At 43.3% G+C, this 117,773-nt stretch overlaps 1 protein-coding gene across 1 annotated transcript; it reads right to left on the minus strand.

The window, feature by feature from the left end:
- Nucleotides 1-44,155: 44,155 nt before the first annotated feature.
- Nucleotides 44,156-107,146, minus strand: DIPK2A (divergent protein kinase domain 2A). The gene is made up of 3 exons (XM_075570087.1): nt 106,341-107,146; nt 51,078-51,381; nt 44,156-47,913 (listed from the first exon to the last, which is right to left on the minus strand). Exons 1-3 carry the CDS (start codon nt 106,992-106,994, stop codon nt 47,582-47,584), a joined length of 1,290 nt encoding a protein of 429 aa, XP_075426202.1. The 5' UTR covers nt 106,995-107,146; the 3' UTR covers nt 44,156-47,581.
- Nucleotides 107,147-117,773: the final 10,627 nt, after the last annotated feature.

A 117,773-nucleotide genomic window follows, 5' to 3' on the forward strand; every position in this document is an offset into this window, starting at 1 on the left:
TCCTCCCTCCTTTGTTGCTAACATGGAAGAAAGAACCAACACGGCCCCCACCCTTCTTTGCTTCCATGATAATTAAACAGAGCTTCAACTGTTTTTCCATAATCAAAATACAAACCTGCTGTGCACCTTTTTGCATATAGTGTAATAACTGTACCCCTCAAATTATGAATCTGGCACATTTTACACACTGTAAGCATGTGAGAAAAGGTGTTTAGGTTAGACATCTGTTTGTTGTATTGTACCTGCAACATACGCTGTCAACAATATACAGTACAGGCACAACAATTACTTTTCTATTGTTCCCATTGGTTGCTTCAGAAGAAAGATCAGAGTACCATATGGTAAGAATATGGTAGATCATGGTATCTCATGTAAAATAAATGCAGTAAAAGAAAAAAAGGTAAAAAGAATCAACAAATATTTTTTTTTTTTAACGGTAATAGCAGAAATGCCACTGCAAGGAGATATTACTCAATTAATGAGCAATAGTCCCAGGTAAAAGTCCATTGGATGGCGTTGCAGCTTCAGTAGGTAGTTATTTCACCATCTACGTAAACCATAATGCCTCGCCTCCAATAGAGTTGGATGACACGTGTCCATCTTCAAAACATTACCTCCCTCGTGTCTGTAATGGTCTGCTACACCATACAAGGCTCTGGCGCTTTCCCCTGCGTCCTGTGGAAAGTCCGCGCCGTTGAGGCCTGGTAACATCACAGGGGGCTTGTCGGCAAACCATGCAAGAGCATCACCCCTACGCGTTTCACAAGACCTCGATTGCTCCCTGGTGCGTTGTCAGGCTCCGACCGCGCTGGATAGCGATGCAGTCCGGGTTACTCAAATGAAATACATGGGACAAATGGAGGATGCTTTACTTTGTCCTTGGGTGCGAAGACTACTGTTTGTGAGTTTTACTCCGCTACTATAGCTTATAGTATTATAACTGTGCCTTAATGTTCATTTATACGGCAGACTGGAGATGAGAATACAAGTTCAATACATTCTTCTCTCTCAATTTCTTCTTTTTTTTAACGAAATAAAATATTGCTGTTGGATATCGGACATTCATTTACTTTGACATCTTGAGAAATACTGTACTGTACATCCATCCTTGTGCCAGATCTCCTTCAGCAACTAAAGTGTTAAGGCTTCTATCTCCCCTGTGTTGGTTACCACCTCATTTGATATCAAATGATCTAGAAACGCCAGGTGCAGACTAATGGGGGCTACAGCACTTAGATTGCTAGGAAGGAAGATCCATTGGCAACTTCCCAGTCTGCACAAGGGAACCGTGCTAATTTGAATAGGCATCCCTCATGATGGAAGCACACCAGTGCTTCTTTTGTCATCTGAATTGCATAAGATCCACACTTCTTTAGCCGAGTTAATGGCAACTGCCAAGGACACCACTGTATATTTGTACAGGAAAATGAGTGGAGTCTTTCTTCCAATATGGGAACGTCTTAAAATAATACAGTGGTTCTATTATAAACACATATATTACAAACTAATTTCTGCCTCACTGGTTTGACTCTAATGCAATTACTTTATATAGTTTATCTTAGCACAATTTTATGGATAATACATATACAATCGGAAGCGCTACCCAGAGATGAGGTGATCTAAAGTAAACAATGGTGATCGTAGCCACACTCATTCAAACCATCTGGTATAGGAGTTTTTCATTTGAAGATCCAGAATAATTCTGGTCTACAGAGGGTTTTGAACCCGTCTCCCCCTAAAAGTAGATGGCAGCATGTTCAAGACCCCTCATTTTCATACTTTAAAGATCCTTTCTATGACACTTAGAAAATGTCTGGTTATACCAGGAATTGATTAACACACACACATTCCCAGCTAGCTCAAACTCCTACACCCACCACATCATGAATATATATTTATGCCAAAATGAGTGCTACTGAGCGTGTCAAATGTATACAACAAAAGACAGAGGTGCCCAATGCTACATCTGTAACAGATCGGGGGACTCACGCTCCCCAGCGTGTCCCCGTCACCTCTGTTCCCACGACTTCTAGCCCTCCCTCTTCCCTGCGGCCACACTCTCTCCCTTCCTTTCCTCGCGGCCGTTCCTCTGCGGCGCAGTCGGCATACCCTGTCGCGCATTCGGGTCACGTGCGCGGCTCCCGCAATGTGCGCGCGCGTTCCCGGTCACACGCTCCCCTCCGCGGCACCCGCGGCCCTCGGCATACCTCTATACCCCCAGTCTCCACTTTACCTTGCTCCTCCGCCTCTCCTCCCATCTCGCCTTCACTGCCAAGCACCCCCGCGGTGGTGCGTCCCTTGCGCTCTGTGACACGCGCGGTGCACGCGCATAGTACTCTTACAGAGGGCGCGCGCACCCGCTCCAGTTATCTGCCGTCCCTTAAGTCTAGCTCCGCCCCCCGTGGCTTACAAGCCATCTCCCTTGATTATTCCCCTGTCTCCTCCCCTGCTTTCTCTGGCCTATCCCTGCAAGCTCCCACTCTAGCCTCTGCTCCTCCTCTCTTCCCCATTGGTTCTCCCTCCTTTATAACCCCACTCTGTCCTCTTACTCATTGCTCTGCATAGCTTTCCTGTAGCTCCTGTGTGAGCAGTGTCTATGCCTAGCTCCCTTGTTTGTTTCAGCGCTGGTTCCTGTCCCTGCTCCTGTTTGGGTTCCCCTGGCTTGAACTCGTGTATCGCTTTGGATTTGATTACTCTGCTTTCTCCTACCCTTGAACCCTGGCTTATGGACATCACTACGCTGCCCTCTCCAATCCTTGAACTTTGGCACACGGACATTACTCTCTGACCTCTGGCACCTCGGACTCTGCAAGTATACGTTAACCCTTTCTTATGAGGCCCGGCAATGCATTACCACACTCCGGGCACGCCCTCACTGCTGTGGGTGCGTGTTATACCCTTACCCACCTCAGTACTGGGGACTGGCCAGGTCTGCGGGCATACAGGCGTTCCAACATCAAATTGACAAAACATATATGGTAATAAGTATAAAGTTTAAATACTTCAATAATAATAGTAATTACTTGGTTATTTAGTTAAACCCTTTGGCCAAAGCGTCGTAAGCCTGCTTACCCAATGTCAAGGTATAACCACAAATGCAGGTCCTACACTACACTGTGAACCCTTCTTTTTACCTCTGTATGAGGGGAAGCAACCACAGTGAGTCCTGTCCATTCAGCAAAATGCTAGAACCTCCCAAGTTAAAAAGGTGAGGAGGGGTGAGCCCTGGGGGCAGGTGCCACCAACCTCCATTTAACTGTTAAATGGAGGTAAGTGGCACCTCCCCCCAGAGCTCACCACTCCCCACATTTTTAACTTGGGAGGTTCTGGTATTTTGCTGAATGGACAAGACTCACTGTAGTTGCTTCCCCTCATACAGAGGTAAGATTGAAGGGTTCATGGTTATACCAGGAGTCTGTGCCCCATTAATAACACGTTGCCTATTCATATACGCAGACAAAGAGAGAGTTCAACGCAGCTCATCAAACTGGTGATATTATAATATGTTTAAAATTGGGTCACATTTATATACTGCCGGTTCGGGTTATTGCACCCGGTCTAGCGTCTACCCCAATTAACATCAGAACTGGTGCGATAACCCCGTACCGGCACTCGCTAACTGTGTCCCTTTATACCTTAATGTAGGTGTGGGGAGGGAGAGAAGGAGAGTGAAAGCATTTATTGTAGATTTACACTGTATTTATGCTATTAAAACCAGGCGGCAAGTTTTCCAACATAAAACCAGATTCTGGTTCCTACTCCACTCATTCCCTCACCTGCTGTCTCTGTAAATCTCCCCCTTCATACCACTTAGATTCTAAGCTCTCCGGGGCAGGGATTTCCATTCCTATTGTCTGATGTTGTTTGTTGTACTTATTGTATTTTAATACCCTGTATTGTGCTATATAAAGATATACACACATGTCGTCGTCGTCGTCGTCCCCCCCCCCCCATTGCAGGGGCCACTGGCAGCAAACTGGTTAAACAACACACAGAACCCCAGCAAGCTCTTTTTGGGAACCCCTGAGCCCCCACAAAATATATATCTATATTTGTGTCAAAAAGGAGAGCTATTGAGCGTGGCAAATGTATACAACAAGTTGTATAGCAAACTGGTTAACCAAGTTGGAAGGCATATTAAAGCAGATGCACCGAGTTCATACTTACTCCCCAGTTGCGTTTGTTGTTTTGTATTTTTTTTTAAATGCCTTTTAACCTTGATTTAAAGAGCTAAACGTATTGTGAGTTTTTACGAGTGAGATTTGGGACGTGGGCAAGAATAATTACGTTTCAATGGATACTGTCCATGTTGCCTTGAAAGAGCGCAATACGACTTTACTCAATGGAGATTATACAATTGGGAGAGACACTCCCAATGAGTTAGAATCTGACAGCTGATAAATGTGTGCCAAATAACAGTGTCTCTATTTGACAGGATTATGTTTATCAGACGGTCACATCAACTTATTCTAAGGACCGTACTTCAATGTTTTATTCCAAACATGCTGGAAAAATTGCAAAAGGTAGACTGGTCTAACATTTATTATTTTACCAAGAAATACAACATTATTATTTTTTTGCCAACACTCACTTTGCTATACAATTTCCTGGCAGAGTATAGCTACTTTGAAGTGATGTAACAAAATGCTAAACTGTATGACATCCCAAACCAATTAAATCAATCTCAGGATAACATCCTGGGCAGATGTTACATGTGTCAGAGTCAGAGTCTGGAGAAGTTGCACTTACTCAGGAAGATGATGAGAGATCCTAATTATTCAAATCAAGATGAAAGACAAGGGACGAGATGAAACCACAGATGACATTTAAAAGAAGAAAAATCACAGTGACAGGATGACACCCTCTTAACATGCCCGGAGCAGACACATCATTTGCATGAATTGCAAAATAACCAAAACTGATGGAAGTCTACAGCTCTCAGTTGCTTGACTTTTAGTACAGTGAAAAGTGTCGCCAATTATTGCTGTCACTTATTTTTAGATGTTTCTTTAAGGACAAGGTGTCATATTCCATCATATTTTGTCATTTTGCTTCAGCAACACACTTCTGGTAAAAATAGACAATTACTGTACACTTGATAATTACTGCCGGGGATGTTGTATTTGTGGTACCACTTAGAGATATTAAAGGGTTAATTCATGGCCACTGGGAAGTCTTTAGATACATACTGGTCTATAATTGGATGCTGTTAAGAGTTACCGTAGGTATAAAAAAAAAGGCTCCCTGTATGGAGGAGGATGAGAGTCCTATTTATTTGCCGAGTGGGTTGTCAGAATATGAGGTGAACGGCAAAAGCCAAGGGGAACATGGGTGGAAAAATGAAGAGAATTTAGGGGAGAGGAGACAGACAGAACATGGTAAGTGAGAGAAAGGTGACAGAAATGAGAATAGGAAAAACAGAGAGTACACTTGATGAAGGGGTCCATAAGTATATGTGAGGAGCTCAAAATACTGATGAAATTTGCCTAGAGCTTGCATCTATCATGGAGTGAGTTGTATCTGGCCAAACAGGTTGTGGAAAAAAAGGATTACTGGCGCCTAAGAAGTCCATTGAATAAATGTCAATCAAATGAAAATCCAAACCATTCAGTGAAGAATCCCAAAAGTGTCCTTAAGTGAATAGGCAGTGAAGGGGTGTACAGACGGCTCTCACCATACAGCAGTGCAATATGTGGAGAAAAGACAACAAAACAAATTATGGTGCTGTATGCCAATCAATGTTGACAAAAGGCATTCAGGACTAACAACATACAACAGACATAACACACAGACAAAACAACACTAGCAAGGCTATAAACTTAACACTAAGCTATTTAATAACAATACATAATGCTGGGTATCCAGAGGGTACAGGGAATAGCACCAAGGTCCAGAGGGGTAAAAGTGAAACCCTACTGTGCTGCCCGGAAGTTCTGCATTTCGTGCGACACACCATCCACCCCTAACACGAGGGAACTCTTGGAAAGGAGCTCCGGTCACCATCACCAAGGAGCATCAGTGCGATTTCCATCTGTATTGCCTATTTCCTTCTATTGTCTTGTAAGTAGGGTTTCACTTTTACCCCTCTGGACCTCTGTGCTATTCCCTGTACCCTCCGGATACCCAGCATTATGTGTTGTTATTAAATAGCTTAGGGTATCATGCAGTAAGCAGCAAAAAAATGCATTAGCCAGTTTAGCAATTAGCCATGTTTTCGGCGTGTTAAACTGGCTGTATGCTGTAAGGGGCGAATCCCTGGCGAATGAATGCGCCACCACCATTTGATGAAATGGCGTGTAACCGTAGGCGGGACAGCTGCCTGGCGAGAAACTGCCGAGAAGCCGTCCCCTGCCGAGTTGTGTTTGCAGCAGAGAGAGATCCGCTGCTCTCTCGGCGCAAACATCAGCACAATAAAAATAATTTTTAAAACAACTTTTATTCATAGTGTACATGTGCAGGGGGTCTCCGGAACTGAACCGCATTGAAGGGATTAACGCATAATAGCATGTTTATTGGGGACAAATGCCCCCAATAAACATAGCAGCAATACACAACATACAATACAGTAATGGGCAACATTACTATTATCCACAAATGGATAATAGTGCAGTTGTCCATTTAAAATACATACAGAACAATAAAGACATTAAATACATATAGCACTCACCCATGTGCGGCTGCCACGATGAAGGCCATCCTCATCTTCATCCTGCCCATGCCCCATCCGCTTCTGCAAAACAGACACAAAAATAAAAACATCCAATGTAATGTCCCCTAACCCCTTAATCACCATAGCGGTTATGAACCGCTACAGTCATTAAGGGGTTAACCCACCATCACCCACATACCCTCCCCCACTAACCCCCCCACCCCCTGAGGCCTAACCACCCTCACCCACTACCCACAGGGTAGTCCTACCAAATACCCTTGGGGCCAATACCCCCTCCCCCAGCACATACAGTACAATAATGTGCCAAATAACTATTATCCACATAGGGATAATACATTATTTGGCCATTATTAAACACATTAAATACCGTAATAAAATAAAGAAAATTCTACTAACCTCATCAATAAGAAGGCTCCATCGCCAGCATCATCCTTGGGGTCCGTTGCCAAAATAATAAATAGCCAATACATATCAATGACATTAACATACCAATGAACCCCTTAATCACCTTATCAGGTACTAACCTCAAAGGTAATTAAGGGGTGAAGCCATCCTGCAATGGCAACACCACTTATGCATAACATCCTCAATGAATTAAAAAGCAATTTCCTAAACAAATCTCATTTAATCATTCAATCAGAAGCCTCAAATGCCACTTAAAACATTGCATTTACAGTGAATACATGTAGCATAACATGTAAGCTACATGTACATGCTGCAAATCAATGTTAACAATACAATAATCCAACTCAAATAGCCTGACATCACAAGAAGTATATTATGTAATCCAATAAAGTCACCATCAATGAATTAACAGACATGAATTACATCCCTAAACAATTAAAATACCATCCATGCCAATTACACAATTAACTATAGCTATCGCTACAGAGAACAAGTTCAAAACATACAAAAAAGGACACCAAAAATTACAATATACTAAAGCAAGCCTCTCCATAACCTACAGTACAGCATAGAAGCCCAAAAATTACATCTCTCTAATAATAAAATACATTTAACACACATCAATGCATAGCCACAATCATTTACAATACAGTAAATCAAGCTTTTACAACACTATAATTTCTTACCCTGTATGTATATGTCTCTCTAGATATACATACATACATACAGTGGCAAGAAATGATATGCATAAAAAAATAATTGTGTAATTGGCATGGATGGTATTTTAATTGTTTAGGAATGTAACCCCTTCATGACCCCCCCGCAAGCCCTAAACAAACAACAAGGGCCAAATACCCCCTTCACCCACCCCCGCTACCCACAATAAAGCTGGCACGGCTGTTTAACCCCTTCATTACCTTAGCGGTTAACTGCTAAGGTAATGAAGTGGGCTTTAAATGCATTTTTCCTGCCTCGGATGCATGCCGGGGGGGTCCGGTGCTGATATTAATGGTATCAGCTCCGGAGACCCCCGGCATCAATCCCAGCCAGGAAAAAGGCCTGAATTTTTTCTAAGCGCCGATCCGCCGCTCATCCGCTGCCTCTGAGCAGCAACTTGCCATCTTTTTCTTGCGCGGCTGATCCGCCAGCAAAACGGTATTCTAGAGAGGCGAATAGCTCCGCTAGAATACAGCGTGGCGGAAAAAGTTGGATTTTTAGGCGCAAAGTGCCTTCTCGCCCCGCCACCGGCGGGAAAAAAAAAACGCCAGCCAAACTGGCGGTTTTGTTGAATCTCGCCACTTTCTCGCCCGTTAATGAATATGGATAGGCTTTTTAGGCGGGAAAGTGGCGAGAATTGCCTTTCCGCTGCTTACTGCATGAACCCCTCAGTGTTAAGTTTATAGCCTTGCTAGTGTTGTTTTGTCTGTGTGTTATGTCTGTTTTGTGTTGTTAGTCCTGAATGCCTTTTGTCAACATTGATTGGCATACAGCACCATAATTTGTTTTGTTGTCTTTTCTCCACATATTGCACTGCTGTATGGTGAGAGCCATTTGTTCACTCCTTCACTGCCTATTCACTTAAGGACACTTTTGGGATTCTTCACTGAATGGTTTGGATTTTCATTTAATTGACATTTATTCAATGGACTTCTTAGGCGCCGGTAATCCTTTTTTTCCATGTTCTGTTGTCTGACTGTACTGTCAGTATTTGCCAGGCTGCCTGTTTTTCACTGATATTTATTTAAGTACACATTCATTTTATTTTTATTATTTTTTAGCGCTGTTTTACACCGTCTTTTTTCGCTGTTGGCCAAACAGGTTTATACACAGTGCAGCTCAGCCATGGAGTACCCAGGTCAAAAGTTAACAGACGGACAGCTATAGAAGTCATGGAATATCTGAGCTAAAGGGCCGACGTCCCAGCTGGGAGTAAGTCTCTAGCAATCCCCAACCAACCATCAGATGAGATTTATTTTAGATGAAGACCTTCATTAAGGGAAGTTGCCTTCAGTTGGTGTTGGGCAACAAAAAGATGATTTCTTTAAAAAAAAAAAAACATTTTTTGAAATAAAACTCTGAATTGTAGTTAAATTCTTTTATAAAGTCTTCTAAATATTCCATAGAGCTCATGAGCTTAGTGAGGTTCTGCACTACCTAAGCTATAACGGTTTTGTATTGAATAAGGGCGATAGGGTTAGTCACTATGCTCCGATGTGGGGTATGGCAACAAGGTGCAACAGTAACGATTATTCAAGTCAATGGCTGTTAATGCAGGATCGGGGTATAACATCTCATATGGTCTCAGCGATAGTTTCTGACTTGTTGAAGAGATGTAAGGACCAAAGAAAAAGAACCCAGTAATCAGAAGCACTCAAATACCCTAGTATGATATGTAAAGTTGATATCTTAAAATTATTTTTTTGATATTATAATTTAAATAAAGGGGTATAAACAGAACCACGACGAATGCAAAGGTGCTTGTCCAAGGTCATTGACACTTCTAAAAAAAAAATATGATAATGCTGAGGAGTGTTGAACTATTGATTCTCTCCTAGGAGACTGTTATAGTCTCAGATCGTATTTGTATACAGATATCTTTTCTTGTTTTAGCTCCCAGTAGCTAAGCTGGTAAACTTAATCAGCTTATAGATATAAACTGCGCCACTAGATGTCCAGGTAGTATATATTGTGGTGCTTTAGTTGATAAAGTATTGACAAAAATATCAAAATACAGTACTGCCCATGAGTAGCTATGGTGTAACAATAGCAGCTCACTACTTAGGAGGTAAGTATCATAGTACAGCAGGGCCCCGGGTATACGGCGGGTTCCGTTCCAGAGGCCCGCCGTATAGTGAAAATCGTCGGAAAGAGGATCCGGCGATTTTCCGTGCTGCGTATGCGCAAACCGGCATTTTCGCCATTCTGCGCATGTGCGATCTATACGCTGCGCGCGCAACCTGAGGTCTGCGCGCCCAACGTGCGGTCTGCACATGCGTGCCGGGCGCACCCGCCCGTTCTACGCATGCACGATTTAAAATTCAACATGGCGGCCCCCTTATCGGTGCCGCCGTATCAGCGGATCGCCGAAAAGCGGAGCGCCGAGAAGCTGGGCCCTGCTGTATGTCAGTTGACCATTGTGTAAGAATTCTGCCCGATCCGTGCCGGGTTTTCACTACGGTCCTGGTTTTCTGTCTCTCCTGCTCTCTGTGGCCATTTTGGGTACTGGCAGCCTGCTTTATAAGGCTGCAGTTACCATAGGGAGTCACAGAGCAAAGTTCTGTGTGTTTGCAGCTCCTGTCGGTCTTTGCAGTTACGCCTTACCCTCTTGCCTGTTTGAACTCCTGTTGCTGACCCCGGACCATGACCCCGACCTCGCTGCCTTCTGCTTGCCCTGACCTCCGCTTCCCTCTTCGACTTTGCACCTCTGCCGCCAGCCCTGACCTCTGCCTGCCCCCTGGACTTTGCACCTCTGCCACCAGCCCTGAACCCTGCTTCCTTACCGACTATGGATACTCTTACAGGACTCTGTCCCTGGGTTGTGGTCGGTTTATTTGCATCCCTACCTCAGCCCTGCGGGTCCGCCTCCTGATTTGAGACGAGCACCATCACACATTGGACTTGGATTCAAGTAAGCAAACAAGATAACGAGGTATCTTGAACTCTCTTCCCCCCTGTAACGTTATCTGTCAGAATCACTTCCACTATAAGAGTGTTGGTGTGACTACAGTTTAATTTCACTGAAGTCAGCTTTGAATGATACCAATTAGCTTAAAAGAGAAGGGAGAGTGGTGTCTCAGATCCCTCCTAAACTCGCACTCAGACCTAGTTTTGTGGTCTCCCCAGTATATGATCAGTATACTGAAGTATATGCCACTTAATGCTTTAGTGTAAGTGGTAATAGCTGGCTTGTTTAAGAGCTGGCAGCGAGCGTGCCAACCGCGTTCCTCCTGCATGAGAAATGTCACGTGGCTATTTAATGTGATATGTAACCCATCCTTTCCGGCTCTCAGGGAGTTTACATCAGTGTCTCTAATATTGGCTACTCAGGATGCGTTACCTTGTTCAGGGAGCAGGCTGGGCGTTGACAAACAAGGATGGGCACCAGGAACTTTATTCATTCAAACGGCAGCTTCATCATTTCTTATACACAGTCATTATACAGTTTGCATCTTGTATATCCAACTAAGTGTCTTAGAGCTGCACTGCTTGCATGGCTTCCTTAGCTTCCCCCACCTCAACCCGCTGGGAAAATGCTGAGGCTTTATAATGATCATGGTACTTATAGAGTTCCCCTGCTCCATAACGCTGGTAATACTCCATGTCACCTGGGCACGTGATAGGCCTGGTACTACATCTGTAATCAGTCTCACCATCTTGTGGCAGCTTGCCACCACGTGGCCTTCTGGATGACAGCCAGCAATGGGCCTACTTCCGACGAGGCTCACACCGCGCTGTGACACGTCAGCCGCCAGTGGATGCAAGAGGATTGCGATCCCGAGCGGTGACGCGTCACGTGGTGCGCTGGTGAGCCAATCAGCGCCGGGGGCTGGAGTGTCAGAGCTTCTCCCACCTCCAAAAGGTAGGGGGGGGGGAAAGTGCGTGTATGTATGTATGTGTGTATATGTGTATATATGTGTGTGTGTTTTGTGTGTTGTGTGGGGACGGACGGACGGACCGACTGACCGGGGGGGCGGGAGCAGCACGGAGAGCGAGCAGCAGAGGGCATGTGTGGGGGCTGGGTGCACCCTCTTGCAGCCCGGGAGACCCCCGCTGCAGCCCTCCGCTCAAACCACGCCCCCCCCCCCCCCCGCTCCAGCTCCCTACGGACCGCAGGTAGCGGTCAATTGCCTCTCCACGCGCCGCCTGCATGCAGTGCGGGCGCGCTGACTGAGGCAGTGGGGCATCGGCCTTACTATTTATATCCCAGCGTGATGTCACTTTCTCCAAGCAGAAGGGGGCAGGGCTTAACTTCTCTACTCTGTGTGGGCCCGCGCACTTAAAGCTGCAGTTCAGTCTTTTTTTTTTTTACATTTATTTTTTTACTTCAATAGTTTTATGTGTGCAATCTCTAATTACCTAAAGAACTGTATAGCTGCAGGTCAATTCGTTCTCCATGTATTGATAGGTCGAAATTTGGTGACATATTAAAAGCTGGGATTTGTTTATATTCTGCTTGTCAGTCAGTGGAAGCTCATGAATATTCATGAGCACTACTGCACTGACATGTGCTAGAGGGAGGGCAGGGCTGACAAAGGGGTGTGCCAGGGCTTGTGACAGGACATGAAGGGGCAGTGCCTTAGTAAATGGCTGTTAAATTAGAATACAAGAAAATTGGTCTTTCAAAGTTGTTTTTTTAAAAACAGAAAATGCTAAAAGTATTTTTTCTTACTACAGAACTGATTTATTAAAAAAAACACACATGCAGGATATTGACTGAACTGCAGCTTTAACCCCTAGAGGCTCTAGTAATCCCAAAGGAGGGTTACACAATTAAACTGCAATTTAGTATCAGTGATAGAAACTAGTACCATTAAAATACAGAATATCAGAAATCTTTGCTCGCTTCTCCATGAAACATGAAAAAAAAATGAGTAAGATCTCATGGTGAGAGTCATAAAAAGAGAGCTTAAAGAAGCTGTTATTTAGTTGTCACTCACGCATGTACCAGCTTATCAACATTAGTTACATAATATAGAAATGGACAGACAACATCCATTTTACCAATGGGGGCTGGAACTAGGGGTGCTGCATCCCCCCCCCGCCCTGGATTTATACATTGATGTTAATGTATGTATGTCACTGATTTGGAATGTACAGCACCTCCACCCAAAAAAAAATGTTTCTGCACTCCTGATATTACTGATATTTATTCTACGTACACTGTAATTGTAAGCACGGCCCACAACATAGGAAGTATGGGCGTGGCTGACTGTCACCTGTGCAGTCCAAAGAACCCACTCTGAGAGCCTACAGGGATTTCCCGGAAGTTCAATAATAGCTACGAGACCCTCTGGAACTAGATAAAAATCGCCAGCACATTAAAGTTTATGCCTGGCAGTTGTCCCTAACTGTTCAGGTGGATGCATAGGTTACAGGCTAAAAAAAATATATCTTATTGCAGACAAAATGGCTGACCAGTGTGTTTCCGTGTATCCACATATAAGACGGTTTATTCCCCGTGCATATGTAATGTATTCGTATGACTCCTGTGTGTGCTAGTCTGGTAATTCACTTAGCCAGCCAGCACACATAGGACCTTCTATCCACCAGACGGGTGTTTACTAAGGTCTGGGGAACATGGACTTCAAAAGCAGAGCCATTGTTCATCTCACACCGAGTCCACAGGCTACAACTGGAAACGCTCGACCACAGTCAGTCAGATTAGATCCAGACTCACAGTCTGGGAAACAGTTGGTGTGTTACTTTGAGGTTTGTGCCGGAGACACACAGGTCCAGAACGAGGCTCGGTTGCATAGACAAGCTTGACTTTTATACCAGAGACTCTCGGCCTGTTGAAGACCTCCTGGGTAAGCCTACCGAAGTGGTGACCAGCATCTAGTGAGCAAGGATTCCCCCATTACTCCTGTTTTGGCGAGTGCAACCCTAAAGCTGAGCATTGTGTTGCCCCGTGTTGGCTCCAGCCAAACTAAACTTGTTTTATTTAACTCTTCCGTTCTGTCTTGTGTTTGCAATCCCGTGTAAATTGTCCTGGTCTCCCGTGACAGTCCCGTTATGCTGCTGCATTTTACACAGAACCACTTCGGCCGTCAAAAACACAGGACCGGCCTTAGTGCAAATCAAGCAAGGCGGCCTCCTTGGGTCCAGTGCCTTCAGGGGCCCCCCTCCTGTCGGAAGTTGGATCATTGCGCCGACGGGAGAAGGAAGAGGAGGAAGCACGGATCACCCGGACCGGCACAGAGGTCGGTGAGTAGGAGGGGGAGGGGGGAGATGGTGCATGCGCGCTCTTACCTTCTCCGTAGAGGGCCGCCTCCTGCAGCGTTGTGTTGCCGACATCATGATACCACGATGCTGCCGAAGGGGGGCTGCTCGTCAAGGTAAGTCCCCCTTTTTTTAAGTGAAACTTCTTTGCTGTCACCTACAGGGTTTTGATAGGAAAAATCCCTTGTGTTGTAACAAAATTCCATGACAGAAGTGACGTCACTGCTGGCAGAAGAGGCCATCAGTGACGTCTGGGGATGGGGGGGGGGGGGGGGGAACACGCACACGTACGTTGTGGGCAGTGCATGCGCAGAGGAGGTTGTAAACTGTGCCGGGCATGCCGCTCTGCGCATGCGCAGAAGCCGTATTGATTTTCCCATGCGCAGCAATGGCACGGCCAGCGCCGCGCATGTGCACAGGCCCACCCGGCAACACACGTCTGCGCAGGCCCGCCCAGCACCATGTGTGCGTAGGCCCTCCAGTGATGCGTGCGCAGGCCTGCCCTGTGACACATGCGTGTGCAGGCCCGCCCGGTGACGCGCGCATGCGCATGACCCCAGAAGTGATCAGCTGCCTGACCCACACTGAACTCTCTGCTGCACAGGTGGGTCAGTCACCCACCCAGTCAGTCACTCATCCAGACAGTGATTGCAGTCAGTCACCCACCAAGTCAGTCACACACCCAGTCAGTCACCCACCCACCCAGTTAATTAAAACATCACCATCACAAATACAATTTCTGTGACAAAACAGTAACAGAAGACAAAAAGTTTCACTTAAAATGCGTGTGCTCGGCACACACACACTTTATTTTTTTTATAGGATGGGCCCCGCTGCCAGAATGCTGCCTTGGGCCCCGCGAAGCCTAAGGCTGGCCCTGGTCCCGCTAGCCATCATGCAGAATGCACCAAGTGATTGTGAGGAGTAGAATGAGGATAATCATTTGCTCACTATGCAAGATACGCGTGCTTTAGGCCTGTGCAGCCTTATCAATTCCAGAATGCATCTTTTTTTTCTCCTATAGTGTATGATATATCTCTCTCTATATATAGCAGAGTTAATGTAACATTCATGACATTTTTTACTTTGCCTTTTGATTTGGGCAGAGCAGGGAATGGAGATGTGTCCATAGTTACAAGCAGCAGTCCATTACAACTAGTGAAACGTGCTCAAGTCGAGGACAAAATGCCAACGTTTAATTGTCTATTAATTCCAAGGTTCCGGTGGGTTTATTTCATTTTACTGTAAAGAACACTTTCCTTTCCGTGCTAAACATTTTCTTCTTTCTTGGTTCCTAGCATGTCCGGTTAGTGCTGGGCAAAAAGCTAAAAACACTAATGTGCTCCCACTGCAATACTGAAAGAATAGATTTTAACCAACACGGGCACCAACCAACAGCCGGGAGAGGGACCCAAAGCCCCAACTCCAATGTTACATCCCAAAATAATGAAGATTACCTTTTCTGAGTGCTTGCATCTATACTGTTGTTAAATTCTAAGAGTACTTCAGTATTACACAATACCTTTTTAATTTGGACTAACAATTGATATTTTAGGACAAACGTTCGAGTATTGTACTCTCTTCCTCAGGTCAAACAAAATATTTAATTAATAAATTCTAAGACAAATGTCCATGATACTTGGTGTATTTCATAAACTAACACACTTTCCCAGCTAGCTCAAAATCCTACACCCACCACATCATGAATATATATTTATGTCAAAAAAGAGTGCTACTGAGCGTGGCAAATGTAAACAACAAAAGACAGAGGAGCCCAATGCTACATCCAATTGACAAAACAGATATGGTAATAAGTATAAAGGTCTTTTCACTTTGCTGCAAGAACAGGATCTATTATGGTTCTTTCCTCTCAGAGGTAAAAGGAAGGGTTCACAGTAGTGTAGGACCTGCATTAATTTGGTTATACCTTGACATGGTATGCAGGCTTATGACGCTTTGGCCAAAGGTTTTAACTAAATAACCAAGTAATTATTATTGAAGTATTTACACTTTATACTTATTACCAGTGTTCGACAAACCTATACATTTGCTCGCCCCGGGCGAGTGGATTTAACCCCCGGGCGAGTAAATATTGGCCCAAGCAGCACACGTTTGGTACTAGGTGGCGAGTAGATTTTTTTGTGTGGCGAGTAGATTTTTTGGTGATTTGTCAATCACTGCTTATTACCATATATGTTTTGTCAATTGGATGTAGCATTGGGCACCTGTGTTTTGTTGTATTTCATAAACTGCAAGATAAATCATTCAACTATAATTTTCCCCCAGTTGTTTTTTTTTTGCAGTAAATGCTGTTGGAGCTGGGGGTGCACTTTCTCCCCCAAATAATTGGACTGCCATAGCGGACTAATTCACATCCCTGCTGTAGGAGTAGAATCTCAGTCTTTAATTTTAGCAACACATCTGAACTCCATAAATCAGCCTTGCAAAATGACAGGACAGGTCTGATAAGAAATGTAACCGGTGCCTATTAAGTTTTTGATTTTTAACCAATGGATGCCTTAATTTCGGCTCCGATTTCCATTGCAAAAGAAGCCATATGTTGATGAATCTGTGGCAAGAATAATCGACAGCTTCATTTAAGCATCAATACGTCTCATAAAGAGCTGAAATGCTATAAACTGCATGCAAGCAGGACCTGATGGCTCACCGTCTCCAGTGGTAGATAAAACCGGGACATTAATGGATAGCGCTGCATGACCGACCGAAAAAACTGTTGCTTCTTACTGCCTGTTTGTTTTTATGCAGCAGGTACGAAATGTATTTTCTATATAAATGTTATCTCATTACCAGCCATCTCCATTAGGGTCTAGCAGAGCATGAAATAGATTTTGCGAGATCAAGAAATGTTTAGCACTAAAAAGGCTTGGAAGACATTATTTGGGCTTCCAGCTTTTGAAATTAGGGAACAAATGAAGCACTGCCTCACAGTGTGAAGCATAAACTCCATCACATGTTCCAGTGCTGAGCACTGTTTAACTGGAGCTCCTATTAGGTAGAATCTGCTCTGTTTTTGCCTGACACCTTCAAATTGCAATGCACTGAGGCAGGAAGGGCCAACTCCAGTCCTCAAGGGCTACCAACAGGTCAGGTTTTAAGGATATCCCTGCTTCAGCACATGGCACAATCCGGAGGTCAATGACTGAGCCACCTGTGCTGAAGCAGGGATATCCTTAAAACCTGACCCGTTGGTGGCCCGTGAGGACTGAAGTTGGCCGCCCCCGCACTAAGCTTATCTCTCTTAGAAAAGTGCTCGGCTGCAACCTATAAAGATGCAACTTTGTTCCTTACATTGAAGGTTTCGTGTACAGGCACCTACCATTTACCGGTTACGGTATCTGCTTGTTTGGCTAAAACACTTTGTAACACATTATAGAGAGACTCAATTATACATTGGTGCTTTGCCGCTACACAACTTGACCCAGTTTTGCCGGCCAGAGCTGCTTTGCTTTGTAATGTAATGTCAGTCATCTTTCTATAGTAACACACACATTGCCAGCTAGCTCAAACTCCTACACCCACCACATGAGCAAGCTGGGAATGTGTGTTAATCCATTTCTGACTGGTAACAGTTGTATGGAGGTAGGTGGCACGTCCCCCCAGAGCTCACTCCTCCTCACCTTTTTAACTTGGGAGGTTCTAGCATTTTGCTGAATGGACAAGACTCACTGTGGTTGCTTCCCCTCATATAGAGGTAAAAGGAAGGGTTCACAATTTAGTGTTAGGACCTGCATTCATTTTGGTTTACCTTGACGTGGTATGCAGGCTTATGACACTTTGGCCAAAGGGTTTAACTAAATAACCAAGTAAATATTATTAAAGTATTTAAACTTTATACTTATTACCATTTGGTTTGTCAATTGGATGTAGCATTGGGCACCCCTGTCTTTTGTTGTATCTTTCAATAGTACCCACTTACGGATTCCAAAATCCAGTGACGAGCAAACTCACTGCTGACCCATGCATTATGATTAAGTTACGATGCAGTTATATTCCTCTGAGCTGCAGTACCACTCTCACTCTAAGGGCCTCATGCAGAGAGCATCGTTATTTCAAAACTCGCCATTTTTTGTTCAATTTCACTCAGAAAACGGCATAAAATGGCGAGTTGCGAAAAACGCGCCATTTTTTTATTTCTATGTTTAAAACTCGCCTCGCGGCTGGCGAGAACCTCCATCGCGCCATTTTTAAAACTCTCCGAATGCAGAGAGGTGCGAACGGCAAGTAGCGGCTGTTCGCGCCAAAAAAAGGCGCGATTCTCGCATTTTTGCCGCGCCACGAAAATATGGCAAGATGGCGCTCGCCGCCTATAGTAAAGGGGAAAAAAAGGCGCAAATTTGTTTTTACACGTTTCTGAAGCGCGCATCTCGCCAATTTAAACTCGCCACACGCATCCATGTTAAACATAGCAGAATTCGCACTTTTCTGCATATGGAGAATAAAACTCTCCAAAAAAGCTACTTTTTATGAAATTCGCCATTTTTAAAATTCTATGCTCTCTGCATGAGGCCCTAAGCTTGAGTCTGACTTTTCTACTGCAATTATCACAATGACTAGTATTCTCATTTCAATACAATGTATGGTAACCCCATATTGTAGAGGCAACGCTATACCAGCTGCCTTCATTAAGGTCAAGATTGTTATACAACTATTTGCTGACTACACTTGGTGACTACATATTAAAACGTAAACATTAGCCTGCCGACCATATATCACTTATTGTTATATAGTATCTGATATTTGTGTAGCCATGTCATGTCTGGCTACTATTCTGCACTATCCTGACATATCAGTCCTGGTAACAGCAGGCAGTGTCCAGACCAATCATGGGTTTTCCCCACTCAGGCAAGTACCCTTGAGTGACGGGGGAGGAGGTGGAATCAGGTCTGTGTTCTACCCAATCCTGGGTTCAGACCTGGTACCCTTCCCCTACTGTACTTAAGAGTTGCATCTCTAAAATGTTAGTTGGGTCTCTACTGTGATAGAGACAAGGTATCACACCGGGCTGCTGTGCACTGGTGGGTCCAGGTCTTCTTCCCTTTTGGGGAGTGAGTGATTACCTATTCCCCTGGTCCTGCTAGAAGATCAGGGAAGAGCTAGGACCGCTGCGTGGTCCCTGGACCCGTAGTGAAGGTCCAGGGACCATCTGAAGTTTGAGAGACCAGAGCTGTGACTGCATTGGGCAGAATTGCCTAGAGACTGTGCTGAGCAGAAGAATAAACCGGTTCCTGTTATATATACCTCCTGCCTGGTGCGTAATCTTTCCAGGAGAGAGAAGTATCTACTGTGGGAGATTACCTTCATACATCTGGAGCCTACAGCAGATGGAGGCGCTGAGTACCATGGAGTAAAGGTCAGGATATACCCCAGAAGTCTGTCCTGCAGTTCCCACAAACATCGGCGGACAACTCAGCCTCTTTTGAACCAACAGGTAGAATGCACCACACACCTGGTAACAGGGGAATCTCCCATAGGGTGGGGGAAACACTGTTACATTTGGTAATAGGAAAAGACACATTAGAGATCCACAATACCCACATAATATGTTCCATTACTTATTGATTCCTGTGCTTGAACATATACAGGACATAGACTGGTAATATAAAACCACTTTATAAAAAAAACGGGAGGAAGGTCACCCAGGGGACAGAAACATTGTGTTTTTTTATGGGATCATTAACATTTATTTATTCACTGTATTTGATCTCCATTGCTGGTTTTTCTAAAGTCTTTGATGGTTGATTTTTTATTTGTGTCTATTTGCATTAATCGTGCACAAAAAGGACATTTACTCCACTATACTATATGTAATGCTGCCATCCTGCCTCCTTTCCTGAATATGGACATTGTTTTACCTCTAAGGACTCATTTCTGCGCTGGACTAGCACTAACCCCCTGTCCAGGAAGCGATTACACCTGCTCCAGAGTTATCCTTTGTTCTCGTGTCTGAGTATTGCTCTACAGTACCTGTATTACTCACACGGTCACTTCTGGACTTTTAATACAGGACATTATATCGTATTTCTCCATCATGGGGTATTACATTCAGTTATCTGGACATTTAGTTCCCTGCAAGCTCCTTTTATCATGCTTTTAGTACTGATGTGTTTGCAACCTATAGACTTGTAAGATAAATTTAGGATTTAGACTTTTTTGTCTTATCTGCACCCACTATCGTGTTCTATTTATGCATAGTGTTTTCACTGCCCTTAATATTATGGTAGGGGTACATGCATGTTCAGCGAGCAGTAGCACTACTTTCGATTAGAACACCTGGTTTTTTTTTACTATATGTCTTGATAACCTTCCGGTCGGGATTTCATTTGGTACCTTGTCCCCAATGTTCTTTAAATTGAGGTGCATTTTTCTAGTTAGTTGCTTTTTGTAGCTCTTTCTGGTAACGGTCCATTTATTTAGGAGGTCTTTTTGTCATGTTCCATGTGTGTGTTATTTTAGTGTTTATGTTAGATGTGTTTTCATTAAAATTATTTTGGCCACATCTGTTGTACATTTTTTTGATACATCTGAGTGCTTGTTAGGGGGTTTATTTTTTTCTTTGTATGACTGACACACACACACACACACACATACATACACACACACACACTTTAGATAAATCTCTATAGGTGCCTACAAATACACAAAAGCTATATGGGTTTTAGAAAAACCATTCCTACACAAATATACAAAGTGAATTCTCACAGACGCCAGCTGCAGGGGGTATTGAAAAATATTCCAAAATTGCACTGGGACAGGTTTTATTTTACCAAGTAAACAGAATGAATAGTTGCATTCTACTACATTCCCATTTATTCAATTACATTTCATTAGTCCCAGATGCTACCAACAATTGTATTATGGATTTTCTTCCATGCATAGATTTGTATTACAAACATATATCAATTTGCGAACACACTAAAATAGCAGTTTAGTAAATATACCCAACATAACACCTTGTTTATCAAATTATGAATGTGCTAGGAAAGGGTCTCGCACTGAAACAGAATATTAAGTGCCAGTCCAATGTAAAATTAAATAACCCTACCTTTGATGGAATTTGGCTCAGTGGGAAACCAGTAGCACAATTTTTGCAATGGAAGAAATTCTCATTGCTGGATTTATTATCTGGCAAATGACCAAATAACCAACAGAAGGAAGTTTCCCCAGTATGAACTAGATAGTTTGGATTGGCCAACCAAAGGAATACGGGAGAGGAAGCGCAGTCAATTCAGAGAAGTGTTTGTGTTCTCAAGCAGTCAATGAAAATCTCACAGAGTAAAAGCTTTGACGTCTAATCTAAGGTGTTGGCAGCCCATATAAATGAATCTGGGGCAGTGTTTGATTTCAGATGGGAACATGAAACATTACCGTAAAGTATATTTAGAGTTCAGCCAAGAAAAATGGTCATTTCTATTGATCAAAAACACGTGAAACAGAGGGGGGTAAAAAGCGGTTTTATTAGGATGTAAAAAAGGAGTAAATGCCATTAAACTGTGAGCAGTATTGCGTTTATATTCTTTAGCTTGGTGCTTTGTGAAACAAGAGACATCAGTTAACACTCTACTATATGGGAATATGATGCAAATTATGTGAATATTAGTGGTTCATAAACAAGATCAGCAGTAAGAACGCTTTTCTTGTAAATCACAACCATTAAAAAGGGGCAATCCTTCCGAGGAACAAAGTGAATTAATTCTAGTAGCGTTTTTAAGGGGTCTCATCTGGGTTATATATATATATATATATATATATATATATATATATATATATATATATATATATATATATATATATATAATATCATAGAAAAGAACAAAAAGCACTCCGTAATAATAGTCATTGGTGTGGGTGCAGATCCTATAATGAAGAATAAGCAATACGATACCGTTTGGAAACGAAATCAGCAGGTAGCACTCCAGAATTGAACAAACAAGTGTATTGAAAAAATAAAACACTTGTTTTCAATACACTTGTTTGTTCAATTCTGGAGTGCTGCCTGCTGATTTCGTTTCCAAACGGTATCGTATTGCGTATGAATGTATGTATATATATTTATTTTTTTGAAACACAAAATCAGAGACCTGTATTTTTTTTAAGTTAGACTTGGGAGGGATTTCCTCCGGCTGCTTCTTTTGAGTGATATTACGGTGTTTAATAATTGCTTTTATAGTCAAAGTGCTCCCATCTCGTCTTCACCTCCCCTTAACTAGATTGGCTCTCTGACTAGGACAGAGTGCGTAAGGGGAAAGAAAACACTTGAATGACAAACACTTCCCTATGCAGAGACCCCTAGGAAATTCAACTGGCTGAATAATTGGGAAGTATTAAGGATATTTGTGTTTTGTAGGATGTGATACTTTCAGACTAACATAGAAGTCCTTCCTAGCAGATGCCCTGTAACAAAATGTGGAAACCACATAATTCTCTTCTGATTTAAAAAGTTTGACGAGGACATCTGTGGTCCCTAAACATCATGCACATAAACAACCAAGATGATCTCAGTTCGGAATTGAGAGGTATAACTTAAAAATAAATAATTTAGCATTTGCCTAAAGACTATATAACCAGATCGAATTAATGTATTATGGAGAGATGAGCACTGAAATGTTGCAGTCCTGCTATGGACAAACGCTGGAGAGGACCACGTCTGTAGTGTAGCGAAGAGTCACCACTCACATTGACATTTTAAAGATGTTCGTTCAAGTGGATCAACGTTTCATCCCTCAACTGGGGCCACTCAGGATCAATTGAATACCTTTAACAAGGCCCTGGGAAAGTGAATAAGAGGGAGGTGTTCTTTACGAAGTCCTATCAATACTACTATACCAATATTGCCTCATCGTTACAGCCACAAGGTATTGATACACAAACCTTTACAGATCAAGAGAAAAGTATGATAAGTATCAGTTTGCAGGCAGTTTTGCTAAACTGAAATGGCAGGGGAACACATTAAAGCTTTTGGGCTTCTTATGAGAAGAAACCAACGCAAGTGTGGATGGTAGGCAGATTTCAGGAACTTTAAATAGACAAAAAGGTGCAAGATGATGATTTCAAAACGTCCTTAATGTAGTGCAGAGGTGCTCAACTCCACTTCTCAAGACCCCCAACAGGTCAGATCTTCAGGATATCCCTGCTTCAGCACAGGTGGATCAATCAGTGGCTTAGTGAAAGATTGAGCCACCTGTGCTGAAGCAGGGATGTCCGGAAAGATCTGACCTGTTGAGGGGGTCTTGAGGAGTGGAGTTGAGCCCCAGTGATGTAGAGCACAGCGTTATGCTTACCTGCTCCATGACTTTAGACGTTTATAGTGCTAACTAAAAACGCCTTGAGGAAAAACAGGTGTAGGGTGCTTGTTGGAAAACACGTTTAATGAAATAGAACTCACAGGACAGATACATTTCTTCACATATTAATATGCTGAATTGCAGATCTTTTCTTAGACTAAGTAGATCATTTTAAAACAGTGTGGAGAACACGAACACATTTAATCGTTCATAAAGACCAGCTAGAAAATAAATGAATGGTGTGAAACTCACGCAACATGTAATGAATAAGTATTAATTGCAATTTTTAAAGTAGTCTCTGATCCCACTGGCTTCATTTCATGAAGTTACATTTGCATGTTTCACGCATTTTAGCCTTTAAAAGTCTTCACGCCAACTGCATAAATCAGTGACTCACATAATTTGCAAGCTTTCAGGTGTTAATTACTATTTTAATGGCTATAATCTGAATTAAGTAGATGGCTGAAAAAATACAGGTCATGTGCATCAGGGTTTATTGGTATTAAGGTGGTTAAGGAGACATGGTAAGATATTCATTTGGAGCGAGTCCCACTCACTGGAAATTACTCATTTTTAGCACCAAAATTTCAGGTTAAAAAAAAGAAAAAATATATTTAAATATGCACAGGACAGTTAAATGCCATTGATAATGTATATTTTTTAGCAACTTGCATTAATACAAATGTTGAATTCTAAGTTGCAATCCTACAATGCATTGTTCCATTTGTCCTTGGGCAATGTTCATTGAAGGTGCTTCATAATCGCGGTGATATGATACATAGATGTAGCACAATTTACGGTCTTTGTTACCGCGACAAGCTGCGAGATTCCACCTGCGATAAACACTGTGCACCATGGCCCATACGCAGGAAACCAACAGAACTACATTCCGTGGTTTACCCACCACCCTGTTGCACGTTTTCGATCAATAGAAATGACTATTTTTCTTGGCTGAACTCTAAATATTACCTTAAAGTATGTTTCATGTTCCCCTCTGAATTCAAACATTGCCCCCGATTCATTTATATGGGCTGCCAACACTGCAGATTAGACTTCAAAGCTTTTACTCTGTTTTCTCAAGCAGTCAAGGAAAATCACACAAACGCTTCTCTGAATTGACTCCGCTTCCTCTCCCATATTCCTTTGGTTGGCCCATCCAAAAGAACTAGTTCATACTGGGGAAACTTCCTTACGTTGGTTATTTGCCAGTTAATAAATCCAGCAATGAGAATTTCTCGCGTTGTAAAAATTGTGCTACCGGTTTCCCACTGAGCCAAAACATTCCATCAAAGGTAGGGTTATTTAATTTTACATTGGACTGGTACTTAATATTCTGTTTCAGTGCGAGATCCTTTCCTAGCACATTCATATTTTGATAAACAAGGTGTTATGTTGGGTATATTTACTAAACTGCTATATTAGTGTGTTTGCAAATTGATAAATTAGTTTGTAACACAAATCTATGCATGGAAGAAAATCCATAATACAATATTTGAGAGCATCTGGGAGTAATGAAATGTAATTGAATACAAGTAAATGTAGCAGAATGCAACTATTCATTTTGTTTTTCAAAGCACACCTGCGGTAACTGAACCACAGAAGCGGAGATGCACTGTTCCCATCACTGGGGATCCAGCAGTGGACATCCCCCTTTCCATAATATCCAGGGAAACTTTAGCAAGATATGCTGCAGGGGGTCAGACGCATCAATTTGCCCAATTAATCTTCCAACATCTTGTACCTTTTCAACACTATACTGAGTGGGCCAGAAATGTGAACTTTGATGGCTTGCATGGTAAATCCAGTTTACCAAACAATTTGAAGAGAACCATTTTAGATGCACTTGGGAAGCAATATAAATATAGTACTGCCAAAAGTAAAACCATGAAATACCCAATGGCCTGTTACGGCATTTGAGGACTGTGAACTAGAGTAATCATGACCTGAAACCGATGTAAACATGACATTTTAAAGAAACAGTTTATTGTTTAATTACGGTAGGGGTGGTTACTCTGTGTTTAAATGTAATATTTAAATGTGCTCCTTAAGTACTTATGTTGTTGATTTCATGCAATGCTCTACTGCCTCTATTGTTTTGCAGATTCTCCACATAAACACCTTCTTCATGTAGAAAACAAACCCAGCGAAACAGAACATCTGTATTGTATAATTAATGCAACAATTGCCTTTTCAGCATCTGTTTGCATTGTAGCTTCTGCATGCTTGCGCATTAGATGATGTACAGTATGCCTTCCATCCAGTTGGCATAGCGTGCGCATGCACAGAAATGGAATGGCACGCATATGCATTTCATTCCGTTGGCTGATTCCACGCATGCTCACAGTAAATGGAACGCATGAGTTCTATACCGTATACATAGAGCTCACAGGGGCAGCGTTGTGGTCTGACAGTGTTTCAATAGTGCATCCATTTCTCGGTTATCTTACAGGTGGAACTCTAAGCTAATCGAGTAATAGATGCATTCATGAAATGCGAGCTGTATTGTGTTTCCAAAGTCTTTATTTCAAGCAATAAATATTTTCATAAATCTTACACCGAAGTAATGTACAATAAAGGTTTCGCATTTAATAAATGTCAATGTATAAAAGACTGACTGATCTAAAGTTTCCGTGTATTGAAAGCGTATGGGAATAAGGGGCGGGTTACATTACACAGAACAAAAGTAGATTACTGTAACAATAGCACCAGAATACAGTACATGGAATTTAGCACAAAACACACTAGTACAGCCTACCGTTACTGCAAAGGGACAAGGTAGCCACACACCACCATTGGCAGTCAGAGAGCCGTGACATGCCTTGGGACTTGCAGTTAGGATTCACGCTGTAACAGGGACAGCAAGTTTTGCTCCATCTGTAGCTCGTTGGACAATGCTTATTTTAAATAGTAATCTTTGGTTGTAATGTAAGCACCTTTATTAACCGAATGACTACAAAAAGAAGCTATTACCAAATGAAAAAAAGGGGCTTTTATGAAGACCGTAAATTCACTGGCTTTTTTTTTTTTTCACAAATCTTTTTTTATTGGGTACATTTTCAGTATACAGGCGATCAGCTTGAAAACTTGTGCTGTTACATGCATATTATGTCACCCGTTATTCACATACATTGTTTACAAATTTTTCATATATTAAACATATTTTCTCTTAACTTTGAACTCGAACTTGGGTTCGTTTTTGCCATATGGGCGAGCATTTTTGTTTTCTTCGGTTATGTTCGCCTTGTTACACCCTTGTGTTATACATTATGGTTACGATTTTCTCCTGCTCGATTCCTATCTAATTAACCTTAAACTTCAGACTTATACTCTAACGCAACTTGTCGTGTTGGTCCTGTTCACTCCTTTCCTACTTTCCGTCCCCGTCTGATGTCTTTACCCTAAGCCGTCCCCTGTCCTCAAGTCTCTTTCCTCAAGGAACCAGTCCCATCTTTGGCGGAAATCTTCCGTTGTTCTGTTTCGGTCTATGGATGTCTCCAGTTTGTATAGTGTGTCATGTAGTAGTTCCATTGAGGGCTGTTGTGTTTGTATCCAGTTTATCATAATGGTCTTTCTTGCCGCTAGTAGTATAACCTCTGTGGGTCTGGTTACTGCTCTGCTGATTTGTTTACCCTCCGTCCAGTTCTCTATATTCGCAAATATCATAGGTATTGGGTCCTTTGTCCATGAGATTTTTAATTTTGCTTTCATATAGTCTAGCACTTGGTCCCAATATCTGGATATAAGTATGCATGTCCAGAGGCAGTGTTTAAGGTCCGCCTTTGGTGTCTTGCATTTAGGGCAGAACGTGGTGTCTTCTGTCCTAGTCTTTATCTGTCGTGAATGCTATGTATGCTCTATGTGTTATTTTGTATTGCATTTCCCGCCATGTCTCTGATGGTATAATCTTGTGTACCCTGTGTATGCCCTGTATTAGCTGTTCCATGTTTTGTATTTCTGGGAAGTCTTTTTTCCATGCCCTGAGTGTGTTGGTGTGTGTGGTCTCTATGTCTTGATCTCTAATAATGCTGTATAGTTCTGACAATTTGCTTTTGTCCTGCTCTTTTGATTTAAAATAGTCGTCTATTCTATTGTTCTTTAGTACTGTAGTTTTATGGTTTGACAATTTCTTGCAAAAACTGATTAGCTCTGTATATGAGAAGGCGTGTATTAGATTTTGGGGGATGTCCCATTTTTGTGCTAGCTCCTGGAATGTCATATATTCCTGTTTGTCTGTGTTAATCACATGCTCTAGGCATGTAATGCCTTTTTGTTTCCAAATTTGGAATGATGTTTGTGTATGCCCTGGTATAATTTTGGGGTTGTCTTGGATTGGTAGATATCTAGAAATTGTGTGCGATAGTTGAAACTTTTTTTGACCGTTTTCCACGTTGCTATGGTGTCTTTGATTAGAATATTGTTTCTTTGGGTCACTGGGATGTCTCCCCATTTAGTATGTATTAGCTCTCTCAGGGATGTCTCTGGAGAAAACTACTTTTCTATTTCTAGGGAGGAGTAGTGACTTTTATCCAGTCTCCTACATGTCTCATTATACTTGCTATGTTATAGTTCCTGATATTCGGTAGGTTGATACCTCCCATTTCCTTTGGTAATTGTAATTTTTTTTAGAACTATTCTGCTTCTCTTATTTCCCCAAAGGAATTTTATTATTGCTCTATTTATTTCAGTAATGTCTTCATGTTTGAGGAGCATAGGGAGAGTCTGCATGGGATATAGGAGTCTGGCAAACGATATCATTTTGATTGCGCTTGCTCTCCCAAATAGTGATAAGGGTAGTGTCTTCCAGTTTTTTAGTTCCTGCACTATTTTTTTTATGATAGGTTTAAAGTTATTCTCGTATAGTCTGGAAATTTCTGCCTCCAGCATGATCCCCAGGTATCCAATGGTTTTTTTTTGTTACTTTTACAGGGAAGTTATATGGTGTCCTTGTGTCTGGGGGTTCTTTAATGTACATCATTTCAGTTTTAGATATATTTATTTTAAAGCCCGCGAACGACCTGAATGTCTCTATTTGCTGTAGAACCTTTTTGATTGATTCATCTGGGTTAGTCATGAACATTAGTATGTCGTCTGCAAACATTGATAGTTTCAGTTCTGTTTTGTTTATCTTGATCCCCTTAAAATCCTCCATTTGTCTCAGGTAGATAGCCAGAGGTTCTATTGCTAGATTGAAAAGCAGGGGTGACAGCGGGCACCCTTGGCGTGTCTCTCTATATAGTTGGAATGGGTCCGATAGGTGTCCTGCTGCTATTATTCTAGCCTTTGGGGTGTTGTACATTGCCTTTATCATGTTGCTAAAATTTCCCCTAATCTCCAAATTTGTCTAGCACGAAAAACACATGTTCCCACATTATGTTATCAAATGCTTTCTCGGCATCGATAGTCACGAGGGCTGTATTCCCTATCTTGTGTAGTCGGACCCACTCTATTGCCGCTAATACTTTTATGATGCTTTTCACTGCCAATCTTCCCTTGACAAATCCCGACTGGTCAGGGTGTATCAAGGACGGGAGAATGTTCGCTAGCCTATCTGCCATAATTTTAGTGAATATTTTAGCGTCCTGGTTAATCAGTGAGATTGGTCTGTACGATTCTGGTCCTTCCCCTGTTTGTGTATTTATCATTATATGGGCCATTTCACTTGTTGGCATAAGCGTGGCGTCTTTCAGTTCCTTGTGATATAATTGTTGTAGTGGTTCTATCAGGTCTTCTTTTAAGAGTTTGTAGTATTCTCCTGACATACCATCCGGGCCTGGGGCCTTACAGTTTTTAAGGTTTTGAATTGTGTCCTTTATCTCTTTTTGAGTAATAGGGGAGTTTAAACGGTCTGTTTCTTCTTGACTCACTTTAGGTATTTTAATGTCTTTAAAAAAAGTATCCCTTGCTTCTGTATTTATTTCTCCGTCTCTATATAGTTTACTGTAGTATTCTTTGAATAGCTCATTTATTTTTTTTGCTTCTGTGATTATCTCTGTCTTATCATATATTTTAGTGATAGGTTTAGTTGATCTATAGTTGCGCATGAGGTTTCCCAGACGTCTACCCGTCTTATTACCGTGTCTGAAAAATGTGGCTTCTTTTATTGATTTTTTCCCTAGTTCTTTTTTTTCTAACCATATCTCACATATGGATTTTTTCTGGTTATAGATTTCTTTGTTTTGGGGTGTTGGATCTGTTTTGAACGCTTTGAATGCCTTGCTAAGTTCTTTACAGAACTCCTGTGTTGCCTGTTTCTTTCTTCTGGATATACTGTTTATGCCATAATGTCTCCCCTAATTACTGCTTTTGATGTTTCCCAGAAGAGTATGGGGTTTGTCCTATGCTCCTGATTTGTGTTATCAAATCTTTCCCAGGCTCCCTTTAAGTAATTCACAAAGTCTTCGCTATTGCTCAGGTAGTTTGGGAATCTCCAGGTGTTTGGGCTTGCCCTGCCCAGCCCCATATCTAGGCGCACCATTGCGTGGTCAGAGATAATTATTTCTCCCATGTCTGTGTGTGTTATTTTATTTAGTAGGTTCGGTGTTAGTAGTATTGCGTCGATTCTTGAAAATGGGTTATGTGCATTGAAGGAGAAATCCCTCTCCACTGGGTTGAGCGTTCTCCATCCGTCCACTACCCCTAGTGCTGTTTTAATTGATTCCATGTTTTTGGTTTGGGTGCTTTCTTTGGGCGTGCTATCATTATGGTTTGATCTGTCTAAGAACTTGTCCTGTATTGCGTTCCAGTCCCCCCCCCCAGGATTAAATTTCTATGTTTATATTTTAGTATCTTGTTTATAGTTTCTAGAAAGAATTCAGTCTTATGGTCATTTGGTCCGTAGACATTGCCTAGGAGGTAGTCTATTCCTCCACTTCTGACCTCTGACACTATGATTCTGCCCTCACTGTCTCTCTCCGTGTTGATTATGTCTAGGGGGAGATTTTTATTTATAAGTATGGGCACTCCCGCTTTCTTTCCTATCGCCGGGGAGAAGATGCTATGTCCTACCCAATCTCTTTGTAGTTTATTGCTTTCTTTTGAATTTAGATGCGTTTCCTGTAGGAATGCTATGTCTACGTTTTGTTTTTTTAGATAGTTTAGTACTTTTTTGCGTTTTATGGGGTTGTTAAGCCCCTTTACATTCAATGTTATTATTCGTGTATGTATTTTATGTCTATATGTGTTCCGTGTACTCTATGTATGTCATATTTAGCTCTTTCCTGTTTCCTGATAAGTATGCTATTCTGGGTTTTTTCTCTCTTTTCTGCTTGTTCCCAACACTCTTTTGTTTTCTTATTAGACCGGCTTGTCAACATGATCTCTGCCTAATTTTCTGTATTAGAACTTCTAACTTTTTAACCTTTTAACTTTTTAAACTTTTAACTTTCCTTTCTTTTCTGGACTACACTTTTTTCCAGAGGTGTATTTTCTACCCTCTTGTGTGTTTCCTAATGTGTGCACTTTAGTCTCCTTGTCCCCTCTGGGGGATATATCTTCTATTTTATTTTTCACTTAGCCGATTTCCCTATTTCTTTTTTTTTTTTTGTTTGTTTCTTTTGCATGTCATTTTTTGTTTTATTTTGGTTTTGTTGTTATGTCCCTTGTCCTGCGGCTATTTTGTCCTTGTTTATTAATAACCTTGGTCGTATGTTAGTTTGTCCCTCTTGCTCATCTCTCTGTGTTTCTTGCTTGTGGTATGAGTGCTTCTAATGCTATAGAGTGTGGGTTTTCCCTCCTTCCCACTATTCTCTTGGTCCCATTGTTTGTATGTTCATGTGGTTATGTAGCTGTATACCTTACATCAGTGTCATGGTTGCCCGTCTCTGTCCCCCTTGGGGATCGGTCTTTTTCTTGCTGTTAAGTTTTCGGTTTCTGTCTGGTGTCTGTCCTTGTCGTCTCTTGTTCTGACTATACTGCTTCCCCCCAGTTGCCCAATGTAGGTTTGACTCGATAAGAAAACAATATGAGAAAAGACATTCAGTATGGTTCTATGCTTTTTGTTTTTGCTTTTGCTTTTCGCCTCCCCTTCCTTCCCCCCTCCCCTCTCTTCCCCCCCCTTGTCCTCCCTTTCGTACTCCTTTTCTCTCCTCTCTTCCCCTCTTCCCTTCCTTGCCCTCTTTTCCCCCCCCTTCTTCCTCCCTCTCCTATCCCCCCCTTCTTCAATTCCTTCTTCCCCCCTCTCCCCCTTTCCTTTCCCTTGCCTGAGGCGTTCTTGGCTCTCCCTCCACTGTTACTCCTTTCTGCCCCCCCCCCCCCCCCCCGTTTGGCCAGTATTTTGCATCCAGTACAAAATACATACATGTGCAGGTTATAAGGCCACGTTATAAGGCGTGGGGGCCCTGTGTGGTTTATATATACTTCTGCCCTTAATACCAGTTACACACTCAGATATCCACATACATCCCTGTATGCGGTCAATCAACCTGGGCTTGATCATACACACTCGTGGGCCACACATATACTTATATCCATACATACCCACATACATCCACTTTTTTTTTTTTTTACAAGGGACAACTATCTCAATTCAGTCTCTTTCAAGCAAAATGTGTTCCTTGGCTCTGCATTCGTCTGCTTCAGCGGTCGCCATCTCTTGTGTCATTCCGGTCCTCCTCTGCGTTCCTGGGTGTTGTCATCTTTGTCACGTACTTTTCCGCCTGGTCGTGGGAGGTGAAGGTTTTCACCCCTGTGTCGGTGTACATTTTTAGGGTTGCTGGATAGATCAGCGCACATTTCCGTTTTTGCTTGTAGAAAGTGGTGCATACCCTGCTGAAATCTCTCCTTTTTTGTGAGACCGTTGCCGAGTAGTCCTGGAAAATCATAATTCTCTTGTTCTCAAATGTCAGTTGGTCCATCTCCTTAAAAGCTTTGATAATACTGACTTTGTCGTCGAAGTTGAGAATCTTTGCTATTATTGCTCTAGGTTTAGTTTCTTGGTCTTGCCTTGCAGCACCCATTCTGTGTGCTCTCTCGATCTTTATTGCGTGATCTGCGGATAGCCCAAGGTGCTCTGGGATCCATTTCTCGCAGAACTCTGAGTTGGTACTGTTTTACTGATTCAGGCACTCCTATCAATCTTATGTTGTTTCGTCGAGACCGGTTTTCAAGGTAGTCCACTTTTTCCTCCAATATGCAGTTTTTTTTCCTCAGTGCTTCTACTGCTTGATGCACTTCAGATATTTCATCCTCCACATTGCTAATTCTAGTTTCACCCTCCTCCACTCTTGAGGTATGTGCTGTCAGCTCGTTTTTCAGCTCATCTATGGATGTTTTTATTTTGTCAATTTTTTTATCTAATTGTGGGAGAATTTCTCTTGCTACAGCCTTTGCAATGTTTTCATGCTCTGACCTTGTTTGTGCCTGATTGTCTGCTTCCCCAGTCTGGCTGGATTCTCCTGCCTGAGCCTTGTGGCTGTCGGCCATTTTCAGTGTCTCTCTCCTTCTCTCTCCCTTGTCCTGGCGCTGTTGCTGCTGTTTTGGGGCCATCTGTGCAGTTTTGGAGAGATACTTCTCCATGCAGGTACCTCCGCTTGTTGAGGCGTCTGTCCCTTTAATTTTTGAGATGTTTTGCCGGCTATCGGTTTGCGGTTACTGCGGCTTTCCCCGTCGGACCAGCGGAGCTCCTCTCAGTGCGTCCTCACAGCCCTGGCGCCATACCGGAAGTCAAATTCACTGGCTTTAAAAAGCACTAATATCAAAATACAGTGACGCAGCCAATTAAATAAGTTTCATTAAATAAGTTTCCGTTGAAACCGTTCTGTCGTGCTTTGCAGGTGCCGTTCTCATCTGTAGACGACTAACAAATCCCAAACTGCAGCAACTCCACCCAAATCTAAACAGGTTTAAAATATGGGGGGGAGGGGGGGTGAGGGTAGAGAGAGAGAAGAGAAGGGGGTCTTATGGAGCATAACCACATCCTCAGCTCTAGGGATACCCTAGTTCACAAGACACTTACCTTTTTAGGTGCCATTTGTGTATTATTTTATCATTATTTTTTAAAGATGGCACCCGGAAGCCCGATTGTCGTTGTTTGAGGCTTCCGATTAGGCCTCGGTTTGGTGGCCATTTTAATTAGGGGGAGAACACTGGCACATTAGTGCATAATCACCAATGGATAATTACCCAGAAGCTTAAACATAGTTGTTACAATGTAAAAACAAAATAATTAAAAAATAAATAAAATAAAAACAGCCCAGATTGGTGGTTCAATAATTTTTTTTTTGCTTGTGCCCTGTGCTCATTAAAGAGGGGCCTAGTGGGAATGTCAGTGGTTTGAATCTGGCTTTCCAACGGAAAAAAAAAAATTGTCAGCACCGTGTCAATTTATTTTAGGAACTGATTGTAATCTTCCCAAATCAGGAACGCACGGTGTGTGACACTGCAGGTATTGCACTGCATCACCCGACTAGTATGCTATGCCAAGGAGTAACCTCACAAAGGCTAAACTCCATTTTATTTCCAGTGCGTGCTTCATGGGGTCTTCAGGAAAGAGCTCACCCAGATTATGGTGTTTACAGGCTTCCAAATATTATATCCCCCAATCCAAAAAAAAGGGGTCTTAAATACAGGTATAATTTATACCCATACAAATCGGGTCGTTTGCAACATGAAATTATATTACAGCTAAAATTAACATTTGGGTTCTCTACAAGAACTCATTCAATTATATAATAGACACTGGCAATTTCATAGTAATAAACTGTAACAAATGGAATTACATTATGCTGCTTCCATTGCAAAGCTGAGGACACTAAACATTTTAGCTCATGCTATCCATAATACCCAATAGCCCTGGCATTTCCTCGTGCTTAATTGCATGTCCATGGCCAAAATGTGCTCTTCACTCTTTTCTAATTAAATCCTGTGTTATTGCTCAGCTAGCTTGTCATTTTAAGCACAGGCTGCCCCGCGGAACTCCAAAAGACTGTTCATGGTCCAAAGGTTCAAAATATCCGGCCACACCTTTTCTTACCATGAACACCACAACTGGAACACAACTTAGTGAAAAAATAGGTGCAAAACCAGCGCTTATGCAAACAAATAATATAAAAGCAACCTTAGATACAGTGTCCAATTGGTAGTCCTGGAGCTGCCTAAAGAGATTGTTCTGGTATCTTTCACCCAGACTTGGAATTGTGGAAAAAAGCAACCTCCTCTGGCGCGGAGGAAAGGATATGGAGTGGATAGAGGACGCAGTTCTTCTTTTCACCAATAACCTCAGGAAAAAAGAGAGACAAAACATGCAGAATGCCTGCAATGGTGCATTACCCAGGGATATGATTGAAAAAAAGAGCAATTTATTACAATATAAAAATAACCATTAAAAATGCAATGTATTACATAAAATATATGAGTGCCTCAGCACTAGACCAAAGATCTTCCAACTTGCTCCGCCTTGCTAAAAATTAGAATCCTACTCACCAGAAGTGAATAGGACATGTGCACTGGTTTAAAGGTCTTTCCGCCGGATCAGCTGTTCGCCGTGGGGTGCAGTACGTCCGCTTCTGAGGGAGGATCAGCTTCTGTGCTCTGTGAAGAATTGCTGCCGGAGAACACTCGATCAACGCTCGATCAGCTCCTCCGATGACGTCACCACATCATTTGAGGTTTCGAAACGCGTTGGAAGGTTTTCTGGCACCGCAGGGACACCGTAGCAGTGGCCATTCTCGGGTGACGTCATCGGAGGAGCTGATCGAGCGTTGATCTAGTGTTCTCCGGCAGCAATTCTTCACGGAGCTCAGAAGCTGATCCTCCCTCAGAAGCGGACGTATTACACCCCACGGCGAACAGCTGATCCGGCGGAAAGACCTTTAAACCAGTGCACATGTCCTCTTCACTTCTGGTGAGTAGGATTCTAATTTTTATCAAGGCGGAGCAAGTTGGAAGATCTTTGGTCTAGTGCTGAGGCACTCATATATTTTATGTAATACATTGCATTTTTAATGGTTATTTTTAAATTGTAATAAAATGCTCTTTTTTCAATCATATCCCTGGGTAATGCACCATTGCAGGCATTCTGCATGTTTTGTCTCTCTTTTTTCCTGAGGTTATTGGTGAAAAGAAGAACTGCGTCCTCTATCCACTCCATATCCTTTCCTCAGCGCCAGAGGAGGTTACTTTTTTCCACAACCACAACTGGAACAGTCTACTGGAGACACTCACTTCCGCTACCAGTCTGTGTTCTTTCAAAAATAAAGCTGTCTCACATTTTAATCTGGTCTGTAACTGTTATATACAGACGAGACAAGAAGTATTCTAAAGTTTACCTTAAACTAGCCCGGTTACATTCTGGGTATGTGCTGGGTGTAACCTGGCAAGTTTAAGGCATTTCTGCATTGACTAATGACCCATAGGATTAACACAGCAGGGGTCCCTGGCAGTCCCATTCAGTTTGAATGGGACTGCCAGGGACCCCCGCTGTTAATCTGATGGGCCATTATCAATGCAGAAATGCTAGGTCTAGTTTAAGGCATGTATCCAGCATGTACCTGGGTCTTTTTGGCGATTGCCACTGGTTTGTGTTAGAATAACCGTGGGCACTACAGTACGCCTATAATATATATTATCTTTAACTGTGCATGCATTGTCTTTCATATAATGCACTGTATAACCCATTTCCTTCATTGTAAGCATGTATTCGTCCAGGACATAATTAAAAACGAGAGGTAACCTAATGTATTACTTCCTGGTAAAACATGTCAAATAAAAAAAAACTTAAACCAAAGTACCGTTTAGGAGAATTAACTTCTATGACCAAAGTAAACGAAATTGCCAGCAACATGTTAAATGCGCTGTATCATAGTTATTGCTCTGCTAGACAGCAAAAAAGAAATGTAAGTACTGTATATAGAAGTTGGAAGCACTATCCAAAATCATACACAGCCTATGAAAGGGTTTGTAGTCTACTTCACAAAGCATCCGATACAGAATTATAAGCAATCACAGATGTATATTGCTGCTGGCGATAGGACCACTGATGCCTATGGAAACTCTGATATTCTGCAATCTAACATGTGGCGTTATCAACAGGAGCAATGAAGTCATGTGCACTTCCAGTGGATTCTGCCGTTACTGGGTGTCATTTTCTTAATGCACAGGATACAACTGTATCATTAAGAGCACAAGGTCCAGATGGCAACAACTGACGGGTGGTGGACAATTGTTATTTTGTAATTAAAACAGGACAGTTGCCAATATCTTTAGAACATCATCATTACTTTAACTTCATGGGTAGCGTTATTATCCAAAGGTCAATCAAGATACTGCAATACAATGATGCAAGTCCCAGCCTTCTTCCGCTGCATTTTTTAACTGGAAGGAGTTAAGTCTGGTCTTATGTTAGGAGTCTATGAAGTGTTGCAACGTGTGCGTGCACAAGGTTAAGGCAACAAGGAGAACACACACACACACACACACACACACACACACACACACCACCTTAACTCCAATTCTCATCCCCCCAGCAAGGTTTTTTTTAGGATATCCCAGCTTCAGCACTGGTGGCTCAGAGGCTGAGTCAAAGACTGCACCACCTGGACTGAAGCAGGGATATCCTGAAAAGTCGTCCCCAACAGGTCAGGTTAAAGACTGGAGTTGAGCCCCACTGCTTTACACAACCCCCATATACAGCAAATGTCCACACAGCAATATGAATGGTCAATGACATAGCGGTGTTAAATGTTTACAGAACAAAACAGTCTTTATTTAACCTCATCTATGTAACCTTGTTTAGTAATATACGTCCATCAAGTTCAGCCAATGCTACATTTAAACGACAGAAACCTCATCCTATATTTGTGCTTGCAGTATATCGATTCAGAGAAAGCAAACAAAAACCCCAGTGACATCATCTAATGCTCTCAAGGGAAAAACAAATTCCTTCCTGACTCCAAATAACGGCAATCAGATTACTCCCTGGATCAACATCCTTCCCATGTTACTTATTTACTATAACCCTGTATACCTTTCCCATCTAAAAAGATGTCCAACCTTTTTTGAAGATCTCAATGGTATCTGTCATAACAGTCTCCATGGGTAATGGGTTAGAATAAGTGCTGCATTCATATCTCATGGTGCATTGGAAATGGATTATGAAAAACTGTAAAATGTATTTGTATCTATATATTAATCTGGATAGAATTGACCATGTAATAAATCCGTGTCACCACAAAGTGCATGTGCACAGGCTAAATATATTTTATTTTACAGGGGGGTTGAGACATGCAAATTAGAAGGTTATTACCCAGAATCCCTGGCTGCAGTGGAAGCACTGAATACTAAGAGATAATGGGGATAGGGCAGGGTTTGAGACCTCAGACATGAATGTGCTCACAGGTGGTATTTTTATTTGCTGTACTATAAACCTTAAACTGCAAGGAGAATATGTAATAAATATAATTTGTCATTTTCTTCTTTATGAATGCAAGGTTATTACATTTGACACTTGAAGAAAAGATGACCTTAAATAAATCAAATTAAAAAAACCTCGTTGGCTCACATTTTTCAATGCAACATTATGGCAATAAAACAAGAACATTCCAAGTATTTTAAAAGACCACAATTTCTGGGAGCATGAAATAAAGGTTTGGCAGATGACTTGGTGTTGGAAAATTGATGTGTTCAAAAGTTCATAGTTGCACAAAAAAAAAAAAAACCCCACTAGTAACTTAAAATAAAATTGGGCAGATGGCATTTCTAAAGAACCTGATCGTGTGCCAACACTAATTAACAGAGCAATCTCGTTACTAAAACAAAGGCGCTGGCTGATGTATACATCACAGCAAAATCTACCCAGCAAACAAAAACTACTACACAAAAGGTCCAACATGATTTACATCACCGATCCACTTACCAAATGTCAATTGTTAAAGGAGTGGTTCCAAGACAAAGCAGAAAAGTGAATGAATCATGGATTAACCTTTTTTCCCAGGTAGGAAAAGAAATGAGATAGTGACAGCTTCTCTCACTTGGTTTTTTTTAATAGATGGGGGGAGGGGAAGGGAAATTAACTCTACATACACCCCAACAATGTACAAGAGAATGTGTGCCAAAGGTGGTAGAAGGTTTTACAATTCCCATCTTTTTAAAAGGGTGTGTAGCCGTGCTGCTCCTTTCTTCAATGTTCGTAGCAAAGGAAGGAGGAGTAGGTGGTATGATAGCTTTTATTTGACCAACACGTAGTTGATATGTTACAAGCTTTTGAACCTCTCGGGGTCCTTCATCAGGTTCCCCTGAGAGGTTGGAAAGCTGGTAACATATCTACTTGTTGGTCCAATAAATGGCATGTGCAAGCTTTTGAACAGCGCAGGGTCATGGTAACCGAATGAAGGACCCAGAGGTTTTAAAGCTTGTAATAGATCTACTTGTTGGTCCAATAAAAAAAAGGTATCAAACCACCTACTCCCTCCTTTGCTACTACATCTTCTAAAAGTGAATTAGAAATTGTGGATTTGTATTAGGCACAGATAGAAAGCAAGTGTACTAGAGGAATGGAAGTATTCACATTCACTAGTGTGCACATACGATGTTGCAAAAAGATGCATTAAAAAAAAGTGCTCTTTAAGTTTGAACAAGCTTGGTATAAATCTGAATTGTCTAAATTAATCACGAGTTGTAAATCAGGATGAGACCAGAGTTCTCGTTACCTAAAACAGCATTTTTTTTCTTCTTCTAGGAAGCAGGGTGGACGTTTATATAGACACTATAAATATACAGAGCAGCATGTTTAATTTGAGGGGAGTAAAAATAGCTCCCAGTATGCAACTTTAGCAACACTTAAAAACCAGACCACATGGAATTAAGCTTTATTTATTTTGATTAAATAAACCAGAAGCCGGGAGATGCTTGTTGCATGAAACGCTAAAGCAACGGGCGTAGAGGATAAATTATTAAAAGTTACCATCACCTGCATTTCTCTTAAAGGAGCAACTCATGCACTTTTGTAGTCATTTATTTTTTAACATAGGTTTGAAGCAGGAGGTTAAGTGTTTGATGTGAGAGGTCCTCGTTGGGACCAATGGCAAGCTGTCAATGACCTTCGACAAGTCACGTAGGCTCAGTGTTCTCCAAGTGGTGCTATGCCAGACATTAGCCGGTGACTAAATCGTACTTTAAAGGATCAATTCAACCTTAAAAAAATAACAGGATTGAAGCAGGGGATCTCCAGCGCTGAACCCCATTAAAGCTGCAGTTCAGTCAATATCCTGCATGTGTGTTTTTCTTAATAAATCAGTTCTGTAGTAAGAAAAAATACTTTTAGCATTTTCTGTTTTTAAAAAAACAACGTTGAAAGACCAATTTTCTTGTATTGTATTTTAACAGCCATTTGCTAAGGCACTGCCACTTCATGTCCTGTCACAAGCCCTGGCACACCCCTTTGTCAGCCCTGCCCTCCCTCTAGCAAATGTCAGTGCAGGATTGCTCATGAATATTCATGAGCTGCCACTGACAGACAAGCAGAATATAAACAGATCCCTTCACTAATTATGTCACCAAATTTCACCTATCAATACATGGATAACGAATTGACCTGCAGCTATACAGTTCTTTAGGTAATTAGAGATTGCACACATGAAACTATTGAAGTAAAAAAATAAATAAAAAAAATAAAATAAAAAAAAGACTGAACTGCAGCTTTAATTTGAGCTCCGGTATCCCCTGCTTCCCGAGATAGACCTCCAAAAAGGTGTGCCGGGGTCTCAGCGAAGTTTAAATCTCTCGCATTACGTGGGCCAATAGGAAGACGCACAGATGACGTCAGTGCTTCCTATTGGCCCACAGGAGCTTTGAGGGAACAAAAAAAAAAGCCATTACATGATCTCTGCTAGACGAGAGGCTACCGGGGACCTAATACGGAGGGTCCGTATCTCCGGAAGCAAGGTCCCTGGAGCTGAAATGTATACTGTAATGCACTAATTCACACACCAACTCCCAGACACTCGCATGCATACCTGCTCACACACCAACTCCCAGACACTCGGATGCATACCTGCTCACACACCAACTCCCAGACACTCGCATGCATACCTGCTCACACACCAACTCCCAGGCACTCGCATGCATACCTGCTCACACACCAACTCCCAGACACTCGCATGCATACCTGCTCACACACCAACTCCCAGACACTCGCATGCATACCTGCTCACACACCAACTCCCAGACACTCGGATGCATACCTGCTCACACACCAACTCCCAGACACTCGCATGCATACCTGCTCACACACCAACTCCCAGACACTCGCATGCATACCTGCTCACACACCAACTCCCAGACACTCGCATGCATACCTGCTCACACACCAACTCCCAGACACTCGCATGCATACCTGCTCACACACCAACTCCCAGACACTCGCATGCATACCTGCTCACACACCAACTCCCAGACACTCGCATGCATACCTGCTCACACACCAACTCCCAGACACTCGCATGCATACCTGCTCACACACCAACTCCCAGACACTCGCATGCATACCTGCTCACACACCAACTCCCAGACACTCGCATGCATACCTGCTCACACACCAACTCCCAGACACTCGCATGCATACCTGCTCACACACCAACTCCCAGACACTCGCATGCATACCTGCTCACACACCAACTCCCAGACACTCGCATGCATACCTGCTCACACACCAACTCCCAGACACTCGCATGCATACCTGCTCACACACCAACTCCCAGGCACTCGCATGCATACCTGCTCACACACCAACTCCCAGGCACTCGCATGCATACCTGCTCACACACCAACTCCCAGACACTCGCATGCATACCTGCTCACACACCAACTCCCAGGCACTCGCATGCATACCTGCTCACACACCAACTCCCAGGCACTCGCATGCATACCTGCTCACACACCAACTCCCAGGCACTCGCATGCATACCTGCTCACACACCAACTCCCAGACACTCGCATGCATACCTGCTCACACACCAACTCCCAGACACTCGCATGCATACCTGCTCACACACCAACTCCCAGGCACTCGCATGCATACCTGCTCACACACCAACTCCCAGACACTCGCATGCATACCTGCTCACACACCAACTCCCAGACACTCGCATGCATACCTGCTCACACACCAACTCCCAGACACTCGCATGCATACCTGCTCACACACCAACTCCCAGACACTCGCATGCATACCTGCTCACACACCAACTCCCAGACACTCGCATGCATACCTGCTCACACACCAACTCCCAGACACTCGCATGCATACCTGCTCACACACCAACTCCCAGACACTCGCATGCATACCTGCTCACACACCAACTCCCAGACACTCGCATGCATACCTGCTCACACACCAACTCCCAGACACTCGCATGCATACCTGCTCACACACCAACTCCCAGACACTCGCATGCATACCTGCTCACACACCAACTCCCAGACACTCGCATGCATACCTGCTCACACACCAACTCCCAGACACTCGCATGCATACCTGCTCACACACCAACTCCCAGACACTCGCATGCATACCTGCTCACACACCAACTCCCAGACACTCGCATGCATACCTGCTCACACACCAACTCCCAGACACTCGCATGCATACCTGCTCACACACCAACTCCCAGACACTCGCATGCATACCTGCTCACACACCAACTCCCAGACACTCGCATGCATACCTGCTCACACACCAACTCCCAGACACTCGCATGCATACCTGCTCACACACCAACTCCCAGACACTCGCATGCATACCTGCTCACACACCAACTCCCAGACACTCGCATGCATACCTGCTCACACACCAACTCCCAGACACTCGCATGCATACCTGCTCACACACCAACTCCCAGACACTCGCATGCATACCTGCTCACACACCAACTCCCAGACACTCGCATGCATACCTGCTCACACACCAACTCCCAGACACTCGCATGCATACCTGCTCACACACCAACTCCCAGGCACTCGCATGCATACCTGCTCACACACCAACTCCCAGGCACTCGCATGCATACCTGCTCACACACCAACTCCCAGGCACTCGCATGCATACCTGCTCACACACCAACTCCCAGACACTCGCATGCATACCTGCTCACACACCAACTCCCAGGCACTCGCATGCATACCTGCTCACACACCAACTCCCAGGCACTCGCATGCATACCTGCTCACACACCAACTCCCAGACACTCGCATGCATACCTGCTCACACACCAACTCCCAGACACTCGCATGCATACCTGCTCACACACCAACTCCCAGGCACTCGCATGCATACCTGCTCACACACCAACTCCCAGGCACTCGCATGCATACCTGCTCACACACCAACTCCCAGACACTCGCATGCATACCTGCTCACACACCAACTCCCAGACACTCGCATGCATACCTGCTCACACACCAACTCCCAGACACTCGCATGCATACCTGCTCACACACCAACTCCCAGGCACTCGCATGCATACCTGCTCACACACCAACTCCCAGACACTCGCATGCATACCTGCTCACACACCAACTCCCAGACACTCGCATGCATACCTGCTCACACACCAACTCCCAGACACTCGCATGCATACCTGCTCACACACCAACTCCCAGGCACTCGCATGCATACCTGCTCACACACCAACTCCCAGACACTCGCATGCATACCTGCTCACACACCAACTCCCAGACACTCGCATGCATACCTGCTCACACACCAACTCCCAGACACTCGCATGCATACCTGCTCACACACCAACTCCCAGACACTCGCATGCATACCTGCTCACACACCAACTCCCAGACACTCGCATGCATACCTGCTCACACACCAACTCCCAGACACTCGCATGCATACCTGCTCACACACCAACTCCCAGACACTCGCATGCATACCTGCTCACACACCAACTCCCAGACACTCGCATGCATACCTGCTCACACACCAACCCATGCAGAAGATTCCCAACTACAAAAAACATACCTTTCAACCTCCAGTATTCTGTTTTGATTTCGAAAAAACAGAGGTGAAAAACAGTCCCTCCTTCCACTGCTGCAGGGGAGCCGTTTGGGGGCAGACAGGAAAAGGATTACACCAAGGGTGTCCAACACATCCTCAACCTGGCCTGTTGGTGGCCCTTCTCAGGATATCCTTGCTTCAGCACAGGTGGCTCAGTGGCTTTCGTTGACAGCCGCCTGCACTTAAGTAGGGGTATCATGAGAACCTGACCTGTTGGTGGCCTTTGATGACTGGAGTTGGCCACCCCTGGTTTAAACGATATTGGGGCATGTCGTGTTAACACTTCCCTGGATGCAAACAGGTGGCAGGACTCGAGAAGTTAAATGGTATAATGACACTTTGTCCAGACTGTGGGCATCTCCATACTAAAAGCCAGGGAGACCATAATTGGGACAGGTTTGCAAAACAAAAATAATTCAGTGCTTTGTATTGTGGACAGATTACAAATTACACAGATGGCACCAATAAGGGGATCATACCTAACAGAGGAATGTATTTTGTAATAAAGTTAGATTGATCAGACTATAAATGTGAAATTTGTAGCAAAAAAGTAAAAAGGTAATTGAAATCACTAAGTTTATGTATCCATTTAGGTCTAAAAATGTCATTAAAACAATCACTGCTACCCTTGGAATACCTGTTATTTAATTGTACTTAATTGCAATTGATCTTCATTGGCCTCGGGAAATAAACTGGTGACTTTTCTGACAATTTCAACTCACCTTGTGTCTATCTCAGGATGTTTAGACCTACAGGCAACAACTGAATAAGACACACACATACACTGGTAATATTGCCAAGAGTACAAAAAACAAATGGAAAGAAAAAATAAAATAAATAAAATGCATCTTAAAGTATTCTTTATTAACCAATTGCATTAAAAGCTGTAGAACCCGCTTTCGTTTCATATAAAGGCACAGGAAGACAGTTTTGATGAAATATGGAAATTAAAACAGTAACTTACAAAACAATGTTCATGCACTTCCAAACCCTCAGTCGCTCATTCAAAGAAAGTCAACATGTGTGCAACTAACAATATGAATGGTCTTGTACAATAAGCGACAATCTGGAGCGAATGGAACAAAAGATTTATTGCTCTCAACACAAACTATTTTCTCCCTGTAGGTTTATATTACAGTTCCAAATTGCTCACTGGATTGGTTTTATTAGAATATTTCTATGCTTTGTAAAACACATCGAATCTAGCCGGATAATATCTGCAGTAACGAGCCTGCCTTGTCTAGTAATCAGAGCTGGCAGTGTGTTCTCTTCTGTGGTTTAGCAATCTCACAGAAAATGTTCAACCCGTTCATCAGGGGAGAAAAAGAAAAAAAAAATAAGGGTACATTTAATTTTCAAATCAACTCCTGTGATAACACCAAGACCTTCCAAGCATGCTCGGGATTGCTAGGCCGGGGCTCGGATTGCATTTTGTACCGTGAGCATCGTACCATTTGCTTTGTGTGAAAAGTTCATTTTCATTTCTGAGAAGAACGCAGCTGCTGCAGTTGTACCGTCCAAAGATTAATGGCCACAAAAAGTGGCACTGAAAAAGCAAAATGTTGCCAGGGCAACTAATTTGACAGTGATTTCAAGGTTAAATCAAGCCTATTAAATGCCTTGCAGAGGTTAGGGCAGGGGTGGCTAACTCCCGTCCTCAAGGACCACCAATAAGGGCAGGGTTTCAGGATATCCCTGCTTCAGTACAGGCGGCTCAGTCTTTGAGCCACTTGTGCTGTAAGCAAGGATATCCTGAAACCCTGACCTATTTGGTAGCCCTTGAGGACTGGAGTTAGCCACCCCTCGCTTAGGAACAGGATCCATCTCACTCATTGTAGTCCCCTCCAAGAACAAGCTACTACATTTGATGCATGTGTATGTAATATACATACGTGTGCCACACTTGGTGGGCGTTTGCTGCAAAGTAGAAAACCGGTTACTGAACAATTAATGCAAATGATTAAACCAGTGACAAGAATAGTGATTCAAAAGTCATTAAAGAATACCAATCATTCGGCTTGCACACATGTATGAACACAAACCCAAATGTACACCAAGTTAGGACAGGCAGTGAAAGCACCAAATATTCATAATTTTAATAGTGAATGTCTTCTCATTAAACAACTTTGCTTTTTGGATTATTGGGTGGTTGGGTGGTTTAAAGATGGCCACCACCTCAACAGGTAATCTGCATTACAGTAGGATGTGCATTACAGAGGCCATGTACGGTTTACACCAGGGGTAGCCAACTCCAGTCCAAGAGCTACGAACAGGTTGGGTTTTTAGGATATCTGTGCTTCAGCACAGGTGGTATTTGACTGAGCCACCTGTGCTGAAGCAGGGATATCCTCAAAACCTGACCTGTTGGTAGCTCTTGAGGACTGGAGTTGGCTACCCCTGGGTTACACTGAGAATGTAAAGCAAACCTTCAGTACCATCCCCATTAACACTTGTATAATTTATCCTGCTTCCAAGTCTCACCATTTTAATGTATTCACAGCGAACTTGCAATATTACCTTTTACAAGTCATGGGCCTGAATCCATATTGGGATACGAGTTAAAAGCCCTCTATCAGGAGAGGTCGTGATTATTTTCATAGCAGAGGCTCAGGGCTCTTTGAATATCAGCTTTGCTTTTAAAGGCGTTAAAAAAAAATGTATTTTATGAAGTGTACAGGTATTCTGGATGAATGTCTAGACAACACATTTTGAGCATTAAAGCCAGGAAAGGCTGGTGCAGTCCAGCGGTTAAGTTCAGCGGGAGTCACTAGTCATACTTCGTAGAAAAGGAGCCCACTGGAGCTGTGGTTCTCTGACCGCTATTATTTACTGCCTTTTAGAGATACAGCCATTTTTGTCTATGCCCTGTCCATAACATCAGATGCACCCGAGCCCTTGCAAGCAGCATAGGTTGAAGTACCCCAATTTGTAATCATCAATAGGACTACTTACTCTGCAACTTCTCTAGAAGTAGCAAAGTAACTAACTTTCCAACCCGCACTATTTTTCAATACATAAACTATTCAAACAAGTGTTTATCCTGTCACTTTGTTTTTGTAACAATACGGTTTATTAAGTATTGTAATACCCCTTCAAGTGCTTTATTAAAACCATTCCAAAGTGTTCTGGATATATTTTGTAAACTTAACAAAAATGTTTCAATTGTAGCAATGATTGGAAATAAAGAAGTACCCTCCTTGAGGTAGCGTCTAGTGTGACCATACCTTATTTACCTGTGATCTTGGACCAAGTACCAGAATTCGCATTATACAGATAATGTTTTAAATGGAGTGATTGATTACACAATATTCTTTGGTGTGTGCTTTTTAGCACAGTGAACTTTTTTTATCTTCATTATTAAAAGAAACACTTCCTGCCATCCTACCTACATTGTTGGATAGTCATATTATACAGGTACCATATCATGTAGTCATAATAGCAATGGAAGAACGGGGGGGGGGGGGGGTACAGTTTGGGTGGATAAATACAACAGAACAAAACCTAACATTTTAGAACGAAAATGTGAACCCTGCCCTATAAGGTACATATGACGTACTCCATTCCGTGAAAATTGCTAATATTGAAATAGGATTAGAAAGAAAAAAAGCCCCCAAGTCTAAATCAAGATCCAAAAATCTTTGTTTCAACATACAAATATGAACTGACGTAAGAAAAAGCCTTTAAAACAGGCCTGCAGTCTTAACTTGACGTTCCAAGTAAAGGCATCAGCGTCACAAAAATTGTGATACTAATGTAATGTCATGTCAACTATTTTTTGACACATGAATAATCAATGAAGCTATCAAAGTCCATTATCCCCAGCCACCTGGAGATCCTCATCCGATACACCTCTCAGGTAATCAGCGAGAAATCAATAGAAGTTTCAGTAGCTTTAATTAGAGAAGAGCACGTACCTTGCATATTGGCAAAGGATTGTACACCACCTGTTTATGCCATTTAAACTATTTTATGGCATACACAAAATGTCCATTTAGAACTTCTGTATATATACACAGCAGTAAAATTAAAGAAAACTGTACGTGCCCCACCTAATTAAACCATATTTGCTAGACCAGGTGTTCTCAACTCCAGTCTTCCAGACCGCCCCCCCTCCCCCACCCTCAAAGACTGAGCCACTAATTGAGCCACCTGTGCTAAAGCAGGGATATCCTTAAAACCTGACCTGTTTGGGGTAGGTGGGCCTTGAGGACTGGAATTGAGAAACCCTGGTCTAGACCACTAAAACAAAAAAAAGAAAACCAATATGGACTACCTCACATTATTACTCAATTCTGCAAGGTATTCCCGCAATTCTTTAGCAGCCTTGAATCTGCCATATCTTTTCTTTGGGTTAGCACACTCGTCCAGCAATGCCTCAAGACGGCCATCTTTGGCGACTTCTGCTGGAGGATCGTGAAGAAGTCCTCCGGAGGTTCCACGCCAGGTGGCATGTCTAGATAGGAGGTTCTGACAAATAGCGTAATAGTTGTGATCCACGGTGGAACGGGAGCAAAGAATCTCTTTTGAGAAGGACAGGCACGCTTCCTTGTCACAGTCGTCAAACTTGCTTTCGTACCACACGTCCCAGTTCTCTGGTTTATCTGGAAGACACACAAGAGACGAGATTTATACCTTGAAAACACAATCTTGGGAAAAAGCTTTGAACTCAATAGGCTGCAAATCAGCTCTACCAAAATAAGATCACGTTCCCCCGGGCTGAAAGAGCAGCTCAGTGAGTAAAGGCACCAATTCAGAAAATAATGTCAGATTTTGCAGCAGGAGAGCCTGGTTTAAATCCCAGTGTTGGCTACTTGTGACCTGGAGAAAGACGCTTCATCTCTGAGTCTCAAAAACCGAAAAGATTGTAAGCTCATCTAGCCAGGCAGGGTCTGTAAAAAACATGATATGTACAGTGCAGCATACTGAGCATTGTAATTGCAAAGCGCTCTGAACCCTGGTGGGAGGAAATCTCTACATGAAAAGTGATTATGAACCAATTATTCTGTTTATTTTTCAAGGCTAAGTGAACAAAAATTCTCCCACGAAAACAGTTAATATTTCTAAAAAGTGATTATTCTACTTACATGTGCACCTTTCCCCTAGTGTGACCAGATCACAGAAACCAATAGCTACAATAACAGATTTAGCCATTATCTGAACCTTTAACCTACATTTCAACTGGTCTGAAAAAAAAATTAAAAAAATTTTTTAAAAAAAGCCTCACACATTTGGCATGAGTCATGTTACATCACTGGGATCCCCAAAGGATAAGTTACATGGCTAGCTATACTAACTTGACTGTTGCTACATCGCAGGGTTTTATATGTGCCCTTAAGTTTATCGGATCTCCTAGCACACATTTGGCAGCAGTGAACCGCCGAGTCAGTCAAGTGAAAAGTGACAACTGCTCTGCTGATTAACAGTTCAATGTAATCAAATGGAACCGTTATAAAATTGTTTCCTAGTCAAAAATCAATAAAAACAAAAAGACATGAAATCTAGGGACAGCCATAATCGACTGGAGAAATCAGTTTGATTTGACCAATTATTGTTAAAACAGGAAGCTAACAATTAACCTAGAATATCAACACTTTTTATGCATCAAAACAAGTTTAAAATGTTAAGCAGGATAAACATCTTGGCATCCTCAAAATGACACTAACGAATGCAGGCACTTCATATATCAACCTTAACATATGGGAATTTGATTGAAAGGTGAATTCGTGTTGCTTCAACCATCAATCATGTCTGCCTTGGAACAAGACAGGTGTTAAACTTTCAGAAGATAAATATTGACACACTTACAAAGTATGCACACTGGGTTTGTTTTCCAGAGATTAAACCAAAGCAACCCTGTTTATGTATATACAGGGCTGGAAAATTCCACTCCTCCGCTCCGCTCCTCCAGGTTGAGTGGAAACTCTAGGCAGACAAATACAGAGAGTTTCCTTTTTGTTGGGCCGAGCACTTAAAGATGCCAAACTGAAGGATGCTTGGATGTCACTCAGCGCTGGACCTTTGACCCTAGCATCCCACAATGCCTTGCAGTTTGGCCCGTTTAGGCGCAAGGCATTGTGGAGTGCTAGTGTTGAGGCTCCAGCGGTAAGACATCCACACTGCCTGGACATCCTGTAATGATTCACTTACCTGCACCCTATATCAGGGTTTCCCAAACTTTTTTTTCCGTGACCCGGTTATTTTTGAACTTCTCCTTCGTGACCCACTAAAAATTTTATCGCCTATACTGGCCTATAGGGCCTGCACAGACACACACACAGCCACTGCTACACACACACACACACACACACACACACACACACACACACACACACACACACAGACACTGCTACACACACACAGAGACACTGCTACACACAAACACTGATACACACACACATACACTGATACACACACACACACAGCCCATGATACACACACACACACACACACACACACACACAAACACACACACACACAGATACACACACACACAGCCCCTGATATACACACACACACACACACACACACTCGGGACTGGGACACTTGGGTGGGAGGCAGTGACTGGGTGGGTGTGTGGGAGACGGTGGGTGAGTGACTGGGTGGGTGGGAGACAGTGGGTGGGTGGGTGACAGTGACACTTGACAGTGACTTACCTTGCCGCCGGACGCTTTCCCCTGCTGCCCCCGATATCCCCTGCTGCCCCCAATATCCCCTGCTGCCCCCAATATCCCCTGCTGCCCCCAATATCCCCTGCTGCCCCCAATATCCCCTGCTGCCCCCAATATCCCCTGCTGCCCCCAATATCCCCTGCTGCCTGGGACGGGAGGGTTTGGGGGCACGGGAGGTGGGCTCGGGAGGGGGTGCCACGGGAGGTGAGCTCGGGAGGGGGTGCCACGGGAGGTGAGCTCGGGAGGGGGTGCCACGGGAGGTGAGTTCGGGGGGGGGGGGGGTGCCACGGGAGGTGAGCTCGGGAGGGGATGCCACGGGAGGTGAGCTCGGGAGGGGGTGGCACGGGAGGTGAGCTCGGGAGAGGGGCTCGGGAGGGGGGCTCGGGAGGGGGTGCCACGGGAGGTGAGCTCGGGAGGGTGTGGCACGGGAGGTGGGCTCGGGAGGGGGTGGCACGGGAGGTGAGCTCTGGAAGCGGGTCGCGGGGGGAAGCGGGCCGCAGAGGAGCTGGTACTTCCTCCTCCGTCCCACGTTGGGAGCGGGGGGAAGGAAGGGAGCGGGCCCTACTTGCCCTGCGCATGCGCGCTGGACCGCGGGGGGAATAGCTGCCATTTTTTTTAACTTGAGCGGGGGGGAGACACCGCGAGGCCAGCCTCGCTGCGACCCGGTGCCGGGTCGCAACCCACCATTTGGGAAACGCTGCCCTATATGAGATGGGGAGTAGGGGGTATGATACCTTTTATTGAACCAACAGTTGATATATTACAAGGTTTCCAACCTCTCAGGGTCCTTCATTGGGTTACAGGGGCCTCTTTTGGAATGTTACTTATCAACATTACTTCAAGGCATACAAGGGTGGTGCATTGTGAACCATTGTGTGGGATTTAAAAGCTTGGAGACAGAGGATTAGGATAATGTCTGAGATGCAAATGCACAAGTGGTATTTGTATGTACTGTACCATGTTGACAGACGATAAAAGCTCTTTATTTTAGATTATGATGCAAATTCAACAACTGCATGGTGTATGGTTTCCTGAATCAGATGGGGGTAACAGCAAAATATAAACAGAAAGAATAAGGTACATAGAACTATACCTACTTTGTTTTATTAACTTTTTATCTGCCACCAACACATTTTCAGCATCGACAATGATCACTTTTCCATCCCGAGACCCAACGGCAAAGTTGTCAAAGCTGACGTCCAGGAGGTAAAGGGCGAACTCAAAGTCATTGTTCGTGAGCTGTTCTGCGATTTCCATCAACTGCCACGCTAGGTCCACACGCTTCTCCCACGGCGCATTAAAGTAACTCCATAGCTCTTCGCCAATGTAATTTACAGCCACCATTCTGCCACAAGCGCCTAGATATTTAGGAAAAGGCCAGCCTTCATCCGACGGGAAGCTCTGCGGGGACAAAGGTGGCAATGCAGTTAAGTGACCACTATTTTAATGATTGTGAATACAACATAATAGCCGACCGTATATAGTTTAAACATTTATGATTTCAGAATCTGCCGTAAAATGTGTCACAGCAAAGGAAAAAACAGGGCTCATATAAAGTAATCTCCACATATGTAGTAAAGTTCCAAAAGTTGCGCTAGTCGGAGAAAATCACTAGACGAGGAAACAGTCCCAAGCATTGAGGTCTCTCCTCATACAAAGTTCAGATATACTTCTTGTTTATCGCTTCATATGAAATTAAGGTGGAAAAACATATTGATTTTATAATGCAACTGCGCCATTCCAATGGAGAACAAAGATAACACGTTTACGCTATTCCAGCATTCTATTTGGGAATATTTCTTTTATAAGTTGAACTTCAAGTTGAAGGCCAACTCCACAAAAGAGACGGTTAATGACTTCTGCACAATAAAATTAGCAAAGTACAATCACTCACGAGGGACAGATGTTCTGCAGTTATCATTAAGCAATTATAATTCACGCATGGTCGCAATAGCGAGACAAAATGCCCTCAGAACTGCTGTTAAAAACCACAAGGAAAATGCATATTTGTTCTGAAATAAAGCCTGACTGAGCTAAAGAACAGGTTCTATTATCACTCAGCTGTCAAATCAGTAGATGCCAATCTTTTAAAAGACTGTTTTGAGACAGACGCAAGGAAGCACTAAACATCCACTTCTAATCACCTTCCTTCTTTCTTTTAACCACTTGCTCTTAAGGCAATCCAAGCTGTTTCTTTTTTCTTTTTTTTTTTATATATACAGGATTAAAACTGGTGGTTTTCCAGAGCTGAACCCCATTAATGTAATGTATATAATGTATACACTTTTCATTTATGTAACTGTATTTTTAACCATGTATTTGTCATATTAACTATGCCCAGGACATACTTTAAAACAAGAGGTAACTCAATGTATTACTTCCTGGTAAAACATTTTATAAATAAATTAATTAATTTCAGCTCCGGAGACACTTACCGCTGTAGTGGGTGCTGGTAGCCACCCCAGGGGTTCACATTATGGCAGATTTTCAATGCTCCTGGGCCCGTAGGAAGCTGCATCACCCGGTGCAGCTTCCTATTGGTCCATGTGACCGGTGCTTTAAACTGCAGATAAGTGCCACACCTTTTGTGAGGTAAATATCTCGGTAAGCAGGGGGTCACCAGAGGTGAAATTAACGGGGTTCCGTTTCGGAGACACCCGGCTTCAATCATGTAACAAAAACAAAACAACTTATTCATCTAGACCAGAGGTGCACAAAGTTTTGATCCTGCACCCCCCTGCTTACTCCCCTCCCAGCTCGTGTCCCACGTCCAGGGACCCCATAAGCATTAGCTCAGGGACGTTTTATGTCCTATACCAGTGTTTCTCAACCAGGATTCCTAGGAACTCTTGAGTTCCCCGGGCATCCCGTAAGGGTTCCCTGCAATTTTCTGGTCATTTGAAAATTGCATCAAATACAGAAGAATTTACAATGCATCTGATCAGAGTTGCTATTAAAGATGGTTGGGGGTACCTCAGAATTTCACTTGGGGTTCCTTAACCAAAAAAAGTTGGAAACCACTGCCCTATATAGACCAGTATCGCTATAGTTTTGTAAATTTTAAGTGCATCTGTACACTATTATTCAGAAAACACACTATGAATTAAGCCCAGTAATACCCGAGCCGCTGGCTACTCGTAATACCCGAGCCGCTGGCTACCCGTAATACCCAAGCCGCTGGCTACCCGTAATACCCAAGCCGCTGGCTACCCGTAATACCCGAGCCGCTGGCTACTCGTAATACCCGAGCCGCTGGCTACCCGTAATACCCGAGCCGCTGGCTACTCGTAATACCCGAGCCGCTGGCTACCCCTCCTTATCGCTAAAGTTTCAAATATTACAGGCACATGTAAAATTGCAATGCCTTCGCTGCCAAGGTGAGAATATTTGACAGTTTGTTCTCTCTTTTTATATGGCATAGAAAGTCATCAACAAGAACTTTTGACTCTAATCTCCTCCCAGCAAGATCGCCGCTTTTCGCTTCCCAATGCATCTGTGAGATGTAAACTGAGTCAATACAAAAATGTGCATCTCATCTTAAACCCTCCAATGTCACACCGCAGAGAGAAGCAGTTCAACTAAGTGACTTGCACCTTAAAAGGTTCATCTGAAAGTGCCTCATTACTGGAGCAGTCTTGCAAGTTACAATGGGTCAGACCCAATGCTGAAGATCCAAAATTTAAGTTTGAGAGCCAGGGTGGTCAAATCCAGACTTCAAGGGCCACCAACAGGTCAGGTTTTCAGGATCTCTGTTTCAGCCCATGTGGCTCAGTCCCTGCGTCAGCACAGATGGCACAATCAGTGGCTCAGTCTTCAATTGAGCCACCCTGTGCTGAAGCAGGGGGTAGCCTGAAAACCTGACCTGTTTGTGGCCTTTGAGCACTGGAGTTGTCTGCTCCTGTTGTAGAGCTTTCCTTCCCAACCTTCTCGTGTGTGCTCAAAAGCTCTTGCAAGCATTCCTCACAGCATTGAAGCATGTCAAAAACCAGCTCAAAATGTCTTTCCCTCAAGCTTTAACCCATTTATAAAACTTTAAACATTCAATAAATAAAATATTCTTTTTCCAATGCACAGAATGGCTTAGGGCATCAAATGTTTATTCAACCCTCATTAGCACTACAGTAGAAAGAAAAACCTATCGGGGGCTTAAATTTTTTTTTTTTTTTAAATACATTTTCTGGGGACCTGGGCAGACTGAAATCCTTCAGGAAAAAAAGGAAATACTTTTATTAGTATTACTATTTTTAAAGCAATAAGGTCAAGCTCCTTACTTTTGAAACAAAACCCGAAATAAAATAGTTTATGGGATCACTATGCTCGACTAAGAATGTGAAAACTGATCAAATTGGCACCGAATGCGGTTTCATGAAAGCAGAATTCCAAAGAAATTGCTATAAAGCAGGGCGCCTCGAGGAGATATCCATTTGTAGTTCCGGGACCCCCAGCTTCCTCAAGGTTCTTGTCTCTGTAGGTGCTGCAATGCTTCTTGGTTCTTTAACGGCACACAGGCCAATAGGAAGCCGTGACGGATGTCGGGTGCTTCATATTGGCTCCCATGCTGCAGGAGATTTAATCCTCACTCAATATCATTTACCTGGCTGGTGGCGGTACCAGGGGCACCTTTGGAGTTAAGCATCTTGGGATGCAGGGGTTCCTAAGATGTTAGGGCTGTTCAGCACCAGAACCTCAACCCTGCTTCATACAAAACGGGAGATTGCATCCCATCTTTAAAAAGGAGATGCGCCGGATGCATTTGGGCTTGGGGAATAGTTTTAGATATAAAACAACCCTTATTTTATCTTGGCCATGGTTATGACAAACTAAAAATAAGCGTAAAGCAAAGTGAAGTTTTAGATGCTTGGATTGAGCCAATATTGTTGCAGGAACAATTGCGTTTTGGCAAGAGCCAAGTAATAAGAGGTGATGGCAAGAAGTCATTTTCCAGCAACCGCAGCAGACATGGTCTAGTGCTCAAATACCATAACAATCACTGTGTGCTTCTAGTCCATGTGGCAATACCATGTCCTCTGTCATTTATCCTAGAACTACTCTAGAACGGATGCCCAAAAAGTGCTAGAACAAGGTGGTTATAATCTGAAGCTAGACGGTGACAGGCTTAGTGGAAATGTAAGGAAGTTCTTCATAGAAAGGGTGGGGGACTTATGAAATAACCTCCCAAAAAGGTTCTCAGCTAATATAGTTAGGGAATTAAAAATGCTTGGAATAGACAAAGGCTATCAGAAATTTGAAAAAAGTCAAGTATCAAATAAGGTATTACAGTAGGTCAAAAATGGGTCAAGTGTTTCTTATTTATATTTCTGTGTTACAGCCACTCACTACCTTTGTCTAATGAAGTATACAGGGTAGAGAGAACCTAATAACCGATTAAAGAGCGTGTTCATCCTCAACGCTACAAATCTGTCCCATCACATCCAATAAAAAGCCAAAGCCCACTTCAAGCGGATATGAAATTATTCTGGAATCCAACGGTTATTTTCAGGAAGACTTCTCTACATTGCAAAAATGTATATTTAGAAACAATTCAACGCAAATGCAAAAATGGCGTAGGACAAGTAGCAATATCATATGGTGTGAACATGCAAAACGGCTGGAATTAGTTCTGGTATATCTAGTAAAGTGTGCATATAAGGCAAACTTCATAAAGTTATAGGGTGATAATGGCAGCATTTCCTACAGCAGAAGCAAAATTAAGAATGACTTACTTACAAGGGATGCTTAACATTTTTCCAAAAGCACATTGTGGCAGTCAGCACAGTAGTATGGAAAATGTAGATGGAAACAAAGACTCCATTTCAATTAAGGTGTTTACTTGGGATTTATTGGGATATTCTACACCTGGGTCTCACTTGGTCACTTCCAGATGTTATTTAATAAACGTATGTGTTCTACTTTATGCTTGCAAACAGAAAAGGGAATTCATGCTGCAACAAGGGGTTCTTTTTAATACCAACATGTTGAAAGGAGAAAATTTAACCAACTTACCGTAATTTTATTTTCCTGGAACCATGGCAATGGGCACTGTAGGGTTAAATATCCTCAGCGGAGGATGACAGAAAATTGAATTCTTGCAGGTAGGCCATAAAGGCCCCTCCCCCCACTACCTGCAGATAGAATCCTTAGACTAACAGCTGAAAAATACAACTGATTTATATTAGGCATTCATAGGGAGGGTAACTATGTGCTCACTGCCATAGTTCCAAGAAAAGAAAATGATAGTAAGTTGGTTACATTTTCTCTTTTCCTGTTCACCCTGGCAGTGGGCACCATAGGGACATACCCAGCATTATTATTTAGGGAGGGAAAGAAAAAACAAAACAAATGCCAATATCAGTTTCAACCACTTTATTTATTAGTCTTCCACTTGATTTTATTACAGACTGAAGTACTTTTCGACCAAAGCTTGCGTCAGCTGAATCCCGAATGTCCAATCTGTAATACTTCATAAATGTGTTAAATGAAGACCATACTGCCGCTTTGCAGATTTGTGCCGGTGATGCTTGTGCCTTGAATGCCCACGAAGTGGCCATTGCTCTCGTTGAGTGTGCCTTTAAGTTCAACGGCGGATTTTGTCCTTAGTTTTCGTACGATTTTCTGATACATGATACGATTCATTTGGATATAGTTGCTTTTGACGCTGCTTGCCCCGGCCTTGGTCCTTCTGGAATGTTAAACCGCGTGACTATGTCTTGCACCCTATCGATATAGGCTTTCAAGCATCTCACTACATCAAGATTATGCAACCTTCCTTCCTTATTACCCGGTTTTGGGCAAAATGAGGGAGTTACAATTTCTTGGTTTATATGAAATAGAGAAACTACTTTCGGTAAGAAATGGTACACTGGTCACATCACTGCTTTATCTTGGTGGATGACCAGAAACGGTTCTTTACAAGACAAGGCTTGTAATTCTCCCACTCTCCTTGCTGATGTAATAGCTATAAGGAATGCAACCTTCCATGATAACTTCAAGGGTATTTGATCTATAGGTTCAAAGGCTGCATTGTGAGAACATCCAGTTCTAGTGATGGGTCCCATGCTGGCACTCTATTCTTGATTTACAGTCTTAACCTCCTGCAAGAACCGAATAACGAGCTTTTCAGTTGCTAGATTCTTCTCCAACAGTGCTGATAATGCAGAAACTTGCACCTTCAATGAACTGAGTCCTCTATCAAACCCTTCTTGTAGGAATTCTACTAGTGCAGAGTATTGAGGGGGAAAAACGTCTTTTTTTTTTTAACACACCAGTCTGAAACATAACCAAATTCGGTAGTATACCGTTGATGTAGATTTCTTTATTGCTTTCAACAGGGTTTTTATTGTTCTATCTGAACATCCCTTCTCTCTTAATGCCTTCCACTCAATCTCCCAGCCGCCAAGGCCAATTGTTTGGGCTCTGGGTGATATACTGGTCCTTGTAGTATCAGTTCCTGGATATTTGGTAGATGCCATGGTGTGTCTATCACCATGTTTATGAGATGGGCAACCATGGTCTCCTTGGCCAATATGGTATCACCAGTATCACCTCTTCTTGATCAGCCATGATCTTCCTTATCTTTGAAATTAGGGGAATTGGAGGGGAAAAGATAGGCCTCTGTGTGCCTTGCACTGGGATGAAAGTGCCTTGCACAATAATTTTCCACCTTTGTTTTGGCAAGTAGCCATCAGAACTATTTCTGGTTGCCCCCAACATTTTACCAATTTGCAGAATACCTGGTTGTCTAATGACCATACTCACAGGTGAATTAGGTTGCGACTGAAAATCTGCTGTAATATTTTCTGGCCCTGGTATATGTATGGCTGTTATATCTGTAACATAGCCTGCTGCCCATGATAGAATCTCTGATGTTAGTTTCAGTTTTTTGCTCCTTGCTTGGCTATATATTTTTACGACGGCCCTGTCGGATTTTATTTTTGTATATTTCCATCATTTACCTGGCTTTGGAATGATTCTAGTGCTTTCTGAACTGCCTTGAGTTCCAGCAGGTTTAATGCTAACTGCTGTTCTTTGGTTGTCCAAGTACCTAGTACCAGTAGCTCTCTACATCTGGGCTCCCCAACCTGCGCTGCTAACATCTGTGTTGATCGTTACCCATTGTATCCGAAGTAACGCATGTCCTTTTAATAGGTTTTGGGCATTTTCCCACCATCTTCGCTCTGTATGTGTGGGTATATGTATATTTCTTGTTTTACATCCTTGGGATCTCCGTTCCACTGCTGTAAATTTTGTTGTTGTAATGGTCTCATGTGTAGACTTGCCCATTTTACATTTAGCGTTGATGTATATTTTCCTAGGAGTCTCATACCGTCTGCTGCTGCAGAGATGTTCGCTGTTCTGAGCGTTCTTGCCTCGATTCCAATGTCTTGGACCCACAAGTATGGTAAATCGCACCTCTCCTTCTGCCGTGTGAAATTCTACTCCCAAGAATTTTAAAGACTGTTGGTACTTGTTGGCTTTTGTCTATGTTTACAAACCAGCCATGATGTTCTAGAAAGGACACCACTATGTTTGTCTTGTAGCAGTTTTTCTTCTTTTTTGACTATAAGAATACCGTCTAGATATGGATACATTTCTACGCCCCTTTTTCTCCATTCTGCCATCAATGGAGCTAAAACCTTTGTAAACGTTCTGGGAGATGTTGCTAGTCCAAACGGCAGCCCCGTATATTGGTAGTGTTCCTGATTTATTGCAAATCTGAGGCATTTCTGATGTCTCTTTGCTATAGGGCTGTGTAAATAGGCATCTTTTAGATCTATTGATATCATCCAATCGTTTGGCTTTACTTCTTGGATAATGTTTAGTGAAATCATTTTGAACTTTATTACGTGTAAGTACTGTAGGCATTTACAGTTCTTAGATCCAATACTGCTCTGCAACCTCCTGATGCTTTTTCCACCAAAAAGAATAGATCCCTGTCCTTTATTACGTTGGCCTGTAATAACTTTCAGGATAAAACACATTTGTTTTATTTACTGTTTTTTCTGTGTATATTTTGTCTTTAAGAATATATCCCTTCTTGGAATGTTCTTGAACTCCAGGTGGTACCCGAAAGGGATCAGTAGTACCCACCTGTCTTATTGATTGAGTCCATGCTGCTTCAAACTGGCGCAGTTTTCCCCCAACTGGTAGCAGCTGGACCCCTTAACCGTCATGAGAATTTCCCTCTGGGCAATGACGCTCTCTGGAGCCACGAGAAAGCTTATTTTGTCCGCGTCTCCATGACGTTTGTCTTGAGAACTATCTCCCAGGACGGCATGTTCTTGCTTCCCTATACTGTGTTCTTTCCACCTGATGGTATGAAGGGACATATCTTCTATTTCTACTTTCTTGTGGTAAAAATGTGCTTTTACCTCCTGACGCTTTGTTTATAATTGCATCCAATTTATTCCCAAATAGAAATTCTCCTTCAAAGTGCAAATGACATAATCTGTTTTTGGATGCTTTGTCTGCCATCCAGTGTCTGAGCCATAGCACGCTTCTTGCTGTTACTGTATAGGCCATTGATTTGGCTGCCAGTCTTACCGCATCCAGCGACGCTTCAACTACCCAATTGATTTCTGACAATGCTTTTAGAATAGAAGTTCTCTTGACTCCATTTTCCAATGCTTCTTCTATATTAGCAATCCATATCCGCATTGCTCTTGATACCGATGTCGTTGATATCGCCGTTTACATGCTGGACCTGCTGTCACATATGCCTTCTTCAAAACACTATCCATCTTATCCGTTACATGTTTGAGTGATGCAGCATTTTCAACTGGTATGGTTGTTTTTCTTGAAATTCTGGAAATTGCTGCATCAATTTTGGGACTGACTTCCCAATATTTTACCTCTTGTACTAAAGTATACATCCTTTTAAACTTTCGGGGAATATTTCCTTTTGTATCCTGCGGTGACAATTCCATTTGTATCATACCTAATTCCAGTTGTATAACCGTAGCACAAAGATGAAAAATATTTTTCAGTTCCATGATCTTTTATTCTCTATTAAAACTAAGCTAAGGACTCGCCTAGTTTTACTAAGCAACACTTTACTTCCTCCAGCTTCCATGTTGGCTTCCAAACCTTTCAGCTGATTTCTCTTGTCTGCCGAGCGTTCCATGCTGCGGCTGCTTCCAGGACACCTTCACACAGCCCTGTGTGCCGTCGCTGTGCCGTCAGCGTCAACCCGTCCAATCGGAGCGCTTGCGCACACGCGTGCTATGCACTGACATGGGACACCTTGACGGTCTGTCTCCTGCACTCCGCTGCGTTCTCCGACACCTCTGCGGTAAATATTATCTGAGCCTCCGATCAGTTCTACATACCTGCTGCGTTCCATGACTCCATGGTTCTCCTGGTCGCACAGGCCTCCGTCTTGCTACCACCCACGGTACCTCAAACGGAGCTTCAAGGGAAGCGAGGCTGAGACTCCTTGGCTTGACTGCACCAACTACAGTCCAATGAGTCCTTCTAAATTTTTTTTTTTTTAACAAACTCTACTCCTAGCTGTAGGACAGGAAAAAGACCATCTGCAGGTAGCGGGAGAGGCTTTTTATGGCAAAAATTACCTGCAAGAATTCAATTTACTCTCCTGATCTGGGGATAGTTAACCCTATGGTGCCCACTGTCATGGTGAACAGGAAATATCCATTTGCACACATATTAAACAAATTTAAAAAAAGTTTATTTTTTAAGCGCTGCCTTCCTTCTTGCTCAGATTAAATGTAAACACAAAAGCACAAATAGTTGTGGCTAAATGACAGAAAAAAAAGTGTATGTTTGCAAGTTAGATTTTTCTGAGCAATCAGGAAAATTGCACCAATCTGAAGGAGCCCGCCCAGACTTACTCAAAATACAGAAATCCCATTATAAATGGAATTGGAGAGGCCAGCAAGGTAATGGGAGAATTGGATTTCCAATTTTGTGTACATTAGCAGACTAAAATAAAGCTTTCAATTCTTGGGTGCTCTGGGAAACGCAGATCTCGGTTCAGAAACATTTTCTCATTTACTTTAAGGCCCCATTCATACTGCGCACACGGCGTGAACAGGCCACACCTCTGAGAAAAGCCATAGAGCGCGTGACCGCACGTGATGAAGCATAACAAAATTGAGCCGACTGGGGAGAGGGGGGAAAAGAAAGAAAAAAAACGAGAGAAAAAAACTTGTGTGCCCCGAGCACGCACATTTTAAGGAAAACTGGTCTTTTGTCACAGAAATTGATTGTGATTTTTTTTAAATTAAAAATCAAAACACTCCATTTCATTGTCAAAACACATAAGTTTGACTAATAACGTGCGTGCTCGGCACACCCTGTTTTAGCTATTTGCTAATGTCTGCATTTTCCAAAGTGGGGGGGGGGGGGGAGAAAGAGGGGTTGCACCTGCACATGTCCGTCGAGTTGCCAGCTACTGCGCATGCACTGGCTGTGGCTAGAGCTTCTGCGCATGCGTTGAGAAGGGTGGCTCTCCCTATGAATGACCGGCTCTGTGCATGCGTCAGTGCCACCACACCTCTTGAGCGCATTCGCCGGCCTCTGTGCTTGTTGTCGTGGACAACCAAACTGTTGGTGCGGTAAGTGTTGTGAGGGTCACATCTGCGCATGCTTATCTGTCAGCACTTCCATAACCTACTTCCGTCTCCTGGAAAACGGATTTGGTCCCAGTATAAGTTTCACTTCAAAATGTGTCTTTGTCGTGCAGCTGCCAGGTCACATGAGCGGTTCAGCCAATGAGGATGAACCAGCCTCATGTCATGGCCACACCTCCCTATCGAAAACATAATGGCCACGGATCTCTCCAGCGACAGGTGCATGCAACGCCATGTGCTCCGTTGCGCGCACCACAAGTATCTCCTACAGAGGCATTCCAGGTTAACAAACCAACTTTAAAAATACTGAGAACGGTGTGAATAAAATTATTTTAAAAACATTAGTCATGGTTTTGTTCATAAAATTAATTGCACTTATACAGATTTGGTTCAATGTGCAAACGTAATTCCCTTCACTTTAAAATAAACAGGCCACTATTATATCGTTTGTAAATGCTGATCTACAGCCCCCAGATTTCCGAGGACACAGGTCCCAAGAGAATTGTAATTTGTGACAGACAAGTTCATTTATGGCTGTAGGTTCACCAACAGGAAGTTGCTTCGGTAGCTACTGGTCGCCAGAGCTAGGCTGAACCCAGTGCCCGTTCTGTGTCCGTCAAATATTCTTGGCCGGTGGAGGTGGGGGTATCACAGCTAGTATCCTATGGACAACCCAGTTATGGTATGTATTGAGAAAAAAATAAATTAAAAAAAACTACCATAAATTTGCTGTGTTTCATTTTAAAAGGAAAAACCCAAGCGGGCAAGTTTTGCAGTTTTTATATTTTTTTACATGGGATTGAATCAGGGCTGAACCCCATTAACTTCAGCTCCTGGGACCCACCGCTTCCAGATACTTGCCTTCGAATGGGGTACAGGTATCTCTGCTTTTTAAAGCTCCCATGTCACGTGGGCCAATAGGATGCCAAAGCAGATGTCACGGCTTGCCACTGGCCCAGGAGCTGTGAAACGTCACCATTACGTAATCCCTGCTAGCCATGCAGCGCAGCTACCGGCACCCACTACGACGCTTGGATTGCCTTAAAGGTGTTCCATAAACATAATATTAATAGCGACACAAACTGTGGCAGACTAACAAACTCATTCTAATTTTGCAGCCAGCCAACTGCACATCAACCCTCAAATAAAATGAGCCCACTATATAAAGAACTGGAACAACGGCACCAGGTTTTTGAGAAGTAGAAAGGCCAAGTTGCTTTCAAGCTTCACTCCATTTAAAACTATGTGAACATTAACAGGGGCAACGATAGAATTGCTAACAAGATTTAGAGTCCTAACATGTCTTGCAGCAACAGCAGCTGTGAAATAGATCAAGTCTCCAACCTTTCAGGTTAGCACTAGGTAAATGAAGCCATCTACTGAGCAACAGCAATGTTACAAGAAATAATCAGAAGAGGAGCCGGGAGATAATGCAGTGATGGGAAAGGGCAGAACGCTAGCTACATCAATATTAATAGCAGGTCGTGAAATGGGTAATGCCGACTCCTTTTACAAACACGCAATGTCATTCATTGAGTCACATTTCAACAAGAATATCTTCCTTCTGCATTTAAGGGTGGCTGGTTCCCAATGTTATTTTATGCTCTGTCATCGAGGGGTAGAACAGCGCTGTTCATTTGTGAGAGATCTCTTTTAGCTCTAGACTAGAATTGCTCACAAACATGAATAGCAAATGCCGACACGTATTAATGATCTTATTCATTGGCATGATAGAAACACATTACCAGTTGCATCATGTTATCAAATAAAGGGGCCTCTGCATTTTCCATTAATTTAGAAGTTGTCAAAGTACAAACGAGGGTTGGCACTATGCCTCAACATCTCAAATCGTAAGTTATCCTGTGGGGGAAAAAATAAATATGTCTCCACAATAAAAACTATAAAGCAAACATGTTGTAGGTCTCACGTGGCCAACTCAAGTCTTCAGGGGCCACTTACAGGTCAGGTATCTCTGCTTCAGCACAGGTGGCTCAGTCACTGGCTGCAGCAGGGATATTCTGAAAACCTGACCTGGTGGTAGCTAGAGGACTGAGTTGGCCAACCCTGCTATAGGTGGAAGAGTGTCTATTAGAGAGAAGATGAGATATGTTGAATACAGATCAAATAAGGCATGAAAACCAAATCAAAAGTGATACTTCACAATAAAGTACTTACTACAGTATTTAGTTTCTATGTATATGCCAAAACCTCAAAGTGTGATTGTGCTTCACTTTCCCATGTTAATTACACTTAAACATACAAAAGAACAGAGGCTCTTAATAGAAGGGGTTACAATAAAGAGGGAGAACACAGATCTGGTCTGTAGGGAATTTCTGTGCATCAATTCCTTTCTAAAAGGGAGTTTGGAAATTGTATAGCCTTGTTTTAACTGCACCGTACATGGCGTTTGTGTTTTTACCAGAGTGCAGTGTATACATTGTGCCTGTTATATTTATTTCAGACATTAGGCCATTATTGAAAAAACTGTATGGCAAAACAGAACAAAAACTACAGTATAACAGCAGCAGAATCAGCCAACTGGCCTTGATATTAGGGGATCTAAGGCTGGGGCCATAGAGGGGTGAGGAGTTCCGAGCCGCGCTGACGCTGAGGCTTGCCTGCTGAAATCTGCGCGATTTCAGGCCCATGCAGGCGAGCCAGCGGGCGTGATCGGAGGCGGGGGGAGACTGAGGGAGGCGGGGGCAGTGACGTCGCTGGGCCAATCGCCCGCGACGCACCGACATCGACAGCGCCGTCACGGCGCTGTGACGTTGACGCTGCTCTGCGCACATTGGATGTTTTCAGCCGACAGCACGCTGAAAAACAGCTTGGCTGTGGGCTGAAAAATCCAGCACCTCCGCACGCCTGCGGACGCTCACGTGAGCCCCCTCTCAAGGGGCTCAGCGCGGAGCGTCAACACGGCTCAGCGCGGTCTGTCATTCTATGGATTCGGCCTAAGGCTGAGTCCCCGCTGGCACTGAGTGTGCTCATGCTTGGAGAGAGCTCCAAGCATGAGCGCCGGGTGTCCTGCATTTACGTGCGTGGCAGGGGAGGGTATTGCAGATAGTTGAGCGCGCTGAAAAGTTAGATTTTTTTGTTTACCCAAGCGCAGCGCATGAGCGGGGACTTACACACACACACACACACACACACGTAACCGCCCCCCGCTCCGCACTAGCGAGGACACAGCCTAAGCTGCTAAATTGATTGTGCGCACAACCTGCGTGTTGCCTTTGATGGTGGATTGATACTTTAGATGTGAGCCAGAATTGAGCGCTTTATTTTTTCCCTTCACTGGTTCCTGTCCTCATACCATACAACACACTTTATCTGGGTCTTCCAGCCAGAGCTGCCGATGGTTAACAATGCTACTGACCATTCCAGCCACATGATACCTGTACACTTTTCTCTGCACTTGTTGCCGGTTAACTTGAAAAATCTGTTTCAAGCTTGGAGTGTTGACATTTAAAGTACTACATAAATCGGGGTCCAATGCTAGCTCCTTATAATCCCCTACTCTGCTGATAATTCCCAAGATAGCTTTTTACATCCTTCCGGACCTGTGCCTTTAGCTACACTGCTCCAAATCTTCTTGGGAACCATCCTCCCCCTCATGATCCAAAACCCCTCAGGAAATCTTAAAGGATAAGGCCCATTTACCCAGGTATTGGATTAGTACACCACCAACCTCCATCATGTAATATTAAACGCCCCCTTCTGTATTCAGCCCCATTGTAGGTAAGCATCTGTGTTGTGTCTATTATAGTTTGAAATGTTTTTCTTCACTTTGTAATTGTAAAGCCCTTGGGAGTCCCCCTTGGGAAAAAACACTGCTATAAACAAAATAATTAGGATCTTATAACCAATACTACTATACTCTTTTACATGCAGGTCATAACTGTCAAAAGGCACATTTTAAAATAAAATTATCTGAAAGACTTTCAAATCTACTGTCCTAAACTGCAAAAGTGTTGCCCTATTATTGTAATAGAAAAGCTGTAGGGCTTGGAGTGTTAATATGCATCAATAGAATGTGTACATGTATTTAATTTCATATAGTGTACATCCTAAAAACTATGTATTTTATTATAAAATATGCAACCTCTAGTTGTCATGTCTATTTACATAGAAATTGTTATTGTTTGAAACTCATTTCAATTAATTCAGGCCAATTCTGCTCTGGATAGCTACAACTTCAACAACGATCAAAGAAACTATAAATCTATGTCTGCGCTTTCTGATATTTGCAGTTGAGCAATTTTAGACAGCAATTTATCTCTACAAACTAAAACAGAATAGATTTTCATTCTGGTCCAATTTAATTCGCTTGCGGGTAGCTGGATGTTAACCAATGGGGGCTCATTCTTTGACCTTTTTATAGTAGCAATCATTTTTGACAAGTTCCCTTATACTGTAATTAGCAAAGTACAAACATTGGTTTCCATGCACTATGCTCAGTTTCCCCCCCTCTTGCCTCCATTTACTGTTCATCAGCACAATACACAAGAAATAAAGCAGAGACCCATTTACTGCTAGACATTCTGTGGGACATTGACAGTAAATTAAATCCAAGCCCTGCCAATCGTGCAAGAAACAGCCACATCAAACTATTACCCATAAAATAATGCAATAGTATGAGGTTCTGCAGTAGGTACTTGCTAAAATGTACATGGTTAACAAATCATTGCAGGCAATTTGACCAATTGAAATAAAAAAATATAATAAATATTCAATAAGTGTTTATTTTGTATGGTCAGCAAAATATTTTTCAAGGGGCTGTATAAATCGTTTGTGTATTCCAGACACCAGAGTACAGAGCACGTTCAGGCATCACAACGAAAGTAATCCTTTACCAACTGGGGAAAGGGGGGCCCTCGGAGCCTAGCCCTTGTGCCAAAACCTTTGGAAATCCCATGGTTGCCGATAAGGCATTTAAATGTTTGTAGTTTCTCAAAGAAACCCTAAACCTGCTGTCACGTACGACCCCCAGCTAGCATGCAACCTGTCAGGGTTAATACTGACGCTCGCAAGCGCACCCACTCTTCACCTCCACAAAGGACCGTCAAATGGACATTATCTCCTCTACAGGATCACAGATCAATACACAACCCGCAAGCTGTCCCACTCTTTACCCCCGCAAAGGTCCCTCAAATGAGTTGTATCTCTCCTCAAGCCGTCCCAATATACCACCGCCACAAAACAGCACAAGTGAGAACGTGACTTTAGATATGCAACCAGGGTTAATACACAGCTTACACTAGCAACCCCCCTTTCCCCTCTGCAAGGAACCAGCAAGTTAATATTAACCCTTACTCAATTGCAAATCATAACTATCCACTGCCACCACCTGAGTTTATGCAAATATGATAAAATGTCAATTAATATTTGCCAGGGCCTCAGGTCCCTGTTTATTATAGGAAAAACTATGCACGTTAACACAAAGATCAGTTGTAGTAACCTGTGCCCGAATTAGTACGTTATTCTCTCCAGATTGTGCACCAGTTCATTCAGAGCCCATAGCATTATAAATACATAAGCTTGGATTACAGAAAAGGTATTACAAAATAAACAGTTACAATATAAGGCAGAACCGCTTCTTAAAATAAAAATGATACAGAAAAGAAAATCTATACTTTACCAAATTACAGATTTTCCCAAGAGAGGTCGCTGGTAAGAAACAATGAAATATCCCGTATCTGGTCTCAAACACTCCTCTGTGGATATCTGACGTTTAACAACCTGACCCAGGCTTAAACATTTTTTCTCCAGGCCCCGGCAGGAGCCCACCCCTTCTACAGAATACTTTTAAGCTGCTCTCCCTTGATTAAAACAATTGACACCTTGAGTGGGCCATCCACATGGACCGCCCCCCACCAGGCCCAAGTAAGTTCCTTTGAAGTTCAGAGCAGCTCAAATAAACAGTCCTGATGGGTTCCAAACTAAGCATTTTGTTACAAGAAGTGTAGCTCATTAACCCCTCAAGCACCAGAGGGATAAAAAAAATACCTATTACCTCATGACATTATCGTGACACCTGCAAACACATTGCTGCCAGGGTCCCCAACAGAGTGCTGCGATGTCATCTCCTGATGTCAGGGCTTTGTTTCGTCCCCTGGAGCAACGGTGGATCACAAAGTCGCTGCATCAAGTATTCTTGCCCAGTGGACAAACCAACTTGGCAGTTTAACCATGCAGAATGCGCCATTTGGACTCAGCTGTTTTGCTGCTGCAACCTCCGCCGCCGGTAGATTAGAAGGCAAGTTTTATTATTGGGTACGGTGTTAATTTGTTTTTGTTTTTAGGCATGCGGGGGGGGGGGGGGTTAGGAGGTTTTCTTACCTTAGTGGTCGTAGCAAAGGGCCAGCAGCCATTTGCTCACACCGAAATGTCAGAAACCAATTGTCCTAGACCGGTAAACAGGCAGCCCCCAGGGCGACAGGGGTTGATGGACCAGGCAGCCCCTGCTGCAAGCAAGCTTACATCGCCCTTTTAGTTTGCACTGCAGTGCGCGCGACCACGTGACGTCATTCGCGTAAATCCTGCACTCTATGCAGGCGACAGGGGCGGGGCCCGTGACTTCATGCGAGCGGTTTATCATTGGCTGCACCGCAACCCATGAAGCTGTCACGCGGTGGCCACATGGAGACAATTTAATTCGTCTCTCCTGGATCCTGCTGCTCTGTCGTGCCTCCTCCTGGTCGCGTTCACCATCTGCAGCATGATGCACAACAAGGTATGTTTTGTCGCCGCTACTATAAGCGTGGACTTAGGCTGGGAATATACACTCCGCTTGATTGTGAGTGCGAGCACATGCTGTACTGTACTTGCTGTAGCAAAAGCGATCTGTGAACTCTCCAGGAAAGCGATGTTCAGACAATGGGGGTGTGGCGGGGGCCCAGCCGTGACGTCACACAGCTTGTTCGCCCTCATTGGCTGAACCACCGCGACAACCAACGCGTCAAAAGAAAAATCTTTTGAAAATGGAATGCCGCCATTGCGCGCGCAATAGGGGCGGCCTCATAGGGAGTCTGCAATTTGTTTTTTTGCCGCTCGTGCGCAAGAACGGAGTAAAAGCTCAGCCTAAAATGAGGGCAGCGTAGACTGCTACGTTGAGTACTTGTTTCCACATTTCATGCTAGCACTGGGCTGTAGAGCAGTTTGCAGAACTGGTGCTGCAAACTCCAAAGCAGCTTTGTTTAAACATGCAGACAAGTCAACTTTACTTTCAGTTTACCTTGATCACATTCTTCAAGGTGAAATACTTCTGTAGGTTTCTATTCCATAGAAATACTGATGCAAGGAAACACTGATAAAAGTTCAAAGCAATGTGATTTTTTTTTTTAAGATGTGCTTTAAAATTCAGCCTTGGTCACTAAAATTGCACTTTGAAAAGTTATGAGCCCCAACTACCCCTTAATAAAACCAGTATGTTTATTACAGTGCCTAAAATAAGTTGGACCTTAAATTACAAAACAGATTTCAAAATGTCAGATAAAGTGGTATATCACAGAGGATTTCAGCGTTTGCCACAACTTTAATATATGCTGTTAAAGAGGACTGCTTACTGACTGCTGATTAAGCTTTTATAATCCCTATTCATTATCTGGAAAATCCATGTTAGCAGACGGAAAGTGGGATTTTCAAGCAAACCAACCTTTTAATTATGCTCTGGTCAATGGGCACCTAATTGGGTCACAAAACAGCAAATCTCTTTAAAAAAATAATATTGGAAAAACACAACAAAGAATCAAGCTTACTAAAGAAGTCTTTAACCTAAGATGAAGACTGGGTTGAAAGTATATTCAGAGGCCAGATTTTAGTTCTATGCTACATTCCATGTAATTAAAATATGTAAAGCCCAGAGGTGTAACAAAAAGGAGATTTATTTTCCTTAAGAACTTCTCACTTGAAAAACATGAAGCAGATTATCCCATCGCAAATCACAAGCCCAAGATGGAGGTCATCAATTTTACTTGGTCCCAAATATCAGCTCATCAATTTGCTACTGGATTGGTCCACATACATTCACAGAAATGTCGCTGAACCAACAACCACAGATGTCCCCTGATGAGGTTTAAAAGGGGGGTGGCTAACTCGTCTCCAAGGGTTCTGTCTAGGACGTTTGGCCGTGACCAAACTGCCCCGCCACCATTACAACTCGCCGCCAGGCCCCTCACTGCTTAAATTGCCACGTGCGCTCAGACCCAGGCAGTGTTTAAATGTCCCATATTGCACGTCCGCCACATGTGAATGTCCCGAGCGGCAGTCACTGCTCATGTCGATGTTCCGCGGGACATTTAAAGATGGTGCTTAAGAGCAGCCGGCACGCCAGTCACGAGCGACATGATATGGGACATTTAAAGATGATTGGGGGTCGCAGTCAAAAGTCAAGTAGTGAGGTGCCCGGTGTAGAGTTGTGGTGGTGCGCCAGGGGCGGTTTCGTTGCGTCCAAACATGTAATTCTGTCAATTACCACCAAAAGGTCAGTGATATCCCTGCTTCAGCACAGGTGGCTCAGTCAAAGACAGCCACTGATTGAGTTACCAGTACTGAAGCTGGGATATCCTGAAAACCTGACCTGTTGGTGGCCCTTGAGGACTGGATTTAGCCACTCCTGCTCTAAAAGGGAACAGGAAGACTCCATCATGAGTTCTGAAACCAGATAGTTTAAGAAATATCCTTTAGTGTTTCAGGATTAATGACATCTTGATTTCAGCGCGCCCAGCATTTCCTTACAAGCAGCTGTTTAAATAACACACACTTTCGCCCTCTTTAGCATAAAACGAAGATTTCAATCTCACGGTCGTTTTACAGACCTTCCTAAAAGTGGAGTGTGTTACAAAACAATGCCCTTTTTCATCCAAATACTATGCCCTCCTGTGACTTCCCATCATTCACATCTCCTCAAGCCTTTGCTGAGGATTTTTAAGGCAAAGTTGATGCTATCCACAATTAAATTCCTTCTGTCCATCCCCCTCCAACAGGAAAAGGAGGGGAGGTTTACGGAGAAGCATTTGGAAGTTTCTAAATGGATTTCTTCTTCTGCCTCTACCATATGCCCTCTTAACTCATCAGAACCCTTAATTCTGTTTTAGTCCCCACTCACCTACTGTATGTCTTGAATTCCTTCCTCCGGCATGTTCCAATCCCCATTTAAGGATGCCGTGGTCACACTTACTCACAAACACCCTAGACCCTATGTGCCTTACTACCAACCTGTATCCCTCCTAGCAGTTGAGGCAAAAAGCAGAACAGTCTTTTGCGTGATCAAATTTCTTAATCCCGATGCCCTCATTACGCCTTTACAATGTGGCTTTCATACAGCTCACTCACTATGCTCACTTAAGTAGCCAATGAAATACATGAAGCAAAATCCCATGGTCAGGTTTCCCTACTAATCCTATGCGATCTCTGCTGCCTTCTATACAGTCTATCACTTCTCCATATTCATAGTAGCCAGAACAAAGCTCCATTACTGGTTCTCATCATACCTCGCCCATCGCACATTTTTAGTCTCCTGTTGATCTTTTGGTGTCTCAGGGCTCTGTTTTGGGACTTCACCTTTCCTGTCTACACACTCAGTTTGTGACCTCATTAACTATATTGGCCTTGGAGATCATCTCTGCAGATGACATGCAAATATGTCTACCCACCCCTACCCTCACACCTGCAAGCCAGTCCCAAGTCTGATTGCCTCTTGGCTAAATCCTCAGGAATGGCACTCTTTCACCTTAATGTAACTTCTTCCTCCACAATATTGCCAAGATCTGTCCTTTCCTTTGTCAGTCTCCTGCTAAAAACCACTAATGCATGCCCTTATCCTTTCCAGTTTAGATTATTGTAACATTCTAGTAACAGTCCTCTCTGCCTCACAACTTTCCTTTGTAATCTACCCCAAAAGTCTGCTGTTGAAATAATCTTCAGTCTCCCAAAACATCTCCTTAAATCACTATTTGGCAACGAAGTGCCCCCTACTGCACTTATTCCCTCATCTGCAGTCTGTATCCCAACATACCAATATCAAAAAGATTTCCGGAGCAGGGATTTCCAGTGTTGCACTTATTGTACTATAATTCACTGTACTGCATTGTCTTTTTGTAAAGCGCCAAGTACATCTGTGAGCGCTACATAAAGACATACATACAGAGCAGCAATCCCCTATACACTTACAGGATGAGAACCTGTGGGTCCTTCGGAGATGAATCACAATATAATCTCTCTACAGGGGAAACAAAATAGCTGTTAAATCACAGGCCAATTGGAAGCCGCATCATTGATTTAAGTTTTTTATTGAATGCCGATTTAACCTCTCTTTCTCCCCTCTCTGTCTCTCACCCCCCTCCAAAAGCCAGTAACATCACCTGAAGTTATTTTGAGAACCAGGGGGTCAATGTAGCAGAAAATTATTCTCTAGTGGGAAATTGTAGTGAAGGGATTGGAGATTAAAAGTACCTACATTTAAAACACCTTTTCACCATTATAGTTCCTTGTGCTACATTTCCATCTAGCAGTAAGGAGTGAAAACATCCAAATAACCTCGTCGGACACCAATTATTTAGCAGACTTTTAAACTGGGGGAAAAAAAAAAAAACCTCACAAGAAACACGCAAAATAAAATTACAAAAAGACTTTTAGAATATGTACACCTTTACTTGCCAACATGCCTCCTGGAAACAGTTCATTTTAATACAAAGCAGTTGTATCTGAACAGCATTGCAACATGGAAAGTATCCAAGAAAAAGCCAGGTTCCAGCAGTGCACTTCTAACAGATGGTTTCTTGAAAGTTTACCACACAATAGATCATGGTGAACAAATTTAGAAGTTGGCTGATAAGAAAAAAAAAAATTTAAATACTGTCCACTAGCTACATGTCATAAAAAGCTTGTTTTATGGAATAAGGAAAGCTCTTATGTCTGATTTATAACTGGGAGAGCTCAAGTCATCTGCTCTGAACATCTGTTATTGGCTACCAGTTACCTGTAATGTTGGTAACATCAGGATGCAACATACGCATACTGGCTGAGCTACACACGCCTGACTATATAATGATAGATCACGGGCATCGTTTCATTCATATCCAGAAAAGTAATGTGTTCAATGAAAAGTTGAACTACAAGGAAGGAGATGCCTGTTTGGTAAAGGCTCTCTTTCCAATGCAGGAGGACCTGGTAGAAAAGCCATCGGCTTCTTGTGAACTTGAACCAATTACTTTCATGCCCTTTGGATCCTTCCCCCCACAGCCCCCCTTCTGCAGGAAGGGATAGTCTAAATAAGTAATGTATATACTGTAACTACATCACTAGTAAAAAAAAAGTGATGCTCCTGAAAGCTTAGGTTGTGTACAGGTATAGCAACACTTAAGAACGAAAGGGTGGCACTGAGCGCTGAACATTATATCCTATAATGACAGAGCACCTATTGTAATGTACTAACTGAAGAGCCGCTTGGCTTTTGTAAAGTAGTGTTTGGTTTTTACACACACTGCCAACTAGAAAAGCATTCAGCACAGTAAGCCTGGCCTCTGCTTTAAATGTGCACCTTTCTGTGCCGTCCAGGCTCTTCCGCTGGTTCATTACAAAAGGCACTTTGTCAAGATCAATTTTGATCCAGGGGCTCATTTATCATGTCTGAAAAGCCCAGACAGAAAGTCTCCCAACTATAAGCAATGACATAGATGTAAGTGGCAAGCACAGAGTGTTTTCATGTAACGAAAAAGCCAGTGTTAATAGGTGTAAACACTAAAAACCGTCTCACAAGTTACCAGAAATAATTCAAAGCACACTAATGATTCATGCTGCCCATTTCATTAAACATGTTTTATGGAAACCATGATCAAATTAGAGTGCTTACACTAAAAGCATAAAATAAATTGTAATTATATGAATATCTGTGGCTATTTCACATATATTGATTTTAAAAAGGTTAGAACATGGATCTCTGGCCATTTCACGTATATTGATTTGAAGTGATTCATGCCATGCATTTTTGTTTAGTAATAACAGATCACGGAAGCTACCACTTGAAGATGATCAAAATGTAATAAAGGTCTCCATTCATCATTAAAACATTGAACTTTCAAAAGGTCTACATTTTCCCATGTTACTAGGGAAATATCCGAGAGGAAACGCAAGTAAACGGATGTAACTACTGGGTGACTGTCAAATTCATGTATCTCTTCTGTGCGCCTATGAAACACTGACAAAGGCCAATATAAATAGTCATTTAACGAGATTGTAGATTCTCTGCAAGATGTGATAGATTTATTCATGGCTATTTTGCATGCAAGACTTGATGTTTGAAGTGTAAAAGTCTGTAATCGCACCTCGTTTATCTGCTTCTATTAGACCACCTGTAGTCTGGAACGTGGAAACCTCAAAAGCTTTATGCAAATGAACAATGAATAATCAAGTTTGTTAAAAAAAAAAAAAAAAAAACACACACACATTAGAAGTTAAGACAATCTGCAAACAAACTAATCCCAACAGAAATATCCAATTGTGAATTGTTGTACCAATGGGATATTGTTTATTATTGTATTAACTACTAATGTAAACACCTAGGTTGGATGTGGCCTCAGTTTTGATTGAACTTTTCAAGAATATCTTTTACACACAAGTGTTTGTAAACAGTGTAAATTGTACCAAATAAATGCTTTAAGCAGCAGTCCAAGCTGCTGTTTTTTTTTTTATTTATTCCCCCCCCCCCCCCTCTTTATATGTGCATAAATAGTATCCACACAATGATAAGTAATTAGCCAAGTGGCCGATCGGCGTACATTCGTCTCAGGGGTTCATTAAATGGCTGTCAGTGCAGCAGAAGAGGACCAAAGAGGCAAAGTTCTATGGGGAAGATCATGTGACCACTAGATAGAATTGGTGCACTGCTTGAGAGGGCAGGGCTCACAAAAGGGGTTTGCCAGAGCCTGTTTCAGAAGAGGAAGGGGATATAACTTTGTAAATAGTTGCTACAGAAACAAAAAATACTTGTTACGTAACATTAAAAATGTCAGTTTAAAACAAATATTGCTACAGGTATTCTCATAGTACAGAACAGATTAAAAAAAAAACAAACATGTAGGATATTACTTGGTCTGCATCTTTAAGATTATAAATTGTGTGGGCTTCATGCACACAGGTGGGGGGGGGGACTACATTTTAAAGCTTCAGCTGCTCTCTAGTAGGTTTCTTACATTAGATACTTTGTGGAAAATGATAGAATGTGTCATTGAATTTAACTCCTTCATTGCAGCGTATTTCCTGGCACGGAGGTAGCGCTTAGATTTTCAAGTATGAAACGCTGGTACACGTAAACGCCCTGTGCATATTTGGTTACAGAATTTTTTAATCTTGCTAGATCTTATTTAGGTGGAATATAAAAAGACAATCCAAGAACCTTAAAAAACAACAAATTACTGAATTATATTAGCAAACATGAACATCCTACAGCACACAAATACATGAACATATATAGTTCGAGTGTCTATGGTTCTTGTTAGTAAGCAAAGACGAGCAAAATTAATTGTTGGAGATATCTAGCAAATGACAACTCTGTAGTTAACCCTAATGCCTGTAGTCTGCTATACAAAGCGGGAGAGCGCATAGCACTGGGAAAGAACCCTGGAACTGGTTATTCATGTGCAGGAACGGGCACTGTCCACATGCACAAGATATACCCATTATATCAATAAGCGGTCTCTGCACTGGGGGAATCGGAGATATGGCAGCTGTGAGTGTATAGAGCTGCCCATTATCAGTATTACACAGTGCAATACATACTGTACAGTCAGAAAACAGAACGGAATTTCCCACCCATCAAGTGCTACTTAAGCAAGATTAATTAAATGCAAAAATGGATATAGTTCAGAGTTGCCAGATTGCAGGGTGCAGAGAGGCATTGAATCCATCTGGACCAACAATCTGACAAAGAAAAGCAATCTGCAAACTTACAAGTCAATTGAAAACGTGTTAAAGTGACAGTGTGACAAATGATGCTTGGAAAAGTGCGGTCACCACACCATAAATGCTAAATCCAATAGACAAAACATATGGTAATAAGCATAAAGTTAAATACTTCAATAATAATATTTTCTTGGTTAGTTAACCCTTTGGCCAAAGAGTCATAAGCCTGCACACCAATGCCACGGTATAACCAAATATGTAGGTCCTAACACTACACTGAACCATTCCTTTTACCTCTGTATGAGGGGAAATAACCCTGGTAACCGTTATTTGGAGGTAGGTGGCCCCTCCCCCCAGAGCTCACTCCTAGCCTTTTTAAACTTGGGTGGTTCTCTCCTTTTCCTGTATAGAAAAGACCCGCTGAGATTGTTTACCCTCAGAGGTAAAAGGAAAGGTTCACAGTGTAGTGTTAGGACCTGCACATTTGGTTATACGTTGGCATGCAGGTTTCATGACTTTGGCCAAAGGGTTAACTAAATAACCAAGAAAATATTACTGAAGTATTTAACTTTATTTCCATATATGTTTCGTCAATTGGATGTAGCATTGGGCTCACCTGTCTTTTGTTGTATGCATTTGCCACGCTCAGTAGCACTCCTTTTGAGACACACACACACACGTTTGAGCTTACTGGGAAAGTGTGAAGCAGGGATAGCCTGAAAACCTTTCCTGTTGGTGGCCATCCCTGCATTAAAGCAACCTACATAATGTGGTAATTAAACCAGATGTAAACTGCTTAGCATTAATTTTATTGTATGTGAAGGCAGACCATTCACACACACACACACACACAAAAAGTTCCTCTTTAACCTATATCACATCTCATCAGTGTAAGCCGAGCTCATATCATGGTCTTTGGTTCTATGCCAAGCTTCCAATAAATTACTGTTCTCCTTTGCCTCTTATAACTTGCATAGGTATCCTGGGTCCTTTTAATAGAGTATCTTAAATCTTCCTGCATTAGATGTGGTTTAATTTGACCTCAAATGACTTTGAATAAAATTTCATTACCTTGTTATTTAGACTTTGTGGCGCAGCAGGGTTTATTACAAGACATACATCTCAAACTAATCAGGTTTGCCGAAGGAAAAAAAATCCTGGGGTGAAAATTGCAACACAAACTAAACACCTTATACCTCTCATTTTACACCATGTTTAGGACACCAAACAAATTAGATTGGTGCTTGTTAGAGGTTTCCGGCCAGAAATGTATAATACTTTTGCTGCCAGAAGCTGCAAGACAGAAAAGTGCCTATGTAAAATGTTATTTTTTTTAATAAATTTTTTTATTTTTTAAGAATAAAGCATTTTTCAGCAGGGTTTCTTTAATGAACAGTCCTGGACAACCAAAAAAAATTTTTTTTTTTGCGTTAATGCAACACAATACCACAGGTTTACTTAGAAAGATGCACTCACCCGTTAAGGGTTGTTTATTTTACTCATTTGCTTCCTGTGTAGAAAGGAATCCCCCCCATTCTAATGGTTCCAAATGGCCATCAATGTAGAGCAAGAGTGAATCTCAAAATGCAACTACGCCCTTGACCTAAAAGGGCATACACCGAGACATAACACATGGGACATATCCCTCTCACTTTGGTGCTTGGAGAAACTGAAACGTTCAGGCTTTATCAGCTCATACGTGCATCAGCAATTAAGCCAAAATATTGATCCATTGTTGACACCAACCTAGAAGCAGTTTCTACACAATATAACTTGTAATAGTGTCAGTTATATGTGTAGTGGGCTGCGCTGGCTGGGGCACTGATCAGATCAATTTAAAAAGTCAAAGAAGCTTTGAAGCAATCGGTGGTTTTGTAGCCTTTAATCCCACAAAAAAAAAAAAAAAACTCAATGAGCATTCCCATTCACAAAAAGCAATCTAAAAAAAAAGGTACTATAATACCAAATGTGTTGTGTTTATTTTAATATTAAAAATAATAAATGGTTGTTTTCTTGGGGAAAAAATCAGCACGTTTCTTTTCAGTGTGGAACATAAAATCCTGACTGGTTGTCAATCAGCTATTTCCTCCACCCTGTCTGGCCCTACTCCCATTGTGCATTAAAGCAATAATCACCCTAAAAGGCCATTGTGTATACTATACCTGTGTATACTGGAGCAATTGTCCAATTACCGTTTTTAAGTCAAGTTGTCTGGGCTAATAGAATCAATTTTGTCCGTATAAAAAGGGGACACTGCCTAGCTTGTAAGACACACCTCCTGAAGCGTAAATAGCGCGTTATGCGTAGAGGGTTCTTGAAGTGTCCACAACTTAGAACGATATGTGACAGCACGCAAGGTGGCGATTCCTCCCCCTGGTGGAAAGAGCGCTGCACAAGCAAGGATATATAGATCAATATAATGTACGCTTGTATTTGGCAGGGAAATTGGGTGGTTAACAAAAAAAATTTGACTCGACATACTAGGTCTCTATAGATAACAACCAGCTTGTGCAATTTAATCCCAATGATATAATGACAGGAATGTGTATACATATTCCTGCAGTAACATCACTAGAAGCAATTCTTTATGGCAACCACTGGTGAGTTTATACAGACATCCCAACTTACTTGGAAGGATGAATCTGCCTTTCCATATTTAGAAGTGAAAGTAATTGAAGAATCCAATCTTATGACGTTATGAACAATTTGCATTCTAGCTTTAGGACTGCAACGTGCTGCTCACGCGCATAACGTAGGCCAACTTTTGACTCTATTAAAAGCCAGAATGTGAACAACCCTTGCTGAATATGTAGCAATGCAAATGTATTTATGTTGGCCATTTATGAGAAAAGTCCGTTTTTTGTAGACTTCTTGCCAACCAACAACAACGCTTCATTATAGTTGATATTCCAAAGAAACATGCGTTCCTTGATATGAACTGTTGGGCTTGGTACAGGTGGAGCTGTTGCGATGGTTGGAAACAAAGGACCTGAAAGCCATCCTGAGGAACGTTTCTCCAGAAGTGCTTTCTACTACCTGTATGATCCATCAAGAAGCACTGGCACGCAAAGAATTCAATTGTAAACGTCATGATTTTAATTTAAAAGAGTGAAATTTGTGAAGAAAACCACTGTCACATCTCAATTATTTGTTACGCTTTGTATTATGAATGATTAACACATTGTGAATTAAGACAACGAATACCAGATGAGGCAATAGGCCTCGGACATGGTGCCACAGACGTTGCAGCTGAGCTAACAGACTGTCTTAAGGCAGTGTTTGCGTCCATGCGGCGTACGTTGTGCGAGAAATCAGTTTTTACTGATTTCACAGCGTGACAGATGGGTCACGTGAGCGGTTCGCCCAATGAGGGCGAACCAGCTCCGTGACGTCACTAGGAACGCCCCCACGGCCAGGGATAGCACCCGCTTTACCTCAGCCTCAGCGCGGGCGAAGGCATCATGGTCTCAGCCTTACTTGCTGCACTTTTGATTACCTTTACTGAAAAATAATTATGTAAAGCCGATTAATTCTGCCATGATCGATCGGCAAAGATACTGCTTCCACGGGTTCCTGTAACAGCTGACTTTCAGCTTCAATCAAGCCTTCCATCAGTGTAACTCAGCAGCTACAAAGTATTCTTATATTACTACGGTTATCTACCATTACGGTTTGCAGCTCAAACTGCTGGGAATATTGTCAACAAATTATCACAAACAGGAAAGTGTTACAAAGATCTTGCACTGCTGGGGAGGTGGGTTAACATCCGCTATAGAAATCAAAGGATGCTCGGTATATTAAAACTCATTTGAAAACAGCATTAAAGCTGGAGTAGAGATAGAGAGAGACACAGCGTACCAGATTCAAAGGCAGAAATGTGTATTGGGCTGCGGGCGCGCGGGCGCTGCGCCCTGCCGGGCGATTTGTGGTTGGCTAGGTGTGCGCTCATCTGGGGGCGCGGCCATGACGTCACCGAGCTGGTTCGCCCTCATTGGTCGAACTGCTCACGTGACACGCTTGCGAGCTGCAAAATCAAATTTGCTTGCTCTGCAAGCAGCTAAGCGCCTGCTCACGCTGGCCACACACATTGCCTCCATGTGTTTCAGAGCGGCTAGCACGAGGGCTCCCGCCCACTCAGCACCACCCTGGCCGAGGCCTTAGAGCAGCGGTGCGCAAACTGTGGGGCGCGACCCCCAGGGGGGGCACGGGGTTTACAGAGGCCCCGCGCGCTTCCCGAAGGCACTTAAATTAAGTGCCGGGGGAGCTGCAGGGCCTCTGTAAACCATACTTACCCGTGGCTCCGGCGGCTTCCTCCCGGCGTCGCCATGGCAACGCAGCGTCAAAATGACGCTGCGAGGTCATGTGACGTCACGTTGCTATGGCAACGTGACGTCATTACGCCGGAGCGAGGGTAAATTGGGGTTGGGGGGGGGGCGCGGGAGTGAGGGGACAGCCGGCAGGGGGGCGCAGGGAAAAAAGTTTGCGCCCCCCTGCCTTAGAGGACACAAAAACATACATAACTCGATACCGTAATAGTAGTGACGACTTAAACCAGTTTTGCACGAGAAGTGCTTCATCAGGGGTTAGATATATCCCATTCAATATGTGAATCAATACAATCTGCAGACAGGTGATTAGCTAAACTGCCGATCGATCCGTTCCCCTGTAATCGATCGCTTGCTCCGGGTTATTTAATTCAGTTCTTGCAAAGCATTGTGGGCAATGTAGTCCTGGAATATGATGGACTGAGCAGTTACTAGATACAATTGGTGCACTGTTAGGCTCTGGCTCTTGAGCCCCGCCCCCTCTATCAGAAGGGGGCTCACTTTTAAAATGCTTCCTACATTAGGTACATTAAAAATGTCTTTAAAACATATTTTTAATGCTACAAGTACTTGCTCATAGTACAGAACTGATATTTAAAAAAAAAAAAAACATGTAGGATATTGCTTGAACTGCTGCTTTAAGAGTTTACTTTATTTTTTTTAATGCAGTATTATCCAATACTACAGAACTGATTTTTTTTTTAAGTAGCATATTGAATGTTTTGCTCCTTAAAGCACTTAGAAGAGTGTTTGAATTATGTGAAGGAGCTTCAAGTGTTTTCAGGAAGACATTTCGTAGTTATGTGGTTGTGTTATTAAATGAACGATTGATTCTTCTCTTAGCTCTGATGTATTTGTGGAAAAAACACAAAAAAACACTACTATATTTATGCAAGACCCAGATATAAGCCTGGCATTTATCTATACATGGGTTTAACTCTTGTATTTTGCCCCAAGATGGCCCTGAACTTTTTATTTCATTTTTTTGTGTAAATTTCCTAGTGTTAAAAACCATGATTATTTTTCCCCATCTCTAACTTCCGAGGTCCCATTGTAGCCTACACTACACTGGGCTCCAGTGAAGGCTTCATTTTAACCTCCTGGGGGCCCTTAATATTTCAAAAGCCTACATCTCGTGAACAAAAGCACCAGGTTTAAAAATAAACAAATAGCGCTGGAAAGGGCAAGGAGAGATCTACAAGACACACACAGACACCAAATATTTCAAAATACTACATTATTTTTATAATTCTACACAGACATTGGAAGTGAATATCCATAATGATTTAAGCAGTCCTCCTTCCAGCCTCAACATTACATCTGTGCACGGCCATGGCGCAGCTCATCCTTTTCTTCCTGTAAAAGCAAGGTCTCCGCTGCAGTATTATGTGACCTTTTCCCTTTATTACTAGATCCTGTAGGAGTCTTCATTATTTTAATGGAGGAATTAAACTAACAGACATACATCAGCTGTAGAGTAGCTCAGTATGAAATGGTTGTAATGCTTGAATATCCTTGTAAATTCTTGATGTCTCAGATCTTACAAGTGCTCAATTATACTTGAAAAGGGTTGTGATCACCAGAGAGTTGGTTTAATATTCACATAGTGTAGTACAGATACAACCCCGTGCCTTTGTCACAATATAAAGGTCTATTGATAAGAGAAATAGGAATCCGCCCAGCACATACAAATGTCTCCTTGTCTCCAGCCTCTTTCCAGCTAGAACGCAACAACCATATTTACATTACCCAATCACTGGCATGCAGAGTAAATCATTTGGAGGTATCTTCTGTACATTATTTCAGGTGAAGAAGGGTGTGTAGCCGTGATGGTCCTTTCTTCCGTGTAGTAAAGGACGGAGAGGGAGTAGGTGTACAGTATAACCACTTGTTGGTCCAATAAAAAAAAGTTATGTCACAAGCTTGCATTCATTGTTTTGTCCCCTAGCAGGAACTGAAGCATGGCTTTTAAGTCATATGGGAGGGTTAGTCACTAAACTGATGATGGCAATCAGGGCACAAGCACACGGAATCTCCCATTGAAGTAGTCGGTTAGCACGGTCACATTTTAATGAATAACTTTCAAGGTGTTTTTACAATGGAGCCATATTTAAATAGCAACGGGATTCAAACGTTGACTAAAAATAATAACCAGAGCTAGTCATGGTAAGTTATACACTTACGGACAAACATGGTATACATTTAAAAAAAAAACTGCTGGTTTAAAAGCAGAAACTTAAAAAAGCCAGAGGAAACCAAAATAATCAGGAACAAATTCTTGAGGAACACTGTGTCAGGGTGATCTTAAACGATAGGGGCCCAAGAGTAACACCACAGTAGCAGATGGACTTGTGACAGTAATGCATACAATACAAAGGCCTCTGAAAGTGACAAGTCCCATCTAATCCCTTCTCTGCCAGAGACCAAAAAACAAATATTGTAGCTGTGCAATTCATTACACATCCATATAAACAGAGGGATGACAGATCCTAGCTTCTATACAGAACCGATCTTGTGGAGCATCACTAGCTGATACCATCCTGCAACTGAGAAATAAAACCAGTGCAATCTTTAAAGGTGATAAACAAACTTGAAGAGCCATGGGTAGCTAGGGAACTCGGAAGAGACCAGAACCAACCAAACTGACATTTTGCAGCAATGTTTAGTAATTTGGGAGCACATTCCCACATCTCATACAGGTAGCAACTCTGCCATTCCCCATTAGCTTAGCATACAGCGACTCCACTATGGGTAGGGATTCTGGGTTATGTAATGCAAATGAGCGCACCTGCCTTTTGCTTATCCATTTTACCATGGAGCCCAATAAGCTTATGCCTGCCATATTACACAGCTTGTCAGCACCGCCAGAGTAACAGAAGTGAAAAGGCAGTAAACCAAACCCTACCACAGACAGCTTTTTCAACCTTTTGGGTCTCAGTGTGAGGTTAATTATACTGGCTTTGCAATATGAAGCTTGGATAAGGTTTCAACCACACATTAATGCAGTGGAAGCGTTGTATGCCGAGATAATGGGTAAAGACCGCTTTGGAGATCTGTCTGAGACATGTGAATGTAATCAATTTTTATTTTATTTGCTGTATGGTGGGGGGTATTTGCCATTTTTACCCAGCAATGTGTAAACTTAAATCATCATAGTACCAAATAAAAAGAATGGAATTTTCCATGTCAAGCAGTGTCAATAATACTAATAAAAAGTAACGAAGCAGCACGCGTTAGAATTCGGCAATCCAGATTCGAGCACACTGCAATACAATCGATTTGCCTACAATTTGCTTGGCAAACCATTAATGTGGAAGTGTATAGTGACCAGTATGGACCATCAAGATCAAAAATGACTCTTCAGGTGTCGAAGAAGAAAAGGGTTAAAATGTTCAAAATTAATGTTTTATCTCTATTTCCTGGAAAAGTTTCAACATTCCTTTAAAATGAGACATTACCTATTTCGGAGAAATAAAGCCAGGAAGAAAATTATGTATGCTGCAGTGAAACAAAGCAGACTATTCTGTCAGCAAAGCAGATGTGACCCAATAAACCTGTCTGAGCGGCTCACTTCTGGAAGACTCCCTATTCACAGCACAGACACTTCACTTAAAATTATTAGGTGTTTGTTCTGCGGCACGTTGACAGTTTTCTTCCACGCAGTCTCACACCTCCAGGATCTGCTAAGCCGCCGCAGCAGCTTTCAATGCATTCATGTTTTGTTTACGAGTTACTCCTGCCGATGCACTCTGCATGCGAAACACATACAGCGAAGATTAAACACCAAGAACTTTCTTTAGGAAATGCATTAGTTCTAAGAGTAATGGAAAGACTGCAGCTGGAGGTGCTGCTCACGGCGATGGGTGGAACCAACTTTGGGGAATGGTGGTCACAAGGAAAGTAGGTACTGTAAAGATGTAGCAGTACTTTGGGTCTTGGGCACCAGGGTGGGGTAACCTGCATGATCCCAAAGCATGGACCCTTCCCCATGGCCATGTTGCAGCAGAACTCTCTCTGGAGCCATGGTTTTTCAGCAGCAGCTCTGGAGACGGCGAGTCCTGCTACATCTGTACTATTGCCCGTTGCACATTAATCTGAAAAACATTTTATTAGCAGTGTCACTGCCCTCAAAATGTCACTCAGACCAGAACACCAGTAACAGTATTAACAGAGAGGACCATGTGAAGGGGCTTAATGTAGAAACTTCCTCCAGCACCTGGAAAATTAAGGGTTTTTTCATATCCTTAGAGTTAGACCTTCCCGGTTTTGCTGCTAGGATAGCCCGGGTGCTATGCCAAACCAGAAGTAACAAGGCCTCAAGTCCGTTAAAGTATCCCTCTCTGGAAACCTGAATGTATCATTTTTAATCCTACCTGACCGGGGGTCTGCCGAGCACATTGGTGGACCCCGGTTCAGAAGCGAGCCCGAGGTGGACAAGAGGGTTCAGCGAGCAAATTGAGGAAAACAAAATGGCTTATTACGGCGGGCAACATGATCTGGAGAACGTCGCCCCTTTCTATTCAGTACCCTAGGCAGCCATTTTTATGGTCTGCTGCCATATTGGTAGCTTGTGTAAAAACTGGCACAAAATATCTACGGAACTAGAGGGCCTTGGAAGTCAGAACCACTCATGAGCTTTGGGGGAGGCGGGGGGGGGGGGGGGAGATCAGGTGGCTTTCATTACAATAGTATCACGTCATAGCAACATTTTCATCTTTACCTACGGCCATATTATACTATCCTGTTATAAACTCTGACAATGAAATGGCCATTTCATTTGCACTTAAAGCTGCAGTTCAAGGTTTTTTTTTTTTTTTACTTCAATAGTTTTATGTGGGCAATCTTTACTTGCCTAAAGAACTGCAAAGCTGCCGGTCAATTCGTTCTCAGTCTATTGATCGGCAAAGTTTGGCAACATCTTTAAATATGGGGAATGTATTTCCTCTGTTTGTAACTCAGTGGAAGCTCATGAATATTCATGAGCCCTCCTCCACCGACATTGTCAAGAGGGAGGGCAGGGCTCACAAAGGGGTGTGCCAGAGCTTGTGACAGGACGTGAAGGAGCAGTGCCTTAGTAAATGGTTGTGAAAATAGAATACAAGAAATTTTATCGTTCAAAGTTGTTGTTTTTTTAAAAACAGAAAACACTACAAGTATTTTTTCCTTACTACAGAACTGATTTATTTTAAAAAAAAAATAAGGATCCAATACCACATACATGGGAAGAGCCTCTGACCGGGGACATGTCAATCAAGGGGAACACTCACTAACCTCTGATGTTAGCTCTTATACCGCAAGCCAGCATTAACTACCATGTTTGCCAAGTTCAGGTAATGGGTGACCATGGTGCGATAACCCATATCAGACATTAGTGAAGTTTGACTAATGTTTTCTTTAACCTTATCCCAACATATGATGAGGGGGCTGTGGCAGCCCTTGAACGCAGCATCAAGCAAAGCAAGGGAAATTTAAAATAAAAATCCTGATATATTATCAGATTTGTAAAACAAAGGCCATCACCCAGATGTGACTTCTTTAACATGTCCCTGGCATTGGTATACATTGGTCCTGGGAGGAAGCGTCCCTTTAAAACATCACAACAAATTAATTAAATCCTATTATTTCAGATCAAGAATAAAAAATAAGATTGTTATAGGCTAGAATATATTTCTACACTTTAGAAAAAATAAATAAATAAAAAGGTGGTTATAGGCTGCAAACTCTGTGCTTCACGGTTAGCCGTCTGGTACAGCAATTCCACAGTAAATAGCAGAGCCATGACACCATTTTGTTTAACAAAAAAAAAAAAAAGTAATTTAGAAGACTTGCTAAAAGCTGCTGCAAGGTGTGGAATGAGAAGACTCACTGCTACGCTATATGCCAGTGCTAAGGGAGGACATTCTTCCAGCTGCCTGCCATGTGCATCTTACAGCGTTTTACCGGCACTTTTCACTCAGCTCAGGAAATGAAGTTACATTTTGCAGCTTATAAAATTTGATAGGTACTTATGTTGAGACGAAGCTGCATATTACTTGGATCGCTGCCCTATATCAGCAAATTGTAACGTAGAAGGTTATAAAGGCTTGTGAAGAGTTCTATATAACATTACTAGAAATTAAAAATGTTATGTTGGGTAAAAAGTGACAAAAATCCTCCATTTTACAGTAAATAAAAATACAACTTGTTAGCACATACACGTCTCAGACAGGTCTGCAACCCTGCCTTTTCCCATCATCTTGGCATACAGTGCAGCCAGGGGTTCTGGGTAGTAACATGCAAATGAGTATTCAGAGTGAGTCACTACAGTACTTATCGATATTACAGGACTGAAACTGTTATCTTTATTAACAGGATTGGAACCAGGGTGGGGGCAACAAGACCATTTTAAGGTTTAATTATCCACTGGTTCAAGAAATACTTACAAGTGAAGCTACCAATATTTCCTTCTGCTTTTTACAGGTGATTTAAAATGCCCATCCAATAGGAAGCTGTAACGGATGCTGTGACTTCCTATTGACCCGAGATTTGAGAGCCATTCTGCGCACCTGGAGGGATTTAAAACCTGGAAAATTCCCTGGTAAGTATTTCAGGAAGCAGGGTGATCCCTGGAGTGGAAAAATTGCCTTGTTCAGGTTCGAGTTACCCCTTGCTTCAACCATGTAAAAAAAATATATATTGGTGGTGAAAAGAATAAAAAGGGTGGGATCGGCAGGAGGGTGGGGGGGGGGGGGTTGCCGCTTAAGAATTTCTTCTCCAAATTGCCGTTTTACATACAAAGCTGTTAATTTATCAAAGATAAGGATGATCGGAGGGGAGCTAAAAATCTTAATGGCCTTGGCCTTTACCTGGGAATATTCTTCCGATCATCACTGGACCAGACATCCCAAATGAAACTAATAATGGCTTATAAGTGGTTTTGTTTTTTAATAGAAAGTTAAAGTTAAGTCAGCTTCAAAATCACTCCCAAGTAATTCCCTTATCAATAAAAGATCTACATTTTTCATTAAAAGAGTTTAACTAGACCAGGAGTGGGAAAGTCCAGTTCAAGAAGACTGCACCACCTGTGCTGAAGCAGGGATATCCTGAAAACCTGACCTATTGATGGTCCTTTAACTGGACTTGGCTACTCCTGAACTAAAGACCTCCAAACCCATCAACCACCAAAATTCAACTAGAAAAGTAAAATCTTATTGAGAGATCAATAACAGTTATATACTGAATATGGCCCATCTGAATATTCTTCTATATTATGGACATCTGCAAATGTAGCTTTATTTTTAAACTTGCTTCATCAACGCAAGAAATTCTTACTGTACGGATTAATCACATTGCTGCATCGTCATTTTAGTCCAGACAAGTAATGAAGTGGAGCACAAATACATTTTAGTAACGCTGACAATCAGGTTACAACATGTTACACAATAATTCAAGATCTGAACGCACACCAATTATTTTGGCTACAGCACATAGAATTGCTGGTATCCCTCACCCTGAGCAATGAGGTAAAGTATTAAATGAAAAATATACATGAGAAGTCAAGAAATCTAAAACCGCTTTGACAATAAGCACAAGTTACACGATCAAAGCAACAGTAGTGTCAGTAAATGGTCATTCTGAATAGGCACTGCCCATACAATGCCTGAACTACAGATACTTTAGGTTATATTCTGGAACGTGGTCAGGGGGAAGGACTTTAATCACAATTTTCTAATCAGTGAGCAATATACTTTTGCACAGGAAGCCTAAACAAACCGGCTCTTATTGCCATTCCTAACAGAGTATTAAAACCACCTTACAGGTTTCGGATACGTCAAACACCCTACACCGCTGGGTTATTAAACTGTATATATTTTCAAGTACAATTTTGCAGGATATCTGCTGGCGGGATTTCCAGGTCACGTTCCGTAGTTACCCTTAGTGTAGGATGCCCGGAATAGCAATAGTTTGTACTGTACATAGGGATTCCGGTTTTAGGTGTTAACCCTAAACTGACTGGTTACCTTGTTCATTTGAAACCCACTTGACACAACCCCCTCCCCCCCAGAAAGTAAGCAGCATTCCCAACCGAGTTCCATATCTTGTAGCAGCCCAGCCACAGGTGGGACACAAATGTGAAATCAGCGATGTACTGTATGCAAACAAGTGCACTCATCAATAACAAATTAAAAAATTTTCATGGCTAACACCAATTTTTAAATAAAATGATCCAAGTTATAAAACAAACATTAGCTTGCTCTATTGTCCAACATGTGATATGTAAAATCAAAAATCACTTCAAAACCTGCAATACTACTCCCACCCCCTCCCCCCTCCAGTTTCTTATTTGTATATGTAAAACATGCGAGAATGTATAATTCGACATTCTTACCTAAACTGGCAACCATTTGGTGTTCCTGTTAATCCTGGATGTGTGCGCCTAAATAAACAGATGCTTCAGACAGTAACACAGCAGCTAGAATGTATCCTTGTTTACTACGGTAACAGTGCCAATTGTCACAGTTTGGAGCTCAAACTGCTGGGAGCACTGGAAACAAATGATGAAACAGGGAAGTGTTACGAAGATCTTGTACTGCTGGGGAGGTGGGCTAAAACCTTAAAACGGCATTAAGAGTTGAATAAGAACAAGTCACTATTATCCAATACTACATAACTGATTTAAAGAAGAAACATAAGACGTCGTGTTTTGCTGATTTTATTCAATCTTCACTGAAGCGCACGATGTTTGTTTGTTTTTGGTGTTTTGTTTTTTTAATTGCCTCTTAGGTACAGTACGAGTAAAACCTTAAATGTTCAGCATCTAATACTTCATTTGAAAAAAATATTTTAATGCAAGAAGGGAAACGGCTGAACATAAACATGCAAACACATGGAACATGGGTTTATCACACCCATTCCATTGGCTTGAATGGGAGTCAACGCCAGACCAGGTGCAATAACCCGTAATAGCAACTTGATAGATGTGCCTCATTAAAAAAAGAGTAGTGCCTCATTGAAAAAGAGTAGTAATCAACTAAAACTAAGGTAAGGGTGTCCGAAACAGATACCATTTTAAACAGAACGACTTCCATCTTCCCTGCATCAGTTACATTTATGGTCAATTAGGTCTTCTACCAGAGGCAGCAACTAAACCATGGCAGGGAGATTTAGTAGTGTCATTGGACCGCGCACTTTATGGCGTGTGCAGGCAGCGTAGCCGGCTTGCAGTGCAGAGCCTCAAACGCCACACAACTGCTTTCAACGTATTGGACCGAGCACCAACAGGCAGTTTGGCGCCTTAAGCCTCGTTCAGGGTGCCAGAGGCAGGAGTTGGAGGGAGGGCGTTCCGGAGGGAGGGCGGCAGTCTGCTGGGCGATGTGTGTTCATCCTCCCAGCAGACTTTTTCAGGAGTTGAGGCGGGGAGGGGGCGAGCTACAGACGGCAGGTTAGGGATCCAAGTTGCAGTCTTGAAATCATTCTCAAGAACACACATCGCCCAGCAGACTGCCGCCCTCCCGAAACGCCCTCCCTCCAACTCCTGCCTTTGGCACCCTGAACGAAGCCTTAGATTATACCTACAAAACTGCAGCACGAGCCGGTCATAGCGACATCGCCGGGCGATTTGTGCACAATAAAAAGCGATCTGTAGCGCTACTACAGAGAGACATGGCCACGTGTGATTGGCTAAGAATTTCGGGCCTGTGATTGGTTTGATAGGGATGCACTGTGATTGGCCTTTCAAATCACGACACGGCCGTTGTTTGGGAAAAACTATTTCTCATGTCTGAGGAGTTAGCAGCACTTAGCTGTGCAGCTGTCGCAATTGTTGTGTGTTTACATTTGGTTTGATGCATTTGTTTTTTCGGACTTGAAACGTCATGCTACGCATAGCAGCAGGCAATTTTGGTATATCACGGCCTAAAAAGCGGACGGGCTGACACTTGCCTTTGGACTCAGTTGCACAAACTGCTATGAAATTAGCAAGAGCAAAGTATCTTTTACAAGTGAGTTTTAGTTTGAAAAATGACACGTTGAAATATTAATCACTTTTTTTAAAGGTGTCCATAATGACATTACAAGGCTTGTGGCCCTTCTACACGAATGTTTTCCTTTAAGTCCCCCTTTGGAGAACTGGTTGAAGATGCCTCATCATGAGGGAACCAGAATCCTAATTTACTTAATCACAGAAGAAAAATACCTTTGACAGCTGTGTTTAGTTAGAGCTTATGTGAAACAAAAGCTCTCAGAAGAGCTTGTAATGTAAATGCAATCTGCATTCCATCATTGCCAGAACAATTCCTCTGCAATAGGTATTACTGACTAATGTGAACCCCTCACTGCTAAATGAAGCATGCACCGTTCCGGGTAGTTTGAGACACTAGTGCATCACTCAAAGCATCATTTCTTCCCTTCTCTATTTTTGTTTACATTTATAGTGAGCAGGGGGATCGTCGGATATGAACAGTGTTATTTTCAGCTCCCGGGACAATTACTAGAAAAGGGGCCGCCAATACTTCATGGAGGTTTAAATCCCCCATGACACATGGGCCAAAAGGAAGCTGCGACTGCCGACGTGTCTTCACAGTGGCCCACTTTGAGGATTTAAACCTCCATTTTATTTCATCTTGAGGGGTCAGTGCCACGCCAGTCTGTGATTATACCAAAAATGGTGCGTGATGTCGAGCAGCGCGCCTGAAAAACAATGAAACAAACCAATACGAGTGCACATAACAAGTACAACGTACTGTAAAGCATTTGAGATTGTTATACACACACACGACAGCTGCATCACGTGATTTGCATGGCCAATCACAGTGCATCAACCACCAACCAATCTGGCCATGTCTCCCTGTAGTAGCACTACAAATCTCTTTGGCATGTTCACATGTAGCACTGATGTCACCGGATCGCTTTGCAGCTCTGTAGTTTTTGGTATAATCAATGCCTTAGGGTAGCCTGGCACAGCCCATTAACGGTTACGCCCACTGGTTTCCTCTACCCATCAAGACTGAAACCCATGTATGGGGTCACTGTGGCCATCTCAATGCAGCCAAAATGGTTGCCATCATTGTTTGTGTGTTTCCCGGTCAGTAGATGTAAGAAGCAGTTTATTCAGTGTTGGTTGTCTATTATGCATTTTCTGTGGGATTCGTTGTATGTTGGGTCCGTGATTCACTTTGCGAGGTAAGCATACAATGAATTCAATGATTGGCCATTGTATTGGGATAGGAGCAGTGTTGAGACAAGGGGGAGTTGGGCTGGGAGGCGTCCACCTTCTGGGAGAGTACACATAAAGTGAATGGTTATTCTCTTCCCGGCATGGAGGCATCTCTCCCTGTGGGAGCTATGAAGCTGAAACCAATGCCGTGGGTCCTAGCCCTGTAACCTAGTTCCCCATTGTCAAGTTCATATTTCTCCAAGGCCCCGACCCTTGGGACTGTCCTACAGCACTGTACCGGCCGCCAGTCCCGATTATCGACGCTTTAAGATGGAGGCCGTGGTTCTATACAAGTCGATGCCGATCAGAGTTCCAATCATCATGGTTTGTCTGTCAGAGACAGATTGGTAACACGCAAAGTAACCAGAAAGGCGTGGATGCCTTTAATCTTGGGATATCTGAAGATAGACGGAGTGGAGACATCATGAGTTAACCATCTCCAGCTGTACCTAGTGAGCTAGGAGTCCTCATAACATTGCTTACTGTCAGGAACCTTCCCCAGTAAGTGTCCCAGAAACCAGTGGATCCCAAGAGCTGAAATGAATGCAGGTCAGCACCGGAGACCACCTGCTTCCTATACATGGGATAAAGGGGGAGCGGGCGGGAGAGGGGGAAAAAAAACACATTCACAGTAGTTCCGTTCCCTCCCTAAAGCTGCAGTTTTCCCTTCTCAGTCCCAGTGATGGCACACAAAGTACTTGAAATAGATGCCACAGGTGCTCAACAGTCCACTGAGATCATACAAACTGATTGGTAATACAAAGATAGAAAGTACTGGCACACACTTCAATAAATATTTATTTACATTTTTAAAGAACAGAAGTCTCAGTCCAGCCATGAATCTTGATAAAAGGTTTGTCTGTGGACCAAAATGTTAATCTGTTCAATAAATATTTTTACATTTTAAAGAGCACTGAAGTGCCATTATTTTCTATTTTTCTATTCCCTTCTAATTAGGGATTTGCTACTCTGCATTTGATGAATGCATCCAACAGTTGACAACACCTGCACACTGAAATGTAAGAAATAGCTTTTGAAAAACGCTTGCCACTTAGAAATTCTCTTGCGTTCGTTGTGGGCTACGATACATCTTTTGGGACCGACATATTAATAGCATGTTCTTGTATAGAGCTGCTAGTTTTTTTAACGTAGCGCTTTACAGATACTTTTTGCAGGCACAGGTCCCTGCCCCGTGGAGCTTACAATCTATGTTTTTGGTGCCTGAGGCACAGGGATATAAAGTGACTTGCCCAAGGTCACAAGGAGCTGACACCGGGAATTGAACCAGGCTCCCCTGCTTCAAACTCAGTGCTTTACTCACTGAGCCAATCCTCCATGGGAGTGTTTCGTAGGTAGAATTCTGGTGCACCGAGCTTTTGAAAGAAAACGCGTTTCTTCTTTTAAGTCTAGAGAATAATTAAAAGTTTAAGTGACTGTTTATAGTAGACATTTGAGGTCTTTGCTTGGCATAAACAATTGTACATTGTGAAACAAATGAGCAAGAATTACATTATTGGTGAGTACTTTAAATCCAGAAAAGGACAATTATTAAAACTTAGAGCTTCAAAGGAGTAACTAATGCTTTACTGGGTTTTATAGATCCATTTCCCTACCGGCCAGTAAATAAAAATAGCAATACATGCATTGGTTTCTTTAATAAAATAAAGATAATACTGGAATGGGAAGAGAACCAATAAGAAACCTAGAAATTAATTCTAATGTTTAACTCTGACAGTGTTTCATTGTAAGTCGTTGAAAACGTACTCCTGCATGGTGTTACCCTTTGCTGAGAGGGTCTGAGACCCTACTTATTGTTGGGAAACAGAGCCTTCTTTCATAAATGGGGTTATCATAATATATGCGGTGGAAAGACAAAGACAGCTGTACTCTGTATTATAGACGTTGGCAAGTAAACCAAAGGCAGGACACCGTGCTTTAATTATTCCAGTCTGTCAAATATACAGAGGATAATCTCCTCTTAGAATAGGGAGATCTCAGACAGCAGATGTCAAAGATTTGTACATTAGCTATAAAAGCCAAATCAATCATTCCCTGATGCTGCAGGATTGTCACGTGTTCGCAATTATATTCATAAAAACTATAGTAAGTTATGTAGATTGGAGATATTCAGGAAGCTTGGGATACAAGTCCAAATCATTTTATCAGATATTTATTCTTTAGGCAACTTGACATAAATTCCAGACATTTTACATAAAGGATTTAACGGAATAGTTACTCTTTTATAAACCAACACCACATCTCCATATATTCTCCTAATTTCAGCATTTTTTTTTGCCTGCGTAAAAGCAAACTGATGTTTGTGTGAGGTCTTCTTTAGGAATGTTAACACCACAAAACAGATTTTACGACTAATAGAATTTATTTTATCTGTATTAAATGAATAAATAAATAAATAGTGACCAATTTTATGGTAGAAATGGAGCAGCTATTTTTTTTTTTTTTTTTTAACATTAGATGCGCAACACTTAACATTTAGACCAGGGGTGTGCAAACTGGGAGGGTGAGTGTTTTTGGGGGGTGCGGCGGTTTTAATCCTTTCAGCACTTTTCAGTGTACCCCACATATGCCGACTTCCTTTTACACATACAGCTTGGACACAGCATAATAAAATATGACCCTGCCATTAATAAGAACGTGCCATTAATAAGAACGTAAACAAACACTGAAGGACCATTTGGCCCTAAAGAGATTAAGTCAATTGTCAAACATCAGTGATTGGGACTATTTTGTAAACACTGGTACTTAACTTGTAGGCTATTTGTAGGATGGATTACTGTAAAGCTTCAAAATCGCATAGAAACGGAAATAAGCCCCACACTCACGGGTTTACTTAAAGATTCAGGTCCCTTTTTCTATTAAACATAGAACATACATACTGTATAGAAAGTTTCAAAACAAAAAACACTTTAAAAAGGAAAAAAGAAGGACTGCAAATTAATATATTCCAGGTACAATGGCTATTACCATAGCAGCAAAACGTGAAAAATCCTATATATTTTTTTTAGTATTAGATAATACTGGCCAAAAAATAGTTTTATTTATTTTATTTAACTCTCAATGGCATTTTTAATGATTTAATGTACTGATCATTCTTTGGCTGCTTCAGCAAACATTTTGAAAGTCATATTCACTTCTTTTGAAACAGGCCGAGATACCTTTTTGAGCTCTGCCTTTTGGCAACAAAGTATCACAAACAGATCTGTAGCTGTGTTCCAAACAGCAGACTGTATTACTCTGGAAGCTGTAACAATAATGTGCTACACTTGGTAATCTAATGTTACATATCGGCTGCAGCATTTCAGACTGCAGCACAAAGTTGGAAGGTGGCCATTTTGTTAGGCACACAATCAGGATTTTCACAGATCACAGGAGCACCAAACGGTTGCCAGCTTAGACTAAGGCCATACAGCCTTCGCTCACGCAGAGGCATGCGAAGGCTGTGACGTCACCCGTGTGAAGCGGGTGCGTTTCCTGTCCATGGCAGACGCGCCGTGGGGGGCGTGCCTAGGGGAGTCACAGAGCTGGTTCCCCCTCATTGGGCGAAGCGCTCACGTGACCTGGCTGTCGCGCCAAGAAATCAGTTTCAACTGATCTAGCGCAACGCGCGCCCCCTCCCGCTGCCGCCCACGCGATCTATTGGTGCGATCAATGCTTTTAGCCAATATGATCGCACCCCGAGCGGAGGCTGCAGCAGCATGGACCGGCCCGTAGGTAAGAATGTAGAATTATACACTGTCAGGTGCTTTACATTTAAAAAAAGGGGGAGGGGGAGAGAGCATTTAGTATTGCCGCTTTAAGAGAACCTGGTTTAGTATCGATTCATATTTCCATTCAAACCATGTTGGTATCTCTTCAGATCAAGTTCAACAAGGTTTTGAAGTACATCACAAGGCAAGAAAAGCACTGTGGGAGTTTGGTTACCATCAAACAGATCACCCTACGGGGTTAACCGTTTGATAGTAACCATGGATGCAGAACTTGGATGAAAGAATTGATCAGCAACTCCAGTGGCAAATGTCATAGGAAAGGGCACTTTGCACAATGTCCGGTCCACAGGAGAACCAGCGATATATGAAGCAGCTCAGCAGGAAACTATTTATAAAGAACATCCGGAGTCAAGTCTTTAAAGACCTCCGCAAAGACAGGATTTAAAGTGGTTTCTCTTCTGTTATTAATCATTTTTTTTATGAGTGTGGGCAACATGTGCACCAAGTAATTAAAGACACACACACACACACACTTTATTGCAATCCTGCAACCTACATTTCAACCCCCAGCAGGCTAGAAACATTTATTGCAATAAACCACAAACATGTGTGTGCTTGTTTGGATTTCTTTATTGTTTTACTGGATTACAATAGACCACATTGAACACAGTATATATGGGGGTCGGGGGGGGGGGGGGCATCTGCCATAGATAGATATGGATATATAATGGACACAGCAATACACTAAAATGATATGGAGTTGAGCACATAGGCTTCTGGGAGGGGGAGATTACGGCTTTAAAACACTAGCCCTACGCATGGCCAGAAACTTATTCTAACCATCACCTTCATTTGTTTCCTCAGACATGGACACATTTCAGGGTTCCAAGTTAATAAATATTAAATCCACAAGTACATTTCTATTTAAATGGAAATACTGATGCAGAAAGAGAATGGAGAGAAAAAAATGAGGGTTACCATCATTAAATTGATTTGCAGATCCACTTTGATCCCTGCGATTTTCAAGCATGCTGCATTTACCCTTCAGATATGCACCCTTGGTGCTCATATCTGAGCCATTTGAAAAAAACATTTCCACGAGAAAACAAAAATGTTTATTTAAATGGAAGGAAAGGAGTTCATATTCCTCAAGTGTTTAAAAACAGCAATTCCCCAGGCTATTTATTTACCCCCATTATTTTATTTATTGTTACAGGATGGGAATGAGGGGTTCACCGGAACTGTACCCCGCTATTGTCAGCTCTGGGGACTCCCGGTTCTACTTACTGGTTAGGTTACCAGTTTTATAATCTATCCTAGGAAACAAAGCGGCTGCCAAATCTTCAGGAAGTTGCAGCAATTTAAATACCCTTTAATACCCAGGTACTAACCCTGGTAACTTCACTAGTAAGCATCTCAGGAACTGGGGAACTCCAGAGTAACAGTGCCATTCAGATCCGGAGGACACCCCAGTTCCAATGCTGGAAGAAAAAGGTGGGGGGGGGGTGTTATGAGTTGGGGTGGGGAGGGGCAAGATTGCTTCTTTCAAATGGTAGTCCCGCATACTGGGTATAAATGATTTTTTTGGTTTTTAACAAAGTGTCATGATAATATCATGAGCTACTCTGTATTTTAATACATTTTGTACATCATTTGAATGTTAGTTGCAAATAGTCTTAATACATTGTTTTTCTGCCGGGCCCCTGCCGGGTTCTGTGCAGATCTAGCTTTATAAATCTAGGGTTGTCTGGGGTATGCAATGGGGGGGGGGGGGCAGATGAGACTGAAATATGGCGTCAATTCTTCTCACAGTAGGAATAAACCAAGCCCTTTTTTTAGTGCAACTTAGAAAGGATGCCTTTGGGGTTCTGCAGAATACATAGGGTGTGAGCAAGAAGGTATCCCAGAATTGTTTAGATTTACTAAATCTATGAGAATATCATGGGTCTGACAACTAGTCACAACAATCACAGATTAATCTTTAACAGTTACAATTACACAGATCAAATAAGGCTGTTCAGGTTTAATTAGGTTGCAAAGGACAGATATCCATTTGCCACTCAAACTTGGGAGTAAGACAGTCAAAAATAGTCTTGTTATCTGCAGCAAACTGCACAGAACCTATTGATATGAATCCTGTCATTTCAAGTATTACAGGAATCAAGATATGGGACACTGTCTAAGCAGCTTTTTTTCCTTAAGTCATAAAAATGTCATGGGCTGCAGATTGAGAGGGAGGGTTTGGGATATGCACAGAGTGAATAAAGAACCTGAAATTGAGATATGAAAAAAGATTTTACCAAAGGAGTGTCTAATGCCAACCAGACATGTGAAAGCACATTCTCAGGACCCTGGCGGAGAAACCTTATACACTTTAAGTGGCAAAATACGATTTCTGTCTTGTTTATCCTTTTATTTGGAACAGTCCGCATTTATTGTATTGTATGTTCTTGTAATCTTTTTTTCTATAAATTAAGCACGGTAGTATTGTGGATATTAAATGTAAAATGTGTAATGACTTTGGGACCGGATATAACTTTGCATGCTGTTGAGTGTAATTTACATATTCGGACACATTTAGCTACAACAGATGTGTGTTGATTACATATTTTGCTTGGTAAACAGGGACAAAGCCCCTGGCTATTCTAATTTTCTTGATACTCGGTGGCGACAGCGATTAAAGATATATATTGTGACGATGGAGGGGAGATACTATGCGTTTGAGGAGCCCTGCGGGAAGATAAGTGTCAGCTGGATAGCTCTGTGTATTAACCTTTGTCACATATACAAGTCATGGGCTCACAGATGTGCTGTTTGTGACAAAGTATCAATTAAATGCTTTTGCTACAGAAATCAGTTCTATTTTATCTTGGTCCACTTAACTTATCTAGCAATTCCTTTAAAAACATAATTCTGCCATCATTTTTCAAACAGGTTAGACCAGGGGTGGCCAACTCCAGTCCTCAAAGGCCACAAATAGGTCAGAGTTTCGGGATATTCCCTGCTTCAGCACAGGTGGCTTAATCAGTTGTTCAGTCTTTGACTGCAATCTGTGCTAAAGCAGGGATATCCTGCTGGTGGTCCTTGGGGACTGGAGTTACTCACCCCATGGCTAGATTCTTAACTCAGCGCACAGGGTGACCTGCAGTGGGATGCAAATTAAGGACAAATCCATTAGATTTACAGTGCATAGATAAGGCTAAAGTGTGAGTTCAAGAGCTTGCAATCACTACGTGACATCGAGCAACTTCTACTTGCCAACATTTCCGCCTACACTTAAATTCAGAACTGTACATATAAAAGCATACAATGTATCCTTTACAAACAATGCCAAATACTAAGCGTCTCTTGAAGGAGCTTGAAAAGACAGATCAATAAGTCGCTAGCTCAAGCAGTAGAGAAGAGGAGAAGAAGGTTGGTCTTGTGTTTCTCAATTACCAGTCCAGAACATTCATGCAGATAAATGATCAGCTACTACTGTTGGTTTCTCATTTATGGAGTGGCCTGCACTGCAGCAACGCCTCATACAACCTACTTCTAAAACAGGATTTACCCAGCCCTCCTCAAATCAGACAACTAGCGTTACAGGAACAAAAGTTTCCAGGTGTGTCTTTAAGGCCCGGGCCATAGAGGTGTGGAGAGAGCAGAGGCGCGCTAACGCTGATTCTCGCCTGCTTCAGTCAGCACGATTTCACAGACTTGCAGGCGAGCCAGCGTGCGCGAAGGGAGCCGGGGGGAGGTGGTTGGAGGCTGGGCAGTGACGTCGCTGGGCCAATCGCCCGCGACGCACTGACGTCAATGTCACGGTGCCGACGTCACGGCGCCGTGACATTGATGCTGCCTCAGGCTGATTGGAGGTTTTCAGCCGACAGCGCGCTGAAAAACAGCTTGGCGCTCGGCTGAAAACTCCAAAGCCTGAGCACGCTTGCGGACGCTCGCGTGAGTCCCCTCTCAAGGAATCCTCATTGAGGATGCAGGGGCTCAGCGCCGAGCGTCCGCACGCCTCAGCACGGCTTGTCCATCTATGGACGCAGCCTAAGAAGGTTCATGTGTGAAAAACAAAAACCATAAAAATCACTTTAGGAGCGCAGCATTCAGGGGGGGTGGGGGGGAAGAGGAGGAAATGAAACTGCTGGAGCTTCTGCCAGTAAGGGGGTCAAAATAGCTTCCAACTGGATACTTTATACCGCATTCTTCATGTAACTTCAGGGTGCACGTCAGTTTGTATCCTAAGCATCCACACGTGAGAACCCAAAATAAAAAGCCATTACGGTCGCTGCCACAAGATTACTGAAGCAAATCTTGATCGTATCAATAATGCAGATATTGGGAAGGTGGTCTTTGAATTTGCACGTTGAATGAATAAATACATTCGTTTCAGTAGGCATTATAATAATAAACATGCCAATCGCATTATTCATCTTAATAGGACATTTAGGAGTTGCTGAAACTCAAGGTTGAAGAATGGTAAGTCTGGTGATGCTTTTTCACGTTTCTATTCAGGGAACAACCATTATGCGCTTTTCTATGGGCTACAAAACATTTCTGGAGCGCTATAAAAGACCATTGTACCATGGAAACAGCAGTGCCTACTAAGCTTACCAACGACAGAATACCTGAAAGCTCTCGGTAACAAGCTTTGATGTTACTAATGATCAATACGGCAGTCTAGGTGTGTGCCAATTCAAACACTTGCCAGAATGAAAGCGGAGACTTGTACATAACTCCACACTTCATTCAGTGCAGAAAAGCTCCTAAACCTCATGAATTATTCACAGAAACAGCTTGCTCTGTATTAAATTCTATATTAATAGTAACTTTCACTGCTATCCTGTTTGATTTGCAGACAGAAAATTAAATTAACTCTTGGCACAATATCAACAAGAAGAAAGGAGAAGCGGTTGAGTTATGACAGTGACCCTTGACGGGGAGACACCCAATTCAAGGTTAGGGTCACGCGGTATTAGTCACGCCAGAAATCAAACTGGAATATTCAGTAATTAGCACACAGAGTAATGGCACAAAATGTGCCTCTGTGGCAAATCGTTCAGTGTTCATCTACAATGAATCAGTAACATGTTTATAGATGAACTATCAATACAAAAAGACGACAGTCAGAAAGTTTCATTATCTTAATATAGCAAAATAATTTTAGAAACGATCCTCAGGGCAGTCACAGCCAAACTTTTTATTAAAATCGCCATCAACTTTATTTTTATGCAAAGATATGGTTGCCTTCATTTTATTAAAAATATACACTGCTTCCTAGCTTAGCGGCCAATTGAAATTGCTGCTTTATGCTTTCTTCAGTTAGCCAAGGGGCTCTAACCGACTTCCAACAAAAACAGCATTGTGCATCACGAGATCACATCTGTATGTACTGTATATGTACACACAAAATTAACAACAAAAAAATCTGCCGCCTTGTCTCTAATATATGAAGCGTCCTTTGATTTCTATAGCAGGTTTTAGCCCAACCCCCAGCAGTGCAAATCTTTGCAACACTTTCCTATTTGTGATCATTTGTTGCCAATATTACCAACAATATGTACTGCAAACCAATAGTCAATGTTACCTTACTGATAACAATACATTGTAGCAGAGATACACTGGCTGATGGATTGATTGAAACTGAAAGGCAGCCATTAAGTTAGGCACACAATCAGGATTTTTACAGATTTATTTATAAACAGGAGCACCAAATGATGGCCAGTTTAGGTATGGCCTGCTTAGGTGAGAATGTAGAATTATACATTGCCACGCGCTTCACAAAAATACGGAAAAAAAAATGATTACAGGGTGAGTGAGAATGTAGTATTGCTGCTTTAACACTATAGCAGTCTCAACCTTTTTTCACCCACTGGGCATCCCTATTGAGATGCTCTAGTTGCTGGGGTATCCCCAGCATCTTATAAACCAACACTTTTTTAATGGATAAAAGGGAACATAAGTATATAAATTACAATCAAATTTGACCCCAACAATAACCATGTTATCATAATTGAACAAATCCAATTGTAAAATTCAGTGTTGGTTATTTTAAATGTAATTAAAAATCTCTCATCAGCAATAGATTCAGAAAACATTGGAGTATTTGGTAGTACAAATTATCCACATCATACGTTTTTCCCCAAAGGGCCCGGGCCCACCTTTGTTACAGGACTCCCTGGTTGAGAAACACTGCACTTAAGTGAATGCAGTTTAGAAACATTTCACCTACTCTTAAATCCTCCTAATACGAAGAAGATAGAAAACGAACTCTTACAGACAAGTACAGAACAAAATGTAAACTTTCAAATCAATCATTCAATTCTGGTTTGTAATGCCAATTATTGTTGACAAATGTATTAAGACTTTGAAATAACGTCATACAAACACTATCAACTTTACTTTTTGTTAGCATGCAACTTATGCTTTACGCATGTTTAATAAATTAAGGTCTAAGCGGGTGCAGTAAATTCCAGATATTGAAATGTACCCATTACCAACAATATGAGTTCATAAACAACCTTGAAGCAGAAATACTACAATCCCATTTTTTCTTATTTGTCTATGTAAAGCATGAGCCAATGTATAATTCTACATTCTTACCCACGTTGGCAATAGTTTGCTGCTCCTTTTATACACATCTGTAACAATCCTGATTGTGCACCTAACACAATGACCAGCTAACTTTGTGCTGCAGTCTGATATGTAACATTATATTACAAGTTATTAAGTGTTACAGCTTTCAGAGTACAGTCTGCTGTTCGGAACACAGTAAAAGGCTCATTTGTGATTCTTTGATGAAAAATCCGCTTTTGAGCTCTGCTCTTTAGCAACAAAGTATCACAAAAGGTGTGTGTCAGAGCCTGTTGCAAAAGAGGAAGTGGATAGGACTTTCTAAATGGTTTCTGTAGCAACCAAAGAATTATCAGTACATTAAAAATAAAATGACATTAGGAGTTACAAATGCATACAGTATTATCCAATACATAGAAATGATTGAAAAAAAAAAAGTGTTTTTCAGCCTTAAGGTAACTATTTTACTCCGAGTTCTGATCTTGTGGCATTTTAATAAAACAAAGCTATGCAGATATATACCAGGCTTTATTTTTTCAAAATACAGTACGATATTTTGGTAACTTTTCTAATTTCAGACAAACTATTGTGCACCATGTATACTATATGTATCGGCTCACATTTAATGGGAGGAAACAAGAAAGTTCGGAAATTTTTTTTTAATCTTACTGGCAGGTTTTTAGGAGTCAGTTCCTCCAAAAAATTTACAGCGTTTTGCTACACAGAGCCCTCACACAAATTACTTTTAAGGTAACATTTTTTTCTTGATTATAAATCTAAATGGAATTACACCTGAAGAAACAAAGCAGCAGCCAAGATACATGGAACCACATAAAAGCACAATACTTGTACGAAGGGAAAAAAAAAGTTGAACGTCTTAGCCAATAACCAGACAACACAGATTTTTTTACTCCTTTTGAAACACTGGTAAATACAATTGCAATACAGGGACAGAGACTAAATGCTGCCAGTTGCAGAACAGATGGGGGTACATACTTCAAAACGAGAGGTAACAAAGTATTATTCCTGGTAAAAACGATTTATAAATAAAGCAGACAGAATCCACATTTTTATAAACGTCGTAAATTGTTCTGCAAGGTTCAGCTTCTTTAAAAAGGGATAACTGGATTTAAAAAAAAGGTATAATACAAGATCAAATGTTCATATCAGCAGAAAATCTTGCACATATGTCCCTCTAGTTTCAAATGTTCATTTTTTGCAGATCCGAATGTGTTGCAGATGATTTCAGCCCTATGAGTGTTGGAGATCTGACTAAAGTTTATGCCTTGGGTACAACAAGAATTGAAACGACTACCAATAGTAATTGGATATTAACAGCAATGCAATCAAGTTCCCAGACAAATACACAGCCAGAGCTGCAGTTTATATGTTATGCCATTAAAGCATAAGGTTGTACAAAATGTCACTTGTTAAGTATTCAGATGAATGCTAAACAGCTGGAAAGGAATTTGGCAGTAGGGGGGAGAGCACTGCGGTTTACAAACATGTCTTATCATTCACTGGAACCTGGAGCACCTACAGCTGTGTGTGTACAGGAGGGGTAGCCAATTCCAGTCCTCAAAGGCCACGATCAGGCCAGGTTCTGAATATTCTTGCTTCAGCACAGATGGCTGTCTTCACTGAAGCAGGGATATCCCTAATACCTGGCCTGTCAGTGGCCCTTGAGGATGGAGTTGTCCACCGCTTGTGTGCAATATGCATCTGCACAGACGTGCTAAAGTCCCTTTTTTTTTATAAGGAATACCTCCAGCACCCCACTATTAGACTATCATGCCTATAATACCTTATTGCGCTAGTGCAAGTTCTGTGGCACAACTGCCAATACTACAGAAAAAGCATTTCAAATAACTTAGTGAAATTAATCTGACTACGATGTTTTTATAATGCACATGTGATGCCTGTCTAATAATAACCTCTATAGTGACAAGAGGGTTTGTTCTTACACCCATAGCAAACATACATGGAAAAAAAAAGCCAAGAAGTCAATTAGAACACATTATGTACTGTAATGTGGTCCCTGGACCACAAATTCCCCCGAAGCATTTAGTGGTAAATTAAACCCTTCAAAGCCGTTCTTTATTCATGTGGAGTGAGAGTACCTTGTTAGCAGCAAGGTTAAAACAGGTTTCTAGATAAGAAGTCAAACTAAATGGGGGTAAAGATTACATATTTTAATGGCCACATGTTGCTAGGGGGCTAGATTAGAGTCCTTTCTGTCCTGAAAGAACAGGGACTGCAAGTTGGCTAGTCTCTTGTAACACCAATCAGCCATTAGAATGTATATGTACCACACTTGTTTTAGGAGTTTCAGAAGCTAAATATATTCATGATAAAAAGTAGCCATGAATGGCGACCGCCACAAGATTATTATTAAGTGGCGAGCTATATGAAACCTTGATTCTAATTTAGGGTAACCAACTATATGTTAAAGGGGAGTTGTAGCTAAAAGCACAAATATACCTATAATGTACACACTGAACATGTTCAACTCTGCTGCTGACAAATGCCTCATGCTGATGTCTAGCAAATGTGGCATTTGGCAATCATATTGAAAGACATGTATTCGAAAGGCAGTGTATGTATTTGCACAATCTTAAATATGTTTCTTTGGGCAACAAATTGAACCGGCACAAAGGACCGGCTTTGATAATATTGCTTCTTTGGTACTGGTTTGAATAGGCACAAATTTACATCCAAGCAGAGAGGGTTACAGTGTGTGTTAAATCATTTATTGATTACTTGTCAATACACTATGCTTAACGAATGCTAGAATGTATTTCCTTTGTGTAATTAACAGTAGAGCAGACTAATGTACTCAAAACAATGGTGGAAATCAGTCTCCCATTACAAAGAATAATCCATTACAAATCTCCTTTTCAGCTTTCTTAGCATAAATGACCTTAGCTTTATCTAATCTGTATCCGTTGTAAAAAAAACTGAAATTGATTTAGGCTGCTGTGCAAACGGAGAGCCAAAACAAATAGAATATGCATCCCACATTTCATTTACACTAACCTCACCATAGTGTTAACTTCCAGGCAGAGGTACCCACAAAACACTGCACAGCAATGAACGAGAAGGTGGCAAATGTATTAATAGGACTTGCCATCCTGATCGCCTGTACCCTAGAAACAAAAATGTTTCAACTTGTCCCTAATGGCGAAGGATGGTGGAAAAAAACATCCTGTTATTGGAGCCCCTTCTGTCAGGGATCCTAAAACATGAATAGGTTAAATCAAGCATTACAGACACCATAAGGGTCCAGCATATTGGGTCTAATTTAGACCATTCTGCCCCAACGTTTTAAACCTTGGTTCGTTATATTTCGATGCATTCCCTGCCCATGTAATACATTGATGACGAACACAGTCTAATATGTGGATATTTTAGTGGGTAATGTTAAAAACCTAAAATGATTATTCTGTATGCAGTCTTGTTTTTTTCTCTCCAGGCTAATAGATCCAAGGATATCTGGCTGTCAAACAGTATACACCCAAGACCCATACAAACTCCCCCTTACACAGCAATGGTAAAGATGCGAATGGTTTGGGGGTATAGCAGTCTGCACAATAGTTGTAAGGGTGATGGGCTCCCCCAATGTTATAAAGGGATAAAGGAACAGAAAAGGAAGTGACCCAGTATTTCTCACTAAAAGAGATTTTAAATGCTCAGACCGGCGTACACAATGTTACAGTCAGAGGGATCACACAGAAGCAATGATATAAACTACTCCACAGTGACACTATCCTCGTGTTACAGTATTTTCTTTTTTTTAAAGCATGAAGGTATAATTCGCTGTATCCCGATGTCTTTTGTATACCCCGTGTACATAGAAACACATGTAGATACCAGAATGTAAACAAAAGAAAAGCACCAGATCTAGGCAGGGAACCGAAGCACGAATGTGAGATATCCCTCACCATAGGGCAGAGAGAGCCCCCTTAAACCGCACCCGAGAACATAGGGACCCCCAAAGCCCTACTCACCCTGAACGGACCCCACAAAATCACACCCCAACACATATTAAGCAAATACTCTAAAGTGAGAATATAATGAGCTACAGGTTTACTGACCCGGAGAACTGGCTGCCGAGCCCGGATATACCGCAAAGAGAAGCGCTGGGAAAGCGGAGTGTGGGGGCAGGAGCCCCGGGTCCACCAGGTCCCCAAAGTACAGGGAACATCTCCGGTAGATCCCCCCCCCCTTTCCCCTCTAGCAGAGACCCCCCCCCTTACCCCTCCAGCAGATACCCCCTCCCCTTTCCCCTCCAGCAGAGACCCCCCCCCTTTCCCCTCCAGCAGAGACACCCCCCCTTTCCCCTCCAGCAGAGACCCCCCCCCCTTTCCCCTCCAGCAGAGACCCCCCCCCTTTCCCCTCCAGCAGAGACCCCCCCCCCTTTCCCCTCCAGCAGAGAACCCCCCCCCCTTTCCCCTCCAGCAGAGACCCCCCCCCTTTCCCCTCCAGCAGAGACCCCCCCCTTTACCCTCCAGCAGAGACCCCCCCCCCTTTACCCTCCAGCAGAGACCCCCCCCCCTTTACCCTCCAGCAGAGACCCCCCCCCTTTCCCCTCCAGCAGAGACCCCCCCCCTTTCCCCTCCAGCAGAGACCCCCCCCCTTTCCCCTCCAGCAGAGACCCCCCCCCCTTTCCCCTCCAGCAGAGACCCCCCCCTTTCCCCTCCAGCAGAGACCCCCCCCCCTTTCCCCTCCAGCAGAGACCCCCCCCTTTCCCCTCCAGCAGAGACCCCCCCCTTTCCCCACCAGCAGAGACCCCCCCCCTATCCCCTCCAGCAGAGACCCCCCCCCCTATCCCCTCCAGCAGAGACCCCCCCCTATCCCCTCCAGCAGAGACCCCCCCTTTCCCCTCCAGCAGAGACCCCCCTTTCCCCTCCAGCAGAGACCCCCCCCCCTTTACCCTCCAGCAGAGGCCCCCCCCCTTTAACCTCCAGCAGAGACCCCCCCCTTTACCCTCCAGCAGAGACCCCCCCCCTTTCCCCTCCAGCAGAGACCCCCCCCTTTCCCCTCCAGCAGAGACCCACCACCTCACCTGCAGCACCAGCGGCTCCGGGTTGAAGGCCAGCGTGAGCAGCAGCTGCATGCGCTCCGCGTCCTTCAGGTTCTTGAGCAGGAAGCTGCCCGAGTCCTTGGTCTCCGCGTAACGGCGGACCAGCCGGTCCAGCAGCCGCTGCGAGGGGCAGTGCACCAGGTCCGACCAGCCCTCCACCACCCCCGGGGTCAGCAGCCGCACGTCGCCGTTGAGGCGGGCGAAGTGGCTCTTGTACACGGCCTGGGCCAGGTCGCAGCGGGGGCGCCCCGCCGCCCGCTTGCACAGGCGCTGCTCCAGCTCGGCCAGCTCCCGGTTGGACCCCAGGCGCTTGAGCACCACCCGCCGGCTGCCCTCCCGCGGCTCCCCGTAGCGCGCGAAGTGCACGTTCTTGACGTTGAAGGCGTCGAGCAGCCGCAGCCGCCCCCAGCCCTCGAAGCTCAGCTGGCCGTTCATGAACTTCCGGCACCAGCTGGTCCCGAAGCAAGCCGGGCACTTGTTCAGGCTGAGGAAGCGGCGGTCGGTCAGCTCGTTGCGCTGGAAGGAGGCGAGCAGGGAGTGGGTGTTCAGCAGCATGACCACCAGCAAGCCGCCCACCAGCAGCAGCTTGGCGCAGCGGTACAAGCGGCCGAACTTCAGCGAAACAAAGCGCAACATGGTGTGTGCCCCCCCTTCTTTCCCGCCACTTCTCCCGCTGTGTGAGGAGGAGATGGGAGGGAGCCGGTTACCGGCGAGGTGGCGGGGGGACGTGCTGCTCGGTCGGCGCTCTGAACTTGAAGTGAGAGGCGGCGCGTGGGGTTTGTGGGGTAGTGGGGGGGGAGGGAGAAACCAACAGTAGGAAGGGGGCGTGGCCGAGCTCACACACGCTCACGGAGAGAGGGAGGTTGTTGTGTCACGTGAGGAGGGGGCGGGGCGTAGCTGCTGTAGCGTTGGGAACAGACGTTGACGCCTTGGCATCGCCATGTTGGGAGGGGCAGGGAGTTGGCATGCTAGGGGTGGATGCGGGTGACTTTTTCCAGGGGGGGGGGGGGGGGGGGCTGTTGTGTTCAACGTCAGGGAAATGCGTTTAGAATTACCACAGTCCTCTCAAGGGCAACCAACAGGCCAGCGTTTAATGATATCCCTGCTTCAGCACAGACTGAGCCACTGCTTGAGCCAACTGTGCTGAAGCAGGCATATCCATAAAAGCTGGCCTTGTGGAAGCCCTTAAGGATCGAGTTGGAGACCCCTAGTTTAGACAAGGGGAAATAGACTGTGTGTTGTTTATTTTGGACTAGAGTCTGAGGTAGATGTGAGAAACAAGTTAATGAAGTGAATTGCCTTTGATATAGATCATCGGAGGAGTGGGTGCCACCTCAGAAGTGAGGGAGTGGATGCCACCTCAGAAGTGATGGAGTGGATGCCACTTCAGAAGTGATGGAGTGCATGCCACCTCAGAAGTGAGGGAGTGCATGCCACCTCAGAAGTGAGGGAGTGGATGCCACCTCAGAAGTGAGGGAGTGGATGCCACCTCAGAAGTGAGGGAGTGGATGCCACCTCAGAAGTGAGGGAGTGGATGCCATCTCAGAAGTGAGGGAGTGTTTTGCTTCACTTGAACAAATGGTAAAATGATGCTGAACATGATATCTAGGAAAGAAGGATTCAGCGCTCCACGGTTTTATTTTGTGGAGTGCAGCATAACCCCCTTTAAATTGAACATGATATCCACCATTATAAAGGTGCATGTCAAGTAACTATGGCCTAATAACTTCCCTGGTTAGGCAGCACATGGCCAATTTGCTGTCATATTGTGCAGAGAAATGTAAACATACCCTATTTCAAAGCAAATTCAAATCCGGTGTCTTTCAACCTTTTAAGACATGAATTCCTTGGCAAATACATAGTTCGATGAGATCAATAAATAATGTTTCCCTAGACTACAAGATAGCCACCAAAACATACTGACAAGCACAATGGAGGCCTGGCCCTTACCTCACCTAGGGATCTACACTGCACTAAGATACCCAAACCATCCATACCCACATTTGAGCATCTCTGGGTCAGGCGTAATGCAACCATTGAAAGCATCGCTATTCTACTTAAGCAACCTCCAGGACTTCGGCTCAACTTCACCTCAGAGATCACTTATCTGGCAGCCTCAAAGGGAATTACAGACACGGTACAATTTGAGGGCATTTCAATCTCTGCATCGATGACCCAAGAGATATAAAAGCCACACATTTTTTGGGGTACCATGATTTTGCTTGTGGTATAGACAACTAGTTTATGGCAGCAGTCACAAGCACGGTCACCCACTAGGCTTCATCTTTACCAATTGTAACCACTTGGACTAGATCTCCGCCACAACACTACCGTAGTTTGACCACACCATGACTAATTCTCCGTCTGAACCTCAAACATCAATTAACCAACAAGAAAATAAATGTAAAAACCACATAAACTGCTGAACCCAAGAGCAATGAACAATGCCAAAGCATTACAGGACCACAAGACCCACCTAAGACCCACCAAGTAGATCACAATTGCCAATAAAGCCTAGCTAGCAAAAAAAGATAAAACAAGTGAAAAAGATACAATGAAGTGGAATAAACAGTAATACCAAATGTAATTTGGTGCTAGTCTCTAGAACAGCCGGCCACTGGACTGTAAAAGTCGACACTCAATAGGATTCAGTCTGACATCTCCTTACAAGGATCAGCAAAACTTCAGTATAAATATAAAAAATAATCTTCATTTTATTGGAGAAGAAAAGCAGCACAATACGACTGATTTGTTGATACTTATACTGAAGTTTTGCTGAGATGTCAGTAGAAAAGAAAAAAATGTGTGGTGCTCTGAAAAAAAAGCCAAGGAATTGTACAAAACAAAAATAAAGTTCAATGATGATTCCTGTAGTACACCCCCCTGAATAACGAATTAGGGATTGCCAACCCATAAACATTAAACATTAAATTATTTATTTTTATGGGTACACGCTCTCTTGGACATCATTCATTTCCCTTGTTTCCTGAGTACCAGTGCCTTTTTTTCCCCATCACTTTGTGTTGCTGAGATGTCAGACCTGAGTCCTATTAAGACTGCTGTCTCTTGCATTTTTTTTTAAAATATTGTTGGCAAATGAGAATCTTCACAGGTAGTGTTAGGACCTGCGTACTGGTCATGCTGTGAAGTGGCTTCAGGCTTATAACGCTTTGGCCAAAGGGTTTATCTAAATGACACTTAGGCTACGGCCCCGCTGTCTGCGCTGCACGCGTGCCTGCCAGGCTGGCGGCGCGTACAGCCGAGTTCCCCCGGTCTGCGTGGGGAAAGACGAGGCGCGCCCATGACTTCACCCAGCAGGTTCACCCTCATTGGCTGAACCGCTGGGGGCGTGGCCTAGCACTCCGTCGCTAGTATTGATCACAATTTTCCTGTGGCTGCGGCCACCCCTTGCAGTGGGCCTGGCCCCATTGGGGGGCGGCTCTTGTCCTCGCAGCGCCCACCACAGCGGGCGCTGCAGAAGCAGCGGGGATCTGGCCTTAGGTTGCGGCCAGGCTGAAGAGGTACGCGCTGATGCTCTAGACGCGTGATGTCAGGTGCTGACTGCGCAGGAGCTTTTTGGTGTCCTGCTGCAGTTGAGAGCGCGGGGGGGCCTGCTACAGATGGGAAACGGGGCGTGTCAGACTGGAGTGGGGCGTGACATCACATCCTCAGCTCCATCTGATTAGTTGTTGTGACTGCTGTGCTCTCATTGGGTCTTACCTGGTCACGTGACGTGCTATTGCGTCGGATAAGCGAATTTGACTGTCTCCCCAAGAATAGCTCCGGTCCAAGCACACGTGCACGTACACACCCGCACACAACAGCACCTTGGACGTGTCCATCTAGTAGAAGGTAGTTAAACGCGCCGAGCGCAAGCGCACACGCGTGCGTCTCTACACCCTGACCGCGGCCTTACTCATGAGAATACTAACATTGAAGTATTGACTATGTATTTTGTCAGATAACAAAAGAGGGAACCCCGCAACTGTCTAAATGTAAATGTGTCGGTGCTCCCTAGGTAAGTGCATATAACAACAGACCGGAGAGAAAGAACCTAGTAAGGGCACCCTAAACACATAGGTGGTATGGTGAACACGTTAAAACATACACTTAATTAAAATAATTTAAAATAATGGGTGATAAAATAGGAATTAAACGTTTAGATCCTTCATATGAACACTGAATGTGGTGTTCTGGATCAATGAATGCTGACTGCAAATATCCTCTATTAATGTATGTTGCAGTTTGGACCAGTTAGTATGGTGAGTCACTGTCCAAATGAACCAAAGCACCCTAAATGTCGCTGCTGTAACAGTATGTGCCAGTATAAACAATCCCTAATATGCAGAATATACAGCACTCTAGCATACATAAGGAACCCTAGCCAGGTCTGCCAAAAAACAATGAGGTAGTGTGACTGGCTGAATTAATGGGATCCTGGCTAATAATATAGCTAGTACAGAGCTAGGAATGCTGTAGATAGATGATAGAACATAGGGTTTGTATATAATCAGCTCAATATCACTGGCTATGAATATAACCCTAGGGGAAGTGATTAGGAGTCTAGGGAGCAAAGCAATAAGTCCCAAACCACAATGTGGGTATAACATACTAGACTCACATACATAGTAACAACGGTAGGGCTGACTCAGATCAGGTAGGTATAAAATCTGTTCAGCATCTCTCAGGTAGGTGGTGTGTGTGATAACCAATCTATCTATAAGGTGGTAAACAGTACTGACCCAACACCAGCTCTGTTGTCAGAGTTGATCTCTAAAGGATCAGTACTCAGTGAGAGGTAGGAGATACATACATGGTAATGCTGAAATAAATAAACAGCTTACTGCTACCGTGGGACAGCAGGGAGAAGGGTATCTTGGTTCGTGTGGGCTCCCTATAGATCATCTGATCGCAGAGAAGCACCTAATTTGAAAAATAGCGCGCTGCAGTTGTTGCCGAACACTGCCGTCAGCTGACTCGTGTGTGAAGGAGTCCTGCGCGCGCACCCATCTGCCGACGCGCACGTTTCACGTAGCCGCTTCCTCAGGGCAGTACAAGGGGGGCCCACCATACCACCTATGTGTTTAGAGTGCCCTTACTAGGTTCTTTCTCTCCGGTCTGTTATGTATTTTGTCACATTGGATGTAGCATTGGGTATCTTTGTCTTTTGTTGTATACATATTTGTGACGGGAGCTTTGCGACAGGCTATTAATAATACACACCAAAAATAAATATATATAATATATAATATATATATAACTGGGTTGAACTGGGACGAGACTTAGATATGATAAAATATAATTTATTCATTGATAAAGGTGAACACAACAGATTATACAAATAACAGGCTAAATATAGACACTTACTTAAAGATTAGGACAAGAAAGCCATCAGGATACAGAATGGGCCATTTCTTCCATATTTCAGCTGACATCACAGCAAGACAGGCAGGTCATGAAGACTTTGCATGAAGACATGCAGACATGAAGACATTTGCATGAAGACACTGAGTAAGGGTTGACTCTGACTTATATATCATTTTAACTCTTCTCTACACTCACGGCGCCGAGCCGTCTAGCAAAAGTCCTTTTGAAGCTCTTTGAAGCTGATTTTGGACTTGCAAGATATCACACTTAAAAACCAAACAGTTCCTAGTTCCTGCCTCCAACATAAACAATTAGGCACTTTAGCCTTTGATCACCAGGCTATGTAAATTCTAGCAAGATGTTCTTTCTGCTCATTATCATAACAGAGGCAGTTTGCAGTTTTCACAACAGACTCAAAATCCCATATATCCTGTAAATAACTTCATAACTTCAGTTCAGTAGTACTTACTGGCCAGTGAGACATATTAATACATTCCGTCACACCTGACACTCCCAATGAGACTAAATATTACCATGTAGTACTAAAATTAAGAGAGATATTAATATCTGGCTCTTAGTATCTGTTAGATATCAAGTGTTTAGAATCATTAGTTGGGGCTAAGTCCCACGAATACACCTATGTAACTCTTAGCACGTTCAGCCAAGGACATCTCATAATATTCTTATATTTAATAAGGTCACCCATTCTGATTTTCTCCTTGGGTAGCCGCACCCCTTGCCCCCATCAATAAATCCTTTGAAGCAGGGACCCCTGGGTAGGGGACATTTGTCACCTGGTTTTAGATTACACACTCAATGCCCCAGACCTCTTGAAGCAGAGGCGTTTGTAAGTGTGAGTTATAACGCTCACAACCCACTCTAGCTTCCTGCAAACAGGTGTTAACATACTGTACACTAAAACCCCTTCTGCTTTTCACATTCAACTTCAATCAAGCCTTTTGAAGTCCAGATTTTCTGAAAAGACACAACACAGTTGTATTTTCTTAAACTGTAGCTTATTAACCTCTTAAGCCCCAGTGTGTGTGGTGCAGACACTGGCATAACAATAAAACATGGGAACGGGAATATACATTTTCATGTTAGAACAAGGGTTAAATCACATTTCTGGACCTCAGCCCAGTTAACCCTTTACTTCCCAGGTGAGATTAGAGGGTGGCCAATTGAGGTGTAACCCCTTTAATCCCGGGCCAAATCCTCACGACTGTCACACCTCCCCTGCTCAAGGGGTGCCTGGTACCCCAGCTGCCTCCCCCTGGCACTGGGATACCACTGGCGCCCTTGAAGCACTCAATAAATCCTGAGGGGTTGGCCTGGCAAAATTGTCCTCCGGCATTGTCCAGTACATTGTCCTGGCCACCGTGGATCGTAAAGTCCAGGTCCTGTGGAGCAGGGCTCCACCGTGGCCGCCGGGCATTCTCCTTTGCCTCCCTCTGCCCCCCACCCAGTGCATGGTTAACCAAGTCCATGGTGAAGGGGCCCCTTTGCAGAACGGGCTGCACACTGCCCAGAGACTGGCATGTTTCTGCACCAACAGGAGACCAGCTATCCAGCACAGACTGTCGCTTTCCTGTCAACCAAGTCTGGGAAAGAGCTATGTCACTATCCTGTAGGGACCCTACCTGCCCTGGCTCTGTGCCCACCTGTAGCTGCTCTGCTATACTCCTGACTGTCCTCACTGGCTGCCTATCTACCCACAGCCCCTCCTTTGGGAACCCTGGGGAATCTGTCAGAGGGGTCACTCCTGAACAAGGGACCTTCTGTCTACCTAGCCCATCCCTAGCTTCTGCCAGCTGCCTGACACCCCACTGACCTATCTCCCCCTGCTCCACAGTGTCTCCCTGCCTAGCCTCCCCTAGGCCCAGCACCTCAGCCCCTGCTGATGGCTCCTGCTGCTTACCTCCCTGCAGCCCACCTGCACTCTTCTCCCCCCTGGGCAATCCTAACCCAGACACTGGAGCTACCTGAGTGCACTTACCTCCCTGACCTTGTCTCCCCCTTACCAGGGATGAGCTCAGGGGCATCTCTCCAGATGCAACCGCCTTAGCTCTTGGCTGGCAGGTATCCCTGGGGTGGCACAAGCCTGCCACTGCCCCGGATACCCCCAGACCAATAGCCAGGCTGCAACAGGGGGTTGCTGATCTGAGACACCCCCTGAGGCTCTGCCAGGGTAATGGGAAATTCTAGCTGCAATACCTGCTGCTGTACCTCCCTGGCTACCACTAGCCCTTCTTCTCCCACTGAGATCTGATGCTGGCTACCTACCTGCAGCCTCCCCTCACTCCGCTTCTCCCTAGCTAATCCTAGCCTGGATCCTAGGGACACCTGAGTGAGGCCATCTCCCTGACACTGTCTCCCCATTACCGGGGATAAGCTCAGGGTTGCTGGTGCAGATGCACCCACCTTAGCTTCTGGCTGGCAGGTAATCTGGGGGTGGTTTAACTTTGCCACTACCCCTGAAATCTGGGGGTGGTCTAACTTTGCCACAACCCCTGATACCTCCAGCCCATAGCCAGGCTGCAACAGTGGGGCTCTTAACCGAGAGTCCCCTTGCTGCTCCGCCAGGGTAATGGGGAAGTCTAGCTGCCCTACAAGCTGCCCTTCCTTCCCCTCCCCTGGTACCCCTATCTCCTGCCACCCCCCAGTCACCCGTATAGTGAAACAACAGGGTACAGTCATAGGGAAAAATAAGTCAGAGTCAGTCTGCGACTTGGTCTGGCTTACCTCGCTGGTCCCCGCAGCGACCGCCGCCTTCGTTGGTCCCAATTGCAGGGGGACTGGAGTGGCCGCCGCCGGCACCATCTGGGCTGGGCAGCAGCGGGCTGCTGCCGCGACAGCGCCCGGGTTGGGTACAGGTACAACGGTGCAGGACAAGGGTCCCAGGTCTTTGTGGAGGAACACAGCTCCATGCAAACTTGGTAAAATAACCCCCTCCCGCAAACCCTGTCCCTCCCCCCAAATAAAATTGCCGCCGACAGGATGCCGGAGTGGCGGCTTCTCCGCCGTCGCCGGTTCTCCGCCGGGATCAGGTGGATGGCCACCGCTGTTGCTGATGCAGCCTGTCCAGGTTCTCCAGGAGACGTCCCGAGGAGGGTTGTCGCCCTGGCTGGGCGGGAGCCATCAGAGGATGCCGCTAACTGGGTCATCTTTTCCGCAGCTCATGAGCGCTGGCCCTGAGGGGTTTCTTCGCCTGACCACGCACGGTCACGGCACCGGGCATTATTGTGGCCCGTTTGGTGGCAGTGCCGCAGTGGCTGCCGGTGCTTCTCCGCCACCGGTGGACTAACCCCAGCAAGGGACAACGAAGTCCAGAGCAGAGTTGCTTGCGCGCCAGGCTCATTCCAGAGCTTCTCCGCTGCCGGTGGACTAACCCCAGCAAGGGGCAACGGAGTCCAGAGCGGAGTTGCTTGAGTGCCGGGCTCTGGGAGGGGATAAGCGGGTCGGTGTGGTACTGACGCCAGGAACTGGGTCCACTTCGCCGGGAACCACGTCTTGCCCAATGCACACACCAGTGCCAGCTCTTTCAGGGAAAATGGACGGACCGCCACGACGGCCGTTACGTCTCCTGGTGCCAGACTTCCATGGTCTCTGAGACCACCCGCTCCCTCCACAAGTCTCTGCCATCCCGGAGCTGGGTCCATTCCCTGCTCTCCGGGTGGTTTGATGGTTACAGCAGCTGCAGCTGTGGATCTTTGCTCAGCCTGCCGGGTTTCATGCTCACCGATTGCTGTCTCTTTCTCAGCCTTGCTGGCTGCTGGTCCCCGCGCCGACTTGATGAACTCCTCCGGTCTCGGTGCCCGGCTCCAGTCAGATGGATGCCCAGCACTTTGGTTCTGGAGGCAATGCTTCTCACAAGTAGGGGAAGAGTGAGGAGGTGCCATATCTTGTGTTATATGTTGTACACTGTGTGTTCAATATCTTTAGTCCCAGGAACTTGCAATTACCATCAAGTTCCCACTATATTACAGTATCCCGCAGAACACTAGTAATACAGGTCCAGTTCAATCCCGCCGCTTGCCACCAGTTTTATTAATAAGCCTGTGACGGGAGCTTTGCGACAGGCTATTAATAATACACACCAAAAATAAATATATATAATATATAATATATATATTTAACTGGGTTGAACTGGGACGAGACTTAGATATGATAAAATATAATTTATTCATTGATAAAGGTGAACACAACAGATTATACAAATAACAGGCAAAATATAGACACTTACTTAAAGATTAGGACAAGAAAGCCATCAGGATACAGAATGGGCCATTTCTTCCATATTTCAGCTGACATCACAGCAAGACAGGCAGGTCATGAAGACTTTGCATGAAGACATGCAGACATGAAGACATTTGCATGAAGACATGCAGACATGAAGACATTTGCATGAAGACACTGAGTAAGGGTTGACTCTGACTTATATATCATTTTAACCCTTCTCTACACTCACGGCGCCGAGCCGTCTAGCAAAAGTCCTTTTGAAGCTCTTTGAAGCTGATGTTGGACTTGCAAGATATCACACTTAAAAACCAAACAGTTCCTAGTTCCTGCCTCCAACATAAACAATTAGGCACTTTAGCCTTTGATCACCAGGCTATGTAAATTCTAGCAAGATGTTCTTTCTGCTCATTATCATAACAGAGGCAGTTTGCAGTTTTCACAACAGACTCAAAATCCCATATATCCTGTAAATAACTTCATAACTTCAGTTCAGTAGTACTTACTGGCCAGTGAGTCATATTAATACATTCCGTCACACCTGACGCTCCCAATGAGACTAAATATTACCATGTAGTACTAAAATTAAGAGATATATTAATATCTGGCTTTTAGTATCTGTTAGATATCAAGTGTTTAGAATCATTAGTTGGGGCTAAGTCCCACGAATACACCTATGTAACTCTTAGCACGTTCCGCCAATTACATCTCATAATCTACTATATATTTCTGAAAGTGTCCTATGTGTCCGGGTCTGTATGTGTCTCCCTGTGCCCCTCCCCGTGTCCCTAGCGGCAATCTCATTGGACCTTGGGCCAGGCCAATGAGATTGCTCCCTTGGCCCGCCCGCCCCCGCACACCTCTCATTGGCCTGAGGCGGAGTGAAGGGCACACACACACACACACACACACACACACACACACACACACACACACACACACACACACACACACACACACACACACACACACACACACATCACTATACACACACACACACACACATCACTATACACACACACACATCACTATACACACACACACACATCACTATACACACACACACACACATCACTATACACACACACACACACACATCACTATACACACACACACACATCACTATACACACACACACACACACACACACACACACACACACATCACTATACACACACACACACACACACACACACACACACATCACTATACACACACACACACACACATCACTATACACACACACACACACACACACATCACTAAACACACACAACCCCCCCCCCCCCACACACACGGTGTTACATACATTAGCGGGGCTCACAGTGTTAGCAGCACATCTCCCGCTCTCTTCCCCACCGGTCCCGGAGGCTCCGCCTCTCCCTGTTTCCCGCGCTTTCACCCCCCCCCCCCCTCCACGTGGGAGCTGCCGGACGGGTGAGGGAGCTGCCGGACGGGTGAGTGAGCGGCCTTCACCTCCCCTCACCCCCCTTCACCTTCCCTCACTCACTTCCCCTCCACCCCACCCCCGGCACCGCTACAGTCAGCGGGGGAGCGGAGTGAGCGAGCGCGCGCCAGGGACACAGCGGGGGAGCGGCCACAACACTCTGCCTCTCGCCTCAGATCCACGTGGGAGCTGCCGGACGGGTGAGTGAGCGGCCTTCACCTCCCCTCACCCACCCCTCACTCCACTTCCCCTCCCTTCCACCTCCCCTCCCTCCACCCCCCCCCCCTTCACCTCCCCTCCACTCCCCCCCCCTTCACCTCCCCTCCACCCCCCCTTCACCTCCCCTCCAACCCCCCCTTCACCTC

Source organism: Ascaphus truei, chromosome 14 (genome assembly GCF_040206685.1).
Source record: "Ascaphus truei isolate aAscTru1 chromosome 14, aAscTru1.hap1, whole genome shotgun sequence".
Taxonomy (NCBI): Eukaryota; Metazoa; Chordata; class Amphibia; order Anura; family Ascaphidae; genus Ascaphus; species Ascaphus truei.

Excerpts from the sequence above, each read along its gene's own strand:
- DIPK2A (XM_075570087.1), bottom strand. The coding sequence starts at position 106,994 with ATGTTGCGCTTTGTTTCGCTGAAGTTCGGCCGCTTGTACCGCTGCGCC. Across the intron at positions 51,382-106,340 it reads CGGAGCCGCTGGTGCTGCAG|AGCTTCCCGTCGGATGAAGG; the intron begins GTGAGGTGGTGG and ends TTGTCCCCGCAG. Across the intron at positions 47,914-51,077 it reads TAAAAAGTTAATAAAACAAA|ATAAACCAGAGAACTGGGAC; the intron begins GTAGGTATAGTT and ends TGTGTCTTCCAG.